Source organism: Nipponia nippon, unplaced genomic scaffold (assembly GCF_047370975.1).
Source record: "Nipponia nippon isolate SJK-2023a ecotype South Korea unplaced genomic scaffold, ASM4737097v1 scaffold_3, whole genome shotgun sequence".
Taxonomy (NCBI): domain Eukaryota; kingdom Metazoa; phylum Chordata; class Aves; order Pelecaniformes; family Threskiornithidae; genus Nipponia; species Nipponia nippon.
The window spans coordinates 39485023-39610379 of record NW_028262347.1 but is presented as its reverse complement, the minus strand read 5'-3'; the positions used below and the strand labels follow the sequence as shown (position 1 = coordinate 39610379).

Below are 125357 nucleotides of genomic sequence, written 5' to 3'. Positions count from 1 at the left end.
TGCGGCCTCCCCCGGCCTGCCGCCACCGCCTGTGGTGGCAGCGAGGGGGGGGAGGGAGGCCTCCTGTGGGGGCAGGCGGGCGGGAGGCGGGAGCCGCCGTCGCCCTTCGCACGCCCCTGCTGTGGACTTGGGAGCTTTTCGCTCGGGGATGGAGCACGAGCAAAATGTGCTGTTCCAGCGGCCAGGGGCTGGGAAAGTGTGTTAAAGCTGGAGAGCAGAGCCCAGGGCTGCCCTGCAGTGCCAGGCCTCTGGTCTGTGCCCCATCTCCAGCCCTGTCAGACATTCCCAAAGACCCCTTGTGCTCCATAGCAGCTCGTCCATTGGGATAACGCAGTCCTTCTCTCCCCAAGTTCTCATTGGGATAACGCGGTCCCTCTACCCCCAAGCTCCTGTAAGCCTCAAGTAGGAGCCATAGCTTAGTTACAGCTCAAAGGTGGGTCCAAAGCACATTATGGTGGCTTTAAGTTAATTTAGAACATCAAGACCTGGAAACATAAATACCAGGGCAGTGTTTCTTACATTTCTATCCATTGGTGAAGGGTGTTTTAGAAATGCAACATGCTGCTGTTTTTATGTGGATTATTACGCCTCTGGATGTGAACAGCCTATCATTAGCCCTGCTGCTACAAAGCAGGATGCCCGTTGCCTGCAAATCATTACGATATTTCTTAGCCTTTCTCTTATTTTAGTCCTAAATAATATAAATTACTTTTTTTTTCTGAGTGTCACTAATATTTTCCAGTTACAAAGGGTTTAACTGCTAAAGGTCAAAAATAAACGAGCATTTATGTTTCTAGGAAACACTTAGTAAGCAAATAGTTAATGGTAGGTTCAGATAAAACTTTTGCTCGGAAGAAGTCCACAGCGGAGTGTGTAAAACTGACAGGAAGTTGCAGTGAGGCTTCTGGCAGGGAGAGTGGGTGTGGAGGAAGCACAGGCTTTCTTTTTGTAGCACAGAGATAGAAAAGGGATTAAAAAAAAAAGAGAGAGAGAGAAATTACATTTCCCCAAGTTGCAGGATGGAGAGTTCCTTGCTATAAATGTTTGGAGACCATACAGCTTCAAATGAATGTGTGGGAGGCACTAGAGCTCAGAGCAAACAGAGTCAAAGCATGACCGGAGAAATGAACTGCCCTTGGTAAGCGAAGCTTCATCCAGATTCAAGGCATCTAGAAAGTGACGCATTTAAAAAATACTTTTCTTTAGAGTGTTGCTCCCAAATCCCAAACGTCATAAAATCCCTTCCAAAGTCCAGACAAATCTCTTGGTGTTTTACAGCTTAAACCCTTGTGCAGTACTTTGATAATGAATCCCTGTAAATGACGGATAATGCAAGAGAGCTCAGGTTGTGAGAAATCAAGTACATAGAAATCAGTCCTTTCTCAGCGGGCCGTCCTATCCGGGGCCAAAATCATTAATGAGAGATGTCAAAATACATAAAATACAGTCTCTCAAGTAAAAATCATAAGAGCAACTCATGCAATTATTAGCTGTATACTATGTTTACTCACCAGATGATAGAAAAACGTTCCTGTTTCCTCGGTCTTTTCTGTCAGTAGATATTATTGTCAGCTCCCAGAAACAGTCATTGTACAGAGGAAAAGAGCAAATGGAAAGATATACCCTCTGCCCTCACAACTTTCTTCAGTGAACTAGATTATGACCAATAACAAGCAGTGTTCCAGGAACAGATGTGTGTCATTAACTGTAATAATATTTTACAGCGTGCTTTTAATTGCCCTGTGTTTTATAGGCAGTGGGGCAAATAACTGCTCTTTGCTATACAACAAGAAAACAGGAAGGGGTCTTTGGGAGTCTGAGTGAATCTCCCGTGAGCAGATCTTGGCATTTTGAGTTTCATACAGGGGAATCTGAAACTCAGTATTTTAAAAGAAGTGAATATACACGTATATACACATATGGTTTACTTAATATAGATATGCTTGGAGATTGATCCCTGTAACTAGAAGAAATAGGCAATTGGGATCCATTCTGAGCAAGAGACCAAGTGTTCCCTTTTCCCAACTCTCTCAGCCACATACTTTGAATGTAAATCGGGTCCTTACGTTTGGATTTTCCTGTGAATCATCTAGCTAATCCTCAGCGCAATTCTTAAACCAGCTTTACTCATATCAGTGTGACTGGCGAATAGAAATCGGTGTGCTTGTTAAGCATGCTCACTCGCTACCCCACAGGGCTTGTTCTGCTCAGCTTGTTAAGCGTTTCAGATGTGCCTGAGCCACTCGCTGATGGTCACTCAAGCAACTGTGCCAGTGCGGAGGCGCCCCTGTGACAGAGCAACTCCCCAAAGAACGGTGAATACAGAAGAAATGGGCGAGATAGGGCCAAAGTGCTGTCGTATTGAATAGGAACAACACAGCTGCATCAGTTTTCCTGCTCAGTGGGCCTGCCTATGCCCAGCATCGCTGTGGAGTTTGGAGTATCGCTGGGTATTTGGAGGTCAAATACCCAGCTGCCTGCTCACCGAATGGAAAAACAGAAGTGATCTGCTTATGCCCATAAGCCTTAAGGACAAATAGATCTTTCCAAAGCACAGTACCACTTGTCCTTTGGGCTGTAACTTCTGTCTCCCAATTTACCAGTTGCCTGTCTGTACTTCAGAAACGTCTTATTTCAATGACCAGTGCTTAGCTGAAGCTAATTCAGCCTACTCATCACTAACACAGTGAGCTGTCTGATAATGTCAGGGCTGTTGTGAGGAACAGCTACAAGGGAATACGGAAGATCCCCTCTGATGGAAGAAGAGGAGGAAAATGATGACAGATCTTGTTAAAAAGGTCTGTGGAATTAGTGGGTGGCAAGGTGGAGCTGATGGGTTGTTTTGGGAAAACAAAGGAATATTTTTTTAAACGATGCTTTAATAAAAGCTTGACAGGGTGGCCTGTGGTCACCTCCATATAATTTTTCTAACTTTGCCTGCATTGTTTTCACTGGGGCTGCATGGGTGTTGGAGCGAAGAATGTGGCTCTATGTGTACTGCAGTTTCATTACTGCTGAAATACAGCCATCTCCGGGACAGAATGCAGGGCTGGCTTGTGCCAGCAAACTCTGAAGTTTAATGGGCATGTGGTGCCAGGGAATGTCGTGCTGGCTGCATGCCAGCTAGCTGTGAACTTCTCTAGAAATTTGTCCTGAAGGGAAAAGAAATGTCATTTGGTTAATCTAGGAGGATGCTTTGCTTTCAGAGAGGAAGCAAAGTTCTCGTCTTTTCTGGTGAATGGACTGAAAGGGGTCAATTCTTAGCTCAGAGACTCGGTTGTTCCAGCAAGAGAGTGTTTACTAGATCAGAATGTGCTTTGGATCATGAGAGCAATAAGGAGACAACGTCTCCAACACTAAAGAAAAATGTCTGTTATTTTTGAGACATAGATGTGTGAGATATCTTTATCATTCTTTATTCTTCAACATGATTTTTGGTTGGTATTTCTCCATACTCAGAAGATTTAGCCAAGTAGAGTGGGAATACCTGCCTGCCTGAATAGCTCCTTGAGATGTTTCAGGGAACGTGTCTTCCCCTGCAAACTCGATGCAATTTCTCCGTGTCTTCATATCTGTTGATACAGCTTCAGCCTGACATTTTTACACTGATAATTATCAGTTCTACCAGTTATCATCTTCACTTCTGACATAGCTTCCATTATGCAGTTCTGCATCTTAACCTCTCTTCATTGCATCTTCTTGATGTGTTGCCATTTACTAATCAAAGTTGTTTAAACAGGGGTTTAATCACAAGCTTGACTGAAACTTAGCTCCAAGATTTTTTCTTCCCAATTCTCTTTCACTTTCTGTATGTTTACCTCATTGTTGAGAAAAATCCTCAGTCACGTCTGTGCTCCTCTACCTCCTCCAAACTATCTTGAATTAATGCCTTTTCCTGTCTCTTAGGGATGTTCCATGACTCTTCCAATTTACCTGCCGATATCTCTTACTGGGCTAACCCTTTTCCCTGCCGTTGGCCCAAATCCTACTATTTGTTCATATAGTATAGTCCTCCCTTTATCTTGTGATTTGTCTCCCTCCCCACCCCATGACAACTGCTTTGAGGAGCAAAATTTGCCTTTGTTTTTCTAAGCTGGGGAAGAACAGGCAATGGACACTACTGCAATCTGAATTGTAAATGTCAACATTTACTGACAGGGGTCTCATTTTTTAGTCTGTTTTCTCCTGTCTTTGAGAGACTACTTTTTATATCACTGCAGTTACTTCAGATAAAGCAAGGAATAGCTATTTCACAACATGGATGTTGTGAAAGCACAGTACTCTGAATTGCAGAGAGATTCAAGAAAATGCCCTGAGCTCTGGAATTTAAACTCTTAAAAATAAGGATTAATTTGGTAAAAGGAAAAGCCTACTTTATTTTATCCTGTGGTGAAAAGATCTTTCAAATTGCCTTGGACAACCAGCTGATCAGATAAGGAACAAGATTGTTACAGCAACATAAGTGTTTTAAAAGAGTAAATGAAGAATAATGTATCCAATTGGAACTAGAGAGGGAATGTAATTACCTGGAGCAGAATCTGTCCAGGATATGGACAAACACTTCTCTTAAAAAAAAAAAAAAAGGTCACACATGTTTTAACAGTTTTAAAGCTTCAGAAGTCTTACTTCCCTCCTTTTGCAGGAGAACACTTCTGGCAGGACATGATGCAGAAAGAAGATTACTACCTTCTGAATCACCAGCTCCTGTGATACCTGGATAGTTCTTCAAAGTCTTCCATAAAATGACTGGGTGCAACAGCAGTTAACTGATAATGATTGATACATTCACAATTTAGATAACATGGCAGTATAAAGTTCTAAACTAACGCTTAGTTTCCCCCATTTATCATTCTGCACTTTTTTCCGGAGAATGTCCTTCTTCACCCTGTTACCAGATATTTCAGAATAATGCACTGAGCAGAACACAATAGCGTCAGCAAAGACAGCACTGGGACGGTAGTGGTAGTCCCAGTCAAGTATGTGGGAAGTGGGTACTTTTGACTCTGCTTTACCAGAACGTGGAGGTACAGAATTTTGACTTGGGAAAAGAGTGCTTGTAATTATAACTGAATGTCAGTACCAACATTTTAACTGTTGTACCTTTCTTTTGTTCTTTGATTTTTTCTTTTTCGTTGTTACTCTTCTTTAGAATACTTATTTATATCCAGATTCGGACTCTACTGGAGACAGAGGAAAAGTTACTGTTGATTTTAATGAGCTTTATACCAGGACTTAAATTCAGCCCTTGAGGGATGTGCAAAGTTTAGCAATACTTGCATTTAAAATATATATTCACTTCTGGTTTACGTCAATATTAAGACAGGAGCAAGTATATTTAATGATGACAGGTCTAAAAATACTCAGTGTTTTTTGTCCTGCTTCCCCCAGCAGCAGAATTATATCCCAATTAACGTGGCAATTTACACTGAAATATAGATATGATTTTTCTTTGCTTCCTTTCATTTCTGTCCCCTTCAGAATCAAGCCTTAATTAACACAATGGGCCAAAAGCATTCACAGGGATCTCTTGAAATCATTAGTTATGTTAGAAGTTCATTAGTTTTGGTCCTCAGTTTGGTTAGAAGAAGAAAATGTACAGCACAGAACAGAGAATTGATTTCGGAACTTTGTTAGATCATTTTCTCCTAAGCTTTCTCTGTAGATGTGGCCTTGTTCTGCCATATCTTTCCTCTGGCCATGGAAGCTGTTGCTGAAACTACAATCAGGAGAGAGGTCTTAATGAGGATTGTTAAAGTCTACACCAAGGAATACACATATTCCTTGCCTTTTAAAGCTAGCCAAAAAGCAGGGTAATTTTTTTTTTCCATTAATCTTTTCTTGCAAAAAGAATGCATTGTGGGTTTTTTAGCTGATAAAAATTTCTTTGTTTTACTTCTTTCTTAGCAAGTCCATAAGTGGCAAACGCCTCAAACAGCCATGTCATTAAAGTGTTTACCACTAGTCCAACTGTGTATCTTAGTTGGGAGGTAATATTTTAGTGAAACTTTGTATCCCCCAAATAACCAATCTAAAAACAGGAAAATGTTGAGAAGCGTGCTGATTTTGGATGAGTGCATATATTCAAACCATCTCCCAATGAGTTGCTACATCTGCCACAGGCCATGGCTCACAGTCTGATCTGGAAAAGTTTTGACGTTTTTTTGCGTCGTATGGGTGCTATGATATCAGCATCGGAGCCGATGGCATCGGAGCTGTGCAGAGACGTGTTGATGCCCTGCTCTGCCTCCTCTTGCTCCTTCTTGCCATACTCTTTGCAGCTTGCTTGGTTCATTTTAGCCCGTCTTTCAGGGTGGTTCATCAGCTAGTAGGCCTACAACCTATTTGCCCCATTCTGCTGTCACTTTCAGAAGGACTCGGGGGTCAAATCCCTTCATGTTCCTTAACTGGCCTGAGGTTCTGAATAGATTATTTGTGTAATAGATTTATTTTATGAATCCTTTCATTTTACTACTGCTATACTATGCAGTTCTGCTGAACTTCAAATTGAAGATTTCATAATATCCTATTCCCATGAGATGTCTGTGTTGTTATATTCAATTTTCATCAATAAAAATATGCATTTGAAATGAAAATGCTATCGTCTCCAAACCTTTCTTACAAATTCAGAATTGCTCCAAGGTGCCAGGCCTTTTAACTACCTCTGTGCTACATAGAATCTTCTATTACAACCTCGAGCAGCATAAAATTTATTCTAATGTGAGCTCTAGACAGTATTTTAACATTCAGAGGAGGCTGGGTGAAGGGGAGCCCTGTGAATCGCTACCAAAGGTGGGGATGGAGTGGAAGCTGTAGCCCTGGTGTTGCATTTCTTTGCGTGAAGGCGATACTCCCGTTGCCCTGGCGCTGTGTTTCGCATGCTAAGGTGATACTCCACTGGCTACGCTAGTTGTGCAGCCGGTTTGTGTGCGCCATGTGGCATTTCCAAATTCAGTTCAAGTGAAAGAAGACACAGGGCCATGATTTTAATGATGTAACATAAAAGAAAACCTCTAGGTTTGGTTTTTTTTAAATGGTATTGCCACTTGAGTTGTTAGTTTTTGCTCCCTGCTTTTCCGAACTCTTGTTGTTTTCTACATTCTTCCTTTTCCTTCTATTCTTAGTTTTCCTTAAAAAATGAACAAATTATGGGAGATTCAGACTCCAGTGAGGCCACAATGAATTGCAGTAATGGATTTTATGCTGTCTTTCTCTAACTCATATAATTTCATCGAAGCTTTATTATATATCGCTCCATTATTTTATAAAACAGCAACTTTCCCCCTCCCCCCTTCTTCTTCGCTTTATCTTTTATCTTTTCTCCCTTTTTGCTTTAACACAGCAGTTTAAAGATTGCAAGTTTTGGGGTGGGGTTGTGTGATATAATCAACTTCAAGATAGTCTTTACATTTCCTTTCATCCACTACAATACTGAAATTTATGCTCAGAGATCAGCATTTACTCTTACGTTATTTCTTTATGCTCCTTCAATGATATAAAAAGAGGACTGTAGCTTTTTTCCCTGAAAACACTCTTATATTAGCACCATGTTATTTAACAATTTTGGTACATAACAGTGGATTCAGAGAAAGAGCAGTGCCTTGGCGATAACAGCCATTTTATAGCCAGTTCTTGCAAATAGCTTTTTATCGTTTAAGTGAATTTTTTTTGTTTGTCTTTGGGCATGCAGTAATGGAGGAAAAGCCCTCAGGAGGGAATCCTTCCTTTTATAGAAGAAGTTCTGAGGTGCTTCAGGCTTTCCCAGGTTGGCCCATGCCCTGCTCTCCCTGTGTCTACCCTGTTCCAGGCGTAGCATCGTATTTTAGTTCCCAGGAACATTCTGTGCAGGGTTTAGGCTGTTGGTGAAGGCTGCGTGTGTGGGGATTGCAGTATGTGGGCACATGGACTCCAGAAAGTGAACAGAGCTGCCCACGTTATTTAATGTACAGAGAACACCGAGTGTCATCAATTCACTGGGCCAGTAATTCTCAGCATTTTCCATACTCGGGATTTCTGCTCATCTAGCCAGAGTGTGATTAGATGGCTCCCTCAGATTGCAGCGCAGGGAGGACAGTCAGTCATGACTCCTTGCCACATACATACATTCATGACACCCACGTTGAAAAGCTGTGTGTGTACTTGTCCAACTTACACTCTGGAGATGTATTTTTTAAGTGCTCTGTAATAAGCTACCTATTCACAACAGAGTCATGAACCATTCTGTCACATAGATGCCTGTCAGTTTGTTACAACTCATTTCAGGTTTGTTAGTATATTTCCAAGGCGGCTTGGCCCATAATTAGGAATCCTAAACACCACTAATAAATCTCGACCCCGTTTTCTTTCAGCATATATCAGTGGCGAAAAGCTTGCCAGCTGAACCTATACAGAAACTGTAATTTCCCTAAAGGACAGTTAAAAACTTATCATATACCCAGTGTCCTGTGGTTTGACTACCAGTATCACATAAAATAGATGCCATGTAGTTACGTGGAGTTTGTAAGATGGACAGATCGACCTTAATTCCACCCTCCTATATATGCAATCACATAATATATAAACAAATCACAAAATTCATCAAAGAATGTTGTTAAATATGTTATCCAAAGTGAAATTGAACTAATCGGTTATTTGCTTACCCACACACTTCATAAACATATAGATGGATGCAAATAAACAAATAAGCAATTTTTGAGACATCAGTTTCCTAATAATTTGTCCACATTTCTAATAGGTTTTCAGTGACAGCATTAATATATTTGGGAAAATGCACCATGCCTATATACATGTAACATACAGTTAGGCTTGCTCTGGAAATCCTATTTTTGAATTTCCACACTTCTTTGCAATGAAATGTTTGACCTTCATGATGTATTAACATACAGATTTTTTTTTTTAATTTAATATACCGATGAAATTGGGGCAGAGAACACAGATGACTGCCTCCGAGCCCTCAGGCTCCTGATTATCTCAGGATAACTGTGCCTTCCTGGGGTTGCTCAACTGCTGCATTAACAGTCTTTACTGTGAAGAAAGCAGCGTTAGATAAACATCATTCAGAAGGGTATCTCTAATTGTTTGAGCCTACAGAAATAATTTGCCCCAAGCATCAGCAGTAGATAGGTGTGGTTTTCAGATCATCAAGAAATATCTTTGGCTAGTATCAACTCAGTGCTGTGTCATCCCCTTGTGTTAATTGAAACTGAGTGTATCACTTACTCATTCTAATGTATTTACAAATCTTGATTAAGTCACAATAGTTAAATGTCAATATATTCATAGCGGTTTTATAGGCTAGGGGGTTACCTGCCTTTTTTTGTGTTTGGATACCTCAGCCCCAGACAGTAAAGGACATTTATTTACACCTGGGTGTTAGCTGGTGCCAGCAACAGCGGCCAGCAGCTGAGGGTGGCACTGGGAAGATGCAGCGCTCAACAGAGGCATCCTGGTAAGCCGCTTTTCGAAACAAGCTGCCATCGTCGTGCTTGTAGTCATGACAGAGAGCAGAGTGAGGAGCTTCTAAGCCTCACAGGGCCACCACAAGGATTCAAAACTGGCCAATAACTCCACTGGAGCAGGAGACCTCGCGGTTGTCCTCTCTATGTGTTGTTGGCAAGGGGTGTTTTGAAAATGACCCTCTTTGCCTCTCAGCTTCACATCTGCAGTGTGTTTTTACACATCCACCATTTTGTCCTCCTACATATGTCACCCAAATCTTCATATAAATGCCCTGCAGTTTCCCCCCTGCTCAAGTGCAGAGGCTATGCACCCAGTGTCACCTGGAGTTCATAGCTGACCTAACTGCCAGCACAGAAAATGTATATATATTCCCTACAGGAAGCTTGGCAAAGTAGAGGTGTTGGGGTGCTTGGAAACTCCAACTGGAAGGCCTGTCCCACATAAGTGAGGCCACTATTCCAGTAAATGACATCTATTTCTGCTGCATAAAACTAGGGAAAGATTGGTTTCCTGGGACCTTACCGTATTTCCAGATTAATTGCTTCCAAATGAAGTAGAAGGTGCTGATATTATACTGGCAATATCCGATGTTCCTGTTTCATTTACTGAAAGACAAGTTCTGTTATATTTCCCCATGAATAACAAGTGGTCTGATGGCAGTTCCTGGATGCTGGGATGTTTTTGAATACAGTAAAAATCAGAGTCATTCTATGAGGGAGGAAAGAAAAGAAAATATAGTTTGATTGTTGATGACTTTTTTTTTCCTTTGTGGGTAGTTTTATGTTAATCTGTCCTCAAAAATACTTTATCACTAACAATTTGGATATTGATAGAATATCTATAGCACTGAATTGCCATCAGAATCTATGTCTAGGCTATGTTTTATACACTGCTTTTATTTAGATCTTCTCTCTTGTTTTGTCTCCAGGGAATTTAGTTTGAACTGGCATAGCTCCTTTTTTTTATTTCTCAAACTTTTCTTCATATGTTTCTCAACATGTCATACCCTATGTCAAAGTATCAAAGCACATACATATACAGTAATATTTGCCATTTATTTCTGCAACACACATTATTTTAACGACATAATGCATATGCTTACACATACCTATAGCATATACAAGTATTATATAGGGCTATGTAATAATAATTACAATTGTGTATAAATGCATGCGATGAGAAAGATCGTAAGAGGATTGTAACAACATGCTAGCTATTACTAGTGGTACTTATTTGCAGAGAGAAAATTAACCAAAATAGCTGTAGTGGATTACGTGTGCCTGAAAAAGTAGCTGTCCTGGAATTGTCATTATAATTAAAATTCATACCTTACTTTAATCCAGAGAAATGTTACGAGGTACAAGAAGCCCCATTGTTATTACTCATAGATTCCCCACAAGTTGAGAGATGCATGTTATGAGCATTTATCTGTAGGCAGAAGTTACTGTACTTTTTACAAAGACAAGGCATTGCCACAGAAAGGCGTTCACGCTTCTGCTCTAACATTGTGGTTTGCGAACACTGCCGTCTTCTGAAGCCTCTCCTCTTTCCAGAGCGAACACTCACAAATCTGCTGTAGGAAGAGATAAATAGCTCGACTTCAATCCCAGCCTGCTTCCACTCCTCTGAACGGCTCATTCAGAAGCACTTGGCTTTACAGACATTTTATCCTGAGGCTTTTATCACTGAAAGGAAGTGGGGACACGACTTCCCCGTTCCCACCGCCGGCTCCCCAGGTTGCACATAGATCCGCTGCCACAATAGGCTGTCGCCGTCTTTCAGCAGCAAACACGAAACAGGCCATAGCTACAACAAACGGAGAAAGAGGAATAATAATAATAACCCCAGCTCTTCTCAGGCTGAGATAGATCCACGAAGCGCCACTGGTATTTTGGTTGCAAGATGACAATATGTGAACTTCTTTAAATGATACAAAGTAATCCATTATAATTATACTGATTAAAATGAGAAGGATGGCAGACCAAGCACTTTTTCATCACAGATACTGGCTGTGAGGTTTTAAGGTCTGAATATCATTTGTTCAGTCTTTAAAAAAGCGTTTCGAACAGTGCAAAGTTTAGCAGTTTAATAATACTTGCTTTCTATGCAACACATATCCCTCCATTTAAACAAGTTGAGGGTCTGATCTCATATTTATGACGAAGCTAAAACTTTCAAAGCTCTGAGTGCACAAGGAATGCATAATCAGATTTTAAGGGACTCCAATCTTCAGCTCACAGCTGCCTTGAATATCGCTTAACAACATCTATTCCTAAGGCTTCCTCCCAGCTCAGAGGGAGAGGAAAAGATATTAATTAAGGGTGCTACGCCAGTTCATACCAGCCAGAGATCCAACCTAATAGTTATAGTCCACAATAGAAAGAAGAGTCTTGATGGAGATCTCCAGGATACATATGCTAATTATCCCAAAGATAATTACTGGGTGCAATGGTAGGAGATGATGAGTACTCTTTACTCACACTGGAACCTGTGGGCCAAGTGTAAAATGGTGCCGGCTCCTTTCCTACTGGCTGATGAAGTATTAACATGAGAATCAAAGATACTCAGCAATACTAAGGAAAAAGCCCTATATGAAAACTGCATATATATTAACCAGCAGCTCTTCTGAGCAGAGCAGGAATTTTCAGATTTATACTGGTAGCCAAAAGGGGTGCAAGAATCTGGCTGTTGGATTTCAAGGAACGAAAACATTATCCCTTTCTCCTGCCCTGTCACAGTAATCTAATATTTCTTCTGGGTTTCTCCAGTCCGTGTTCTGTATTGTGCCCACAAGGTTTTCCCTGTGATCAGTCCGAGATGTCGATCTACTGAAAGGATTCCTCTGGACCAGAAGACAACTTGGCAACGTGGCCCATTGTGGCCATCCTGCAAATCTTTTGCCCAAGTGCGATGCAAGTTTTCCTGAATGCCCTCAGTACATTTATAGCATAGGACATTATAACAGAGAGAGTGGGGCTGTGAGCTTAAATTGAAGTTTACTTGGTCATCTAATACAACAGTTCTGAAAGAATTTAAGAGCACAAGCACATAAGAAACGCCCTACGAGGTCAGACCAACGATCTGTCTGGTTCTGTATTCTGTCTTTGACACAGACGGGAGACATTGTACAGACAGAAGAGCAAGTGAGCCCTGACACTCTCTGTGGTCCATTCCTCGCATATACCCCCAGCATCCAGAACTGTTGTACTGGGGGGTTGGGAGGCTACCTGGTGCTTTTGATACTCATTTATGGGCCTGTTGTCTGTGCACGTGTTGGAAGTTGTTCAACTGTTGTTCAGCTGAAATCTGACTACATGTCTGAAAATACTTGAAAGCTCAGAGTAAGGTTTGCCACTAATGCTATGCACTAAGTAGTTGCAGTTTTATCAGCATGAAAACAAGTCATAGGAAAAGACAAAGAAATCAGTTCCTCTGGCTTGTTTCTTGGATTATATCTTTTCCCTTTAAATTCCTTGGTTCCACCTCTTATTTGTAGCACTTCATCATATTACTGTTGCTGTTTGAGTCCTGCAAGATCCCCAATCTACCTCTTTGTACGCATTTCCTTCTTTGCAGTTCCTGAATGTTTTTTGCATATTAGATTTTCACTATTTCTTTTCTGTTCTTTTCTGGTTCTTGTACTCATGTTTCCTTTCATACTGCACATCCATCTTGTAAAGCAAACAGCTTAGTGTCGTCTACCTCACTGCATAATACTGCATTTATTTCACAAAGGTTTTTCAAAGTAGGTCTCGCAAAAAAAATCTGTGACCCTTCGTGTTTAAACTGGATATCATATGTAGCTTTTCCTGTGGTTTTCTCAACAGAAAAGGGTGAGAAAGCATTCACAAACAAATAGTGGTGCCTTCTAATACATGGGAGAGTTGAGATAGGTGCCTGCATTTCTGTTATGGTTGTCAGTAGAAACACCATGTAAGATACAGAGTTATTGGGAGGGGCAAAGCCAAAATTCGGAGGCAATCTACTGATCCCCATCTGGCACCGTAGTCTCTTTTGGACCTTTAAATGTTAGTAAGTCTCAGTGGCCAAGTGAGAAGGCACCAGATCAGGTGCCTGAAGCGGTCCCAGGATTTAGTGCCACACGTCCATCCCTCACTTGTAGACATGTGCTCACTGTGAGATCAGGCTGGTGAGAACCTCGCCCCTGCTCTCCTGCTAGAGATCATACCAGGACCTCTCCAGGGAGGACCAGGGCAATGTGCGGGGTGTGTGTCCAGAGACATTGCTGTGAGGGCCACAAGGCCATGGAGGTCCATTTGGTTGCCTTCCTCAGTGCCCAGGAAAGCGCAAGGCACAGCGGGGGGTTTCCCAGGCTGGGCCCCCAAACCCAGGTGCAAAGGCACGAGCCAGCTGGGGTAGCCCAACCAGATCAGAGCCAGCAGCTACAGAGTGTGCTGTGCAACAGCATGTCCTTCTGCCTGGCCTTATGGTTGTGCCGCTCTGCTGCTGAGATACAGTCAGTAATTTTAAAGCTGCTTTAAAGCTGTTTAAAGTTAGTGATTGTGAGGAGTGGGGGGCACAGGGCTCTAACTTCAGTCCCTGTCAGGTTTGCCACTAAGTAGAGTCTGGCCATATCTACAGGTTAACAGTCCTTCGTAATGGATGTCCACATAAATCAGAACCTTAATTTATTAACTGAGCTGCAGAAAACATATCTTCTTCTCTACCAGGCACATTTAAAGAATTCTGCCAATAAATTAAAAATCACCTCCAAAATACTTTTTATTCTCCAGGGATCATACAGCACCTCCACAGTCTGTCTTACTGTCATTCTCCCAATCTGTTTTGCACTGCTGTTGAGCAGAGCTCATACCTAGCAGCAGTTCCTACAGAGTGCTACATGTCAACTATAGGTCCTCCGAGGCCTGGTGCCTGTTGTTCTGTTTGTCTTGAACTTAGTCCTCCAGGGACCTAAGCAGATTTGGCATTAAGAAGTAGATGGAGTGTAAGGTGATATCAGTACAACTGCAGGAAATTTTAAAAATAAGTGCATCTGCATTGTAAGAGAAATCAAGCTCTTAATTATTCAGAATTCATCACCTGCTTGGGACAGTACAGCTTTGTGATTCATTAAAAGGTTCATTTTATTTTGATTTTTTCTCCAACTTTGTACAGTTATATCAACGTTCCCTATATGCCTTTTAACCCCACAGTCTGCAAGCAGCTCCGCCCTGCAGATGCAGTTTTAGGGAAAGCCACAATCCTTTTATGAGCTAGATATTATTGAAAGGTAAGGCTACACCTTGGGCACTATTCTTCCCTAGCTTTGCTACATGTGGGGAATGTGCAGATGGTCTCAACTTTTCAGTATCTCCTCCAGTGCAGAGGGAAGTTAGACCTGAGTCCTTGTTTCCTTCCCAGTGAGGGAGCAGACCCGCTGCTTCATGCAGTAAAAAGAAATACTCCCTGTACAAGACCTTCCTTTAATTTGTTACTAGGGTATCATGGGAAGGTCAGATGAAATCTGGCCCTAGAGCATTTAATCTGACTCATTTTTTTGTACAGCTTCTTTCATGTAAACAGTACAGTAAAGCACTTTGCAGAACAAAGGGGTATTTGAGAAGCCTGCTAAAGATGTTGGGTTCATTAGATTCACATAAGGCCAAATTCTGTCCTTCAGGACACACCTTTCATTAGGAGTTAGATCATGCATCCGGGGAATGGAAGTTATCCTTTAATGCAGTCGTATCAAAGAGATTCCACTTGACAGTTTTCTCATTTCTTTCCACAATTAGAAATGCTAGCAAAAGCCCTAGAACAATAGTTAGTTTTTCCTTTGATTTATTCCATGTCTCAGGCTTGTTGCTTAATTTTTTTAAAATTCTGTATGACCATAGGAGAGCCCTGTTTCTGTTGGCAGCTTGCAAATGGCTAACTTTCCTCTCCTGCCTTTGCTCTCCCATAGAAACCAGCTCTTCAGTTTCAAACTATTTCTTAGCCTCTGAAGAATGAGAAGGAAGACGTTGTTCCAGGAAGGGACCCACATGTTGGTGTTCATGGCCCAAGGTCTGTCTGAGTCAGCTGGGCTTTCCTTGCGAAGACGTGGATGGAGAGTGGAAAGGCTTTGTTGTGTTACACAAGTGATACAGGAGGTTGGGGAGGCAGATGGTATCAGCAGGACAAAAAGACATAGGGCAAATTTGCAGATAAAAAGTCAATAAATGCGCTGACAGCACTACACAGCAACGCACCATCTAACATCCCTCAGACAGCAGTTCTGTTTGTTGGGAGATGGAGACGAGTGGACCGCAGAAAGTGTCTAGACTCACATGCTCTCCATGAACAACATCTTCCACTGCCCGCATTGAAGACAGAATATTGGATGAGACAGATCATTAGTTTGACTTCGTGGGACATTTCTGCCGCTCTTAATTATGACCGGATATTTGAAATTATTATTGTTTTTCAGTGAAATTTTCATAGCACTTGGATTGTAATAGCAATCATGAATGAAATCAAATAAGCAGAAGTCACGTTTGTCCTAGTTTTTATTGCCATAGGATGTGTTTCTGTCTTGTAGGTGTTCTTCTTTACTGTCCACTTGCAGCATGTCATATAACTATTGGCGTCTCAGTCTATATTTCTGAGGGAGGTACATCTGAACGCCACTGCCTGAACAAAGAGAAGGGAGAGTGAGAGAGCTGGAAACAGATAATGTACCAGATGTGGGCTCATTCTTTTTAAAATGCTAAAAAAAATCTAGGTTTTATTCCAGGTAGAAGGGTGATCAAGTCTGACATAGTGAATTTTTTTGGACTCATATTCAGTTATCAATCTGATTTACCTCACTTAATCCCTTTGGAAATTGTATCTGATCCAATTTTTTCAGCAGTGACTCTTGCAGCAAGAACAAATAATAGGGGTGACCCTGTGCATTCCTGCCATATCTCTTTCTGCGTAATGTGGATTATTCTAGTTTCAGTCCACATTCATCTGTGAAGAGACAAAGTCAAAGATCAGTTCAAAACAGCCGATACATTCCTGCAAATTCACATTTGGCAGTACTCTAAGTGGGTAAATATTGCCAACATGTATTGATTGCTTTTTCTGCTTCAGCCAACAGACCCAAAGTTATCTGCCAAATATTCGTTCTTTGTAAACCTCATATTGCCTGATGTTGCATGAGCCGTATCAATTCACTGTGAGCCTCACCTGCTCTGAGAGTGTTATTGGCTCTATAGGGGATTCTTCTCTTTTCAATAACAGATTTTGTGATTCCTCCTTTAATCCAAATTTAGCAGAGAAACAGACTGCTAATAGTGAGACTTCCAGTTATGGCCATTTGCCACATTTTAGGGAGCTGACTGTCTCTTAACTTGCTGTGCCACTGCAAGGTAGAAACTGTATAAATTGCTTTTATCTCTCTTGGGCCATTATTATTTCTCTGTGTCTGTGTGTGTGTACTTGTGTGTGAGTGTTTGTGTGTGTACTCTTGTGTGAGTGTTTGTGTAACCTGATAAGATGCCTTATGGTCTGTTCTGTTAATATGTCTTCTGTATGGCTCCTGCTGCAGCCAGCAGCCCAGCTACCCTCACCACTCGTGGTGGGTGATGGAGAATGCTCAGAATTCAACAAGTGTCCGCTGGCTCAGCTGCTTTTTTATCCCCTACAAAGGCAGGCCTGCAGTGCGGAGGACAGCGCGCTCTGCTCCAAGCAGAAATATTCTGTGTTGATGGTGGTCTTGAGGGAAACGCTGGTTTGGATTCAATGACAGATGGAAAAAAAAAATGTTTCTCCAAAGAAGTTCTTTCCCTTTGCCAGAAACAGACCTCTTTTATGAAAAGAACTATGGAGCTGGATGCTGTTGCATTGTCTAGATACAGAAGCTGAGAAAAGGGAATATTTTATTAAACTATATTGTTCTTACAAGGCTTATAAAATAATTACTCCTTCTACCATGATGAGGTGTTAATAGGTCCAATGTCAATGTCCTAGGCATTACAGAAACGTGGCAAAGAGATATACCCTGCTTTAAGAAAGACATAGGCTATTTCAACAAGATGTGGAAATCCATTATTGCTGCTTTTGAGATGACATTGGTGGTTATAGTGAAGACCTGTATGAATAAACAAAATCAATAATGCAAGATGAATGCCTCCCTTTAACAGCAACCACTGCATGAAGTAGTTAATTTAAGAATCCTTTGCCGGACTGGAAGGTATACAGTGACTTATAAATGCTTTCATTATTGGTTCTTTTTCTGCTGTGGTCATTAATCAGCTGAAACTTTCATTTAGCTTACTGTTATGAAGAAAATCATGCCTCTTGTATTGCATAGCTGCAGTCTGATGGGGAAACTTCAGACCCTTCCTCCTCTCTCCTAACTCTTCCTCAGTGCATCTGTACAGCGGCAGCAAAGGAAATGAGCTTAAGAGCTGCTGGCCTAATGAGTATTACCTTCATTAGCTGTTGGTACTGAGAACAGCCCATCTGGGAGAGCAGCTGGAGAAGGCTTGAACACCATCCCTTCACCTCACCTCACCTCACCTCACCTCACAGTTTTTCTGTTCCCCATCCCCAAAAATGGGCTTGAACTAGGAGTGATTTAACTCCATAATGAGATTCATATTGATTGGATCAGTCCCTCAAACAGGAGAAATATCATCTTTCGTTTCAGAGTATTTGTGGTGCTAAAAGCCTCTTTTTTTAGTGTTTGTTTTTAAATGAAGGGAAACTGAGGCAGAAAGGAGCAGTAGCATGAGGAAGAGAACGTCAAGGCTTCAGCAGGATGGTCTTCCTCCCTTTTTGTGCAGAGGGATATGGAGGTCCTCGTGTGGGGTCCTTGTGATAGGAGGGATGGTGCAAGCTGCTGATTAACTGTTTTGAAAGAGCTTACAGCTCTGCAGTTGGAGGGCTAATGGGTAAGGAATTATTACCTGGTCTTGGATCTCAATTATGCAATCTTTGTCTCTGGTCTTCTGTGAAGCAAGAAAATTGAAGCAGAAATGAAATTTATTAGCAGGACAAGCTGCATTATGAATGTGGTAAATGCTGATGTCTTATTGCAAATGAGGTATTTGCTAAATAGAAATGCTTTTAAAACAGTATAATCCTTCACTGTCCCTCCAGGACAAACAACTGGAGAGCAGTGATTGCAGAAATCATTTAGGTCATGCAAATCAAGCTCCAGCAGCAGCATTTCATGCAGTGAGAAGGGAAGGCTAGACTGTCCTATTAAGAAGCCTTGTAATGATAAAACATGATTAAAATGACTTAGAAGAAATTACCAAGTGGGGGTCAAGGAGGGCTAAGAAGGGCAGGCTGATCATGGAAATGTGTTTTTAAATGGACTAATTCCAAGGAAGTATGTTTATCATAGTCACACATAATTGGCTGAACAATAATCACACCAAAATTATGTGAAAATTATAGCCCTTACAGGGTCCGAGGGTGGTTTTGTAGCTTTTTATATACAGAGCTGATTTACATCAAGTGACATAGGGGTCTAAAATTCTCACGTAATGTTTTCACAAAAGATGACAATCAGCTTTCTTCTGGACTTAAATTTAAATGTCACTTGGAGAAATATCAAGTTACTCAATATTGTACAGTGTAAGCAGATTGTTACAAAAGGTACTGCAGCTAATGCTGCTGCAGTAAGCTTTATTGTACAGGGGAGCCAGCTCTGTCATTTGCAGATCCTGGAGATGAATTTCCTTTACAGTAGTGCTGGCCTGCCAGTCCAGCTGAATGAAGACAGTGTAATTGCTTTCTTTAATGGAACTAAACAATCTGGGATATTTTTTATGTGTGGCAATACCTGGAGGAAACGTATCAAATGCACTGTTTGGTTACAACAGGCTGTGCATGGGCCCTTCGCAACTTGGAGAGCATTGACTCTTCGGTGTTATTGCACAGCAGAGCTGAGAAGTACCTCTTTATAAGCTAATGGCTATAAACCAGATTGAACAGCAAGCTGTCTCTTGGCAAACACCGAGGAGCATGTCTGTTCCTCCCCCCTCCTCCTTCCCAGCCACCCCTTGCTTCAATTCTGAGAATTATTTCTATTTCCATCTTTCGGAGGTTTTGGTGCCGAGGGCCCTAGGGCGGTTCTGGCATGGGCAGCTCCCCAAAGTCAGTGACACCGGCCTGAAATCATGTGCTCACCCGACTGATGACACTCGGCTTCGGACTTGCCAGCTCCAAATTAGGTTTTGAGGAATGCAGATTTTTGATGAGCTACCAAAGCGGGGAGCTGGCTGGCTCTGGGGCTACATCAGCATGAAAGGGAAGGGACAACCAAGGCTGTCTTTAGCCTGGCCGTGGAGTTGTAGCGGGGAAACTGAGAGGCCAATTAGATCTCTACCCGACAGTACGGCGAAGAGCACAGCAGCTAATTACGTACGAGGTGTTACTGCGACAACCCGTCAGGCAGCAGCACACTGAAAACAAAGTACGGAAACGCAAAGCTGAAACCAGAGGAGAAAAAAAAAAGATAAAAATCATGAAAGAAAGGGGAAAAGAAGTACAACAGAAGCAAGAGCAAATGAAAAGGTCAAAATACAATTTGAAAGGATGGGGAGAAAAAAGGAGTAGGTAGTGAGGGGGCACCAAGATAGATGCATGATCAGAAATGAAGTGCCTGATAGCCTGAAAAATGGTTAGCAAACAAGATATCAGGATGTGGTGCTTTCACACCAAAGACCCAGAGATGTTTTGGGTGGAGTTTTTTAATCTGGCTATAACCATCTCACAGTTAGGTGTTCAGCCTGAGGAGGTCTCCTAGGCTCTGTCTGCAGTTAGCAGAGAGAGACAAGCGCCAGGGGAGGCTCGGTTGTTCTGCAGTCAGTGTGGACGCGGTGGCTCCGCAGATGTTTCCTTTGCTGTCAGTGATGGCTTTAATTAAACTGCAGCTCTTTTTGTCTCCTTGCCTTATTGCTCCTCTGCACTGTTGTAGGACTGGTGCTGGTGAAGCTGTTGTTGGCGGGGGCGCAGTGTCGGGAAATCCAGGAGAACTCTTGTTAGTCCACATTGGTCATTTGATCTGGTGGTCACAGAGCGGCCACACAGAGTTTTGCTGACCTGCTGAGGGAGTCTTTTGGGGGCAGAAATGAGTGGCTAAAAGAAATGTCAAGACCTGGTTAAGCTGTCACTGCCAGTGGAAAAGCTGCCCATTTGCTACGGCCGGAGGATGGTGAGTGACTTGTCCGTTGGAGGTGTCTCGGTAGAGAGAGCTCTGATGGCTAGCCTAGCCTAGCAGCCTCACTTCTTCATGGTCTTACCCTTTGCAACTAGCATTTTGTGTCAGCCACGCGTTGCAACCTATGGTATATCTGGGCTGCTGCATACATTTGCAGCAGTTAACTTCGTGACAGAGGGGTCCAGGAGAGCGCAAGGGAGCTGCTCCCGAGGAGTGTTGGTTCATTGTGGTGGGCCACGGCTTTACGCAGCTGGAGGAGGTGTTGCACACTGTGTGATCGCTGCGTCGCTCTGAGGCCTTTCCCTATGTCAAATGACATTTCATATGGCAGGAGTTCACTTCTGTAAGGACCCCAATATTCTCCCTGCAACACTCATTTTCCCACTGGGCTAATCGCTTTGGCAGTGCAAACAGCACCAGTGTCGGCTACCTTTCGTATTTAAAAATTGTTCATATATACAAATTTGCAATAACTAATTGTAGAAAGGAAATTCTGATGCAGCAGCTGTCAGAGGGCAGTGAAAATTAAGAGCAACCAGCTCAATGGAAACAGTCTTCATTTGAAACAGCTAAAATGCATGGTTGGTTTAAGTATCTGGCCAGCTTGGATTAAGTAATCTACGCTGGGCACAGACCTCCAGCAGTCACTGCACTGCTAACAAGTGGAACAATTCTCTTATTATAAAATCATTATCAGTCAATAAAACAAGCTCAAACCACAAAATAGGAGCAAAGTTCAGGGATCCGAGAATTTATAGTTTGGCCCCATCACTGAAAATGTCAGGAAATTAAAAGAAGCTCTATGTAAGTCGCCACACAGTGGAACCCAACGCACAAAAACAATCCCCAAGTGCCATGGCAACACTCATGGGCTCTTCTGAAACAAAATGTTGTTTCTAAGGTGAAAGAATGGGGCCTTAATCTTTGCTCCCAGCATTCCATGCCCACCTTCATCCCATAAGTAAGGTTCACACAGCTGCTAATTATCTAGCAAAATGCAGTCAGGAAAGACAGAGGTGAACACTCAGCTTGAAGAAAAAAATGAGCAATACGAAACATATCTAAATTAGGCTATGAAGACATACAACAAGAAAAAAACAGTGAGCTGGCATTATGCCTACCAGGCAGACAGTTCCCCATGAAGGGCCCATACTGTTTCTAGACCTGACCTGGGCTTGCGCAGAGCTGTCTTAGGAGTCACCAAAAGCAGGATGGATAATCAGTGATGGCTAATTGACAGCTGACTGTTGCTGAAGTTGACAGTGAAACTAACTGGTGATTTTTCTCAACAAAGGTTATATCAGAGGAAGAGTTTATTACATTACACCTCTCATTTGGCTAGGCTCTGCTCCTCGGGTTTTGGCTCGGCTGATGTTTATTCAGCATCTTCTTTCCCTTCCATTTGTTCAAAGGAAAGAGGTTGCTCTTAGGCAGCTTCAGCAGCTCCGTGCTGGGACTCGGCCGGTCCCAGCTTCCCAGCTGGTCCTTGGGCTGCCCGGTTCTGCCTCCTGCATGCATGGCTTTCTGCGTGAAGAGCTATAGACGGGATTTCTAACACCCTACTTCCTTTTGTGATGGTTGAAGGAGGAGTCGCTTAATCCAATTAATTTGCTCCTAGAGGGCTGAAAAAAGGACAGACTCAGAGAGGTCATGGTAGGGCAGAAAAAGAGGAAACAAAGTGTTGGAGGGAAGAGGTTGGAGAAGGTGAAATATTTTATGTAAAAAAGCACTGCCTGTTTTTTCTTAGACAAATTTTATACACTAGTCACAGAATCCCAGTGTATGCGTGGTCACCTGGAATATGAACAGGCAGTTTAGTGTGCTAAATTCAGGATGTTTGCAGCCTCAGGAAGACATTATTGCACCAGTTGACGATGCCATCACAGTTTCAAGGTGACTTTTGCGACCACACAGGAGAAGAGCAGATACCATGGCAATTTAGGTTCTACACCAGAGTGCTGAGGAAAGTGGATCCTTGCAAATTCTAGAGCATGAAATCAGAAAATATTGAAAATAATTTTAAAAACACAAAAACTATATAAACTACTACTAAAAAGAGAACAAATCTATGACTCACAGAATATAGATATATCAATTTAAGACACAGCAATGGAGTTACTTAGGATAATAGTGCTTAGCTCTGTTCTACAACTCTTATTTGTAGATCTTAAAATTCTTTATGGAAATGAAGGAAATATACTTTTGTTTTGCACATTACAGATACCAAGTGGATTGAATCACAAAGAAACACTGGGTCATTGTCCGTCTGGGTCTAGCCTGGACCTTTTTGTATGCCAAGAATGATTTTAATCTGTAAGTTTTGTTGGAAACTGATGCATATCAGAGTCTTCTGTAAGAAACCTTTGGGTCTCTGGTATATTGCCAAGGCTATAGTTTCAGGCCTAACATATTTAGGATACCTCGCAAATGGGCTAACCTTGTAAGATATGCTTACAAACTCTGTAACTAGGCAACTAAAAAAAGAAAAAAACCTCCATGGTGGTTATCAAATTTGTCTTAGGAAACCCTTGTCCTGCTGTGCAACTTAAACCAAGAGATGGTGTTGCAACAGAATTACATTTTCTCTTAAATTATATCGTCTTCTAATTCATGCAACTGTATTATCCTAGCTTTACTCTGAACCACCAGTCTGCATCATATCTTCCACATCAGAGAGGCAAAATGCTAATTTTTATAGGATTTTACCTCTTGTTGTTAAATAATTCTGTTATCTAAATAGTAAAGCATTCTTGTCTAAGTACACACATTTTATTTCACTGCATCTGGCTTCTCTATTGTTAATGAATAAAAACTAAAGGAGGAAGCATAGCTCTGGGCTTTTTCTATTCCTCTTTGTCTATTCCAGTTTGTAGATCCCAAGAGTCACTTGGGACTTATGGTTTTGAACATCCATGGAAATACACAGATCACTTGTAGTGACCGTAGTGCTTGTCAGAAAGGTTCTGCAGATGAACTTTTGCTTGCCTCCTCCAGCCAAGCTAACCTCTAGTTGCTGCTTGTTAGGCTGTGTCCCAGTGAACTTCAAGGAGCTTACATGAAGCAGATGTTGTGATGCAATGCAGTGGATGAGCTTTCTCAGAAGAGGCAAGAAATCCAATGCCAGATTTCTTACGGATCTTTGTAAATATGCCACGGCAAGACACAAAGTAGTAAGGTATCCTAATTAACACTCTGTATCCTAATATTAAGAAATAACTTATTCATGGAGTTGGCTGCATGATGCTGTTGGAACGATGACTTTGAAGATTGTACAGAAAAGTGAGTTATATCTGAAGTATAATGAAATACTCTGAACTGAGCTGAAGGTGATAAAGGCCATAAATACCATGATTATCTGACATAGTAGATTATCAATTTTGATGATACCTATAAAGCCTCTCAAAAAAAAAAAAAGCCAACTATAGGGTAAAAATACCATTCCCAAATATTGTCAGGAAATGGAGCAGCTTTTACATAGACTCATCTGTTTCTGCAGAGGATTCAAATGCCTCCTTGGGGAACAGTGATGCCTAGGCAGAAGTGCCAGTGTGAAATGCTCTGTACGACTGGAGCCAGGGAGAAAAATCAGGCCTTTCATTCTGGATGTATCTGAAGTCATCTGTGAACAGTTCAGGAATCTATATGTCTTTCCAGAAGGAGATTAATGATTGCCCATTTTCCAATCATCTGTTCGTAGCAGCCAGGCTGTGTGGAACAAGTCTTGTGCACTGCATCCTGAAAAGTTTGCTATTTGCAAAACATTTTACCATTTTCCACTTCAGAAGTGTCTAAATTTAGTAATGGAACATAGCTCTGCCTCCCCAGGGGCCTCCAGTTCAAAAGTCCAGCTCTGTTTTGAATGTAAGTTTACAGCAAACAGCACAGCATGACACAGTAGTGGCTGAAGAACAACCTACGTCTGTTCCTTAAGGCAAAATCTTTATCCACTCAATCTGAGGGTGCAGGAGCCCAGGTGGGGTGCTTGGGGATGAGACAATTGAAGGCATTTTCTCTCCTCCTTTCAGCATGGGCTTGACAGCAACAGAGGCACGGGAGGTTCTGGTTCTCCCTCCAGACGGCTGTGGCCCCACGGCTGCTTGCAGCTCCCACCACGCATTGGTTTGCGAGAAGCAATCACTCAGTTGACTGGCAGCCCTGAGGTTTAGTTGCCCACCCTTCCTTTGCAAAATCCTGCTTGCTGGACCATAGCCTGCTTACACCACTGCTGTTGACCGTCCCACTGGTTCTGGGCCCTTGGTGTCCTCAGAGGGAAGCAGAAAGCAGATCACTCACCCTCCCTGAACTGCAAAAGCAGATATCGGGTCAAACTGGGCACGCCAGCGGGGTGCAGAGGCTATTGCCAGCCAGGCTGTCTAAAGTCATCTCACTGCTTTAGTGTTTCCCCTCTTTCTGTCTGTATTAATATAATACAGAACCCTAGATGCTTTAGTAACACTTTTTTTTTTCTTCTTCTTCTCAGTAGCAGTAGTAACAACAATAAAACAATTTCTCTAGGAATGAATTCTTAAGTTATGAACTCTAGATTCGAACAAGGAGCATTTATATTGTGTGGAAAAGAGAAGGCCTTTGTTTGAACACAACAACCAGGCATGAAGAAAATACAGAAGTATGCTTGGCCAAATTTTTCAGCTTAATTTTCTGTCAATGAGCTGGTGGTAACAGAACAGAATTTTTCTTGCTGAGTTTAATGCTTGTGCTGTATTATTTTAGATATGCTCCATTACCTTATGGCACAAAGGATCTGTTTTTTTCACAGTATACAACAGACTTCATGCTTCTGTTGTGAATTCCTTTGAATGCTATGAGGAATTGCACAGGGAACTGTCTCCTTTGGCAAGAAGGAATGGTGGAAAACAGAAGACGCTGCTTATGAAACTCCATGGGAGCCACGCTGTCTAGCCACACCGCAGCATAAATTCAGTTCAATACTTATCAAAACCCAATACATCTGCACAATTCCACTATGCAGCCAAGTTTAGATTACTTCTTGAGAACTTTTCTAATGGATTCAGCTGTGCATGATGAAAGGCTTGCACCTGAAACCAGACTCAAGTACTTTCACTGTGTAAAAATGTATACTACTGTTATGCTCAGTTGTGGGTTTTTTTTGTTTGTTTAAAGGTAGAGGTACATTTGTCTGATCTTCTGAAGGAGAATCACATCTCCTCTCTTCATCTCAAGGTCAAAGATCAACCCTAGGTTGTCAATTCTTGAAATATTTCCTGAAATATCTCCTTCAAATATCAAAACCAAGAACCTTAAGCAACAACATGAAGGAAGACAGAATGCTGAAGATCACAGAATCATAGAATGCTTTGGGTTGGAAGGGACCTTTAAAGGTCATCTAGTCCAACTGCCCTGCAATGAGCAGGGACATCTTCAAGTAGATCAGGTTGCCCAGAGCCCCGTCCAACCTGACCTTGAATGTTTCTGGCAATGAGGCAACTGCCACCTCTCTGAGCAACCTGTTCCAGTGTTTCACCATCCTCATCGTAAAAAAATTTCTTCCTTATATCTAGTCTAAATCTACCCTCTTTTAGTTTAAAGCCATTACCCCTTGTCCTATCGCAACAGGCCCTGCTAAAAAGTTTGTTCCCATCTTTCTTATAAGCCCCCTTTAAGTACTGAAAGGCCACAATCAGGTCTCCCTGGAGCCTTCTCTTCTCCCCTTACCACAAAATACTGTAGATGAGCAAAATTAGCATGGGTTCCAGAGTGACTAGACAACTTAATGAAAGATGAATCCATTGGGGGCTATTAAATGCAAAATCACCATGTCTGGTTCAGGAATCCTCTGAACCACAAATTGCTGTGTGCTCGATAGATATTCTGGGAACAACATTGTGCACTTGTTCTGTTCCTAAATTCTTTTCTAGGCATTTATTGCTGCCACTGATACTAGGCTGTGCTGATGTTCCCTGACTTGGTGTCCCTGTTTCTATGTTTTTAAAGATTTCTGTGAGTTATTTCACATTTCTTCATAGGAAAAGTTGGAGGAAGAGAGGAATCAAATGATAACTCGTAGAGGAACATGAATAGAGGTCACCAAGAGGAAAATTAAAAGAGAGGAAAGTTCCAAATATTGTCATTTCTCTATGCATTTTCCCACTCTCCTTCCATAAAGTATTTATGGTGTGAGGAGAGGCTGAGCCACTTTTGGATGCACTGTGTGTAACCTGATGAATCTTAGAAGAGTGAAGAGCTTGTTGCAAGTTCTGATCTGCTTCCAGTCCAAACAGTCTGCCTCGGAGTCAAAAGAAAACAATGTGGTCAGTCTCTCTTGCTCTCTTCACATCCCTAGTGCTGCTAAATGTGTAATTTAAAAAAAGCACATGTAATTCTAGTCAGTCATGCCTTAGCTAATCTGTTTGGGTATAGAGTACCTGTCCCCTGCTTTCCAACTTCCAAATATCTTCATTTTCTTCCTTGTTTTTGTGGTATCCCTGTGCGGTCATGAAAGCTGAATCTCTCAGTCCCTGTTCACGCAGTCCTGTTATTTCCACTCTCTGTCTGCTGAGCGATCAGTTTTGCAGTTTCCATTTCATAAGTTAGGAGTTCCTCACCCGGCCGGTCCATGCGATTGGGGAAGGTGAGGACAGGGACTCCAGCCTTGTTTTCACAGAGTAGCCTGGACTAAGACCTAAAGTTCGGGAAACGGTTGAGATGATAGTTAGCAGCTGTGGGCTTCTTACTGACATGCAATGAAACTTTGAGTAAATCTCTTATCTTTTGTGTGTCTCAGATGATCCGTCTTTAAAGCAGCCTCAGTGATCTGTAGTTTCAGGCTAAATTATATTGTAATTACAGAGGCAGTTTGGATCTGGCCAGGCTCAGTAGTTTCAACAGTGTTGCATAGACAGCCATACCATATCTAGAGTAAGTCTGTCTCTGAGGAAGCTCAGCCAATTTTGTACATTGAAGACTGAACTATTTAATCCCGCCAGGCTGAAGCTTGCTCTGCACAGAGGCAACTTGGGTGTCCATGCACCCTATGGTTCAAGGTGGCTTTGCACGAAGCCAGCCTCAGTTTAGCAAGTCTGGCACTGAGATTGAGGTATTAAATCCAGCTGGACCTGAGCTAAACACTGCAGAGCCCTGAATACAACTGCACTGTGCTCCTCAGCCAGCTCTGAGCATTCCTGCAACGTGGAGTGTGGACAAAAGGCCACACTTGTGTGGTCCTGAAGGAATCAACATGCTCCAGAAGGGCATATTAGCACTAATGTGGCACCAGCCATCCTGGCTGACTTTACAGCAAACCATTCAAATGCCTTGGCACCAAGTTGCTCAGTACCATATTGCCTGCAATTTTCCATTAGCTGGGTTATTTCAGGCCTTTATTCCTCTCCTGCTCTCCCGTAGCTCTGGGTAATGGCAAGCTGGCCACAGCATGAAAGCAATGATTTTGCCATAACTGTATGTATTATCAGACCCTGTAACTTTTATGGTTATTTAATGCAGTCTTTCAGTTTTTGTCCACCCTTTTTTGGCTAGGCAGCCTGCATTTCAGGATCCTAGCCACGGAGCACAATGAAATTACCGGTTAACTCGTCCCTGTAATAAGCTGCACTTAAGAGTCCTGTCTGTGGGATATGCGGAAGGGATGGGCCACAGAGCTGGAAATAGGACTTCACTGCATACAAAGAACCACAACAGCAAGTACAATGTCACTGCTTAGACCGTTTAACTCGGTAGCATGCACACAAAAGGAAAAACAGAAGTCACCAGTCTTGATAAAGCTGGTTCCTACCAAAACATGCAGTGAATTATCTGTGTTTTTTTCCAAAAAGGAATACCAAGGCTAAACATGAAAGTGTTTTCAGATAAAAGATGTAATTGTAGAGTATTACTTTAAAACTAAAATCAGTGAAATGAGTAAAGAGACTTCGAAAATTTGTCTTCCTTTGTCTATTCTCAATCAGATTTGAAAAGTTTCCAGCACTGTGTTCTTCCTTTTAGATGGTGCAGTACCTGGCAGCATTTCCTGAAGGCTTTTCATGACCTCCTACCGTAATTGCTTTGAAAACTACAGCAATCTCTGTAGAGTCTTCTTAACAGAATATTGCAAAAGTTAGTAATGCAACTATTTTTCCATGGACTTAAAAACGGCTGGCTCACGTTTTCTGATGCTTTTGTGTCAAAGATCTGCTTTTTTAGATTTGCCATCATTTTCCTCCTCTCTGTTTTGTTTTTTTTTTTAAATTCTTGCTTAAAAATATAATAGGTGCCCAAAATTGCACAGCTATATCAATATTTCAAAAGCTACCAAATCTTACACATGCAAAAAAGGAAGCTTAACAATCTTTGCTAATCTCTAATGCAAAATGTATCCATTATTTATGAAGGCAGCAGACAAAGGGGAACTGCTCTTGAATGGAATCCTAAATACTACACGAGAGAAGCCCTGGGCAGCTACACAGCACAAGGTTTCTTGTTATTAAAGCTACTGACCAGTCTCTCGGGAGATTATCTCCGAAAGTTAGTCTCCAGCAAACTTTATACTAATTGAGTGTGAACCAGATTGAGTTTTGTAAAAGAAGAAAAGAATGAAGATATGATCCTGCTATCCAAGCATCATTTTGTACCAACGCTGATTGAGTTACAGCAGGTCAGCACTTTCTCCCTCTCATTGCAGATTTTCTGCATCTCTTTTTTTCATGTGTGAGGAAGGCAAATGACCTTTAGCAGCAGGATGCTGTGGTGGAGGCCCTTACATGGCAGTTAGGGGAACTCCACATCTGGATCCAACAGCACCTATAACTTTCCTTCCCTCTGGACACATATTCACTTATACTAGTGTACGTGGTACTAGCCTTAATGCCTATTAATGCTTGCAAATGACACAATGAGGCCAAATTGCAATTTCCTGAAAGCTGAGCTTAATAGACCCTTAAATACTATTTGTTTCTACTGTGGCTGATGAAGCTTTTCCATACTGATATTCCATACTGAGTTGCAGAGGCAGGGTCTGACAAGGGTGGGATCTTTTTCTCATCCATACAGAATCCATTTTTGGATATCCCACTTCAGAAGAGGGGTGGACTAATGGCAGAGTTTCATGAGAAAAGCAACAAGAATGATCAGAGTTCAAGAAATAATCACGAGGGCACAGACTCTGAGGAAAGGCAGGAGGAACCGAGTTTATTTTCTGTGGAGAAATGAAGAGAGGAGTGACACGATGTCAGCCTTCAAACGTGTTTGTTCAGACACATCGAGGCCTGCCAGGGAGAGGACAGGAAATTGTCTGACCTATGCGTTCATGTCGGATAAAACCAGAAAAAATGTGCTAAGGGGGATAATGCAAGTGCAACATGCAGTTTGGGTATTAGTGAAGATTTTTGATAGTAAGGATAGCGAAGGACTAGAGTATATGTGCAAGGAAGCAGATCTCTAAGTTCTAGAGATCTTTAAGGGGAAGCTGGAGAAGCATCTGTGAGGAGTGGCATAGGTAGGGTCCATCCTACTGCGGGTAACAGGATGGACTAGAGGACCTCCCGAGGTCCCTTAGGTCCCTTCCTGCCTGCTATTTGTGAGTCTGTTGCTATATATAAAGATTTCCAGGGTATTTCAGGTGGAAATATATTTTTAAAAATCTGGGACTGTAAAAATAATTAAAAAAAAACAAGAAGAAAAGCAAAAATGTAATGGAAAATGCTTTCATCTCCCTAAGGTTTTGATATGTTCAAACTTTTTAAGAACTGGGGAATAGTTTTCCTCAGGGAAACTGTTTTCACCATTTCCCCCTTGTCTCATTTACTAAAAAATCCAGTGCTTTGAACTTAAAGGGAATCACACAGAAATGATGGTTTTATGAACATGACAAGGAGAATGGTGTCCGACATTTTTTTCCTTTAGAAGTATGTTCAGTTTTTCTCGTTGCGAATTTAGGCATGCTAAATTCACCATTCTTTGTTTTAACCACATACAGAAAACGCTGCCTTTATAGTTTACATCAACATAAAGTATAAGCCTGTTGCTTGTGATCGGAGCAGACTGATTCTGTATGTCAGAGCTTTACAAGGAGTTTAACTTCAGGAGAGCAAGGTCTTCATGGTGAACTACAAAGCACAGAGAAATTATACTTTTGTGCCCTGTAGTGAGCTAAAGGGGGAACGGTGGGATGTATTCTGGGGAGCACCTAAGAAGCCACAGGATAATTCTGTAAGCCTTTGTTTCTTCCTTCCTCCATCCTCTGTTTTTTTCTCCTCCTTCTTCCCTATGCTTTCTCCCCATTCTGTAATCCCATGAAGGGTGCAGCACTGGCTCTGTGCAAGCGCTGCATGGTTGGGCTGGGGTTTTTACCCCAAGAGAGCAGTTCACCTTCAAATAATTCTTGAAAGCGAGTTTCAAATGGCCTTGGGCATTTTGGCTTGAAATTTAGAATACCTTTTGAAAAAAAGTGAGTGTATTAGCCTCACTGATAAACTCAATTATGTTTTCAAATACACTGGACTTTCCTTTGGGGTTACTTTTGTTGTTGTTTGTAATTTGCATATCTTTGTCCTTACCTTTAGATTAGAAGACCAAAAATGCCATGAAGGCTTAGAATCATAAAGCAACTGAAGATGTTGTTTGGTATGTTCCTCCTTTTTTTCTTTTTTTCACCTTAGGTTGATAGCGCTACATCAACTTAGTGTCTTACTTATTATTGTGTGAAAAATTCAAATTAAAGAAATCAGACAGTTGTAAATTGCTGGTATATGTAGCAGTAAATTAAAGAGCAGGCATCAACAGAAATAAAAGCCTGAAATGAATTGGAGTTCTGAAGATGCACTGGGAAATTGAAGAAAGACATCAAAGCCAGCAGAAAAAAAATTAACTTAGCAAGGAAAACTGGCTTTTAAGAAAAAGACATTGGATTCAGCAAAGTGGTGCATGGCCCATAGAGGATAAAAATAATGAAGAAGAACAGCAGGGACCACAATAAAAATGGTTGGAAATGAATACACCATGCAAAATAGCTGGTACAGTCTTCACTAACAAAACCTATAGCAATTGAGCAATAATAAATGCTCAGGAATTGTCTGAAGATGATATGATTTGCTGTTTAATGTTGCTATGATGTTGCTTACATGTCAGTGAACAACCAGCCTTTTAAGCTAGTCAGATCACAAGATTCATGAACCAGCTTTCAGAGCTAAATCACAAGGAATCCCCCAGTAGTTTTTAATACTTAGTTATATGACAGCCTAGAGGGTTGGAAAAAAATGATTGTAAAGCATTAGTAAAATTATGTCAGGGATTATCTTGTAACCCTTACTTATGCTTTTAGTCCCATTACCATCATGGGATGCAAGTATCAAGTGTGTGTTTGAGAGACTCTCATACATCACATGCTAAAGCAAAACCTATTTCCCAGGCTGTAGATCATTTTGCTGCATACTATTCCATGTGGATTTGGACTCCTGTTCAGTTTCGAGAACTGTTATTGTCACTGTGATGGTGATGAATTAGGTGACGGTTAACTCCAAAATACGTGTATCACCAGCAGCACCTATAACACCCTTGCACAAAGTTCGTGAGCCCGATTCTGATCCCACTTAGCCTAGTTTTATTCCAGTGAACTTCATCAGAGTGACTCCTGGTTTGCTGCCATATAAGGGAGATCAAACCCAATATGACTCAGCCCGTCACTTGCCAGTCTATTCTAAGTAAGACTATAATAAGAACTTCCACAAAGGAAGCTTATTTTGCTAATATGCAAAAAAGAAAAAAGAGTAGGAAAAGTGTGTCTTTATAGACATTTGTTCCACTTTTTTTGGCTTTTGAACTGGATATGTCTACACAGACTATAAATATTTGCTCAAGGCAGATTTGACATACCTATGAGCTACCTGTGTTAACTTTAATATACTTCATGCTGGTAACAGCAGCAGTAAAGATATGACAGCACAGGCTAGCAACTGGAGTACAAGCAGCCTGGGCACACATAGTAGTTGCTTGCCCATGCCATCACTTTTTTTTTACACTTGCTAACTAGCTTAACACTAGTCTGGATGTGCTTACCCATTGTAAAATCATTTTGCCTGAAGAGGAACATCATAGGAAAAAAGAAATACACTTGAAGAGTATGTTCTGGTATGAGGGATGCGATTGTCTGGTTCTTGGAGTCACTGAAAACCAGTTGTTTCTGAATGGGCCCTTAATCAGGAGAAAGAATGACTTTGTGCTTGAGGGAAGCACTCCCAGCACACGATTGTCCTCACATTATGCCTCAGAGAAGCATTATTTGGTTACCCCAAATTTGATAGCAAAGACACCATGTTTGTAGTATTTTATTCTTGGAAAAGCTTAATAATTCTGTTGGAAAGACAGGCTATAAAACAACTTCCACAGCGGCTGCAGCTATGGGGCTATACCCAGCAAACGCCTTAGGCATCCAACTTTACCCATATGGGACAGGTTTGCTCATGTGACTGTTGCTATTGCATGCATTTCACAGCAGTACACCCTGTAACTGGATTGTGCTCTACAAGGTCATGCTATTTGCCTTGCGCACTGCTTTTAGCACAAAACCACTTTGAGTGTTAGAGGATGCTCAGCTATTCATGTAAGAAGTCGTCTAAAAGCAATACATTATGCTGCAGTATATTAATCATGTTATATGTATGTATATTTTCTTTTCTGAGAAGATTATTGCAGCTATTGCCTTAAGGAGTCACTAAGGCCACTGTTCCCTTTGCTCAAATTCCTCATTGAAACGTACGTCTTTCAGGAGGCCAGTAAGAAACCAGTCTATGCATAATAGGCAAGTAATAGAGATTTGGGGAATACAGAGAGGACCAGCCATCTACATAAATCATAAGCTTATGCTTTTTTGCTCTTCCTCTGTTGCTTCCCTTTTTTGAGCTAAGGGACTATGAGTAAAACATTGGCTTCATTGAATAAAGAATTAAAAACAATTTAAAAAAGATGTGGGCTGTTTCAACTGGATCTTTTTGGTCAGCCATAGGAAAAATGGCTAACGCACCACGATGATCACTTAAAACTTGGACAAGAACACCATGCACTTTTAGCCCCAGGCTGCCTAAACTCTGAGCCATGGGTCAAATGAAGGGTACAGTTTTATAGTGCTGCCTTTAGAGGCCTTATTTCTTCTGCGCTTCTGTGGCTTTTTAATATGCTTTGTGGCCAAGAAAAAATTTCAGCATTATTTTCTCCTCATCCAGCATTTGCAGTCTCTGGTCTGGTTTTGCTTAAGTTCTTCTTTTGGGTGTTTCACCATAGGGTGCCAGAGTCAGATTCCTGGGGTGAAAGTGTAAAAGCTTATTCCATTCTTAATTCCTTCTCCAGGACTTCCAGGTTCTTCCCTAGACAAAATGTAGGACTGAGAACTTGCCTGAGTTCCCCCATCCGTGCTGCATGGTCTTCCATGTGTGGCTTCACCGTCTGGTAGCTGCTCCTCAGAGCGGTAGTGTCAATAACTATCCTCCTGTTGTTGTGATGACTCCGGCAGGGAGGTGATGGATGGGAGGAACTGTGGAAAGCAGCAAAAGTGTGAGGAGTTTGTGAGGAAGGGGGAGTGACCCTGAAGGTTGGTGACGAGTCTTTACTTGAGTCACCTCCCTGGACTGACGGTGAAGTTGCTGGGGACCCTGAATGCAATACACAGCATGATTAGCCAAGTTCATTGTATAACCATGTCTGGAAAGTGGTAATCGATAGTTCACCAACAGACTGTACGGAGGTATGCAGTAGGTTTGGACAGGGGCCCCTCTGGGTCTGGTACTATTCGATGCATTTGTTAACATCTTGGATGACAAAACATCTTAGTAAATTTGCAGAAAACACCATTTAAGGACAGACTGTTAGTACACTGGGGGAGAGGATGAGAACGTAAAAATAACCTTGAGATACTGGAATATGGGAGAAAAACAAAAGATATTCTTTTAAGAAGGTAAGTGTAAAGTATGCCAGTTAGACAAGAAGAAATGGGCTTCAGTTGCAGCAAGAAGGATGTTTTTCTTGGTCAGCTATTTGAAAACACTTCTAATGATGACACACTTTCACATACGGCATAAAGGGCCCTTGCTGGCCAAAGGCCTAAAGAAACAGAGAAGACTGGAGCACCCTTCACGTAGCTGGCTTAGCCCTCTAATGTCTTCAGGCTCTTCCTCTTTCCTCCGTACTCCTTTTGAGGATGCAGCCAGGCAGTGTCACAGCCGATGTTAGTCACCCATGCCCCAGAGAGCCCTGCCCCGAGCCACCTCAGCTTTGCTACATCCTAGAGGAAGGCTCAAAGAGGGAGAGAGACTCTTCTCTGTAATTCCTGGTGTGAATTTGCCAAACACAGAGGTTTTGACATGTAAGCAAAATTTAAGAACTATGCTTTAGGATTTTGTCCCTTCTTCTGTCCGTCCTTGAGTCTAGCAGGTTTGGGAGTTGGGACTGAGCTATAGCTGATCATGTTCAGCACAGACATTCCTGTAACAAAGGTGTCTGCAGACCTCCTCGGGCTGTCTCCATAGCCAGCTACCCAACAGACCCAGTCGTGTGATGGCTATGAGACTGCTGGAGGCTGGGCATAGATTTACAGGCCACGGGAAGCGGTTCAGGTGATAGTTTCTTTTCCCTCGAGCTTTCCCATTAAAAGGTTGATTGCCATGTATTATATGAACCAAGTGTGCTGTCTGAGTAGCCTAAGCAAGTCACTCTACATCTTGATGTGGGGGCTTATCTGAAAAGAGGGAGTGGGGTTGTTTTCTGTGATGAGGCTCAATAGTTTTACAGTCTAATGCTCTTTGCACAGCAGCTAAAAAAAAGTAATTCTTTAGAGGTCCAGGCCTGAGTGAAGAGAGAAAAATAGGAACAATAATGTTTTTGGATTTTTCATGGCTATAACACGAGTCATTTGATGTCATGGTCCCCTGGTAAAAGTCTTGCTCCAAGATTCCTCTTCGTGGACATTACCACACACGTATACACACACATGCGTGCACGCACACAGAGAGTGCACAGTGCAAGAAAGTCCTCTCTCATCCCATCTGGCTTTTGCCATGTTCTTGGGTGCCCTGACCCTGTTGTTCCTGGTTTAGCCCTGACGGGGAGGGGTGGCATCCCCAGGTCGGGGCATGGACAACCCTACATAGGAGGAGGTAAGGAGGCAGTGGAAAAGCAGAAGGGATGTGCCCCAACAGGCTTCAATCATCAAGCTGAAGGGCTGCCAGGAGAGGTGAGGTTCCTGAGGCTGTGAGTAGACCTGGAGGTGTAAGAGCCTATGGAGTGGATGTGGGGCCAGAGCTGATAGCAGCAGCCTACCAGAGCACTGCCCCAGGTCCTGCGCATTTGTCTCCAGCTATTTCTGAGCTAAGTAAAAATAGCATTTGTGTCATCTAACATCTTGGTATTTATATTTCAGGAGGCAGAGCTTAATTTCTTCATTAACCTGAGTAAATAATTAAAATTGTCTCCAACACTTGAAGGGAAAAAGCATTAACAAATTAACTTAGTGTATGAGAACAAGATTAAGTCAAAAAATCTGAAACTACTTATGAGCATCACTGTTTGTTGCTGTTGCTGTCTTGTCTGTCCCTTGTTAACTGAAAGGAACATTTTCCCTTCTTTTAAGTCTATATTGTTTTATGTTTATTACATCTTGTCACCTTGTGGCACATCCAGCTAGATTTGCTAGAACTGGATGTTGATATTAATAATTACTTGTCTGAGCTAAATGAAAGTGCTAATGAAGTCAAGGCCCCTCTGGGGGTAGGGTCTGGGCTTCCATTCCTGTGCAGGCATAGCTGAATTTTTGGGAAGAAAGCTAACACTATCTCCACAAAAACACTTCTCTGGTGTGATAATACACCATATCATCTCCCTTAGCAAATAGTAACAAGTGCTACGGAGCAGCAAGCAATTTGTGAAATGTTGAGGAAGAAAAATAAAATTGCTGCAAACTACCCAAAGGCTATGGAGCTTAACTCAGCATGTGGCTGAACTGAAGGCAGAGCTATTTTAAATAATTGATAGTGCTGTAAATGTACATGATGCGGTACAGGAAGAGGTCAGCACCTAACACGTAATAAGCCCTTGTCCTGAAGGGTTTATGGTCTGATAGTGCAAATGGAGGAAAGCCCTGGTACCTCATCAGAGGAAGGGACCGCGGACAGTCCATGGCCTTTGGAGCACAGATGTCTCAAGGAGCATGGGAGTGCGAATTCAGAGATGAGGCCACGAGCTAGAAATGAGTGAGCGGGATTGGCAGAAGGTCAGATGCAGTTTGGAGGAGGCAACCAGACAATTCAGAGCTGTGCCATTTTAAGCAGGCTGACTAAGACACGTCGGTGATTCAGCGGTGATGCTGGCACGCCAGCAGAGCTTTGGGAGCTTGTGTGAAACAAGATCGGGTACTCTGAACCCAAGGTCTGGCGTGATCGGTGCAGACGGAGAATCCTGTGGCTAAGACTTCCTCAGATCAGATGGAGGGAGGTTAAGGCAGTGGGTGGAAGGCTCTGAAGATGACACTAGTTATCTGAAGTATTAGGATGTAGGGAGCATTACACCATGGGAGCAAGCAGCTTTGTTGATATGTCCTACGACATTACCTCTGGACGTGGTTCAGCGCAACCTGTGCAACCTAGTCCAGAGGGAAATGGCGACACTCTGAAAGCTTCTGTAAAATAGCCTCATCCTTCTGGAGCTGTGTAGACATGGTTCCCATTATTGCCTTTGCCCTACACATGGATTGCCCTTGGGCAGCACCGCAGGTCTGGAGTCCCACCTTCTGTACCCTGAGGGCAAGAATTTGGCCCAAAGCATGCCAAATCTTAACCAGAGAGACATTTTTCCTCCTGATAGTCTCTCCTGCCTCTGATCTTTCTTCTGCTGGCTCTCACAGCATGGGACATCTACTGACTGTATCGAAGCCTCAGGGGGCAGGGAGATTGGTGCCAGTGAGACAGCTGGTTGCCATTACATTATTTACTCCTTACCCTGGAACATAAAAATAATAATGAAATGAATGTTACTTGAAAGATGGAGAAAACAGCAAGGAAAGAAGATTTTTTTAGACATGACAGGTTCAGCTCTAATGTATTTGCATCTTAAACATCTGTCCACGTGTAAAGAATTTTCACGCATTTGGATGCACAGAACCAAATCCTCTGTGCAATACTCAACAACTGCCATAAGCATTTTTGGATATAACTAACTCATAGTATGTTAAGTAGCTTACCAATATTTTAAGAAGACGTACTTTTGGTAAAAAAAAACCTTCTCCTTTTCCCCATTTAGCAGAGATTTTTTGAGGATAGCTCTTAACACCAATTTTTAAACAGAATTCCCCATTGCTCTCCATAGCATCCCAGTTCTGAAAAGTGGTGTGATACCACCATATGTTAGCTTCTTAAAAATGTTGTATATTTCACCAATCAACAAGAAGTCAGTTTTGTGATACAGAACAAATGTAAAGACATATGGTGAGTAGACCTGCCTGGGGAACACCAAACTTTCTGGTTTAAGGAACAGAAATGTCTCAGTATTTTCACTGCCTACTCCAGACTCTGCTTTCAAGAGAGCCTGTAAAATCAAGAAGACATATGGGGCAGAACTCATCTCACCTAACTTGAGTCATCTACAATTCAAACATCTACATCTGAGCTAGGCACCTTGGGCTATCTTTACCATCAAAAGATAGAAAGGCACTTTAAATGGGCTTGATTTATTAGGTCTATTTTAGATGTCTAGTTTGGGATAAGATTAACTGCTTTTTTAGAAGGGTCTGTTTCTCCCACTGGGAATGGCTATGCAGAAACCTTAGATGACTAATTCAGATGAAAACATCTACAATGTAGACATATATGTTTGTTCAGACATGGGTAGGGTTTCTGGACCTAGAAGATGCTGAGAATGTCCAAAAGTGTGGGTGTGTGATATGAATTCCACAGAGAATTTGAAGGTTTCATTCTTGTGGAAAAAAATGCCCATTCATCCAAAATATTTTCTGAAAAACTAATTTTAATCAAAGTATTTAATTGATTTTTTGTTTCGGCACAGTTTTCTCTCTCTTTTTTTTAAAAAAAATAAACAAGAAAAGCGTGAAGTTGGTGCAGTTTTGCAGTGTTTGATAGAACTTGGTCCTCTGATGGAATATAGTCCCCTGCAAGTTTCTCTAACAGTCTGTACTTTGCAATGTCAGGCCTTACTGTTTCAGAAACATTCATATTACTTCTTGAACTTTGCAAGATACCCTAATGACCAGATGAAATACGTGTAGCACGAGCTGACTTTGGGAAAGCTTGGAAAATGTGTTTACAAAGTATGTTATATCTTTGCCAGTATAACATTTTATGACATAAACACAGTTGCTAAATTAGAAACCCTCTTTATTCTGTTAAAATGTCACAACAATTTCTATCCTTGAGCTTCATTCTTTGGAGCACACCCAGACATGCATATTGTTTTGCTGCTGCTGTTCTTCTGATGGTGACGGAAGTCTAGCATTCTTGGTAAAGAGGAATGAAGGACTCGTCTGGAGCCAAAAATAGCTAATGAGGAAGCAAGGAGGAGGTTGATAATACCTTCCCCCTGCAGGGAACCATCACAGGCACAACAGTGGCTTAAGCTGATGTCCTTTGCTTTATAAAACTGTTTAGCTCTACCCGCTCCCCTTGGCCTCTCTTCTTTAAGGTCCACCAACTTAGATGTTACTTTTTCAGACAGTGAGGGAACATTAGGTACTCTGTGCTTTCCTCCGCCAAAGCGGCGATGTGCTCTGTGTTTCTGAAATTGTATTTCAGCAGATCAGGGAGGAAGAAGCCACAATATTGATTTGGAAAACTGCATTACATTAATGGCAGCTCCTCTCTTTTTGGTTTAATTATGAAAAGCAGTCATGAATGCAGATCTGTTCTTCTGTCTGTTGAAAACTGAAACTTCACTGAAAGCAGAATTAAAGCCCTGATTGCCTAGGCGGTCAATGGAATATCCATTTAAAACTGTATTTCTTGCACCAAGAGTAAGGAATTTTATAAAATAAATGCAAATACAAAATGTTACACTTTCAAATAGCATATGTATCAACAAATATTAATAGTTCAATACAAAAATTTCAGAGAGGCAAAAGCATCTGCAACTGGGAAAACAGAGTTGATGTACTGAAGGCACAAAGATAAGGCCCACACTTGCTGGATTTCTCTGCACAGGAGTTTCCCGCTGCCTCAGCAGGATTTTGGCATGAGGACTGTGGGTGAGGTGTCTAGATTGTGTGTGTGTTCCCTGAATTGCACTTGCTTGTAGCTAACTTTATATAAATGGATTATGCAGTTTACTTTTCTGCTTTCATGGGATCACTGTGAGCATCGAGAAACTCACAACATTAAGAGTGGCTTGTCTAATGATTTTTGCATTCACTTGGGGTCAGAAGCATGAAAGCCCATACTGTTCAATATCAGTAGTCTCTCTTTCCCATTTAAAGTAACTTTAATATTCCCTTTTAAATTCTAAGTGAAACTTCAGAGTTTTGAAGTCAGGAAAACAATCCATAATCTACACACTGCATATACTAACACATAAACTAAACAAACATAAGGAAATGACAGAGCAGCAGCCCTTCAACATATGGGCAGAATGATTATCTAGGAGGTTATTTTTAAGTACAAAAAACTTTTATCTGTCGTGAAAGTTCCCAGTTGTTTAGAGGAACATTTTCTGATGCCTCTGGCTTTCTTCTCATGCTATTTGTGCTTTCTTCCGGACAATCCACGTGACATTCAGAAATGTATGTTCATGACTAGTTAAGTAAGTTGCCTGCTGGCTACTTCGGACACACATGATTCTTCAACATAACAAATTCAGCAATAAAAATATAGCAAAGCAAGTAAAAATTGCACAGTGAACTCTTTAGCCCCAAATATGAATCATTCAGATTTAGTTGAGAAAAGAACCCATTTAATTGTTTCCCATAGAATCAACCACAAATAAAACACAAATGTAAATATTTATTTGAAAAACGGTGGCTCTGCTAGCAGCTAAGTCAAGGCAGTCCCAAACACAGGGCAAATTTTGATCTCAGTTTGCAGTGAGATTATTGCTGAAGTAAGTGGGAATACTGCGGGGTTAAAAAAGGGCCTTTCACTCTATTAAACAAATGTTGTGTATAAGGCTGCACCTCACTGAAGCTGGAGAACTTAAAAAATAGGAGTTTCTACAAATGCAAAAAAAAGTCGGGAGATCATCACCTACAAGAAAGGCCCATATAAAGCCGGCGTGCACCTACTGGATAACACTTTTGGAAGAGAAATACGTTTGACAGATGGAAGTAATGATAACGCTCTCGCAGTGCAGCAACAAAGCAACAGAGATGGAGATTAAAAAAGCGAGGACAAGGCTTGAACAAGCCATGAGAAGAGCCTAGCATGGAGATCTGTTCTTTGACCCACAGGCAGCAAAATGGTGAGTTGTTGTTTGGTAAACCACTAGGCATGAAAACGGGTCTTTTTAAGGTCTTTGGAAGTAAAGAGAGACCTGGGACCCACTTCAAGGCTTCTTGTCAAATCATCAAAGAAGACATCTAACTCTGGGTAATGGCTCAGTTCAAGAAGTCATAAGAATAATCAATCGGATCATTGCTTAATATTTCAGTGAAGATAGCCTCAGACCACATAGGCCTGTAATAATGCAATGCATGCTCGTAGCTCCTGGCAGCCAAGTATCTAAATGACTTTCTTAGAAATTATATAAGCTTCTCAGCAGATGAGCATTATTATTTAAAAGATGGACATGACAATGTGCATGTATGTTAAGAGAATTATACAATTAAACAACCGTTTTAAAGACAGAGCCAGGACATAACCCAGCCATCCTGACTCCCAGTCCTGTGTTGATACCAGCTGGACCATTTTCTTTCTCATCCTTTGTAACAAATAATTCAGCTGTTCATCAATATTGTATAGCAGTGGTTTCCAAAATGTGCAGGTAAAATTCTGTGCTGCAGCTCCAGGAGATATGATATAAATGACATAGGCCTGGGGGCACTCTCCTGATTGTACACCATCAGTGGTGTGTACTGGGTAGCTCCCAGGGCTTCTCAAAGGTATTGCAGCTTAAACCTGATGACCAAAACACAACCGAGAGCCATCCTTGACCCTGGTCCCCTTCCTAGCGTTTCCCTATGACAGTATTGGCACAAGTGTCCAGGTTTTACTACTGTCTTCAGCAGTGCTGTAACCAAAGGAATATCTGCTGCTGCCAATTTTGTGGGCCTCTTTTGTTGTGCTGACAATATGGTATTTGGCATAAAAGGACTGAAATGTGGTGAAGGATTTTGCTGTCACCTACTTTTGAATCCTGAGTTTCCTCCTTTTGCATATTTGTAGGTTATACATAAAGCACAATCAATATGTCAAAAAAACATGAAGTGACTAAGCCATTTTTAAATACTACCCTTTGAAATGTTCTCTCTCCTGTAGTTAAAGCAATGTTAGCTAAATATAAGTACCTAGACACAGAACGGTGAGAGTGGGCTCCTTTTTGAGCCTTTGGATGCACACTTCCCAGTGAGTTCATACAACCCACTTATGGTCAACTAATGGGATAGAGCTTGTAGCGGCCAACCTCCTGACCTACCACGTTGCCTCTGACTTCTGATGGTCACGTCGCCATAATTATAGAACAGGAAATGAAAAAAAAAGGGAACTATGGTACTTTAACGTACATATAATATGATTTTTAATAGAGGACAAATACGTTGGTGATGTAGGTGACTTATCACGAATATTCACATTGCATGTGGTTGACCCAAATGGCACAATTTCAGATTCTGACTGAAATGTACTAAGCTGCATGTTTCTGGCCCATCACTATAGTCTACAATTGCTAAAAATATCTGTGCGCTGCACAGATGGTGGAGATCAGTTAGTCCAAAAGAGTCACGAAGGAACAAGTTTTAATGATAATTTGGGAATTTTTTTGCTTGCACGTTCCAATAGTCTTTTAAGGTGACTATAATAACCAGAAGAATGAAGAAAAAAAAGGGCTGGCAATCTTTGTGTGGAAGGTAACAATGCTGTATTCAGGACAGTTGTAAATTTTTTTAGATCCATCTGTGCCCGAACTTCAACACAATTTTTTTCAGGATAGCATCCTGCCTGAGTCTCAGCCCTACAGAGCACCTCCTGAGAGAGAGCACAGACCTTGGCAAAGTCAGGTAGATTTCTTTTGTTTCTGAGAAAGGGGTGGAAATAGGTACCGAATGTGGTGCCCCTAGTGTAACAAGGTAAGGTTGTCTCTTCCTTGCAACTCTAGTTCCCTCCTACTTGCACTTCTAATGGTCTGGGCTATGCTTTAACCTGGATGTCTGGCAAAGACACCGATACCCAGGCTAGCAGGGTCAAATCTAGGCATCTGTTGGGTCTGACTTTAGAGTTGTTTCTGGAGCTGGAAGAATGCAGAATAGTGATGACTCTGGCACAAGTTTTCCTTTATAAAGGACAACAGAGATAATCATCAGAACAATTATGCAAAACTCACTAAAACTTTCAGGAATTTACAAGTAGGTACTGGTAAATATTCAAGTAGCAATTGGTGGGATTGCAAGTGCAAGTCCTCCTTTTTTAATCCAAACAAAGCAGAGAACAAACACCAAGAGACCATGAGAAAAGTGGTTACACTGATATAAAAAAGTGCAGCTGAAGCAAGAAGTGGCTGCTGAATGTTAGCAAATACAAACAGTGTGGTAAGGAAGATCTATAAAAATAAGTACAAACAAGCCCAAGGATAAGTGGGGGAATAAGACTTTACTCTCAAATTGTAGATAATTCTTTACTAACATCAGAAGGTACCTCCAGTATCTTCTTATTGAATTGTAACCAGAGAAAAAGCTGTTTGAAAAACACCACTTGCATGTTTATACTACTTTTATGAAGTCCTTTTCTGCAGCAGTTATCCATCCATCTGTTTCCATTTCAGTTTTATAGTTATATTTGACTCACGGCAGGTCAAAAAGCCGGGGGGCTTTCTGGTTGTTGACAGTGTTTGTAATGCTCTAAGGGAGTGCCTCTGCGAGTACCTTCCCTCCGTACCTGACTGGGGATGGGGGGAGAAGCATGGCTTATCCTCATCCTACCTACCATCTCCTTCAGGGCTGAGAAGCCGACTCCTGTCTTTGACCAGCCCACTGTATCAATGCCCATTGCCTCCCGCTAGCTTTTCGAACACACGCCTCCATGCTCTCTCTCATGCTGTCCCCAACACTCAGGAGAAGCTCTCTGTAAACATCTGCAGAGCTGCCTCATAATCTTTCCTCAGTCCTCCCTTAAAACTCTCCTTTTGCCACATTGCCTCCATGAGTTTGCATGAGACCCACTAGATGGACAAATATTTGCTTCATCACTTCCTTAGGCTTGTTCTCCTCTCTGCTTTTCTGCCTATCTATTTGCCGCATGTTTTCCTAACTTTAAACTGTAAGTTTTTGGGAGCCTCTCTTCTCATGTGCTATTTAAACAAGGCCTTCGTCTGAGAAGAAGGACTAGACCCTAAATGGCATTTAGGCTCCTAACTCCTATTTAAGTGACCAATATACCCCAGTTCCAATAGGAAGGGAGGCTCCCAAGTATGAGTTATTTTTTAAAAACTGGTACTCCCTGGTCGCTCAGGCATAGTACAGGCAGTAACTTGAGGATTTGTATCACTTTCATTAATGGATGATATACAGCTTTCCTAAAAGACCAAGAAACTTCATAGTTACATTACAGGCCTTATGGTAAAAGGGTATACCTCCCCTTCTTCTGAGGGGTGCATTAGAAGATGCCTCTGGAAGAAACCAAAACATTGGCTGTGGTTGCCTCACCAGTTCTTCTGCAACCCAGCTTTGCATTTGGAAAAGTATTTGAGTCATAAAAGTCAATAGTTACAGAAGCTGTGGTGCCTTGTGGGAAGGAGACAACAGTGAAACAGAACCGTGGGTGAGGGTGGGTGGGTGGGAGGGAGAAGCAGGATATGATCACTGGGGAACGGACTCTCTGAGTCCTCACTGAGCCCTGTGCAGGTTTTGGTGGATGGACCGTGTTTCTGTCAACACCACAGACTCTAATCTTATTGTCCACTCTGCTTATCAGATCCTGCATGCTAATACAATATAACTATCCTTAGATCGAACACACACAGATGAGTGGCTTTGCTAAAAAGAAAAAGGTCCAGCTGGGGCAGTTTCCTTCTGAGTTATTGCAGTGGTGGCAAACAGCTTCAGACATTTTTAATAAGAAAAGTTGTGAATCTCTACCCTAGCAATCCATCTACAAACAAGGACATAATCGGTCCGTGAAACTACTCGATTAAAATATATCAGCCGTATTTATTGACCCACCTGATCAAGTCACTGGGAATCGCTTGAGAGGCACTGCGCACACTGCTGCGGCTGTCAGCAGCACCTGCAGCCCAGCTCTGCCAAGTACGAAGCTGGGGGGTCAGATTTCCCAGGTAAAAACAAAGACCTTCCAGATTACCAGACCCCTCGCAGAGCTAATATCCTTTCTTTTTATGTGCACAAACTCACTGCTGAAACCTGACCCTTGAAATGTTACTATTTATTAGTACCTGAGGGGCTTGGTGTTAAGCAAATAGAACTAAGTACCTGAGACTGCCTGGTTCCTGCTAATATTTTTCTGGATTGAGTTAAACTTTGTGAGCGTATCAGCTGCTTTCCCTCCAAGATAAGCATAAAAAAGCCACCAGCTCATCTGGAACAGGAGGGACCCCTGCTCATACTGAAGTGACAGTGGAGCTGGAGTGGGAATGCCCAAGGGGACGCTGATGCAAGACGACAGCACAGGAGATAACCTCAGTTGTGCCTCCGTGTGCCTACAGGGAATGCAGCAAGAAAGATCACAGAAATCCTGGAAGGACAGGAAAGGCACAAAGACCACAGGAAAAACCCATGATCCTTAAAAACAGCTGACTAAGCAAGGTTTCCTGACTGAGCATCTCAGGGTCGTGGGTGCACCAATAGCCTCACTGGCCCTGCCCAGCCTCACCAGGGACCAAACCTCTACCCATGGACCCCATTTCAGCCCAGGCCTTCAGACCATCATCTGAGCTGTGATGTTGGGGTGCCAGTCTCCAGTGCCACCACAGCTGTGCCCAGCCATGGACCCCCTTGATCCTGGCCTGTGGACTGACTTTCTGGCTTGACGTTGGACCCACCTCACCACCACAGAAGTGCCCGATGATCTGGACTCTTGGTTAAACCCAGCTGCCCCCAGCTGCCCTGCTCCCTGCCTGGGGTGAAGTCCTGCCCTGCTCGTCCCCCTCGTGAGCCTCTGCAGCCCCCGGTCCCCAGGGAGGTGCTGGCCCAGGCAGCACCCTGGCGAAGTCCTGGCCAGAAGCATGGGACTGCAACTCCCCTGCTTGATTGCAGCTGTGCTCAGGGAAGCATTGCTGGGTAGGATCTTTGTAAACAGGGACCTCTTGCATCTGCAGATGTCTGGTTTTGCCAGTAATTTCTCAGACAATGCACAGGACCCTGAATTTTGTGTAATTCAGAGTCGAGAAAGCAATGCAGAGCACGTGGCTCTGGTTTCACCGAGGTGCTGTATGTGCATGCCGACAAGAACGTGAGAGGTGCCTGTTTCGATGGGAGCCCTTATTCTTTGTCTCACAATGCCCTTGCTTTGTACAGCCTCTCTCCCCAAAGGGATTTTCTCTTTTGCAATCTGATCCTTAGCTAGTAGCTTGGCATCAAAACCTCTCCATCACACAACCGAGGACTACTAGGCACCAGCACAATGAAGCTTTGTTATTGGTCTGTCCTCACTGAAGAAACAGAGACCCCCAGCTCTTCTGCCTAACGTGACTAATAGCTGGTGAACAGCTCCTGACATAATGAAGTGGCTCCTGTTGCTCGCTATGGCCTTACAGAGTATGAAACACAGGCAGTGGCCAATCTTGAGGCTGGTCCTTCATTGCTCCTTTTCACAATTTGATTAAATTTGCAGGAAGTCCTACCTCCTTTTCTTCACATTTTCCTACAGAAGTTCATGACATTTTGCCAAACTTTTGTAATTTTTTGTATTACTTTGTAGAAAAAGCTAGGGTTTTTTTGATAAATCAGGTCCTCTTTTTCTTTTTTCCAGTTGGAAGTGACCTTTAGATTTTCATGTACATTACAAACTTCCACAGTCCTGGGGGTCTTCTTAGAGGGATTTGCTGGTGCCAATTGCATTGGTTCCTTGATGTCTTCCCCTACTACTTTATGTTTAGTAAATGAACTTATTAAAAATCACACTATGGGTGTTTTTAAAAGCTCTTTGGAGCTGGGAAAAAAAGAGTGGGTCAGCAGTAAGGAGAAGAGGTGGAAATGACAATGCTTGTCCTGTATTGCCAGGTAGTTCTGAGATACAAACCAGCAGATGTTAACAGCTGTCCCCAGGACACTTGGAGCCAAAGAAGCTGAGAGGAGGAGGGACAGGCAGATAGAGGGTGAAAGAGATGGTCAGAGCTGTTCAGTCGATCCATAATAGAAGAGCAAAAGGGGGATGTTGCCACTTCACTGCTGGCATCTAGAGCATTTCCTACCCCCTGACAGGGTGGGTACAAGCGCGAGGGAGCCTGCTGGACTCTGAGCTGCTGCTGCTGGGCAATTCTTGGCAGTTATTTAGTGTGCAGTGTGTTAGTTGGATTAAGGTATTTGGACAGAGATTTGTACAGTGCATTGTGTCAGAAGGCTTTTTAAAAAACTGGTTGAAATATGTTGATACTAATTCTCGAAGAACTGGTTTCTGCAAATTTTGTCAGGGCAAATGGCCATAACTCTGGGAATTTTGCTCACTGCCTTAGGCTGGGTTTTGAAAGGTATTTAGGTGCTGAAAGATAGAGTTAGACTTCTACTAAGACTTTCAGAAATAGTGTCTGCTTCATAAAATTTTACTTGGCACATGTCTGATTTGTTTGGCACTTAAATATCTTGGAAATCTGGCACTGTGCGAGTAGTAAATACAGCAAAATAATGGGAGTTCAGATTAAAAAACAGCAACGTTGTTTTTTACAGTATCAGGGTTGGCATGCTGTTAAACTGCGATTACAACAAAGTCAGAATCTCTCACAAGGTGCACGGAACTAAGAAGTAGAAACAAAACCCAGCCACCTAAAAAAAGAAAGAGAATGAAGAAAATGCCAAAAATCTACTTTATAAAGCCCCCATCATGCAGATTCAGATGATTTACTTTTGTTTTCTCTTTTTTTTTTTTTTGTAACCATTTCTCTATAGAATTATATTAGATGAATATAGAATTGTAAATTGAGGATATAGAGCTTTCTACATATTTGCAGAATGAAAGGTCTGAAATAACATAACCAACGTTCTTAAAACTGCTAAGGACAGTCACTTGTTCAGGAAGGTTAAATATATCCTGCAACGCTGAGCAAATCAAACTGCACAAAGAGGGGTGTCAGGAGATTGTAACGTGTCCTAATCATGAGTATAAGCCTCCCGTTTTTTCTTTTTTTTTTTTTTTTTCCAAGGGTGAGAAATAGAATGGTTCTTGAATATGTAGATCAGTATAATTTAATTAGCTTTTATGACCAGGACTCCTCAGAGATAACCATAAAAGTCAATTAGACTGTATTAAAATGCAGCCATTTCCCTGAAGCTTCTGTGAAACAGCCCTTACTTCTTCAGGAAAATGGTAAAAATCTAGATATCTAATCTAATATAAAGAATAGCCATGTAGAAAGAATGCTGTTGTCTTTTTTAATAGAAGAGATTTCCTTCTGCTCTTTCCCAGTGCCTGAAATGCACTGTAACGTACAGGTCATACCTTGAGCTTACGCATTTACATGTTGTACTGGCCAGCCAGTGTTACGGTATGATCTCACAGTCCATTTAAAATTGGATTTGAAGAAGATGGTTAGCAAAGTGTAGCGCCTCAGGGCAAAAGCTGATTATCTGCAGGAATCAGGAAAGGACTGTGTCCCAGCTGTACTCCCCCTCCTAATTCCAGATGTTGCACACACACAGCTGGCTGAGCACACAGGAAGATGCGCAAATAACTAACCACACAGCCAGATGATCACGTCTTAATTGATGCCTTCTTTCCTTACCCTTGCCTCTCTGTATTATAGTCAGATCTTCATCTACGCTATGTTTAAGAGCAGCTCTGAGGCGACACTTGGTGACCATCCAGCATTTACCTGCTTGGTCTGTCTCCACCTCCCCTACCACATGGCCACGGTCAGTCCATGCACAGTGGCTGGCTGCCTGGAGATGAGGTTGTCTGTGGGCTTGGGTTCCAGTGCACCCTGAACTTCAGGTTGCTGCGGAAGCGGAAGCTTTTGAGGGCAGGAATACCAATTACATTTCTGGTGTCTCTAATGAACATTACAGATATATACGACCATATTACAGAATATTCAACATTTAATTTTTGGGTTTGCTCTTTTTCCTTTGAACAACATGTTCTGGCCATGACGAAGAGCAGGACTCTACTTTTAATTGGCCTGCTCAAGTAGGCACTCTCTTAAATATTAGTATGACATGCCTATTAATGCCCGGAATGGCTTATATTATTCCTCCGGGTATGGATTACCCAGAGCACAGGTGGGGAGGGGTAAGCAGCCTAAAGCGATAGTATCTTGCCCACCAGCAGTTTGGTCTTGAGAGACGGAGTGGCAGAGCAGCTGGGCAGCTTCCCCATCACCGCCACACGCATCCGGCCCTGAATTCCAGCAGAGCCTTATTTATTTCAATTAGCTCATTAGACCTTTCAAGCCTCCATGCTTATCTCAAAAATAAATATTTGCTGTACAGCACGTCACACTGCCTGGTATTATGTTCTCTGCGTAAAAAAAGTCCTTGCAAAATGTACCATAAAGAGCTTGTTGTAAATTTATTGTGAGAATCTTCGTTCTGGCTTTACCTGATTTTTTTATAGGATTAAAGTCTCCGAGATGATGCTGCATTAGTGTGACGTTTCTGTGGAAATTATTGAATTTCATGATAATGTACTCAAGTTCTAAAGGAGAGAGACAAGGGTGAAGCAAACAGAACTCATATCAAACTTGTGGCAGATAATAACAAACCTTGTCTTGAAATCTCAAGTTCTTATCTTCTTTTTTACGGCATAAGGAGAAATATTTGAGAGTTAGCAACCGTGGCACTGAGGTGATGTCCCTTGCATCGACATAGTTAATCTGTCAGCAATTCCATCAGCAAACCTGTTTTTCAGACCTGTTAACTGAGGTCTGAAAATCAATTCCAGACTTAATCATGGACAAAGGGGTGTATTCCTCCATTCTGCATGCTGGTGATGCACATATATCATTGGGAGAACAGATTCCAAGGTCTCAGACCATGAGAAATTTTATGCTTACAATATTTATGACAGAATGTCACTGTTGTGCTACCAAGTGCAGAAAACTAGACAGAATAAGTGATTCAAATGCAAAATAGTTTGATCCTCTGATGAAAATTGTTTGGCCTTTGGCCTTATCATGCAATCCAAGGCATGTAAAAATTGTGCTGGAATTTGCCTCTTGTCATATCTCATTGCTTAATTATTAAACATGTTTGGTATGGTACAGTTGCTCTATAATAAAGTCTCTCATTACAAGAGCAAATAAAATTCCTTGTGCTATTGTCCTCCTAGATAGTCAATACCTGATAAGGACCAGGGCTGCAGCTCCTAGCTGAAGCAGGGCCACACAGCTTTGCAGTGTGAAACAGGATAATCTTGGGGCTGCGCTGGCACTCTGAGAGCAACCGGGTGCTGCATTTTCATATCTTTGCTTTTTTTTTCATGAAGGAGCAAATCCTGCGCCCTTCTCTCCAGCTGGAGGGACCAGGGGGAGAGGACAGGACTGTGACCCTTTGGCACTGGCAAGGGGGTGGAGATAAAACTGCCAGTGGTATCAGGTCAGGGCACCAAAACTACTGAGGTTGCTGCACTTTTCAGTACACAGACGAGAGGCAGACAGATGAGCACAGTTTAGAGAACATACTGCAGCAGCAGAGAAAGGACACCCTTCCTCCTCTGCCCCTGCTAGCCCAAACCCCATTTCTCAGAAAGGGCCTGAGCAAGAAGATCTGTCCGAGGCACATATGTGAAGCAGTTCTGTACCTGTTGATTTTTTAGGCTTTCCACTTAAATATAACCAAGGACCCCAAACCAGCATTAGTGAGACAGGCGATGACAAAAATTTTCATCTCTGTAACCTTCAATGCAAAGCACTGGGCTTAGTACCAGCGCAGCCCTCAGCAGACACAGCCTCCTTCAGTTTTGCTGTCACCACTGGCCCCTACTTTTCGGTTCTCAATTTGAATTGTCTGCCTGTTTTTCCAGGTAGGGTTCGTGAGGTGCCACCTTTCCACTGATGCTCATTGGAATAGTGCCAGCTCCTGACCGTGACTAATCGGGCACAATTCAGCATCTCTGCTTAGGCACCCAAAAACTGAGACACTATACATCCAAGTTAATGGCTTTTCACTCTGCTGGTTTTATTATCATTTTCTGCACAAGAGCAAAACAGTCTCTTGAGTTAGAAAGGGAGTGAAAGAGGTGTGAGGCTCAAATACTGATGAGCCACACGTCCTGCATCCACCCCCTCGGTCCCACTCCCAAGGTCTGACCCCCTCACACGAACGCGCAGCCCAGCGCCGGGCCGGGCAGCGATACCAGCAGTGGCTCTGAAGCAGCACGAGGAAATGCCATGAATACATAGCGACCTCGGGTTCTTGCAGCACCTTTGCCGAGGTGCCCTCTGTTGCAGGGCTAATGATCCTGCGTGGAGCTCTGCTGTGATGCAGGGAAGGTCTTGACCTGGAGAGGTGCTGAGCAGCCAGCAGCATGACTGGCCTAGCTATTAAATGCAGGGTCTGCCTAAACAGAAAATTGTAGCTGTGGGCTGCCTTGGGAATATCTATAGGGTGCTTAGTTTTAATTTTGCTCCTCCAGATCTGCACTTGTCTGGGCTCAGCTTGAGCCAGGGTGAGCCTGAGGAGCCAGGCAGGACGGCAGCCTGGGAAGGGCAGCAAAGCATGCTGGTGCCGCGGGTGCTTCTGTGTATGGGATGCTGCTAATTTATCTTCATCTGCGGTTTGCGCCACACGCCAGCCTGCAAACTGGGGCAGCTGAGGTGCAGGCAGACCCTCTGCAGCGACGTGAGCAGTTACCCCTGGCGCAGAGCTGATGCTGGCGGCTGGGAGCGGTGACTCCTCCGGTGCTGCGGCCAGGCCTGCTGCATGGCGGGGGGTCCCGCTCCCCGCGATCGCCTCAGGCCCCTCGGGGCTGCTTCCACTCCTTGCTATCACCTCCAGCCCCTTGGGGCTGCTGTCAGCTGCTATCAGCACAGCGCGAGCTCTCTCCCTGCTGCTTCAGCTCCGAGCACCGCAGTGCGGGCACAGGTCTCTTCCTGACAACCTCTGTTGCAGAGGTGGCAAATTTTGGCAGAGGGCAAGGCAGAGAGCTGGAGGGGGCACTTATGGTCTGGGCCTTTTTTAAGGGGGGTATAGTTTTTCCAAGGCAGTCAAAAACCTCATATGGGTCTTCTACGGTTTATACCTCATCTCTAGTGCATGTTGTGCACAGTGATGCTGTAGCTTTATAGCCATATAGTCTAGCTATATTTTCTTAAAAAACAGACCAAGGCTATTTAAAAAAGAATCCTAGAAGGTCATTTCTTTTGAAGCCAACTAACTCAGCACTTGCAAACCTAACTTTATAAAAAGAGCTCTATGCTGAACCACGGGCCATCCCAGCCCACAAAGCTTTTCAATGAATTGGAAATAATTTCTCTTTAATGTCTTGACCTCAGGGCTCAAAGGGGGATCTGGCAGCAGCCCTGTACCAAAGCCTGGGTGGGAAACATTTAATTTCCCAAGATGTTACTCCCACGGTACACATGAAGAGGAATTGGCTCAGACAGTGCAAGGTAAGTTTTATGGATCACGAAACTCTGCCAAAGTAGGGGTGAAATATCAACAAATAAATAAATAAATGTGTCCTCTCTCTCCCTTATAATACAGGAGCTGGAAGGTAGTATGGGCAAAAATAAAGGTCCTATAGGAAAATGCTGATGCGAAAGCCTAGTTGAGGAGGTCCTTTAATTTTATCGCAGAATCTCTTGTCCAAATAGTAGAGGTCTGCGTAAGGCCTGGCTGTGTTTGCCATGCACAGGAGCCCTCTGTTTGCAGGGGGAGGAGAGGCTGCAATCTGTATCGCCTGGAGTGGGAGCACACAGGCTGCTGCAGTCCGCAGCCTAACACACTCTCCTACCTCTCTGTGCAAATACATTATCTCTTGGATTCACGTGTGACCTCTCGAGATATTCTGTCTTTACCACTTAGGCTTTCCCCGTCCCTATTTCAGGAGGGAACCAGGAGTTTTCCCCATTGTGAATTAAATTAATGAGAAAAGAATCTAGGGAAAATTGGCTATTCTTTGGCTGATTACCTTTAGTTATCCTACTAGCTGTTCAGCATTACTGAAAGAATGAACAGTAATCTAACTAATATGCTTACTATACTAGAATAGAATCTAAAGACGTATTCAGCTTGTCGCAGCATGCACTTTTAAATTTTTTACTCGGCAGTAACGTTAAAACAGCCAGACTTTCAGCCCTGCAAACTGTGGGTAATGAATTTCTTTCATCCCAAACAATTTACTCCCCTGTGTATTAAAACACTTAACCAGATCGGTTGTATTTGTACCAATGCGTGCTCTGACGTGCAGAGCAATGGAAAAAATGAGCAATCAGTGTGTAGTAATGATTATTTTCTTGGTAAATGCTTTTTCTAAAAATGATAGAAAGAAAATCGCATATTTCTAAGTCAGAAGTGAACGCTGTTTACACAACCAACATGAATAATGAAAACAAGTATATTCCCTCCTGCCCTTGCTCTCTTTGGATGCTATCCAGCATTGACTGAAGTCAGGGAGAGCTCTGCTGTTGACTCTCTGGAGCAAGATGGGATCTGCTGCCTGCAGTCGGCATTCCCCTCAAATGAGCTCTGGAAACGCCGTGCAGATGGAAAAGTCCCACGGAGAAGGCAGATCTCATCGTACGCAGGGTTAGAAGGATCACCCTCCAGGCCTCAAAGTAAGGTCAAAGTTGGAAGGAAAGGGAAAAAAGAAGAGGTTTAAAAGAAAGGTTTGCATGCTTTTTTTCTGCCATTCTGGTTTCTGAGGCATTTAGCTATATTTGGTTGTAGTTTTAGGCTCCGTTCCAGGAGCAGATTGAAGAACTAAAAACTTTGTGAAATGAAAGTTAGGATTTCTGCATGATCACTTCACTTCAAAAATTAATGTTCTGAAAGAAATACCCCACCCTGCAACACTTGTTAAAATACAAATATCTTGTACAAATGCAATTTTAAGCTAGCCACATGAATCAGGTCTCAAGAATATAATTCTCTACTTTTTAAATTTGATACGACAGCACAGAAATGATGCCGTAAGGAGCCCATCCTTTCATCACACATGTTTTGGGGTTGATTTCCGTGTTCTTTTACAAACTTGTGTGGGATTAGGCTTTTCAGTTACAATGCTTGTGAACATTTTTCAGAGCAACTCCCAGCAACGCAGTTAATCGTTCCAGTAAAATGGAATTTAGGGAAAAGCTTTCTGTGCTTCAGAGAACCAAAAAGGAGCGGGGTTTGGCCTGTGGGGGTGGGATTCACCCCGAGCGAGGGGTGATGTGGACTTGAAACAGGCCCAGGTCATCAGCCACTGACTTCAGCGGCAGCTTTGCCTCAGCAAATAAGGGCTCACACGAACTTTTCATTTGTGCATCCGTAAGGGAAGAGATTTGGCTTTGAGCACCAGCCTCTTCAATCTTTCTGGCTCTCTGCGGTGGTTCCTCTAGATTTCAAAGCGTATCGGCTGGGGCTATTCATGCAGTTGTAAAAACAATGCGGATTAATGAGGGTCACTCCCCACTAGGTGACCCCTGTAAATCCTGCTCCACAGTCACTCGGCAAGAATTTTTATTCCATTTTGGCTGGAGAGAGATGAAATCGTTAGACTTTTTCCCATCATCAGCATCCTTGTTGTGGAAACACAGTGGTCAATTTTTATTGCGGTTCGGCAAGGCTGTCCTCAGCGCTGCATATTTCCCGCTCGGCATTCACCTTCCTCGCTTTTAAAATTCATTATGGGTAATCTGCTGCGAAAGAGACTATTGAGCCTGTATGTCTCGACCACCCAGATCTATACACTCCTATTGTCAGATCTATATACTTCTACTGTAATAAAAGCACCGGAGAGCAGAGCACATGAGAAAGTGCTCCTAAGGAGATCACTGAATCTTAATCTTTGCCTTACACCCTGTTTAGCACCATTTCTTCCGAAGCTGTGCACATATCTGTGGAGCTGTATGTTTTCAGCAGATGTCACTGCAAAATAAATTATTCAGGATTGTTAGATTACTTATAAATGACACCAATCAATTAACACCACAGCCAGCAGTCTTTGGGGCTTTTGTCAGAGGCCAGGATGGTAAAGCTCTCAATTCCACATTTCCCAGTATGAAGGATTATGGTAATGACAGCTTATTTTTATTGAATTTTTAATTGATGAGTAATATCTCTGGACTTGCTGTGCTAACATTACGTCTTGGGAGAACTAATCTCTTGAAGGAGAACATGATACAAGCAGAGCTGCCCTTCCCCAAACAAAATCCCCATTTGAATGTGGCACCAAGCAATCACGGGAGCTTGCTGCTGTCAGTTGTCAGTGTTTCACAAACCTTAGCACTGAAGATTTGTGCTTTTTCCTTACACAGGGCTGCACAGGCCTTTGAGGAGACCATGCATTAACATGCGCTTCACTGCTGTCCTGTAATAAGGTGAAAAAAGTAGGGTGATTCCAAGTTGCGTGAATCAAAGCAAGCAGCAGCCTGTATCGATTCCTGGGCCGAAGACGCCACGTTTCTGTTTGCAGGCTGGAAAAGCCTTCAGGTCTCCCTCCTCTGCACTGCTGACATTTCCAGCATTTCCATTGGCATTCCCAGCAAGGCCACCGAGTATCAGGCTCTCCAGCCCTCTCACAAAGGAACAGATCCTACCGCTGGCTACAAAGCCACAGAGCCACAAAATTAAATATTCATTTCCCTTTCTTGATTGAAGGACAAAAACTGGGATCCCCTCCTCCTTCCAAAGTACCCAGCCCCCAGGCAGATTGTGCTGGTGCGTGCTCATGGTGTGCGCAGGGTGAGCCACGCAGAGAGCTGCGCTTCAATACTGGCAAAGAATAACACAGCTGAGCTGGTGTTTTCCATGTTGCTTTAAGGAGCAGTAAAGCTTCATGATGATGGATAAACACTGTTATCATGCATTAAACATGTGCGGTTTAAGGACAGAGAGTAGCCTAACACTAAGTTTTTCAATACAAATTGAACATGCCATTCAACCGCTTGAGTGTTCTATATTTAAATCTTCCTTGTAGTCCCACGAACTGAAATCAGGCTGTTCAGAGTCCAGCTGAATTCACTTCATAAAATCACCAAGAACAGTTTAAAAACATATGCATTGTATGCTGACATGGATTGATTCATTAAGGGTGATGGTAGAGTCTGAATTGGAAGGTGCAGTGAAGACGATGATGAATTTTAATGTGGCCGGTGGCTACTGTTCAGCAGATATGAAATTGGAAATCAATGCTAGCTATTAAATACAAACGGATGCTACCTTTACATCTAAAGCAGTCTTCCATTCCCAGTCTTTCAGCGTGCCAGGGGAATGCCCAGCCTTGCAACGGTCTGCCAGTGCTGCTGTCTATACTTTCTGTTCATCTCACCCTCTGTGAAATGGGTCCACAGCAAATGCTCCCAACTCCCCCCATGCTAGATGGGGTGCCAGCAGCTGTACTTTAAGTCTAAGCCTTGGTCTCTGGGTCCAGGAGTCGTGTGATTGCATCTGAACATAAGCTTATACATATTTCTAGATCTCACGGTCAGGAGGAAAATCTTTGAAGGGTGACAAGCGTCTAATGGATGCAGTGATGCCTGAGCCTGCTGGCACCTGGAAGACTAGCCCAAGGCAAATTAGAGTGCAAACCCTAAAAGCCAAGAGCGACTGCACCCCAGCGGGGAGGTGTTGCTGGAGGAGTGTGACATCGCAGGCCACCCCAGCCAGGTGCAGGAAAATGCTGTCAGATGTCCCCCTGGCTTCTAGCATGGTGCCAGGAGTGGCTGGAAGGCAAGTCTCTGCCTGTCAGAGAAGCAAACTCCCCTGTCAACGCTGCTCCATGTAGCGGTGGAGACATGGCGTGTCCTTGGGGGAGCAGCGAAAGCCTCAGGGAGCTCTGTGTTGTATTTTGCCTAGGGCATCAGTTTGCCATCATCCAGCTGTGTTCCCGTATAATGCAGAGACAAGGTGTTTTAGCCCCCCAAGTAGCGTCTGTTGCCTTGCTTTCTACCTCCCTCTCTTTTCAACACACAGATGTGGATGATAGAAAAAACTTTACTTTGTTGCTTTGTAATAATAAAATATTAAATGGAGAGACAGAGAGCCAAGTGCCCCCTCCCCCAACAGCAAAGCAATGAAGAACTGAGTATCCCAATCTCATTTAAATATTTGCTGGCTCTGTTGACACTGGAACGTAGAGCTAAGTTCCTAATTAAATGAGAAAACAATAAACACAGCTAGTAAACTATTGGTTTTCATTAATCCCCATCTAGAATGTTTTCAAACAGTGTCTAACAAAATGAGCACCATGTTTTAAATAGTCACCCTCTAGATCTTTCGAGCGTAATGACTGATGTTTATTATGTCCTTTATGAAATGCCGTTTCTCTCTCCCCTTCTCCACTGCAGGAGCAGAAGAAGGAAGGGAAGCTGTTCCTAGGATGCGGGCAAGATGCAATAGGGATTTGTAGCACATGCACTGGAAACAAACACAAATCCTCCTGTGTGAGCATGATAGTGGTATTGGTGTAATGAGCTCTTCTTGGGTAAGTAAACATGATAAACTGATCTAATTCCCAGTGAAGGGTCTGTGTGACGTGCCCACTCAACACAGGAAAGCCAGGGGGGTGGAAACAGGACTATGGGAACCTCCAGCCCAGAGCCTGGCTTTAGCACCAACCAACACGGACTTTTGCATTAAGTCCACAGACAAGCCCCAGTCAACACAGCTGGTCCACAGGGCTCGCATGGGGCTGTTCACAAGACAGCATCTCTAGTTAGGAGAGACAGAAATTCATCATCTTCGCTATCTTATGTTTTTCTTGGTGTCAAAACTTGCCTGACTCCTGAGAAACATCTCCCATTATGTATTTTAGTTCGACCTTGCAGTGGCTCCTATATGACAGCACTATTTTTCTGATTTCCATGTTGTCCTTGACCTGCATTGGCAAGTGGGAACTTACCTCTCCTTGGCTAATGTGTATGAATTTAGCTGGTAAGGTTGAAATACTAATGATTTCCAGCCATTTTGGCCAACATTTTGACACTATTAGAGGAAGATTCCTGTTTGAAGTTTATTGGAGCTGGTGATCAAAAGGGGGGGGAGGGGTGAAGTGTTGCTAAAGCATCTCCAGGAAGCATCCTTTTTGTGAATGTCTGAGATTTTTTTTAACTGATATTTGACATTTCAACCAAGTCTGAAACCTCCAGGATTTAATTGCAGTAAAATCAATGGTACACCAGAAGTAATGAGGTGTGCCTGAATTATCCTGAAATAGATATAATTGTTGTATAACTCCTCCAGCAGGTCCCAGTTTCCCCAGCCACAGTCAGTATCTCATTGTTTGCCGAGAGTAAAGACGTCAGGAGCCAGTGGGACAAAGCATAATTAGCCAGGGTGCTCTTGTTGCCTGTTTTGGTTTTGAATGACATGTAGTGAACAGTATCTGAGAAGAGGAAAGGGTGCTGGAAGAAGATGTTGGTTTGTCAGCATCCTGAGGGTGCTTCACGCTTGAGCGGTGGGGAAGACAAGCACGGAAGTGTGATGCCATGGTGGAGCAAGCACTGATGGGCTTTGTTCAGCTGGGAGGTCTGGGTAGAAATGAATGGTGTTCTCATTAGAACTGAGTTTTGACTTTCACTGCAGTATATGGAAAAATCCCTGCTACAGGCCAAGATGAAATGCTCTGTAAATTATCAGCTGTCACCTATTAGAGCCACGGCTCTGAGCCATGGCACTGCATGGAGCTAAGGGACAATAAGGTACCTGGCCAGGGGAGCTGTAAAAGCCACTGCGGCTAGGGAGTCTGTCCTCCTAAGGGACTCCGCGGTACAAGCGTCTCTGCTCAGGATTTCTTGCTGCATGATCTCTGCTGCCTTTCTTTCTCCTGGAGACAAACATGCCTAAGATGTGATGAATGCAGGCTGGACATCTTCCACTGCCTGAGGATGCTTGACTCTACACCTCCTCTGCTGGAAACCAGCAAGACACCAGGTTTCAACTTATTTTACTGCACCTGCCTCCTCTACTGCATAGGTTCCCTTATACACAGTGTAACTGTGCCTTAATTAAGGGCACTCAGCTGGGGAGGCAGGATGCACAGGTGGGATTTCATGTGGGTCTTCCTGCTGCTGCAATCGCTGAGTTACAGCGGCAGCCTCCGTGGCCCCTCAGTGTTGTGCTAAATTGTGGATGAAACTTGTTTCTGAAGGAAAGGTAACTTGATAAATTTGTATTAAGCCTTTTTTTTTTTTTTTTACAAATAGATCATTTACAAGCCCAGGGAGGTGTAATGGGGATACACAGTCATCTGGACTTTTACTAAAAATAATACAAGATAAATTTAGCTAATGAGTTCAGCATGTATATGTTTCAATAGCTTTCCCCTGCTACAGCCTCATACTGGCTCCTATCATACATCAATGCTTCTTTCAACACATGTAAATAATACACAGGGCACAATTCAAATTCCCACAGAAAGCAACTTGTTTTAGTTACAAAAATAAATAAATGCAGCAGCAATCTCATAGATCCATTCAGGCAGTATATCAAAAATTGGGCCAAATTCTGCACCTTTTGCTCATGAAAATAATCCTTACTGACTTCCTAATGTCACTGTTATAAACAGGGCTAGATTTTCTGAAAGAACTTTACATTGCAATATATTTCATATTAGCTCCTAATGCCAAAGGCAGTTTTAAAACCTTCCATATGTCTAGCTAAAGCATAGTGGATGAGCTCCCTACATTAATAGAGAACATAACCAATCAATTAGTATAAAGACTCTCTCTCTCTCCATAATCACCTGACTTAGTCGTACATCATCTAACTCCAGTGCTCCTAACGCAAGACTTTTTTAATAGCCTATATTTGTCAATGAGGCCAAGATTTTAATGCAAGTCCCCTGTATCTATCAGTGTAGCTTACAAGAGCAGCTTGTCTAAAGTTCTCAACACTGGATACAAATTTGAGACCTAAGTTTAAATATGCTATATGCCTCTGAGTGGTGAGCTGGGCCCACTCTTTGGACTTATTAGAGAGTCTGGCCATGCCTATGTTGCTCCAAGAAGCAAGGCACAGCGTGTTACACGTGGCCATGTGCAACGTTTGCTCCCTGCAGGGACCATCTTAATTCACAAGAGTCACTGAGCACCATCACGTAACAACAGTCTCTGCTCCACAACGGCTGTTGCTAATTTAAACCTAATCTTATTCTGTGGTCATGTTTTTCATCGCACTTGCAAGTTGCACTTGCAAAAATGTGTGAAGTAAATAATTTTCTTGAATTAGGCCTTCTTGAATATTGGTGGCCAAGGTGATGAAGGTACCAATAATAGCGTAACCCTTTGCTTCTGCCTTGGGATCAAAGTGATTGGGCTGTACGACATCTCCTTTCTTCTCACAGGACCATTATTTTGTTTCATTGTGTTCGCTGTTTCTATGATGATGCCCCACTTCCTAATCTAGGAATCAGTTAAGAATGAACTGGTAGGGGTAATGGGTGAAGGACAGATGTTTGCTGTCCAATCCTTTGCAACAACATGGCTTCTTCCAAAGTATTTTTTTCTGGACAAAGCACTATATACAGTTTACTAGCGGAAAGGGGCTTTCAGTGTGAAACTGTGAAGCAGAAGTAGTGTATGCCTCTCTCTTTCACCTTGGTCTTAATCTACATCTTCAAGGTTTGAGCTTGTCCACATGAAGATGGCTGCTGTTGACTTCAGTGGGATTAGGTATTGGGAACATGCAGAGGGGATGATACAAGAAAGTGCTTTACAGCCAGTCTGCACGGAAAGAACTGGAAATACCAGGTGCAAGTTCAGGGAGAAGAAAGATGCAGATGTTGCATTTTCTCCATTTAGAAATAGGCATCCAAAAATCAATATTCTTTATACATAGCTCTGAAATATGCTGCCTAAGGTGACTTGAACTCTACAGTGATGTGTGTCCTGGAAATCTGATCAATACAACATCTGCTCCAAAGGTCTACCTTAGTCAAAACAGGTATAACTCCTGACTCCTCAGAACATGGGCAGCTCCTGCAGAAAGTAAGCACAGACATAGTCTCCAATCAAGTGTGCTTATTGGGAACAACACTTCAGGTACAGTTTGTCTGCTAACTCACTTATTGTAGTATGTTCTGCGAAGATCAGTCCTGTCTGGGAGATTTTCTGTAAGAAGTAGAAAATACATGCTGTATGCAGCAAACTGTGATGCCAAATGTATGCTATATTGCTTCATTCAAATGTATATGTTTGTTCTTTTTCTCCTCAAAACCTGAACTCATTGTGTAGGTATATGTAATAAATATACCAATTTAATATGGTATCTTTCCTAGTACCTCTTGCTTTCTAATATGACCTTATAAATTTTTCACATTGAAGTGCAGTGGGAAGCATTGAGGCAGAGTTTACAGATTAACTGTTATGAGGGCAATGGCAACTTTCTCAGGCATTCCCAAAAATATTTCCATGTTCAAAGGAATTCCTTTTATCTTGAAGCCGATGTTGTCCCTGAATATTTGCCATTTTATGCCATTTTTACTCATGTTCATCCAATCACCAGGTTTCCGAGGAAACCCACGCTTAACACTGGGCGCTAGATTTGCTAGACCTGCAGAAATCATGGAGACGGAACCTGTAGGAGGACATTCACGTGTAAAGCCTTTCTGGCCCCTTGTGTTTTGGGTGAGGTGGACTAATACAGATATTGTCATCTTCCTACACCAAAGAAAGAAAAATATGCTAGAAATTCACATGCTTGACACAATCATCAGAGAGAAATAGAAGAGGAATTTCAAAATTCACCACCAATACCTACTGGAAGTACACAAATCCCAACTATTTCTACAGGACTGCTTCCATTTTAAAAACCGTTTACATCTGAACTCAATTAAAACCAAATCTGATCGGAGCAATCAGTTCAAAGGCAGGATTCCTTTAGCATCAGTTTTATTTATGGACACTGATTAGACATGTTCTGCATATGCTTGGGATCTCCTTTCAGTTAAATATCTGCTTTCTTTAATTCAGACCTTTAATTCAGGGTCTTGGCACTACCAGCATACCGTGTAGTGACAGTCCCACAACAGCAAACTCCAAGCCTTGGCACAGGAGGGAATGTCTGGTAGAAAGGAGACCATTTCTGTTAAAAAATATGGTTTTAGATGGGTTTTTTTTTGAGGGGGTGAAGAAACAGCCTGTCCAAAAGCACCATTCAAATGCAGCATGGTGCCACCTAGTACTTTTATGTAATACATCAGCAAGATGGTATAGTTTGAAAGGAGTATCTGTGACTTTAAAGAGCCATTCCGCTCTCAGGAACTAAGGCAAATGCATTCGTTTTTTTAAAAAGGTTACCCTTAATGAGCCTGCGGGGAAGCTGTTTCTGAGAGGGGCATATTTGAGCGCAGTGCTATTATTCCTAACAAATTAGTCATATTGCATCATCAACATGAAACAATGAAACTAAAGAGCCAGGGCCCTAATTTGCTCTCACGCATACTGGTGAAACTCCACTGGGCCTGATTTTCTGGCACGTCCGAGCTGGGAAGAGATGCCTTGGAAAAGCCAGTTACTGCCCAAAGACTGCTCCGCTCTCCAGAGGAGTGGGTGTCCCACCGGACTGGATAGCAGCTGGGGATGGGATGGGAGCACAGCGGGCTCGGCTACCTCCGTCCCCGCCTTTCCTCTTCCCGGCGCCAAGGGGTACGTGGCAGCTCGGTGCTGGCCAGCCGGGAGCTCCCCAGGGAGAGGGCAGCCAGCTCAGGAGACCGGCCGTTTCCCACCTCCCTTTGTACTCCCGGGCTGATGCAAAGCAGGGAAGCAAATATTGAATCAGACGGAATCACTCCCCTTTCCTGGCATAAAAGAGTTGCAGAAGCCCATCGTTTCTTACGCCTGTTGAAAAGTCAGAAAGAAATCAGTATATTTTGGTAGAGTTTGGAGAAAGATGCCTTTCTACTTTGTTCAAATAATACAATGGTCTGTGTCCTGATTGACCTTTGCAGTATTAACATTTTTAAAACATATTTTTTAATTAAAATGGGCTGGAACAAATTTCCGTTCTCAATCCTGGATTGCGCCAGAGTTCACGAGTGGGTTTCTTTCGCAACCCAAATCAAAACACTGAAGACTAAATACACACACTTTGATTCAAGCTGTGCTCTCAGTGAGGTTTCCAACAAAACACTACATTTGACAAAGTGTGGAGCTACTTCAGATTTCCATGCAGAGAATTAAGATCAAAATCTGCCCTTGACATTTGAGCCTGCCTCCAGTTTAGATCAGGAGTTTTGACTCTGATCCATATTTAAGACTAGAATTTCATTCTACTTTTGCTATCAAAAAAAAATCTCCTGTGCTCTTTTTAGCATCTTTGCAACCTTGTGCTTGTGGATAAACTGCAGAGTAAAAAAGTAGAACTAGTAACTAAAACAGCAGGAACGTGATCTACTAAGCATCATCATCTGAGCAGTTCCCTCCCCTTCCCCCACGTGCCGGCTTGTTCTCAAGTATTAAATCACATCGTGAAGGCTGCCCTACAAAAAAAGCACCCGAGGAAAGCAGCTGTAGCACGCTAGGGCCGGTTTCATCTTTATGTGTGTATTGGTAACCGTGGTGGATGAGGATGAGAAAGCTACGTGGACAGGGAAGTAATTGGAAGTAATCACAAAACAGACTTGCATAAGTGAAACAATGCATACAAGTAGTCTTCAGAGATTAAAGATATTTGGGTTGGGAGAGGAGCTTTAATTGGAATTGACCTTGTAAAATATGCTCCCTTATGTTCAGGCTTATAATCATGGGTGGGCCGGCTGATCTATTTAAAAATGCCTGGTTCACATTAACCACCCAGTTTTTAGAGACAGTTTTTAGATGTTTGGTGGTATCGCAGAGAACAAATGGCCACGTTTGACTATCGATCCAGCGCGCCAGCAGTTAACGGAAACGAGTACAGATGTTTTGTGTAGCACCTCAGACAGCACTATCATGGAATGTTTTGACATAAGAAAACACTTTCCTTTGGGAAAATAAAATACTAATAATTCAACTGCTGCTACTAGGACAACAGATTTCCAGTTGCTGATCTCTCTCTATATTTTTAGAAGCAATAGACATCAGAAAAAAAGATCTATTAAGCAGGGAGATTCTCCCAGGAAGATCTGGTCAAGATTAGTTCCTCTGTAACACACATCCAAATGCAACAGGCCCAGCAATAACAGACAAGCTGTTTTGCTCAGGAAAGCTGTGCAGAAAAGCGATGCTGTATCTTTTCGCACTCTGGGTGAGGGCGTGTGAAGGGCTGGGCTGGAAAGGGCCAAGGCAGATTTTTATGAGCAAGTCCAGGGCTGCGCATTTTGGGCTCTAGCTGCAAGGATGAGTGCCTCTCCTTGTCTCTTTTGGTGCTCTGAAATAGCACACACTGATTGTCCGTGAACTAGCCCAAATTCCAGCCTCTCTTTAGAAAGGAAGAGCGGGAATACTGGGTGTTTTGAATTTGCAGAGCTTTGAATTTGCAGAGTTTTGATCGTACATCCCTGATGTGAGGTAGTAGGCTTATTCTTTTTTTTTTTATTTGGCAAATACCGAGTCCCAGGAATTCACTCTCTGCCTTTCCAGGTACCGTTTCAAGGTTTTCCTCCCTGGGCTGTTCCCCTGCATTGCCTGCACCCCTGTGACTGCCGTGGGGCCGCGGGAGCCCGGTGCCTCACAAGGGCCAGGCACTGCCCATGGGGAATAGGGTGAGACCAAGCTCTGACCACGGAACAGGGGAAAAGGCTGGCGAAGCATCTCTGCCTAAGCAGAAAGTCCGCTCCAAGCAAAGACCCTCGAGCAAGCTTCTGCCCCTGTGCAAGCATCAAGCTTCAGGGCTTCTGTGGCTACTATCACGTGTTCCTAAGCGCTGTCCACAATAAATCTGTAGTGAAATTGCATATAACTGACAAGCGCACGTAAATTGCAGTCCTGCTCAGGCAAGGGACTTACAGTGCAAGAATTCACATACATGCTTTAGAAATGGTTGAGAATTGTTGACTGAAACTTGTCCTGATGAAAAATCAGGTTTTGGCAAAGTGAAGATTTTTTCAGAAATAGTTTGCTTTCCTCTATGTTATATAAAAAAGAACATTTTCCCCTTTTTTTAACTCATTGGCCAAAATTGAGAACTAACTTTGTTTTCTGCCAAAAATCAAGTTTCCTGTAAGGAAACTCTTTCTTACCCTTGCACGTAGTTTCTGACCGGCTTCACATGTATAACCTTCGTCACCGTAGTGTCTGAGTGTAGCATCACACTTCCAGGAAACCAAACTAAATTCACATTTGACACAAATGACTCAGGAACTTATATAAGAGTAATGTATTAAAACATGCTGTCTGTATAAGAAATGGGAATTGTTAAAGGTATTTTTAAAGAAGTAGTCTCTCATCTTTTGCTTCCTGCAACCTCAGACTCCCTTAAAATCCTTTGACATGCCTCAATTTTTTTTCAGCCAATCTTCTATTGCGAACCTCTGCGCAGGCTTTCAAAGTGGATGCTGTCCAGAAATCCCATTACAATAAATTTACTGTATTAAAAAAATCCGAGGAGGAAATAAGATATGGTCATATTATTAAGTCTGACTGTTCACCATTGCCAGCCTTTCATCCAGCCCTTTGTTTATCGTCATCTTATCCTGCACTTAATCTCATTTAAAGCATAGGTGCTTTAGTACAAGGACCTTCTATTTTCTTTGAGTGTCTTCTGCATATAGGATACCACATTTAAAGCACATAGTCTCTCTCTTTAAAGTGCTTTCCACATCTATGATGCTGTAGAAATAAAAAATGGTTACATAAGCTTAACCCGGGGTTATAAGCCTAACCAGAACATGTTTCTGTAGCTCTCAGTCTCCTTTGTCGTAAACAGCAAGGCCAGCTTTCCTGCATTTTGAGAGAGATTGATTATTGTATTTATCTAAAAATGGTGCTTAAAGTAATGGATTAGATATTAGCAAATGTGAATAAAAAATTGGCAGTATGTTAGAGTGCATATCCCTAAAGAAATCTTGAGGACCACTTGCTTTAACTGGAAGTATCTTGGGATCTCAAATACCTACTTGGAGAGCCATCCAAGGCTTCCAGGTTGACATCCCGCTCAGAGGACGCCGTGAGAGCAGCTCTCCCCAGATTTGCAGTGCAGTGTCAGCGCTGGCCTGGAGGCAAAGCAGTGCTGAGACACTTCAATTTACAACCTTCAGGTCTAAAAGCAAGGCTGCACCGAGTGAGCTGTGTGGCCACAGCCAGAGGGAATGGGACAGCAACGGCAGCCAGCTAGCCTCATTTTTATGGCACGGTCCTAGCTGGCCACATCACTGTAGCTCCAAGTGGGAAAAAAAGTGTGTGCTTTAAATACCTGCCTGCAGAAATAGAGAAAAAAACTTATTAGTAGCAATGGGTTTTCATTTTGCCCTGGGGGAAGGAGGCAACACAGCGGTTCTGCTCCAAACACATCCTCCTTCCCCCGTTATCTAGAAGATGGATGTGCAAAGCAGAATGAAGTGGGCTTTCCAGACGAGTCCTGTGCTGACGGCTAGCGTGGTGGTGGTAGTTTTTTCACTTACTGGATGGCAGCTGTTCAGCAAAGCATTAAATGTTTCAGCGTTTTTTCAGACATGTTTTCTGCTGCATCAGGTTCGTGCCACCTAGTGGTGACTGTCCCACCGTGCCGAGTCCCACCCGTAACGCAGACATGGTTTTCACATCTCTACATGAAAAACAATAATAATCAGAGTATACTTTCAAGTGATAAAGCACAATTAATCCGTACCCTGGATGCTCAGGTGAGTTTTGTCTTTCACTTCCAAACTGCACGTTAGCCCTTAGAAGATTGCAGATGATATCCCGGACCTCGGTGAAAGAAAATGCCAAAGGCAAGCGTTAACATCTGTAAATTTGCCTGCCCACTCCAGCTGGCCTCTGCTTGGGTCTTGAAGCCAGAGGCAATGCAGTAATAAAACAGAAGAACAGAGAAGTGCTTCACTCAGGCAGTTCTCACTCATTGCCACTTCTTCATCTGCCCAAGTCATCATATAGTTGTCAACGGTCCATGCATTGCCTGGAAGCCTTGAAAGGTATATCTTAAAAAATAAATGTTTCTAAATAGCTTTATTTAACTGATCTTGTATTTCACTTTGATTTATGATTATTGTCTAAACTTAACCCGGAATAGAGCTGCTTAACAACCAGTTGTCAGCAAACCTGCCATAAATTTTAAATTAAAATTCCTCCATTTGTCTTTGTTCAATGACGTTTTCAGCGTCGCCTAAGCAAAGCACTTTTGAAGATTTCTCATCTTTTTGGTTGTACGATTGAATTCAGGGAGGGAGGAAAAAGACATCATCTCCCCACATTGCAGCATTGGAGTTGTACCAGGAATGAATCTGGACCAGCAGATTTATTGACCAAAACACAACAGAAGAAACTGTTGACTTCAATCCTTCTGCACTGAGCAAGCCACAGAACAGACTGCAGTTTTAATGACTAGATTGCAGTGGAAAATTTCTAGTATTGTGCATTCATGTACAATTTAATGGATTCAGGCCAATACTGAAAAGAAAGAAAGTCAGCACTCAAGTCTTCAGAGAAACCGTCGTGCCATAAAATCTGCATTGTCCCCATTCAGAGATCAAAGATTCGACTTGCCCTGGTGAGGAGGTAGGAAGCAATCTGAAACCTTGAGCTGCTGCACAAGTCACTCCCCAGGAGCACAGAAAAATATTGTGCTTCTCCCGCTTTTTTCTGGAAACTGTTAGGAGATTAGCTTTAAATTAATACTGGGATCCCCTATGCGTTCTTCTGACAGAAACTGTGGATAAAAGCTCTTAATACGTAACCTTTACTCCAGCACCTCAGTAGCTGGTCCCGGTCTCTGTGTGATGTTCAGTCCCTGGTCTCTTTTTCTGCCATGCAGCCTTCTTCCATCAAGCCTTTCTGCCATTGGGATTAGTCAAAGTACCTAGGAAGCAAATACAACTTCTGAGTCTAATAGAAGTCATATTATGTCAATAAAGGCTTTTAGGCATTTTATCAGTGCTTCTTAAATAATCCAGTTCAAAACACAACGAGAAGTATGGCTGAGAGATGAGCCATGGTTCTCAATGAACGTAAAAATGGATTAGAAAAGTATTATTTATTGAGGATTAAATATTGTATAGACAGAAGAAATCTGAGAAATATGTCTTCTTTAAGCTGGCTTAATACCATGCTTTCAGTGTTCAGTGAGTGTCAGGGGTGGAGCGAGTGCAGATGTAAAAAGATTAGGAGGAAAATCACTTGGAAGAGCTGCTGCATTAGTGTTACATTTTAAAGTTAAAGTAAGGATGGATGCAGCATGTTATGACAGAAACCAATGTAACATCTTCTTTAACAGCAAATTTTTTATTTGAGGATGACTGCGTCCGGGAGGGAGATAATGCTGTGAACAGAAAAAAAAATCAAATATTAACGCTCAAATAATTTTTCTAAGCTTGAAAAGGCAACAACTTCACAGAGACTGCCAGCATGAGCCTGCTTAATGGAGAGACCCAAAATGGAGAGAAAAAAATAATACCCGTTTTCTCAAGCAAGACCAATACACCAGCTGTGATAATGCAATCAAGCTGGATTGCCTTCTTGGATCCTGTTGCTACTGTTCAATTAAGATGTCAAATGATTTTCAAACTTCTTGCTGATATTATTTCTACAAAGTCTAATTTCTGATAAGACCAGAGCAGACCGAGATTCTCCTGCTTCTTTTATTTTTTTCCCCAACAAAAAAAATAAAATTTGGGGAAAATTTGAAGCTTTTCAATTGGAAAATTTACATTTTTTTTCATCAGGTGATTGCATATGAAATATTCAACTTCCAATTATTTCCCCATACCATTGTATCCACCGGAGAAAATACTCCATGGGAGGTTAGTGCCACACTGGACGCTACTTGTGGATACATAGCTAAGTATTTACTACTGTTCAGCAGTGCTTTGCCCTGGACACTTTTCTCCAAATATAAGGTGGGATATAGTTTTCTGCTTGCCTTGGTGGCCCCAATAGTTTTGCAAATGGGTGTTAATTAGTCACAAGTAGCCTGTCTTTACCATGCTGCTACACTGCAGACTGTGCAGTCAGGGAGGTATGCACACAGAAAAAAATAATTGAGGACCAATAGGATATTCTGAAAATGTTAACCCTACTTTTTTGTATGTGCAAATCCAAAATGAAATTGAAACTTCCAGCATAAGTCAGTCAAAAGAATGATTTTTCCTATGCATTCCTATTTTAAAATTGATATTTAAAAATCTACCTACTACTCACATGGCTTCTCTCCTGCAACTTTTATATCCCAGTGGGGAGGAAGAACTGCTTTGTTCTGCTGAGAGCATTTCAACTCGGTTATGCTACCAGAAGTGGTGGAACATCTGCCTGAACTAACCTTTAAAAAGAGTTAAGAACCACCACTGTTTGTTTTAATTCACTATGATACTGCTCTTTACATTAATGCTTTCACCATCCCGTCTTCAGAACAGGATGGCTCTTCCTCCTCTTGAGGTCATCAGGAATGTTGTTCCTTACGTCAGTGGGACTTTCTGGACATGATAGTTACAACTTTATCTCTTTGCTGGATATTGTAATCGAGGGCTGGATTTTGACAGCTCGCTCCAACTGATGATGGTGAGACCCAGAACATCTGCAGGTGGGGAGGTATACATTTCAATCACAAAACCTTTTGCTGACATTCCAGATTTCAGATTAAAAAACTACAAAATTGATTCAGATTTCACCTGGGACAGTCTATTTACCGCAGCAAAAGCTTTGCCAGAATTCACAACTACAGACTGCTCCCATGAATGACACAAGCCACTGCTCACATGGGCCAAGTTCAAGCCACTGACTAGAACATAAAAGGTTATCATACATAATCCTTTTTAGATCTCTCCGCAGAGATGATCAACCAATGACCCTATGTCTAGATCTGGCCTGCAAGGCAGTTAATCTGGTCTGTGGAAAGAAAAGAGATGCCTTCAGCAGACCGTACTTCTGAGGTCGCTCCATTGATTTCAGTGGGAGCTACTTAGGAGAAGGAAATTGCAGGATCTGGTTCCAGGTACTGCCATGGAAAGAAAAACCCTAATGTAATTATCTTTGGAAGTGTACCACTGCAAGTCAGGTATTTTGAAATGAATCCAACGTATCATATTTAATTGCGTATATTTTCTAAAAGCTGTTAAGTACTGAAGGCTCTGGTTTATTTGAAATTGAAAAGGCATCCAAGACTAAATTGATTGAAACTTGACTTTTGGGCACTGAGACTGAGCAGCTGTGATAAGGACCAGATTGCTGGTTGGGTGGCATTTTCCTTTCCAACAATATTGGGAACTTTAGATTTTGCTACAGATGGAAAGGAAATACTAGAAAGCATTGTGTTTGTGCAGACCAGCTGTAAACACGGCAAGGCCCACTGTGCCCATTTTGTAAAGGCCCCAAGAGCATCCCGTCACCGGGAGGTCTGGCTGCCCCGGCCTGGGGACAACGCAGAGTGAGCGCAGCTGGTGGTGGCCCCTTCCCACTGGTGTCCGTGGGGAGAGGCCCCCAGGCAGTGCCGCAGGGAGGCTGCAGCTGGGACCCAGCCCTGGCCCCAGGGAGCTGCTTCCAGCCGAGGCTGAGGCCGGGTGCTTGGTCCCCGCCTGAGCGACAGCTCCTGCCTCAGCCCATCCCCATGCAGTGGCTTTCCTTTAGCTGGGAAAGCGCGGAGTCAGGATCGACTGCACAACGTTTGGTGAATCCCACTTAGCAAGTCCACAAAGAGCAAACGGGACCACGGGGCCTCTTCCCGGGACCACCAGGGGTAGGGCCAGGCTCAGCCTGTAGCTCCACGCCTGCCTCCCATGCAGCCGACCCAAAGACTGATGCTATCTTCAGCCAGAGATGGACGAGGTCCTCCAGGAACACCCTCAGCTTGCTCAGTTTCTCTGGTGGGCATTATCTGGAGGAAATAACTTTCTGAAGAAACTCAAGATACATGGGTCACAGTGATGTCATATCTGCCTTCAGGATTTTTGCCAACTGCTGTTTACACAAAACTCTATCAGAACGGTGTCCCGGGGGGCTGCAGACGGGGAAGGAGGTAGGAAACAGCTGCACTGGTAAATATTAGATTTCTTTGTGCTCATATGTATGCCAGACAGAAGAGAGGCTGAGACAATTAAGTACCTCAGTTTTAGTAAGGACATGCTGACAAGACTACTAAGATTTGATTTGTGTGGCACCGGATCACCTACCAGTCCAAATGGATGGGGCAGGAGCACATGATGGCACTTCTGGTGAACAATCCAGAGTACACAATTTGGTATTTATACTGGCTTTATATCGTCTGGGGGGAACTGGCAATATCTAGTCTGGCATAAAACTGGCGTGGTATGGACAGAATACACTCAAACCAATATAAACCAGAACATTTTTTTAGCTCATTCAAATCACGTGCCTGCGGCACTTTGCACCATAAGGCTGCAGTGTTTTGGTCCAATATTTAGTGCCCTAAAACATTCTTGTGTATTGCCTAACATAATCCCAACTGAAAAGCTGAGCTGCAGTAACCAAAGGCTTATACAGTGTTCAGAAGCTCTTGTTCTTGTGAACAGCCCGTCAGAACCAGTAGACAGTAAAACAGATACCTTGCAATACCCAAATACAGCTAAGAGACATATTTCTGTCAGCTGCTGTGTGTACCTAGTGCAGACAAACGCCAAGAGAACAAGGAGCTATTCAGGCTGGCGGCAGTCCAGGACTACAAGATCCTGCCTACGTGCAGATTTGTGTTGGGCTATCTACTGAGGGCAGCTAAAGCAGGGTTCATTCAGATGTCCCGCTGTCGGGGTTTAACCCTAACTAAGCCCCACCCAGCCACTCGCTCACTCCCCTCGGTGGGATGGGGGAGAGAATCAGAAGAGTAAAAATGAGAAAACTCCTGGGTTGAGATAAAGACAGTTTAATAGGTAAAACAAAAGCCGTGCACGCAAGCAAAGCAAAACAAGGAATTCATTCACCACTTCCCATCAGCAGGCAGGTGTTCAGCCATCCCCAGGAAAGCAGGGCTCCATTACGTGTAATGGTTACTTAGGAAGACAAAACGCCATCACTCCAAACATCCCCCCCTTCCTCCTGCTTCCCCAGCTTTATATGCTGATCATGACGTCATATGGTATGGAATAGCCCTTTGGTCAGCTGGGGTCAGCTGTTGCGGCTGTGTCCCCTCCCAGCTTCTTGTGCACCCCCAACCTCCTCGCTGGTGGGGTGGGGTGAGAAGCAGAAAAGGCCTTGACTCCGTGTGAGCACTGCTCAGCAGTAACAAAAACATCCCTGTATTATCAACGCTGTTTTCAGCACAAATCCAAAGCACAGCCCCATGCTAGCTACTGTGAAGAAAAATATTTCTATCCCAGCCAAAACCAGCACACCTGCTTACTATATTTACTGGCAGTCTTTGAGAGGAGACAAGTTTCTAAATCTGGCTTTCTCAAACTTTTAAAGCCAGGTACCATCACTGGCAGGGACACTGGTGGCAGCAGTGGTGGTGGCCACTGCTAGTGACAGTAGGGCTTATACCTGGCTGCAAAGTATACATACTTGAGGAGAATGCATGGATGCAATTTGGGATCCTCTCTGCTACGCTGCTATAATCAGTGCCTTCAAATCAGCTTATAATCACCTCAGGCACTGGAGCTAGTCAAGTAATTGTGTGCATCAAATCTAGTTTTCCTAGACATGATGTAGCTGGCACAGCCATATCTAACAATTTTTGTAGTTTGTGGATAAATGTAGGTTTGTATATGTAACTGCTTTGGAGCATTATTCTTCATCCTGTGGGCTGGCAGGAGTCAGGAGGGAAGAGGCACCCATTGAAGAAGCCTGAAGAATCAAAGTCTGGTCTGTGTTTAGTGTAGGTATCTTATCAAGCTGTACCAGCGAAGGCTTGCCACCTGATGATATTTTGTTGAACAAAAAGTGAAAACAAGAAGAGCAAGGACATTTGCATTGCAGTTACCGGAGGGTTAATGGATAAAATGGCGGGTAAAAAAGTTGGTATGACTCAGAATCTTGAGAACTACTACCACTTCATAAAAATAATTCTAGGCATCTCTGTGACAGAAAGCCATCACCATAAACTGCTGCGGTGACCCAAGAAATTGGCAAAGGCCAGATGCATACTACAGAGGAATATGCAACTTCTTCTCCAGTTCCCACCAGCAAGGGAGAAAGCGGGTAACAAGCTATCTGTCTGGAGCCAGCTACCCCTGGTATCTACAGCAAATGAGTTCATGATAATGCGGGGGAATATATGATCTATGCGAATGCCACTAGTGGCTTTTTCTGCAGCTGGGTGCCAAAGTTGTTTCCCCTTTGATCGTATTGTCCCCTTCCCAGTCCGTCCTCAACACTGTTACAGCTACTGGTACAGTGTATTTCAAGCTATTAATAATGTCTCTTTCAATATTTGTACTATAAAACACGGCAGTTTTACATACTTTTTTTCGAAACGTGACTCTATTGCATTGTCATCTTTTTTATAGAGAACAGCTAAGACAGAGATACAGCACAGATGACAAGACACTGTGGCAAACTGCACTGATAGATCATTATGACCAGAGCAAGGACAATTTTTAGAAGTTCCTTTACCACAGTGTTGCCAGATGAAAAAAATCCACCTCTGTGTTGACCTAGACATATAAAACCTGAACTTGCTTGAACATTTTCACTCTGTCCTATAGGGCTGCTGAAATAGACTTCTGTCTGTCCACCTCCTGAAGGACACTGCCAGGAGTGCCAGGGAAGAGGGAGAGCTGCTCACGTTTGGATTCCAAAAGGTAAAGGACAATCTCCTTTGGACAGTGTGGCTAATTCCCACTCCTTTAACGAGCCTTCCCTTCTAAATGGCTACGTGTCTGTTAGAGTCGGCATCACAGAAGTGTGATTTGTTACTGATGTATGCATATAGCACCAACAGTGTGATAGCAGATTATTGTTACAGATGGCATGCAGAGCAAAGTAAGAAATGAAAAATGACAAAAAGTTTCATTTAACAGAAAGTTCAGCATGACTCTTACAAAGCCTTTTCCTGAAACATCATAGAGAGTTTTGCCCATCTAGCAGATGGCCCTCTACAGCGACTATTAGCCTTTTCTCCTTCCCTTTTGAAGTTGAACTCCATTACCTTGCCAACACAGCTGAGCCCGCCAACCCGAGCCGTGAGATACCCGAGGCCAAGCTCATGTTTCCATTGTTAGGGCGCAGTTACCAATGCACCAGACTATCCCGGGATTACACACATCCTGCCAACAGGAGTGACTCCCTGAGGGGCTGTCACAACAGATTATTTATGCCAGCATTGCACAGTTTTGCTACTGCAGCGTGTAAATCTTACACACCTTTAAAGCAGATTATTTCTACATTATGAACAGTCATGTAGACTGGTAATAATGACCGAGCATGTAGAGCTGCACAGCTATCACAAAGTAACACCCTGTGCTTCCTGCAGAAACAGCGATCACTATTGTTTACAGCTACAAGTTGGGTGTATGCTTCTTTGCTAAAGGATGAGCAGCTGTGGCTTCACTGTGCTCTCCAGGCAAACATTAGATCAAAATTAGATCAAAATGACACATGCTTTCCTACTTTCCTTTTTCTTCTAATGTAAGAAATGAAGTTAGCCACTGTCACCTGTGCATCAGCTACACAAATTTGAGATACTTTGTTCTGTTTCTGAACCTGAACTGTACACTTTTAAAAAAATATCATGTGCTTTTATAATCAAAATAAGCTCATGATTAGCAGACACCAAATTATGGTTAGGAATCTCTTCTTATTCTCACGCTAGAAAGGGAGGAATGACAGAAAGGCCAAGGATGCTGATTTCAAAAGTAGTCCGATCTGAGACACTTCGGAGTTTCAAGATCACCCTGGGCTGCCACGAAGGCCTGTAGCCCTTGGTTATGGAAAGCTCTGCAGTATCTGGTCTTGGGTGGGTAAAAGATGAAGTTCTCAAAGGCAGCAGTCACTTTCGACAGTGTTTTGCCCTAAGAGAGAGCGCGCACTGCACAAAAAAGTGGATGGTGGGCTGAGACTTGGACCTGTCTATTCACATTTCATGTTCATGTCATGACCTCTTTTACAGCTAGAAAGATGAACTACATAGACTTCTCTCCAATTCAGAATGAAATTGTATCAGAGGGATAGCCTAGTTTAAGATGGTAACAGTTAATGCATTTGCCAAGCTGAAGAACCATTACTGAGGCATGAAGCCAGGATATCTTTGAATTCAGATCCCTGTAAGCAACAAAACGCTGCCCTTTACTGACTGCTGGATCAGCTCTGCAACTTGAAAAAGGGATTGAAATGAGTACTAAAATTGAAGTAGTTTTAACATTGCAGTTTCTAAATGAGTTGTAAAATAACCTGGGACAAGTTTGCACGAGAAACATTTGCTATTTAGAGTAAAACCATGGGACTTGAGCCAGGCCAGCTGTGCTACTGCTCCTCTGCTCCTGTACCAGTAGGTGCCAGAGGCTACAGACTCTGGAGGTAAAAAACACGTTTCATTACTCTCATTCGATTCCCTCAGGCTGACACATGGAGTGGAGTTGACAGGCTCCACAGCAAGCTGTGTCTAGCCTTCTTTGGCTGGAGGGAGGATTGCTGATACATCGTGCTTGGAGTTTTGGCAGGAGAGACCATCAACGTTAAAGCAAAAGAAAAGAAAGAGACTTTAGGTTACCGACTTTAAGGCAGGGTTGCCTGTGGTATACAAGTTTACAAGCAGTGTGAGAAGCGGGTCATAAAAAGGTCCCCATTTAGTTAGATGTAATAGACAGTTAGCTATTCACAGGGTGATGTTCAAGTGAAAAGTGCTCAGGGAAAATCTAACTTAATCAAGCACTTGAAGTCAGGACTCAAGAGGGCTGGGGTCAAGAGACAGAGGAGGTCAAAAATAAGGGTCAGGATATGCAGCAAGATGTAGCGAAGCTAACAGGCAAAGAAACGATGTGAAAAGAAAAAGATATGGGTCACAAATTATCCATTTGAAATTAGACACATAAAAAATTAAAAGAGTTTTCATATGTGGTCTAGCAAGAGAAACCACATCTGTTGATTCATTTGAAGAACAGCAACAAGAAGATCTAAATCTGGAGTAAGTATCAGTGAGGCAAAATAAAATACTTATATTTGCTTTACAGGAAATAAAGGAGGAAGATGGTCAACCTCTCAAGTGTTATAGAAATGTGAAGTGACTTGAACTCAAAACTATTTACATGTGTTATGTAGCAACACAACCTTTAAATGCTTATTTTTTTAAACTATGGGATCCAATAAGTAATACAGACCAGTTACCTAGGGATGCACATTTACATCAGTCCCAGCTAGTTTATTTTCCAGAAAACTGGAAACAATCTTTTCCTTCTTTTCAGGACCATGAGTTTGTAACTGTAACATTTTCTACACATGGATCCATTTTTATGATTTCATTATTTATTCAGCACTCATATGAAAATATTCTCACCAGCCTAAGCATTTTAGCATTCATACATCCTATTACCTTGAATAACTGTGTGTTCAGTAATGTATATACATTGAACTTGAAGTAGCTAGTATACATCAGCAGTGATAAAGAGCATGACGTAAAGATGCTAGTAGCTCAGTGGTTGACATATTTCCTAAAGTGCTTCCTCCACATCAACTATTCCTATCTCTTAGCTGTAAGGAGAAGATTTAAAATGCAATTTAAATCAATCAGCGCATATAGAGGAATGTGAATTCCATTGTCTCAGGGTAATTTATTTTGCTTTATCTTAAAATAAGGGGAAGACACTGTTAAGAAATGAAATACCCTGCATTTCAGGATGGTGTGGTGTCATGTTATGTTTCTGCATTAAAGAATCAAACCCATCTCTGAATCCAGACAGCCCCAAACCAAAATAAATGCATTATTATAGTTTGGTTAATTGGAAAACACCCTAAAAACATACTGAAATTATGTTTGGCCTGGTTTCCATACATATCAAAGAGGAGAGATTCCTGGCAAACCTGGAATCTGTATTTTGAACAAGGAGTTTGCCAGCTGGCTTTTCACATTCTGTAACAAGTTTACACATTACTTTACAAAATGTACTGAACTAGACCTGATTGAACATTACGAAACAAACCATTGTAATAACAAAACAAACTATTTGGTGGACCTAGCAGTTTCAAGTGTAATCACCAAGCAAATCATAACAAAATTATTGTCTTGATCTTGAAATTCATTACTAAAGATGTGTGAAACTTGGAAACACTATCAATGCAGCACATTTCTTCCTTTTTTTCCCTGCAGTTTACATTGCCAAAGAACACTTTACTTTGCTCGCAAGTCTTTCATTACAGATTGGTCCTCTCTCCTCCCTCGCATCGACGGTAAAAAATTGTTGCTCACCTTTTATACAGGGTCCAACTGGACCTAAACGCTGCTTAAGTCAGTGGGACTGTAACCGAAACATTCCTCCCATGCCTGGCAGGGTGCTTTGCAGACAGAGGTGACAAAGCCCTTGCTCAAGAAGCTTACGCTGCACTAGAGGTATCAGCGACCAGCAACAGGCCCTAGTAAGAAGAAAGACAGGAAGGGTCAGCAGCCACGGGGAGAGGGAGTGCGCACAGATTGCCTGAGCCATTTTGTTTAGCCATCTTACCCCTTTTTTTACCACCCTTTCACTTCTTTTTAATTTGATACAGCCAAAGCGAGTCAGGATGGAGATTAGCAGTGGGAAGGCAGTCAAAAAAGTGAGCCCTGAGGGAAGATCTGAACACGAAGGTGGATTAAGATCTCCTAACCGTGCAGCGAGGTCGGGTGAGGTGGCAAAGGAGGATCAGCAGCTGGCATGCCATCACATGGGCTCCAGAAAGGTAAGGGAACTTATTTTTCCTTTCTCTAAGCGCTATTTTTGTACCAACACAATGCTGCGAGCATGGGCATGTAGGTTTTTTTTTTTTAACCAGGCGTCCAGTATTGCCCTGGCCTTGTGCTGCATTAGCGCCAAGCGCCCCAGGCTACTGACTGACAGGCTGGCGGGCTCACACGCCTCCCCGTCGTCCTTCTCCAGATACGCAGCACTGGCCATATAGCGCCGTTATCCTGCCGCAGGTAGGGGAAAAGGCTTTTAATATGGATAATAAGTGGATAATGGATAATACGGAGCCCGCACCCGGCCGGGACGGCCACCGAGGGCAACGCCGTCAGGGGAGGGGGCGCCTGCAGCCGCCCAACATGGCCCCCGAAGGGAGCGCCGTGAGCGGAGGCGGTGATGGCCGGGCCCGGGCCGCTCCCCGCCCCTGCTGGGCGGCCGCTGCGCAGGCGCCCGGCGAGGCGAAGCGGGCCAGGGCGCGCCGGCCCGGCGGCTTTGCCAGGGGAACGGCGGTGTTGACGGCCGCGGCCCGGCAGCCCGCGCTCCGCCATGCCCGTGCGCTTCAGGGTGAGGCGGTGGCAGGGCCGCCGGGCGGCGGCCGTGGCGGCGGGGGGGGCTGTGGCGGCGGCCGTGCGCTGCGCGGGCGGGCGGGACCCCGGGCCTGGGGGGCGGCGGGCCCGGCGGGCCCCGGCAGCCGGCAGAAGGAGGGGGTACGGCCGTTTCTGGGGTGCCACCGGCGCAGCGGGGAAGGGGAGACTCTCACGCTGAGGAGCGCTGGCTACTAAAGACAGAAAGAGTTCAGTCGTGTGGGTGACAGAGGGTTCAGGCTGTGTTTGTTCCTGAAATGTTACTCACTAAGATACAAACAAGTTTTTGCATACTTCTCGGTGCATGAAATTATTTGATGCCGTTTCCTGCAAGTAGTTTTTGTTGTTCGATGGGGGTGGGTTTGGGAGATGCAGAGCAACCTGCCAGCTTAGCTGAACCCTGCGGCGGCCTTGTTGCTGTTGTTCCCCTTGGAGATCTGTCACCAAGAGAGGCAGCGAAGCGGGATGTGCACCGGGCACTCGACAGACACTCCTCTGTTTGCTGCAGGGTCTGAGTGAATATAAGAGAAACTTCAAATGGAAAACCCCAGAGTTTTGTAGCCCGTCCCAGCAGCAGAAATCCTTGTGGGCAGGACTTCGGTCGGATCAGTTCGGTAAGCGCCCCTGAAAGCTGCCCCCTTGACCGCAGACCCCGGCGCTGCCCAAGCCGGCTCTGGTAAGGATGAGCCTGGGCTGCTGGAGGTCTAGAGAGGTTTGCTGTGATTGAGTGCATGACCGCAGTGAACTGGTAGTGTTTGCAGTTTGTACAGTTTATACAGTTAAAAGTATATTCCTGGTCATCATTTAGAATATGTTTTTGAATGCCATATTCTTTGTGGCTACACTGAAACTTTCTTTTAATGTTAGTGCTATTTATATAAAACATGAAAAAAAGTCATTTCTGACATGCAGCATAAGCTGAGTCCCAAACATGAAGCACAGATGGAGTGTTAACCCATATAAGGTGTGTAAAAGGAGGCATTGCGTTACCTGTGGTTCACGGAAACAATAAGTAAAATTCCGTATTTAAGAGGAGACTAATTTAGGGCAAAGTTTGATACAAAGTAAAATTTTTACGAAGACCTACAGGGGCAGCTAACTAGGGGAAGAAAAAGAACAGATGGGCATTAAATGGAAAAGCTTGTGATGCTGTAGTCTAGGAGTTAGGGGTTATAGATGTTATCATGGCAGGAAAATGTGGGATTGGAAAGTAGAAGACAAAGGAAATAGCATCTGCATTGAAAGGCCCATAGAGAGTTGAGGAAAAGGAGTAAGCTGTGGAGAGATGACAAGTACAGTGCTCTGAGAAGGAGCAGTAAAAAATAGGAATTATTGTAGTGGCACAAGACAGATTAACAAAATTGTGCAATTCAGTGTAACCACACTATGCAGCCTGTGTAATTAGAGTCCACTATATTAATTCCTACAATAGGATAAGTGTTCTAAATTATGGCCTAGTAATTAAGAACCAACTACTGGGAGTATGGTTTGTTTTCAGTTGAGATACTAGGCATTTTAATAAATAATTTAATCTTACCAGTGGTGATGCTTTATATATATTACTGCTTTCTTCCATTGCTGCCAGAAAAAATATATATTTTTTTTAACCTTGCTTTCCCTAGCACATGGCTCTGTGTATGGGCACCTGTATTGAAGAGAATAACTTCCACGAATTCTGAAACACCTGAACGTCCAAACACATTAACTTCTTTTTAAAATTGTAAGCTCTGCTTCTTTTCCAGTTGAACTAAACTGCAAATATTACAAGACTTGCAATAAAGTCATGAGTTAGCAATATAGCAGTTTCTCCTCCTCCTCACGTTGTAGTGGTGTTTTTGTGCATGCTTGGTGTAGTTTTCCTCCACCTTTGCATTCATTTTCACTCCCACCTCTTTTCTGGCCATTTAACCATGTGCATCTTCAAATGTCCCTCTTGACACCTCATAGGATTTGCAGATTGGTTTTGATAATTAATGTAAACTTATGGTTCTTCCTGTTGAAACACATAGTTGGCAGTTTTAAGAATGGCTTGGAACGTCACCACAAAAAGTTAACAGCTGCAGGTGCTCTGAGTTCTTTCCTGCTACTTTTCCAGTGTTTTTCCACTGGAATTATTTCCTGCCACCTGTGAGTATATTTGGACATGCAGACATTCTGTATACCTTTCACTGTAGGTTGTTCTCTCTTTCTGCCTTGCTTTTTCATGAGATAGGAGTTTCTCCTAGAAAGTATTTCTTTCAGCCAGTTAGGGGCCTTCACTTATTTGTCCATTGCAGTTGAGCACTTTGCAGTTGGATTATGATTTCCTGCTTTAAATGTGTTCAGTCATTCAATCCTTTTCTTAAAATAATAGGGTAATTTTATTTTCATCTGCATGTGTAACAGTCAGCAATTATTTAAAATAACTTGATGCCTGGTTTTGTTACATAGGGTTTTTTAGAATTTTGGATATGTTTTGTGTTTGTACTGTAAAAAGTCACCAGCTATCTGAGATGGGTTTTAAATTACAGTTGTATTAGATGGATAGGGGTCTGTCACTGTCCTGTCACAGTAGGTGAGAACCTGTTCAGCAAGGTACTTTGTGCATGTGCAATGAGAAGTGTTTGTGGCATTTTTTATCACTGCAAGTCAGTTATTCTGTATCTGTGTTAACCACATTCTTTTCCCTGGCTGTGTTAATTTTGTTGCTGCTGTTCAACTCCCAGAATCAACTTGCAAAAGATTGTCCTGTGGTCATTTTTGCTTTATAGGGTCTTGGAGCACCATGTTCTCATCTCTCTTTAGTGGAAAGGAAAGGCTTTTGCAGATAGGAAAGAGACAGAATTTCTCAGCTGTGCCCATAATTCATAGGTTGTCGTTGCTCAAAGATACTACAATAGTTTTTTGTAATAATCCGTTGTATGATAAACTTCCAGTTTGTTCTTGTAGTAGAGTGATATTATGTCTTCAACAGAATGTTTTTGTTAAACCTAATGTGTCTTTTTCAGGAATCACAAGAGAACCAAACTTCATTTCCAAGAGAAGGGTACCTTACCATAATCCACAGATTTCAAAGTCCTTTGAATGGACAGCAGATTGTGATTTGAATGACCCACTTGAAACTGAGCCTCTTAGGACTGCAGAATTGCACACAGACCACAACAACAATGACGTGAATCAGGAAAAAATTGAAACGCCAGAAGGTCCCAGACTCACCCCAAAAGTTCGATCACATTCGGTAGATTCTAGAGGTGAAACAGCTCTTGCCCTTGCAGGAAACAACATGAGGAGATCACCCTCTGCAGCTCCGCCAAATCAAAATGAAGCATTTGCATCTCCAAAAAAGGAATTTGAAAAAATGAGTAATGGGGTAAGGGAAGATATTTTTTTTTAATTGACCAACATAAAAATTAGTAATCTGATATTTACAGTAATACACACACACCAGCCTCTGTTGTCTAACTCTCTCCTTAGTTCTGTATTTTGATGTTCTTCCATGTTGTAGCTTCTGTGTTGGGAGAGCAGTACTTTTGAGACCAGATTTTGGTTCCACTTAGGCCAATAGGAATTTTGCCCTTCATATGCTGTCCCTATTGATTTCAGTTAAACAAGGATTTAGCCAATAATATATAGACTTTTTTGGGTTATTGGCTGTAATGAGAAAATGTATTTTGTATTCATTTAATTCATACAACCAAAAACCAAACCATTGGTTTGAAAGTGTGCATTGAAAGATACTTGACTTGCAAAACATTGTAGGAAAGGGAACAATTGGTGTTATTTTTTTTTTCTTTTTTACGTTTTCAGCTTCACAGGGTCCTTCAGAGGAAATCAGGCATGAATATTTCACGTTTAAATACTTTCCCCAGAAATTCTGAATATCAAAGCCAATTTGTTTGGAAGAGTCCTCATGAAAAGTCACCGATACTTGCAGCTGAACAGGTAACTTTAAAGAACCCAAAAAGTAAAAGAATACTTTCTTTTATGTATCAGCAAAGTTGCTTACTTTCCAAGATTTCCTTTCCTCCTCTTGGCGGGGGGGGGGAGGCGTGTCCAAACTTGAATGCTGTTACATGTTTTTTTTTTTTTTTTTTTTTTCTTCCAATATACAAAAGTGCAGTATAGTTAGATTTGTTTCCTTGTTATTCTTTACTGTAGTCAGGTCTAATTACTTGTTCTTGATCTCCCTGGTTGTATTCTGTCCAGGACCATTTTCTTCTGTTTGCATTAATTTACCTTAGGAGCTCTAAGATCATACTCAATGTTACCCTTCATTTTTATATTTTTTTGTTATCTAATATATAGCTAATCAACAGATGAATGTTCAGGTGTTCTATATTGTAATAACATGTCTTGCCACTGAAATCATTCAGGTTTCACTGTTTATTCTCATGGTCTTTTATGGGTTACCACAGTTTCTTATTCTCAGTCTCCATCTCTGTGCACATATACTTCTAGGCCCTAAAGTGCATCTTTGTAGTGTTTTTTCTTTCATGAGAACTGCTTATATTTAAAAGTGGAATCTTCTGATTTTAAGACACTCTTGTGGCATTTTGATATATATCATGAGTTTTTGGACTTTGTAGGATTGGAAATGCTGCTATTTCTAATCAGACCACAAAGAGTAACTCTGTGAGACTGCTTTGTGTTTTCAGTTCATTGTTACTGCGGTCAGGACTTAGGAGACTCAGTCCATCTTTTGGTCATTTTACAGTATAAAATAGGCACTTCTGCTTTTATTTTGTCTTCTGTTTCTTCACTAGGAGCATATACATTAATGGGATTATTACAGATGGTGCTCTCTCTGTTTTTACCCACAGGTAGCAGATTTGTTCAGTAACAGCTTTCAGAGGCAATAAGCGTTGGTAACTAGGACCAATCAATATAAAAACTCTTCCTGTCTTTTTCTTGTTGGAATGCCCAGCAGGTGGACTTCCTTTGAGATATCTGTTTCCCAGCAGTCTCTTATCGAAGGAAAACTCACTGAAATGCATGACAATAGTAGAGAAGCCAAAGGACCATCTGAGGAAGAGAGAGGTCCCAGAACGTCACCTTATGGAAAATTTCATAGAGAATTCCATTTGATTCTATTAGAAATCAGTTTGATAATGTCATTATTGAGGCTTGTGAACAATGTGCTGTTTCAGAAGAAAAACTGTGGAATCTAAAATAGCAAACTTTTTTTGCAGAACTTACACAGAATGAGAAGCCGTAAGAATAAGTCTGTAGGCACTATAAATCCTTAGATAAATAAAACTTAGAGAATGTCTAAATATGTACAAATGTTTGCAGGTTCTAAACTTAAGATTAGAGTTTCATGATAAAAATTAGATGTATTAACAAACTGATTTTCTTTTGATTGCTGTTGATATGATGGAGAGTATACCTGAAAACTGAATAATGACAATACCATTTCCTTGAAGAGATTCTGTGAAAATATCGAAGTTATCCAAATTAGATTATAAGTCAGACCTAAACTCTCATACCAAAGCTGGGGAAAATGTATGCTTGTGACATATGGCACAGTCTTTTAATTCAGCACCCCATGAGGAAATGATATCTGACCACCTATTAGGCAAATTCTCTACCTTGGTTTATAATACAGTCTTGAGGGGAAAATAGTGGATAGCTCAAATTACCAAGCCCTGAGCATCCAGTTCTAAAACACACAACAGTTGTCTGTTACTTATGGACTGGATGTGTACTGAAGACCCATAGGGAAGTTTTATGGCACACGTTTTAAAAATATGATCCTACATACAACTCTGACGGTGAACTGTCTTCCCAAATAAAGAAAACCTCTGTTAGTGAACTTCAGTAAGAACAGCATTTGACCACAGGTTTAACTGTGACTTCGTCACTTTTAAATGTGTTTTTATCAGACTAAGTTTCTCTTCAGTTTGTCCTAGAAGTTAATTAGTCTGCACATGCTTTATTTGTACACGTGACCGTCTCTCTGCTCCTATGTGAGTGTATTTGCGTGAATTGGTTAACTGATTTTGAAAATTTAGCCTTAAGGTAAGAAAATCACATGCTTTTTTTGTTGTTGTTTTCTTTCCCCAAAGATTATTTGCAACACAAGTAAATCCATACCTTCATTTAAATCTCCTGCAATTACTTCTGAAACTGCACATGAGAGAAATTTCAAAGAGTCTCCTCCTGTTGAGGGTCCACAAGAGAGAGCTGGTTCAGAAGAGAAAGAATTTCCAGTTTGTGAACAAGTAAATATTTCTCTAAAAGAAAGGCATTACTATACTTCTGTAATTTTGATTGTTCTTTTCTATAATGCAGGAGTGGGTTTATTTTGGAATTTTTTAGTTACATTTTAGAGCTGTTGCTAATGACACTGGACTCAGTAGTGGTTTTGCTATAAAAGACTGAAAATAACGCTGTGCAGTTCTGTTTGCTCTTAGGGGTTTCTGTAGTGGCTTCTGTAGTTTCTGTAGTACAGTTGTTCAGTTTACAATGACATTTTAAGTGTGTTTTTCCTGTCACCTTAATTTATGAGTTTTCAAGTGGGTTCTTTTTTTTTTTTTTTAAATTGAAACTTTGTTTTTAGTCATTAGGATAGTTTCTGAAATCTAAGTCTCTGATTTATACTCTCATTGGTACTAGTTTACTCTCTGGGTATGCAGGAGGGTTGGAAGGGAGGTCTGGAACTTTTTGGATCTCATAAGTCAGACATAGTGTGAATTAAAAAAAAATATATTGATGTACAGTTGGAACTGGTTTTCACCCAATAGTTGTAATTTGAAGAAACGTGGAGGAAGGGTTACAATTCATTTGCCTTTGCCTTGATAAGTTGGAAGGCAAGTAATTGTATTTAGCACAGGGCTATAACAGGACATCGTGTAGCCTACGAAGGCTCTGTTACTCAGTTCAAAACATTAAAATATCTTTTATGAAAGTAATTCAGCTGTCTGAGGCCTTGACTTTCGTTGTCCTGCTGCTGGCTTGGACAACCTTAAATGGACTTTTAGGAAACATGGCTATGGCCTTTTTACCAGATAGATTTAATGAAAAGGAATTGTTTCAGACTGGGACCTTCTGAAAATAGGTGAGAGCAATTTAGACTGCATGACAGCTAACCTATTTTGCAAGGTGGACATATGAACATCTATTTTTGTAGCAAGCTGCCAAGTGTAGTGTTGTCTAAATTCCTGCAGGTTAGCTAACCATCCTTCAGGTAGAAGGACAACATGTGAGTCTCTTCAGTACCCATCTCTGTTCCTTGATAAAACAGAAAGAGCCATTGTCAGACAACATGTTCACTAGGACCATTACTGAGCAAAACGCGTACTTAACATGGAGTGCCTGTGGCTCAGCTTAAGCTGTCGGTACTTTTGAGGTTCTTAAAGATGATTGTTGGCTTGGAGGCTTTATCATTTAAAACTCAGACCTGCCCAGTGCTTTAAATCTCATCTGGGAATGAGGAATTTTATGTCCCCTTTTGCCTCTTTTAGCAGATGTGAAGAAAGCTTGAAAGGCATGAGGCTTTCAGGAAGCATTTCTTTGTTTTTCATATTGGAAATTCAGGTTATGTTTTCCCAAGAGAGCTAATAAAGTGAAGGGAGAGAAGGCATGAGAAGGGAATTTTGGTGAAAGTGTCTAAAATGCTTTTTGTTTATACTGATATATCTTCTCTGATGAATATCTTGAAAAAGTTTTGGGAGCTTTTGGTGGGCTCTTTTTTTTTTTGCTTTCCTTTTTTTATTTTTCCTTGAATTTGAACAATATCTGTGAAGATCTCTAGCAGAATCAGAAATCATGCATGAGATTTCCGAGAGGATAGAATAAGCAGGAAAAAAATATCTTTGATGTGAAAACTGAACAAGTCAATCTGACCCTTTATAAGCCAGAATGGCAGCAAATTAAAAATTTGCCTTTTGGTTTATTATAAATTGGTTTATCTTGCTTGACTATAAAGCTAAGAGTTTTTATTTTTTTATTTATTACAAATTCCAGAAATATACATGTTAAGTCTTACACAACTCAGGTTAGAATGCACAAGTATCGTATTATTTTTTTTCTGTGTTTCATGTTAAATTCATGTTGTAAAGTGTACAAAACAGATCATCTAACTAACTGAATGTTGCACTCAGAATCTTAGCTTTTGCATTTTGCTAGTTTATTTTTGTATTAACAAAGGAGTGTAATATTCTTGTTTGTATTAAATATGCAAAACAGCTAACACTAAAATAAAATTAACTTTTTGCAAAACTTGATGTCAAAAGGAATATGAGGGTTTTCAGATTGCTAGCTAATGTGGTATTTTTAAAATTATCTTTGCCTTAGAGTAAGAGGGAAGAACCGTTTCAAAAGCCAGCAGAAGATGCAGCAAAACAAGGGAAATCAGAACAGAAACATCCTAAACAAAAAAATAAGCAACATATCAGTCCAAAGCCCCTCTCTTCACATACAAGTCGTGGGTATGTATAAAATAGGAAAACCTAGCCTAGTGAATAGGTGTACAGCAGCCTAATACTTAGAATGATGGATGATGGACCTTTAACCATGCCATGCTACAGTTGCAGGGGCAGATGTCCCCTTGCAGCGCTGGGATTGAGCTTTCTGGGGGTACATCTAAACCTGGTGTTAATTTCCCTCCCCTTCTCTGGCAGCGGAAGTGGAAGCTTTGTAACCACACTTGTTCAGTTGAACCTTCTGACGCAATAATAATATTATTAATAAATTTAACATGAATGAAATTAAATTGGTGCAGTGCTGCTACTAAACTTGCAGTGAGTGCTTTGGAAGTTGTAGTCACCTTTCAAACTGCTCTCCTGTGCTTGCTCCACGCCATACAACTGTGATGATTGTACTTGATGTCTGCTTTTTCTAGTCCATACTACCTTCTGTCCCAGTGTAACAAAAGCAAACACGTGAGGTAAAGGGAAGTAAAGAAATCTGTCTGTTTAGGGTAATCTGACAAGCACGGAAATAAAATGAAAATTGTATATTACTGAGCACTATCAAAGTATCTTTTTCTTCTGCTACATACCTACATTGCAGGAACTGAACTCGTTTCCATTTTCTGCACAGCTGAGATGTGCCAAGAGAAAAGCCCAGAATGGATGCAGGTTTTAAAATGCATAAATTAATCCATCTCTGTTGTTTTTGTGCTTAATGTATGTTCCAGTGATTGCTTTCATTCACATGACTTTCTGGCAGTGTTAAGGCATTAGATTAAAGATGGGAGAGGAGACTTACCTAGGTGTGAATGCTGTTGGATATTGGGAGATAATTACAAAATGACCACCGGAAATGCTATGAAATAAAATTGCTTTATGAAAAAGTGAGTGGATATATTGTAGTTAAAACCTTTAACTCTTCCGTTTTCATAGCTGTTTGACGTGGTAGATTGTAGTCAATTTTGCAGTGACTAGTGTGTAAAATTCTTCATCATTTGCTATGACTTTTTTCATTGAAGGACAAATTTCTGCCTCTTATCCTTCAGTGGGATAACACAAGACAAAAGTTTCCAAAACAGTCACTGGGCAAATAGCTGTTAATGTGCAGTTCTCAATATGCAGACAGGACTGTTACTTTATATGCAAGCTGCACTGCATGGCCTGCTTTTGCAGCAGAATGACTGGGATCAAGGCACAGCAGTGATGTGTTTTTTGAGCTAATCTATTAGTTTTGCAAACAAAACCCGAAGGAATTCTGTCAGTTTCAAAGAAAGTGACATATGAAAAGAAATTTTGAATATAAAGGGGTTTTTTTGCCTTGGTATTTTTCTTTTTACAAGATGCATTTTATTCTCTGACTTCAGGCTTTTATGGTCTATTTCTGAAGAAGGACTGAAAAAGAGGGGTTTTTCACCCAATGCTGAATACATTAAACTTAGTAATGTTCTGAAGCAAGATTAAAAGCAAAAACCTCTTTAGATTTAAGCTGATAAATCCACAGTTCAGTGCTTAAGGACTTGAAGTATTGCTTATTGCCTGCTATAGGTTAGATGATGTTAATTTTTCTGTGTACGTATGTGTGTAGCAGAAGGGAAGATGAATCCATCTTTTCAAGCACTGAGGCCTTTTGAAGATCAACGCGAGCAGGACATAGTTAGATGAATTATACTGACCGTTGTCCTGGTAGTCAGATGTTTCTAGCCCCAACAGTTCACCTCACCCATGTGCAGAGTGCCTTCAGAGTAGAGTTCATAGAAGGAAATGTCTCAGACACATTAGTGCCAAACCAGGCATTTTTCCTTAAATGCGCCTTCATCAGTGACTTAAACCAAGATGCTGCACTTTGCATTGAAGTAATTGAGGCTTATGTGTGTATTATGTTCTGCTGATTTGCCTGTCAGGGCAAAATCTTCTGGCAGAAGGGTTGTGAGGAAAAACCAACAGGAGTAACTACTTGAAGAGCCACCAACTGTGAATGAGCTTTTTCACAGCTTTCCCAGTTGTGTTGGTATGGATGAGCTATGTTTCAAAGCATGTGTTTTTCACATCTCAGCCCTGGCATTTAAGTGCAAGTATGCTTATGATTGTTGATATAACTTTAGAAGTGCTCTTAAAGAGCATTCTGGATATCAAGCGTTACTCTTTCTGTCTTTTTTTCCTCTTCTCATTCTTGATTTCTTAGGAAGATGAACACTGAATACAGGTCAAAATTTTTGTCTCCAGCCCAGTATATCTACAAAGATGGAGCTTGGTCTCGTATTAGGAGTAAAGTTCCCAACCAGGTGAGTATTCTTAAAAAATCTGAAGCCTGAGTATGCTTTGTATTTTGATTTTTAGATGCAAAAAACTTTGAATTGTGGTGTTTAAAAGATACAGTTTTGAGATTGTGATGCTAACGACTCAAGCTCCCAACAGTGACTATACAAAGGCGATTAGGTTCTGACAAGTCAGTATAATACATGGCAAGAAAAAATAAGAGATGGTATGACTTAAAGAATACATTAATGTGACATCCAAAGTGAAGGAGGAATTTTGTTTCCCTTACAATCAGAATCATTCAGAACAGAGTCTCTTGGAGCAGATAATCTCAGCATTGATGTTCAGCCCAGTTTTAACAAGCAGAAGTTTTCAAAATGCAGAACTGGATGATAGGAGATTCCAAGGGAATAAAAGGAAAAGGCCAACATATGTATCAGCCTAGGCCAGCTTGATAGTCAGGCTCAGTTTGTTAGCTTGCCATGCTGAATGCATTCAAAGCAGTCAGCTGAATTCAGTCATACACAACATAAAAGTGAGAATTTCTCTTGCAAGTTTCAGCCAATCTAAGTATTTTCTTGTAGTTTATTCTGTAACTGCGATCAGTATTATACTGTATAGGAACTCGTTTCACAGAACTCTGAAAATGCTGAAGAGCTTCAGGACCATAGGATTTCTTAGCAAGATGATTGAGTATAATTTCCTGAATTAGTCAAGTAAATCAAAACCGTTAGCAGTGTGCTAAGAAACTGCTAGACCTAGTTCTGCAACTGTCAGATTTCAGTGAATTAACTTAGGCTTCTCCCAGCTGATAGAGGGAGCCTTTGTAAGACACTGTGCGCTACTAAATGTGTGGCAAATACTTGGAAGTGTGAGTTTCCTCATCAGTTGGGACCAAGCTGATGTGGAAGGTAGAACTGGAGTGGATGGCTCTAGGTTGCTGGGCTTTGAGATTTTGAAAATAACGTTTTCTAAGAATTGCAGAAGTAGTGCGGTAGCATTCAGTTCTGTGTTTTCTCACTGGACTTAATCTAGCAAGTAATCTTCTTTTTAGGCATAAAGAAATATATATTGAATATATACAAAATACCTAATGAGAAATAGGTCTCAAAGTTTAAAGTATATTGTAGTATGCAATGATTCATAATAAAATTTTGTGTATGCATGCATGAGATAATCCATTCTGTGAAAAGAGACTCAAGAGGATGTTAGAGTACTAAAAACAAGCAATATTTTTATTTTTGATATGTGTTGATATATGCATTAGATTTACTGTAACTAAGGCTGTAGAATATTCTGAACTATTGCGTGCAGCCTGACTAAGTGGTATACGGAATGTTTCTGTAGAATATTATGACATTTTTCTGGCATGTAAGACTTTCATTTGGAGACTGGATGTTGCATCACTAACATTCAAAACAGTCAGGAGAAGTGCTCAGCTTCAAGAGCAACTGACTGGTAGGGAAGTAAAGGGAAAGGGATGTGTTGCCTTGGAGTGTATGGTGTTTGCGGCACAGCCAGCTGGGAGGAGTCACTGCAGTACAGTCAAGGAAAAGAATGAGGAGCCTGCAAGTGTGGATGGATGTTCTACTTTACCAGGCAGGATCCTTTATGGGTTGTGTTTCAGAGATGTAGGAAGTAAATATATGCAGCATTTAGTTAGAGTGTATGAGAAGCCAAGAAATTCCCACACTGTACATAAGTGTTTTGGATGTCTCTAACTTTTCCGTGGAGATTTTCTTGCTGACAAGAGATTTGCAGGAAACTAGAAAGAAGTCACTTGGCAGTAGGCATGAAGAAGTAAAGAAAGAATTATTTGGATTTTTAGGGCACTCTAAATGAAGGAGTTGTGCTCGGTAGCTGGAAGAGCCAAATTCATTTTAAGACTGTAATAACAAATATTTTATTGATGACAAATGTTCTTAGATTACATACACATTTTTATGTATGCATACCTACATTAGATTCTAGTATGAGTTCATATAGAAAAGACTTCTTTAATTGGAATTACCTGAATTTCTCCTGTCTCTCTTAGACTTTAAATCACATGCCTGTGAGCATATGTTGTGGTTTAACACCAGTAGGCAGCTGAGCCCCGCACAGCCAAGTGTTCACTCCCCTGCAGTGGGATGGATGGACGAGAGAATCAGAAGGGGAAAAGTGAGAAAACTTGTGGGTTGAGATAAAGACAGGTAAAGCAAAAGCCGTGCACGCAAGCAAAGCAAACCAAGGAATTCATTCACTACTTCCCATCGGCAGGCAGGTGTTCAGCCAGCTCCAGGAAAGCAGGGCTCCACCACGCATAACGGTTACTTGGGAAGACAAACACCATCACTCCAAATCTCCCCCCTGTTCCTCCTTCTTCCCCCAGCTTTATATGCTGAGCATGACATCATATAGCATGGAATAGCCCTTTGGTCAGTTGGGGTCAGCTGTCCCAGCTGTGTCCCCTCCCAGCCTACTCGCTGGTGGGACGGTGTGAGAAACAGAAAAGGCCTTGACGCTGTGTAAGCACCTTTCAGCAATAGCTAAAACATCCCTGGGGCTACTATAAAGAAATTTAACTCTATCCCAGCCAAAACAAGTACAGCATATCAAACTAGTTTTACTAGTAGACAAAGAATAATATTTATCTTGTGTAAATGTGTTACTGTGTGGGATTTTTTCTATATCGAGTTTTTTTTAATTCACTATTGCCTTGTTAATATTTCTATATGTATCATTGAGGGTTATACTTCTTAATAAGAAGCTTTTTGTGGGTGTAGTGAAAGCAAAGAGCAAAGTTAAAGCTTGGAATTTTCTGGTCTTCAAGACACGTTGGAAGAAAACCAAGGTTAATTCTTAAAACCTCTGTTAATGCAAGAATAAAAATCCTGACAGACCTGATTCTTGGCCAGGCTTTTTTTTTTTTTTTTTTGTGTAGCATCCATCAATATTTTTGTTCTAAGAACTACAAGATGGGATCCAGCATGGCTAAAATAGTAGGACTGAATGAAATTTTTAATTCATGGTTGAGACGTAAGAAAGGATCTAGCCATTTGAGAAATATGTTAACAGCAAATTAATGAAAGCATGCATAACTTGAAAAAAGTGTCAAGTTCATCGGTTTTATTGTAAAGTAGTAAAGGTACTTTGGCCATTCACAGTATAGGCTGCTCAGCAGTCCTTCTGGTTTCTACATGATTCCATACCTGTTCCCATATAATGCACTGACATGAAGAGAAATGTTCTTCAAAGCTGTATCTAACCTCTATATCTGGTGGGTTGTTGAGACTCACCCCTGTGAAAGGTTCCTACAGAACATCTCTCGCTTAGCATAAGTGATTAGATGATAAGCTCTGACTGATCCAGTCTGGTTTCTCCCTTAGTTGGGATTGCACATGGGTAACTTTGGGTCCAAAGCAGACTTTCGGAAGGTCTGAGCCCAAACAGGCAAATACCATAATAAAATCCTGGTATGACCTTAGCCATAGTGATTACTCCTAGACTGCTACTCTGCAATGTATTATTAAGGGTTGCTTTTCAGCAGTTGAATGAAAAAATTGCTTTGAATTATGCTTTTGAAAAATTAATGCAGGCAATTCATAATCACAGTAGGCCTCTCTGGGGCCTGTGTCCTGCTGAGATAATGCTGCCTGGTGAGTCACTGAAGGAGACGGTTGTCCTTTGTACTTCTTCACAATTCACTGGAGACATAGTATTCTTCCTCCCCCTGCAGTGTCCTGTTGCTCTGGATTTATATTCCTTCTGTTGTGGCTATCCTAATTAAGTTTTCATTCTTCTACTTAATGTGAATAATCCAGTAAATCACTTGCACCTCAAACTTTAAACTCTCCTCTTAAAATGACAAGCATATATTTTTAATGGGCTATTCTTTGGAAGTTTAGTGGGTCAAATTGTGGGATGTTAGCTGGTGTGGGCTAAGTGGATTTCCATCTGCTGCATCCAGTTACTTTTAGTGAGTTTAGTGGAATTTGGCCCACGAACTCTGTTCCTTCCAGGAAGAACTACGCAAAGTCTATCATGAAAGAAGAATAAATAAGAAAAGCTATGAAAATGTGCTTGAGGAAGTGTCAGTGTTACTTTCCTGCTCTTTGACAAAATACTTATTTCCTGTGAACCATTTTTTAGTGAGCCAGAATTCACACAACAATATCACAAAGTTATTTTTAATAATTTAAACATAAAAGTTTTGTTGTTGCTTTTTCTTCCTGCACTTTAATTGTGTTTGGGTGAAGGACACAAGGCAGTGTGAGTGTTTAAATAGTTTTAACCATAAAAATGATAGTGTATAATCAGCAGTATCATGTCTAAAGAGAGGGCTTTTCACTTCTAATTTTAAGAGTAAACCTGACATCTGATTAGTTTTGTATCTCATTCTTACAGTTACTGATAGCCTAGAAGGAATGATTTTGATATTATGTCTTACATACAGTAGTGCCAAGAGTTCTCATGTAATCATCAGTTCCTCACTGAGATAAGATTAATGTAGCTAGAGACAGTTGCAGTGCTCACAGCATACAAACTCGGTATTACACATGCACATAGATCTGTTGACTTGAAATAATCATAAAGTGGTGGTGAATGTATTTTTTGAGTGTTAATGCTTAGAAATCTAAATTAATTTCCTCAAAAACTGGTGAAATACTAGTGCTGATGTAGTTGTTTTACAGCTTTTTACTGAATCTCAGGGAGGCAGCATAGAGCTATGTTGACAGGTTTTTAGCATTTAATTTCTTACTTAGACTGAAATAAAGTTACAAGGGTGATAATAACAATACAGTGTTGAGAGAAAAATAAGAAATTTTAAAATAATTCTGTATTCCTCTCCCTAGGCATCTCAAAACACCCTAAATTCCATGTGGTATATGGAGGTTGGTTGCATCTGAGTTCCTGTTTCAGTGTTTGGAGCGCTGTGTCTGACCGCTGATGGAAAAACTAGAATCCAGCACTAAACTTATTCATAGTTGCTGCATAACTTTTTGCGCTCATTGAATGAATAATTGACAATTTTGCTTTGGCTTCATGGCTAAAACATGCTTACTAAATATACACTTTTGTTATTTTTGCTTTCTTTTTCTTGCATTTACTGTGGCATGCAATGTTTGTGCTGTGGGTGACCATGTATTATGAGTAACTTGCCTTTCTCCTCTAGCTACCATTAGCTAATGCAAATACTTTATAATAGCCTATTAGTGAACTTCAAACAGACATGCAACTTATGAAACCTTGATGTGTAGGTGAGAGAACTTCGAGAAAGAGCAAAGGCTTACAGGCAGCGAGTAGAGGGAACGCATTTCTCCCGATACCATCTCAATCAGATCCTGTCCGATAATAACAGTCTTTGGGATGTGTCCTCAAATTCCAGTTCAGAAGAAGGCATCAGCAACAACATCAGAGCACTAGATCTTGCTGGGTAAGGTCGTCATTCCTGCCTGTTATTCTGCAGCTTTGAAACAGAGCAAAATGCTGAATATAGGCTTAGCATAGCTGTGAGATCTTGGATGTTTGACTGTATTCAAGATGCGATTGGAGAGGGTGCTCAATAATCTCATCTAGGCTCCCTTTCCCCACGAAAGGTTGGACCAGATGGTCTTTCGAGGACCCTTCCAACCTGGTCTGTTCTACGATTCTGTGATATGTAAATCCTCTAGAACAGATGAGGGCATTTACCTTTTCACAGATACATCACTTGATACATGTTCAAATTGAAAAGGAGGTACAGTCCAGTCTTCTGAAAGAAGAGAAAGTTACTCCTTTATAATTCTGCACAAATGCATATTTAGTGTGGCAACCCTAGTCTCATCAAGTCTGGAGGAATTTCGCACTGAGTCATACTGAAGTAATATTCTTCTTTCCACTGGAATGATATGAAATATGTTTTGCCTACTCAGATGTTATCAGTGCTCTTGTCAGGATTAATTAATCTCGTGGTTGAGTCTTAGACACTGTTTAGTTCTGAGATGAAGACTTAGGAACTGGAAGGGTGTACATCCATTTTCTCCTTTCTTTGATGGCGATCAAAATTGGCAGATATTAAATCCCTTGTTAGGAAAATTCAGAATTAGTATTTTAGTGAAATGTATAGACAGCTATTGGTGAAGCAAGGAGGAAAAAAAAGGCCATTTCTGTCTTCTCTAAGATCTGATATTTAAAAACAGTGCCTTGAATGCCTCTGCCTGTAGTCCACTTAGGCTGCTGTATGGGCACTACTTGTCTTGTGTGTGTGAGAGAGATCTACCCATTTGCATGACCGTAGCTCTAATAAGCATTGGAGGATGACATGTAAAAGAGTATTTATTACACTATAATGTGTTATATTAGGTATGGTGTAGATCTTTTGGTTTCCTGGTTTGTTTTTTTGCCTCTGAAATACAGATCCTCTTATTGATCTCATTTTTGTGCCCTGGGCTGATCTGCACTGATTTCTGTGAGCAGCTGAGATTTTAAGACTTTTAAAAGTTGTGCCTAAAGAGGAGTCTTCTAAACTGCTTGGCTTTCAAAATTGTGCCATCAGACATGGAACTAGTTATTTTTTGAGCACTTCTGATAATCTAACTTGTTCTTTAAATTGGAAATAGAGCCCTAATTTTACATTACATTTTTGGAAATGGTAATCCAGACAGAGTTTTCATAGAATCTAGTTTGAAAACGCGTTGTGCTTAAACATCAGTTAAAACTTCAGTGGAAATTTAACCATTTGTCATGTCAACTGTACCACTTTTTAATATCTGAGCTGTACTTTTGGCAAAGGACTGAACTGGATGAATGTGTTCTACATAGAAACATGTATATCATGCAAATCAATGGTATGAAACACTGCTTTCTTTTGTTATCTAGAGTTTCTGAAAAAGAGACTGCACCGAGCCCCAAAATGCTGCAGCAACCTGACTCCAGAGAACAGCCACACCAGGACAGCACTGAGAAGAAAGACTTGGCAGATGCTTTAACTCTTCCAGTCAAAAGGCGTTTAGTTTGGGGTGAACAAGAAGATACTGAAGAAAGGGAGAATGGGCAATCAGCAGAAGAGGAAGAAAACCAAGATGAACAGGCTGCAGTCGTGGCTCAGCAGTTAGAAGAAAACAATAAGGATGCCAATGAAGATAAGAAAATGGAAAGGTAAAACTGAACATTCTTGTGGTGTATATATGTAATTTTTTCCTCTAATGTCTCAGAAATTTGTAGGTTTACTAACTTTTGGTTTTAAATCAGATTTCCTTAAGAGAATATAAGCTGGTGTGACACTATTTTTGTTTTTAACAGTATGATGAGGAATGAGAAAGTTCAAGACATTGAGCTGGTTGATGGAAATGGGCCCATCATTAAAAATACTGGATTTCTAACTTGCAGGACAGAAGTTTGTAGAAGCATGAACAATTCTAATGTTTTTTTCCAAAACTATAAAATTTGCAGTATGGGCCTCTCAGAACAGACTGTTCATTCCACAGCAGCCAAGTGTAGTGAAAACTAAAGCTCACAATTTGCTTCGAATTGACAGCGTAGGATTGATAGGACTGAAAGGACAGAATACATGCTAATCTTTTACTTAAGCATCTGTTTTTCTTAAAAATTAATGGGCAAAGATAAAGGACTTGGGAGAAAAAAATAACTAGCATCCAGTAATCACTGGTGATTATGTTACTGAGCACAGGTGGGAAAAAGGTGGAGGGGTATTTAGAAATAATGAGATCAATTCAGTATGTGCATACTACAGTGCATAGTACTGTATTTGACACTTGAAAGATACAAATTATATTTAGTTACAGAAGTCTCTGGCTTTTTACTGTGCAAGCTATGCATACTTTTTTTGGTAGAACAGTATTTTAGTTTGATAGATACTTAAATCTGATTAACTTTGGCCCTTGTTACCGTACCATCTGAGTGTTTTGTATTCCTCATTGGGTTTTATCTTTGGTGTTGCAGCACAAATCGAAGGTAAGTAATTTTAATTGTCTCCTTTGGGGATAATATCCTGTATGCAAAACCCAGGCAAAGAAAGATTGAGATGCTAGACTCAAAGAGAAATTGAATGCAGGCTTTCAAAACCATCATCCTGAAAACCTTCTTACGTTTCTGTCTAATTCTAGAGCTTATCTAGTTCATAGATGTGTCTCTGATTGACATTGAAGATTTTCTGTTGTCCTGCAATGTGGTTGTGTGTGTGCTGAGATGTGCTCTGGACTTGGCCATGTAGAGCAGCTCAATGCTTGCATGTTAACCTAAGCCTGCTTGAGAGCTAGAAATCGGGCATTCTTTGCCTAGATGTCCTCAGAGCATGTCTAGCGTGCACTGATAGGATCAGGTTCCTTGCACAGTGTGGGTATGCTACCACCTCCTTTAGAAATGCATCTGGAGGAAAAAGACAGAAGTAGTAGTACTGATTTATTTAATAACCTGGGGGCTAGAACGGTTACATAAGTGTGGGATACTTGGTTTCAGTTCCACCACGTTGGCTGAAAAGAGTCAAACCCACATTCCCACCTCTACGGTGGCAACCAGGTTCAAAGTTTTTCTGGGTTAGTGCTGTTTCCAGCCCTCCTGCTGAGTCTCTGCTACTGTGCAGCAATACATTCAAGGTTTATTGGGACAGAGGGAGCCTGAATTTGCAGCTTGAGACTGTTTATGTATTTTATCCAGTTCCATAAAAGAAAAATAAAATACAGAAACTGAGGCTCAAGGGCTGGAATCCAGGACTCCCCATTGCAAGCAGGTGTTTTGGCTACAGGCTGTTGGTGTTTTATTGCCCTAACTGTCTTGCCTTAGGCTTCATTGTAGGAATATATTAGAAACAAAAAGCTTGAGTGCAAGACTCTTGAGTCCTTAGCTAATCCTTTAATCATTTCTCATTTTTTGCAGTGAGAATGCCTTAGTATTGAATTCTTCTGCAGCTGCGTCAGATTCTTCTTCTGTATCCTCGAGGACAGGTGGCAGGCTTCCTACTCCGAAGCTGAGAGCTCTTGGTGGAGCTCAGAGGACTCATCATGATCTCACTACCCCAGCTGTTGGTAAAAAAGACTTTTAAATGCAAAGCACTATTTCAAGAACTAAAGAAAAAAAAAGACAAATATGAATTAATTTATTAGGTTATTTAAGGTAATGAAGCATTTTTCATCTTCTCCACTACAATAGGAGGTGCGGTTCTAGTGTCTCCTCCTAAATTCAAGTCTTCATCTTCACAGCAGAGAACACAAGGTTTAGGAACAGACCCTTCTTCAGCTAAGCAAGGTGCAAGAGAAGCTTCAAAACGAAGGTCCTTCCGGGTGAGCCAGAAAAGAGACTTACCATTATGCATTTTAGGAATGTGTTTTTTAAGTAACTGTGAATGATTTATTTAATAAATATTTTTCTTGAGTTGTCTTTTACTGTTCTAAAATTCTCAGCGTCTGTGACTAAAAAGGCTGATGTCTGAATAAATAATTTTTTGGGGGGTATCAAGCAAAGGAGTTGAGACTATTGGAGTGAGATTGGATGTGCTCCATTTTGGCTTTTTCTGCTCAATGCACAAGATCTGTTAAAAAAAACCAAAACAACTTGCTATGAGGAGCTGTTGATTTCCCCATTAATGTTACTGTAGCTTGCCACTGACATAGGCTCCAGATTCCTTGACCTGAAAGAAACTCAAGAAGGAGAGGTTGGGTGCCTAGGTACAAGATAGGTAAACGTGCCATAATAGTTTCATTCTCCTTTCCTTTACTTTTGTGCTTCTTTTACTTTGCAGCTTGCATAGTTACTAAAAGAAAAATAGAAACATTTAGGAGTTGTTTAACTGTCTTCCTCTCAAAATTGTGGGTTTTTTTTGTCAAGTTGGGCTTAGTCTGAGTTCTACAAAGACAGATAGCATTTCACTGCAGTGCATCCTCTGCACTGTAAGTTCTGTGGTAGAATCAGACACAAGTGCATGAGAAGTTGGTTATGTTAGTTTAAGAACATATTTTTTTGTCGTGAAGAAAATAAGCTCTTGGATTGACCTGACGATTACTTTCAGACCATGTTAAACACTTGTTATTAGGAATAGATTTTCTTTAAGCTGTCTCACAAGCTTTGAAATACTTATTCTTCTAGTACCCTCATGAGAAGTGTAACAGTGTAAAGCAAACATTTGCTGCATATGTGAAGATCTGTACTGGAAGGCTGTATATGAGATGTTGGGTTTTTGTGTTGGTTTGTTGTTTTTTTTTTTCCTTTCCTTCTGTTGTGTTTTAGCCTGATGTGGAAGTGGAAGCTGTTTCACTCCTTACCTCTCCACCTGCTGGGCTGGGAACTTTGGATCCTCTGCCACTTAGGCAGGATCAGTGGCCTCCTAACAGTGTTTCTGATGAGCAAGTTCCTCTTGCTTCAGCCCATCAAGAGCGTTCCTCTACACCTCCTGTGCTGAAGTCAGCCAAAAGCTGTTCTATGCCTTGCTGGAGTCCCTCTCGTCGTATTCAAGGGACTCTGAAGGATCCAGAATTCCAGCATAATGGTGGGTTTTATGTATTAACTGTGTTAGAGTGCTGCAGGATGGAAATGGCTACTGTGTGGTGTTCAGGCCAAGCTTGCTGCCTTACAGACTCTACAAAGAATGTGTTGTTTGTAAACAAAAGCTTTTCTGCTGTAGGTTTAGTCTTACTGAGAAAATGGGCACAACTCTCCACCTTAGTTTCAGGTTCCACTAATATTGTTGTATTCTAGTGGTCTGTTGTCTAATTTTGCCTTATTAATTTCAATAAGTACTTACTCATCATGAGAATAGTTTCGTTTAGCATGAACAGTTGTAACTTTTAATCTTTAGGCTACCACTGGATGCTGTGACACTTTTCCAGCTGCAATTACCAAAAGCTGTGTGTAACTGGCGACCTTTATAGTGTGGTATTATTTTGCAGGAGCTGTGGATTTCTGAGAGATAAGCTCCTTACATATTTCTGCAAGAAACAAAAAAGCCATCTATAAAAGATTTATTGGATATTGAGAAAAGCCATTTCTTGACTGAGGAGGAATTTGTACTGGAGCGTTTCAAAGATTTTTAACAATGTTTAGGGGTACTGGGGGCATAAATTTGATAAAAGAATCCTTCACCCCTTAGACAAAATGAAGTTTATGTGCTTAAGTCGCCATTCCAGAAAGACTTTCTGTAGCTGCTTAAGGTCCTACAATTCTTGGTCCTTTTATTATAAAGATTAGCTAAACTAAAGTAGTATTTCCATTCTAGAATGGAACAAGTAGTTGCCAGGTTAAGTGGGATGGTGAAATCCAGAGAATTTCCTCAGAAAGAGGTTAGAATCGGTGCTGTGTTCTAGCTCTGCACCTCGAGTGCAGTTCACTAAGTAACTTGTAGCATCTACCAAAGATAGGTGCCTTGAGAAGAATACAGTGGAGTAAGTTTATTTTACCTCAGCTTAGAGTAATGGAATTTTGGGTATGTTTGCTATTTATAAGACTCATGTTTTGGAAATAACGTTGTAACATTTTAAAATGTTCTAAGATGAAATATTATGCTTTGTCTATTTTGAAATGATTCAAAACTGTGCCTTTGACTTTTAGGGATTGTTGGCAATCCAAAAACGAGGTCTTTCCAGGTACCCCTTCAGGAAAGAAGCTATAATGATGAAGGTATTTCTTGTCCCAAAGTGTTACTGTATATCATGTGTATATTACCTAGATGAATTTTAACATTTGCGCTAATGTGAGAGGTTTATGAATGCAGTAAGTAATACTGGTTTATGTGTTTGCATGAATAACTACTGCATTGTTTCATCAAAATAATTTGAAAATGTTCATTCTAGTAATCTGAAGTATGAATATGAAGATATATTCTAGTATGAATAAACCATTAAATGCAGTTGAAAATTAAATGGATCATTGTGGCTCAATATGGTTACAATAGCTTGCTCAGTTCCATACCTAAAATCGTTTCCTCCCCACACGTTTTTTAAGCCTTTATGTTGATAGCAACAGAAGCAAACTGCAAAATGATCACAGCTCAGGTTGCAGCTGCAGTACCTTTGGATGCAACTTAAAAGGTACCAAAAATCTTAAGATAAAGATTTTTCTTGTGAGACTTCAGCACCAGATATGCAGCATAAAATGATTCCTCTGACTTTAATTTTCACACCCGTTCCTCTGCTCAGTGTATTAGGGCTACTTATGGCATTGTGTTATTCTGATTGCTGTTTTGGTCTTTTTTTCTGTTTACTGTAAAGTTAATCTGGGGGAGCAGCCAGCGCATAGCCCACCAGTGCATCTTCTTGGCCCTTTTGTGGGCAGACACAAATAAACTTTCAGTAGTATGAGTCAGCCAAAGGTACTGTAGCCTCATTAGCTTGAGGTGCTACACATTGTTTCTTAGCACGGTGTATGAGGTTGAGCTTGGTGTGGTGCCGTGCTAGTTGCAATCACCTGTGTTTGGTTCAGATTAGAGTATGGGCAGAGCAAGCTTATATCTGATTGCAGTTTATTTATAGATATACCCCAGAGCAACCAAAAGCTTTTTTTCTGTACCCCTTACGCTTGTTTGCTCCTTGGTTTTAACCAAGGTTCAGGCCGATTCTCTGTTTTACTCATTGCAGTTGGCTGGAAAATGTGTGGGTTGTGCAGATGGCTCAGCCAAGCATCTGTGTATCTACATAAAACATGCAAAATCCTATAGTACTCTGCAGCTTCCCACAAGCTTGCTGCACACAGATTAAATGCTGTAACTGCTGTTTCTTTTTTTTTCCTATGAGCTGAGTGATGATGTATGAGCTTTCAGAAACAGGTGCAATGTGCCAGCTCACAGATATTTCATATGCCCATATTTGTTCATGTACATACAAACCTGGCAATTATTCCAGTGATATGTCTGTTTGCAGAAATGCAGTTAGCAGTTTGCTCATACATGGCAATATAGTTGTTATGCATAGTGCGTGAGCCTGTTACGGGCTGTTTGGATCACTGTATTTCAAGAATTTAGAAATGCTGCTGAAAAGTTAATTGAAACACTGGCAAAGTACAGGTCCTGTTAGGATTGAGTTGTGGAATTTTTTGTTGTTTTTTGTTGGCGAGGGGCTGGAAAGTAGTTTTACAGTTCTTTTTAATCCATTACGGGAGAATGGGTGTAATTAAGGTCATTTTTCATAGAGACCATCTTGACAGAACCGTAGCAACATTTTAATAATGATGTTAAAGAAGTATAATGTTGTGCTTTATCAGAGAAGCAGCATCCAGGCTGCTTAATTTTAAGAGTTCTGCTGAGTGTGAAGTGGACCCTGTATTCAAAAGGAAGACCTTTCGAAAATACATTTTTAAAGCATGCTTCTTGTTGTCTTTGTGTTAAACTTCCTGTTTTTTTCAGAAGACACATTTCTTTTAACAGCTTGTGGCACACTAGCTGGTTTTGGCACAGAAGGGCTCTTGGCAACATAGGTTCTGATATTTTAGTCGTGTTATTCTAAGGTCGTCTGCTTTGCTTGAAGTGGTGGGTTGCTTTCATGAATATGTCATTATCTAGTCTAGTCTAGACTATACTGTCATTATCTAGTCTATACAGACGTCAGTGGCAGAGGAATGATTTCTGAGAGTAAATGTAAAGACGACTTGGAGAATTAGGCAATTCCCAGGTGACAGTAGGGATCTCATCCTGGAGTTTGTCAAGAGCTGGGCATGTAGCTCTCTTAAACTTACCTAGCATACTAGCAGCTTTCTAGTGAGGGTTTTCTCCAGCATGTCAGTTACCAAGTAATAGAATTAAAGTGTATTGTGGTACTATTTTTGCATCCATTGTGAAAGAGGGCATAAAAATATTTGCACTTTTAAAGTCTGCCATGAATGTCAACTGTGTTTTAATATGTATATTTAATCTTCCTATTTACTTTTTCCCTTTTTGGTTTCCCTACAGATGACAGGTTGTCTCAGATTTCTGCTCGCTCGGCAGCATCTAGCTCGCTTGCATCTCAGATACTGGAACGAGCTCAGAAGAGGAAGGATTTCTGGGGCAAGAAATAATCTCTCCCACCTGTTGTATAGAAACTATTCTGTAAAATGATTTATTTTTTATAGTTTGTAGTGTACATTTTGAAAAATTGTGATTGTAGATATCATGCAGCATCCTTTTGCTTATCACTAATATGGCCCCACTTTTAGGACTTGCCATCCCAATTTAAAATTTCAGTATTCCAACCAGTGTTGAAAATGTAGGTCCTTTATATCTGAGAGTTATGTCTTAATTCACTATGTCACAACAGCTATGTGTTGTTTTTGTTTTGTTTTTTTTTACAGTGGCACCTCTTGAAACTGAGATAGTTATTTTTTTATGCAACCTGTGTGTTACTTTTCAAGGTATTCTGCTGCAGTCATGCAGTATGACCTGGGCCAGTATTCAGTTGCAACACCATCATTCACCAGACACCTCAGTTGCTTGATTTTCACCAGCTATCTTAAAGGCATTCTGTGGTATATTTATGTTACTGTATGAATTGTCAGTACAACACAGTACTGTAACAAAAAGTTACTTTTACTACTTACTGCTTTTAACCTGTTACCAAAAAATTCTTATTATTTCTTAGTGAAGCTAACGTGGAACATACAGGAGTTTGAGAAAAGGACACTAAGCATTAGCGTTTGTTCATTGTCCACAGTTTTTTGGCCAGGATGACTATTAGAGTTCAATGTATAAAGTACTGCAGTTTGTCAGATGTACTGATGTGAACGTTTGTCTTTTTGTGGGCAAGACTTGTGTTTAGTGTTAATTTCAACTTCTCTAGAAAAAGCAACCTCAGCCACCTTAAACAGTGGCCTTCCCCAGCCCCACTTCAAACTCAGGTATTTAGGACTAGTTGATCTCTTAAAGTAAACTCAGAAGAATGTTTTTTCTTGACTTTGACATTTTAATTACCTCTCCTCCTAGTTGCCTGTTGCTGGGAGACTGGCATACTGTTATGATTGTCACGGTGAAAAATGTTTGTGATTTATGCTGACAGTTTGTTTTATCTTTCCAAGTGATGCAAACAAGTTACCATGAAGTAGAGGAAATAGGTGGCTAGCATGCAGTTCGGTTCTTCTTGTGTGGCTTCAAGTTTTAATATTACTTCATTTGGAAATTTTATACAAGAACAATTTGAATTTTGTACACATTTGCTTACATTTTGATTTTATACACAATTATGTACGCATATTACTGAAAATAAAAAAGGTTGCTTGATCTGTTTCTATCCAAGTTATGCCAGATAAATTGGTAGAGCCTATTATGTTGGCACTTCTCTGTTTAGTTCTCTATTTCACCTGTTGAGCTGGAACGTCTGTGGACTTTTGAAAGACAAGATGTTACCTTGGAACTGATCTTCAGAAAGAATAAGTTATTAAAGCTAGATATGTTGATACTTGGAATCGTGACTGGCTACAGATAGTTGGAATCATGACCCAGAGCAGAGGGGTGCTACACAGGCTGGAAGGCTGCAATGCCCAAAGGGCCAGCCCCCAACAAATGAGGTGTTGATTTAAAGAGTGAGTGCTCTCCAGTACTGATCATGGTAGAAAACAGTGTCCGCTTCTTCCAGAAATTGTGCATTGCAGTAGCTTCCTACCAGTGGAGTTTTTTGAAACAAATCGAGGTATTTTATTTTATCTCCAGGACTTCTGGGATTATTCTGTGGCATGCACTTAATATGTAAGTCATAAATGATCAGAAAGTTTCTGCTGAAAGGGAAACTGTATTTGTGTGCAACAGCCTTTATGAAAATTGCCAGTTTTCCTCTAAAATGATAGTTCTATAGTGGAAAACTTCATGGCTAAAATATGGAAATATTTTTGTTTAGGAGGGAATATTGCTGCAGTGTATTGTGGGTGGGTTAATTTGGGTATCTTCTGTCTACGTTCATCATATTCAACACATTCTCATGGTTCTCAAGGCTGAGAGCTCTCATCATCTACTACTTCTCCTCTGTGGTACCTGTAATTTGAGTTTTATGAACTCTCCTCTTTTAAAATCTTTTTTGTTGTTGTTTTTCTAAGTTTTCCTGGGATTACTGGCTATCTGACAGCTAGTTTTTGTGCAGGCCTGATTTTGAGGCCTGCAAGTCATAGATATTATAACAGCGTATGTGCCGATTTTGCTTACAGTATTGTAGTATGAGTCTAGTGCATATGGGTAGGTCTGAGTGTGTTACACGTGTGCTGTATGGTACACGTATATTGATTTCTGCCAGGGAGAAGTGGTAAAGGAGGGAGACATTTTTATTGCATGGGGGTGCAAACCCAATTTAGAGATGAGAATGGAAGCCCCTGGTGTCTCACACATCATCATGACATTATTTTCCATCTAAACAAATTTTAGCTTTTGCCTGAAGTGTTCTACTTGAATTTACTTTGGACAGGAGTATTTAAGGGAAATGTAGAGAAAATACCTTTTTTGAGTAATGCTAGTGCAAAGCTTCTGAAGGATGCTCTTCTGCAGTCTTCAAGGCATATACAAAATTCTTTGCGCCGCCTTTCTGCTACTGTTGTTTATGGAGTTCAAGAGGGTTTTTTGTTTTGTTTTTCTGTATGTTTCAGACCAACCTTCAAACATGTTTCCTGTTGTGTTTTCCAGCAAACTGAGCATGGAAAAAAGGTTCAAAAGTGCACCCTTTATTAATAATGACAGTTGCGTGCTGTACAGTGAACATGTATTGTTTTCTGTCAAGGAAATCTTAGAAGCCTTGAAGTGGAGAGACCAAGTAGATAAACAAGGAGGAAGGCAGTTGCCAATAGGAGATATATCTAAGGAATAAACAGCTTTGGGAGCTTGTCGACTTAAGGTCAAGATTTACAAAACCAGCACATTAATAATGGGCCCAGTCAATAAGTGTTGAATTGAACATCTTCAGCTTGTGTTCCCAAGTTGGGCATACCTGCTGGGTGAATCTCGCTGCTGGGAGTTCACAGCTCTCAACCGCCTGTAGAAGTAAATAAGCTGGCTCTTCCTCGCTGACCGCTGCCAGCTGAGAAAAGGCCTTCCTTTGCCCAGTGTTCCTGCCCATAAAGCGTTTCCCCAGCAAGACCACAAAGAGGAGACTTGATTCCAGCCTGTTGCTTCTCAAAAGCCTTCATGTCTTGCCAGATAATAAGCCTGTTGCCTGTCTGTGAAGGATGATGCTTGGTGGTCCTGTAGTGTCTTGTTTGGGTGGAGGACTGAGAACTGCACAAGATTCACCTGGAGACTGGGAGCCCTTTGGGAAGGCGAGAAAGGCCTGATAATCTTTACAGCTTACACACCTTTTGTTGGATCAGTTTATTCCATTCGTGGGGCTGGAATAAAAGTACAAGAGCAAAAGCACTCATTTGCTGTTATGAGCTTGCTCTTTGCAGGGAGAGTTTGGTGGTACAGTCGTGGCAGCAAATCCTCCTTAGTGCAGACAGTTCTTCAGTGGAGGGGAAGAGGACAACGGAAGCTTCTCACTCCCTGCTTTCTTCAGAGGTCTGCTGGTAAGCGTGCATCAGCTTTGTAAATGTGACTGACTCATGCCAGCTTACCTCTCCTGAGGTAACGAAGGCAGTGACCTGTGCAGATTTTCAGTGGGCCTCAAAGCTTTTCCTTTAAACTATGTTTATATGTGATATACACACATATTACATGTGTGTCTGCGTATGTATATACATATGTGTGTGTGTGTATATATATATATATTAAAAAAATAGGTTTTTGTTCAAGCTGACTTTGTTTAATACTGTCATGTACTGGGGTGTCTCCAAAGCACCTGCTCCAAGACTTGAAGTAGAATAGGAATGGCTGACAGGATCCAGAAAGCCTGCACTTCTGGATTTCTCTCTTCCTAGATCCCTTTCTGGTCGCTGGGTTGGCATGACACACACGCGTACAGGCATCTGCGGACGTGCCCTGTTTTGGGCACCCAGCTCTCGCTCTGAGGTGTCTTGCAGGGCCAGGGGAAACCTGCCGAGGCTTGGTGCCCCCCAGCTGGAGTGAGTCCGTGAGTTCCCAGAAGAGTGCTCTCGTGAGGAGTGCACTCTTTGCGTTTCCAGTGGGAAGCTGGCTCCAGCCTGTTTATGTATTCTAGCTTACACGACATGTGGCTAAAAACAGATAACCCAGGAAAACAGCATCCTAATTGCTAGGCTGTAGCTATTTTGTTTGGTCTCCTTTTGGCCCCATAAATCTCACATTCTTGACAATAGTCCCACTCCAACAGGAAACTCACTGACTCAGAGGCTCTCCTGGGAGATGGGCAATAGCATAACGTCGGGCTGGGGAAGGGCTGGGACATGGGCTGTTGACTTCCTAGGGATGGAAACTAACTAGAAGACTACTGTTAACAACATGGGAACTGTCACCTCCTTCTCTAGCAGCTCTGTTGTACAGAATAACTGAGCAGCCAGGAGCTCACCTTCAGGAGATGAGGCTGAGCTCAGAGCCTCAGTGGAAGTGCTGGTCTATGGGCAGTGTCTGGGCACAAGTACTTCACCTTAAATAATGTTGCTTCCCTTCAAAATGACTATTTAACTACTCGAGATGGTGTGGATTTATTACATGAGAAAACTGGTGGTACTTCGTAAATCAAGGTGCATAATGCTGGGGCTACTTCTTAATCAGAGTAACTGTTTGTCACTGAATTTTGGATTATAAACCAGCGTGCAAAATTCTGTTCCCAGTTAAGAGTGCTTTTCTTTAAGATACACTATGTCAGTAATTCCACTTTGCCATGTCACTGAGTCACTGCTGTGCAACCACACCACATTAACAGGAAGCACAGAAGTTTCAGTTCACCTGATCTGTTTGCAAGACATAGTTGGATATATGTAGGTCACTATATAAAGTGACAGAGTCTCATAATACACGCGTGATTTTACACTCTGAATTAAAAGAACTAGCCATCTGGTGGAAGGGTTAATAGTGGTGCCTTTGGTGGCATGAGGCTGCGTGCGTTGAGATGGTCTGAATTATCTTTTCTCCCGTCTGCGTGAGCTAAGTGACGGCTCCTATCGGCAAGTCTTATTAAAACTTTTGTTTCTGCTTTACTGATGTCGGCAGCAGTTGTCTGCAGAGGCAGGACCACTGGACTAACATCTGTTGTGCTTCCGTTCACACAAGGTTTTTTTTTTGTCTGTTTGTTTTCATGTTAATCACTGAATCCTCCTGGCCCTGCAATAAGTTACCACATCAGTGGTCCTGGAATAGCAGTGGTAACGTCAGTAGCATTCGTATAATGTCTCAACGTGTCTCTGGGTGGCTTTCTCTTGGAGCTCTACTACACCGTATTTCTGAGGAGAGAATATAGTTATTTAAACCAAGGGGTTTTTTTTGTCCCAGAATGTAATTTAAAATTGAGACCACAATGAATTATTAGTTCCCTTCCACTTAGATTTTTTTATGATAAAAAAGACCAATTTTATGAAGTTTATTATATAGCATCTTACACTTAGGAGACCCAGAAATTATGTAAGACAACCAAGTGAAGGTCAGAAACAAAGATGTTTGATGAAATATCAGATATATAAGCAAAAGTGTTACTGTCAGAGGAAATGTGTTACTCACTGTGCAACAAAAGTGTTACTGTCAGGGGAGGGAGGCGAATCGCACGTCCTCTGCAAAAAGTCTGAGTCAGCAGTGTCTGTACTGAGATCTGACACAAGAGTCTTTTCCAAAGTCACCTAACACTCCCAGGCTAAGCAATTTTCATGATAATGCTACTTCTCCTTCCACAAGATTCACAGTGTCTTACACAATATCAAACCTATCATAGAAAAAGCAAAAATATAACCATCAAATGCTATATGTCCTCTTCCAATATCTGTGTTGATATAATTTCCTCCATAGAAAATTAATCCCTTCTGCCATTCCTGATGATCATGCCCAGAAGACGCTTGCCTCTGTACTACAATGTTTTCATCGTGAATGGCTGAATTACAGAAAAGCTTATTTTCAAGTTTTATAAAGAAGGATCAACTTCCATTACTGATGTTTTCATTGCTGGGCAGAGAGCTGTCTAAAATAAGGCTCTGCTGGAGCTTGACCTGAAACATGTTTTAAGTCTCCTTTAATCTTTTCAAGCTTGAAAGTCTAGGCAAAAGCAGAGAACTGAGATAAAACACAATGAACTAGCTCACAAATGAGCTGGAACAAAGCGACGGGGATGAGTGTGACCTGAAAGCTGAGGATGTCTCCAGATAGATTGCCTGTTCAGTTTTAGGCATTATGTGACCTGTGGTTCATTTGTATAGATGCTTAAGGGGGGAGAATTTCATCGCCAGGTAAAAGACCCAAGAGGACGATATGCAGGCTCGCTCTTCCACGTGCCTACTCTTGACAATGTTTCTAGCCCAGTGTCCAATCCTGAAGATGTTTCTAATAATGCAATATAATCCTAGCTGACTGAAAATGTATTGAAGTTCAAGAAAATCCCTGCGTGCCAGCGTGCTGGTGATGGTACACAACAGATGAACATCAAAGTACAGTATTGGTTATTCACCTGTGGCCTTATTCAAAGTAAGAAGGAAGTGTCTGTGGCTTTTGAGGCAGACGTGATGTAGAGTTCCAGTCCTCCTCAAAAAATCCTCTTGTCTTCAATATGGGTCAAGAAGTCATTGTCGAGAATGTTCAACCGCTATGGTTTCTTAATGAATTAGGGAAACTCCATGTAATTACACTTTAAAAGTTTATCCGTGAAGTCGGTGATAGGATAGATGTTTAACTCTTGGAACGGCACTAGGGAGAAAATATGATTTGTGAACAATTTCAAAATTTTTAAAAATTAATTAGACATAAAAAACAATGCAGAGGGTACTTCATAGAAATTCAGAGGTCTTTGGTAGTTTTAAATTAAAATAAAAGCATAGCAGGTATGTTTTCTTGTAAGACTTTTACATTTCAAATAGTACTACTAGCCTCAAACATTAAAAGTAACATTAAACTTACAAAAAGGTCATAAAATTAAAAAGGAAAATTACTTTTTTTCCCCATCACTCTTCTTCCTTCCCTTCCACACCCTCCCTCCCCCAAAGTTCGGAGAGGTCTTTTTTGGGGGGTTGGGGGTTTTTTTTGTTTGTTTTATCATTTTTTTTTTCCCAAGAGAACATTGTTTTATAAAGAAAAGCTTGGGAGTACCGTGTATCATAAGACATCAGTGGTTCAGGCTGAAAGAGAAATTACTAAATTATCAGTTCCCATACCACTTGCTAGAATGCTTGACAACGTTGATGTAGGAAAGAATTAGTGAGAAAGGCTGCTCTTTTAAGATGCATTCATCAGACACAGGTTTTCCACCCTGTTCTTTCTCCCCGAAGTAAGACCCACCAGTGATGGTTTCAGCCAAGGTACCACATTTCAAATTATATGCAGCTTTCCTTCCAGTGATCTCTTCTGCCAGCTCTACGGTTCAGAGCAGCCTCTTTGGAGAGGAGTGTCTAGGTAAGCAGTTTCTCCAAGGTTCACCTTCAGTGCTGGCTCAAGCCCTTATTTTTCAGAAGTTTATTGTATTCCCTCCTCAAATAGGAAGAAACAGAATTCTTCCTCAATTGCAGCAGAAAAGCCTCCAGTTCCTTCTTCCCTCTCTGAACTTCAGCTGAGGACTGGAGTAAGATCCAGTGGTAGGACTGTGCAGGTTCTTAGCCCCATCTTTCCGTAGGATGTAATGCCGGACGTGTATCTCCCATCCAGGGTGTGGTGAGCTACCACAGAAGAAGAGATGATAACGCTGACTAGTCACATCCTTGTACAATGCAATCTCATAACAGGAATAGCAGACCCCGGGAGCGGGAAGCCTATCTCCACTTCCAAAGGAGTTCTATTGACATGTTACAGGGAATAACTGCAGCCATGACTGTGGCTATACCATAACTCTGTGGTACATCCAGGACCAGCAGTCCTCTGCTGGATGGTGGCTGGGAAGAGGCCAGGAGTGGACTGATGAGCAGGGGAACCATACAGTCTGCTAAAATTAGCATCCAGCAAGATTTTGAACGTTCATTTTTGGGCTGGACCATACTCACAAAAAGCTAGAGGGATAGAAGATAGGTTGTTATAACTCACAGCTGCAATCAAAAGGTTAAATAATGGGAAGGATTTAGAAATGTCATAAAAAGGGAATTTGTGAAATACGAATTAACAAACTTACCATGGGCATTTCAACACCTCAGTGTCATACCAGAGGCAGGGAGGTAAACCAAGCAAGTGAAATCAAGCTTTTTTAAAGCGTCAGGAGGACATCATGGCACAGCCGAAAAGTAGTATGACTCAGAGAGGTGGCTAACAACATAGATGGGAGAAAGAGAGCCTCATCAAGTCTAACTAAACATTTTCTGTGAAAATAGGTATGTCCATGTGTATGGTTTCTAATACTAGAGAAGACAGAGAGAAAAGATCCGCTAACCACTGCATAAAAGAGGGCAGAAGAAAGATTCAGCACCTAATTCCTCATCCCTCTGCCTGATGTTGTTTAAATATCCGTCAGGAGGTGTGGGAAGCTTGGGGGCAGGTGGGCTCCTCGCAGCGGCTTGAACAGATGCGAGTGGCACAGCACCTGCTTGCCCAGGTCATGAACACTTTCTGTGGGATCAGAGCCACAAGAAGAGGTCAGGCAAACTGGATCCGTGTCTGACAAGAGTAAGTGACCAAAGGGACGGAGAGGTGGGATCCAGAAGCACGGGAGGACGGAGGGTCTGGACCAGGAGGGGGGCTGTGTTCCCCCCCTCAGGGAGGGTCCAAATGCCCATTCGCGGATTTTGTTCTTGGGACTGGGACTTCTGCTGGATGAGCTGGTGGAGAAGTGTGAGAAACCTCAGTTAGAAGCAGACTTTGGTTACCATACTGTGTTTAACACCTGGAGAGGAGTTTGTGGGATTGCACTTCTGGGGAGGCCAGTCCTTCAAAACAGCCTCTCTGTCTGGATTTCTCCCAGTTTGGTCTTTAATGTCTGCCTTTTGACTAATATAAGTCAGCCTCCCATCTTCTCATTAACCTGCTCCCCCACTGGGCCTATTGGCCTGGCAAATGAAAAATTTATGGAAAAGAGTTTGTAAATGTGTTCTTGAATAGCTTTGTGGTACATTTTGGGTGTGAATTGGATTGTCAACATTCTGGGTCCGGACTTGCTTTCTGCTGCCCACTGCCATCAGGATGCTGTTGGAGGCTGAGCATGGGAATGGGTGGGATACCCTGAGAGGGGCACGGAAAGGGACATGGTGATGATGGCTCCAGGGTGAGGGGGTGCAGCTTCAAGGGTACAGAGCTGTGCATAACTGATGTGGCAGGTATCTGAGGGCAACTGAGACAGGACTGAGGCACGGAGAGATGGATTCATGCTGCGGATGCATCGCGGGAGGCTAAAGCATAAACCTGCTGCCACCCAGCCTTTAACTGCTTCCTTTCAGGTATAAGCAAAAGAGCTGGGCATTTCAACCCAGAGGGTAGGGCTGATTATGGCTCTTGTCCCGAGAACCTCAGCCATGAGGGGTGCAGCCCAGTGCTTGGGATGCTCCTGTTCACTCTCAGAGGCAGAGCTGGAGCCTTGGTTTTCCAGGTCCAATTTCTCACATTTGTCACCTGTGTGCCCTGTGGGTATTAAACAACTGGGAGTTTGCATTTGTACCAGTTCTGTGTCTTCATGCATTACCATCCCAGCTGGGTTGGAAATTACTCTCTAAAAAGCATAGTTTCCCTTTAGCACACTGCATAATATTTCAGACTGAAGGTGCAGCACTGCCTTTATGTTAGCGGAACAGGGTCAGGAACATGGAAATCACCTGGAAAAGTAATTGTATGACCACAGCTCTGGTCATTATCCTCGGTTACAGCCTGGAATATAGATAATTTTTTGGAAAATGGGAATTTGGAGATCAGTGATGTGATAAATGCAGTGTTGGTCCTACCCGGTTTCTGATCTCTCAAAGAGAATTGCACAGTGATGGGCAGGTGGCTGGTGACTCCAGTGGGACACGGTGTGGGAAAGGGTATTTGCAGGGTAGGAACTGTAGGTGGTCAGTGCTTTGGGTCTGGTGCAGTATCTGGCCGCTTGTGTATACTAGTCAGCTCCAGTGGAGCACCAGTCTTTTACCACAGAAGATGAACATAAATTAATATAAATTACATTATCTGCCATCAAATTGCCAATCCAGTTAGTGTGTTACAATCAGGACAGAGGGCACAAGCCCATAAATTTCTCCAATTTTTTTATGCAAAAAGAATTCAGGATTCCTGCCCTGGTAAAAGCCCCTGCTTTGCCCCACATTAAAATTTGGTTTATTTTATAAGAAACTAAAGATTGCAATGGCCTTGAAGTTGTATTTGTGGGTTTTGTAGTGGTTAGGTAGTTCTCAGAAGAGGATACTGGAAAGTAAGAGACTTGCTGATGTCATTTTTAATTCACCACCAACACCCATAAAAAAAAAAAGCTGAGAGAGATGTTGGTGACCCTATATAAGGTGCACCTTACCTCCTGCAGAGCACATCAAGAATCACAGCAAAGGTAAGGCTCGCAGCCTTTGTGCCTCTCTCACTTTGCCTTGCCCACTCTCCCTGATGCTAACACTACTCTCTCTGATCAGTGCAGAGTTCTGTAGCTGCAACCTGCTGGGACAGACGACTTTGGATCGTGAGCCATGGCCTCCCTGCAGACCTTGACCAAGAGCTTCTCAGGATGGGTTGTCTTCTGCTGCTGTTGCTGTCTCCCTCTTCTTCTCACCAGTCCTCTGCCTCCGAAAGGGGCAGGATTGGCTTCTACTGCCCATCATGCCTGCAGGCTCAGGAAGATCAACTTCCAGCAGCCCTACATCAGGAATCGCACCTACACCTTGGCTAAAATGGTACAGTAACCCACATGTCCTTCATGACAGGGTCTGAGGACCTCCTCCTCTGCCAGTGCCCTGGTTTCTTGCCTTCAGAATTCCTCTCTCTTCCTTATGCCTTTGTCCAGAAAAAAACGTGCATTTGCAGTAAGGCAGAGCTTGGGCGTGTGGAGTGGGTCTGTTGCCCGCTGGTTGTGTAGCCAGGGGAAGCTGCTGCCTCTTCTCCTCCTGCTTCCCAAGGGAAAGGCAGCCCCTTGCACAGCACAGCTCCTTCTCTGGAGCAGCTGCTGCTAGACTGGGACAATTGTGAAACATGAGCTTAAATTTCTCTGTTTGCCCAGTCCATTTGGAGCTGGGCCTGCCTGTGACTCCAGCCATGGCCAGGCAGCTCCTCAGTCATTTTACAGTGCTCTGCTTGAGCTGGTTTCTTGGCTGCTCTTACCATGGGTGGGTCGCCCGTTGTGTACACCATCGAGTGCTGCAGCACCTCCCAGCAGCGCTGCAGGCCGCTGTGAGATAGGCCACCTGTGGCATCTGCCTTAGTCATCATAACCACTACGACATCTGATGTTTAAGAGGCGGACAGGAATTCAGACTTCTGCTTATTTATTTTCCAGCGATACTGACCTTGAATCTCACCCAATTAAGGGGAGAAACAGATACAATCTCCAAGCTTATCTACCTGTAACAAGCTGTCTATGGTGTTCATTCCCTCATTTCACCTGCACTACTATTGATGAAAACCTTAGGGTTTATTATTAATTTTTAGGTAAGGTTCCAATCCCCACCTGACTTTTCCTTTGCTCCCTCTCAGGCCAGGGTCTCAGACCAGGACACAGACAACAGGTTCATTGGGCAGCAGCTCTATGTTAACATCAAGGTAAGCCTTGCACCAGGAGGCTGCTCTTTGCGTCCTTCTGCAGCACTTGTTGATCTATTGCCATGATTTAACATGACCTCTTACTTGCATACATAGGAAAACAACCGCTGCTACATGATGAAGAGGATTGTGGAGATTGTAGTGAAAGATGTCCTCCTCACTGAGGCCAAGGACCAGTACCCATACGTTGAGGAGGTGGCACAGTTCTTGGCATCCCTGACCTCGGAGCTGAGCGCATGTGTGAGTAGCATTGGGTTTCTTTCCCTTCTTGTGACTCTTGTCGACGCTCCTCAATCTCAGAATGCTGCAAACAGCAGCAAAAGGCAGTGATATGAAAAGAAATCTCAGAGTTCAAAATATCAAAGTCGAGGTTAATAGAAAGGTGTGAAAAAGGAAAAAAAAGCGCATTGTTGCATACAGCGGCCAATGTTATGTATGGATGTTTTCTTTTTTTAGAAATTCACAGGACACAGAGAGCACATTGAAAAGAACCTGGAAGAAATGAAGAGCAAAATGAAACAGGTACATTTTTTCCCAACATTTAAAAAGAGCGGTTCCAAACCCCAGTCATTGAGTTGGATTAAGGCTGACCTAATTATGAAACAAACTCTGGAGATTATTTAGAAGGTGAAGCCTGCAGGGGCATTAAAGAGGGGATTAGTGATGTTTCCCCTTCCAGCCCTCCTTCACTTGCCCTGTTAACTCTCTGCATGTGTTATGGTAATTTAAAATTGTCCTTCAGAAATCAGGTTGCAGGTAACTGTATATGCTAGACTGGATTTGAATAAGCTAGTTTATATTTTGTGGTATAATGACTCTAATAGAACTACTTGAAAGAATAAGGAGAGTAAATTCTTGATTCAGTTTCTGTGACAAGCCTAATTTTAATTTTCTGAGAAATAACGAGATGTTAAAACTTACATTCTGCTCTTTTCTAGTTGGGAGAAAATGGAAAGACTAAAGCCATTGGAGAACTGGATTTACTGTTTGACTACATAGAAAATGCCTGTACTGATGCCCCAAAGAAGGGAGGGAACAAGAAGAAAAACTGAAAGAATTTCAGATCAGGCTTGAGGAGATGTCTCTGAAAAGATCTTGCTATAACTCAGATTAATTAACTATTGTGGACCTCCCCTCCTCCCAGATGCAGTAGATTTTTTACCTGTGCCAAAACTAGCAAAGTGGGTGGGCACAGACCGGAAACATGTTGCTGCCTTCTTTGAAAATGAAAACTCCAGGACAGTGTTTGCAGCTCCGTTTCAACACAGGGCATTAATTATTTTCAAAGGTGTGCTCCTGTCCTCCTCCTCTCCATTGGAATAAGGCAACTGCTTCTGTATTTTATAGGCTGAGATTTGACACCTGTGAATCAGCTTTGGTAATACAGGCAGTGATACGTAGCCAGGATGTTTTGAGCCATTTACTTGGAAATCTCTCTTGCATATGTTGCCCCCTTCTGACCTGTTCCTGCAAAGTTGGTATTTCAGACTAATTCAGAAATTATTTTTGTCATTCATATTTAATGGTAACTTATTTTAAAGTAATAATTATACAGTACTTCTATTTATATAGATTAATTAAAAATATCCAAGGAAATGTATTTATGAAGCTGTACTAGAGGCTTTTAAGTGAATTATGAAATTAAAACTGCTGTGTGATATTTATAGGCAAATGGATTGTTTTATAAATGCTTACTCTTTAATTTATTATAATAAATATTTTGGTCCTTAAATATTGCCATTTACAGAGCTTTTCTCTTTTACTTAAACACAAGGGCAATGACACATATTGTGCCTATGGGGCTGCTGGGCCAGTGGCTGTATTCTTCTATCCAGAAAGGATGCAAGCTTGATCTGGGGACGTGCTTCTTCACCATAAGGCTGAAATTTCAACTTACCACAGTCCAGGGCTTAGCGGGGAGTGTGTAGGTCAGCCTTTCTTGTGGGGGGCGGTGGGAAAAATAGCATCACTCCTGAGAGTCATTGGTTTGGTTCATTGATTCTGCCTCAGTACGCCCATAGACAAGATCCCATCTTGAATAGCTGTTGGTGAAAAGTCCCAAACTGTCCCTCCTGGGTCAGATGAGATGGAGACAAGCAGTCAGGCAGCAGTTGATAACCAAAAACTCAGAGTTCTCACTGCCCCATAGGCAGGCTGAGCATAGACGCACTCTGCAGCATCAGGGATTTGAGAGCACTTCAGAAGAGAAGTGCTTGGTGCCTACTCTCAATGCAAGCTCCTAGACAGAAAAAAACCAAAGTCACTGAAGAGCAGTTTAATCCATCATTATCAGGTCCTTCAGCAATGTCCTCTGGGCAAAGACAGTGGAGTTGCTCTGGTTCAGCCAGGGACATTGGTGAAAAGAGGTGAAAAGCACCCAAACAGTGAGAAAGCCAGAGGAAATATATAATAGTGGATTGTCAGCAACTGGTGAAGACTTCTTGAGCAAGGCTTTACCATTTCTTCATCAGGCAACAGGCATCCTGTCTGCATCTAAAAAAAAAAAAAGTATGTCCTCAGATAAAAGACTTGGGGCGGCAGTGCAGGTGAGGAGGGTGAAGTTTTGCAAACACGCCATTTCAGGGACATTCATGTGAAAAAATCTTGCTAAAAGGATATCTAGAAGACACCCCATGAATAGATACTGTAATATGGGACAAATGTTGGCAGGATATCTACCTTGATCTACCTTGGTAGCTTCATCAATTAAATTCAAAGAGAAATTAAAGTTAGTCCAAAAACAGTTAGTCTCAACATGTCTTATATCAGCTGTTGAAGTTCGACAGCATTGAAGTGGGACTAAACTAACCCATGTTGTTCCTGAACCAGAGTGATTTTGAGATAAAAGTGTCCATCCATACCTAATTTGAACGAGGTTTATGTGAACTGAAATTATAACACTTTCTTGTGGGAATTCGCTTACTAGACTGGCATACAATCCATCTGGGTGATGGATGCCTGTTACCTGTCCAACCAGATGCAAACAACCTTGTTTACTTTGCTCCACATTCTCATTTGCATCTCACAACATATGAATTACATGCCTGCTCACAGTCAAGGCAGAAGTGACCCAACAGGGACAGCCAGCCAGGATTTGGTACCACATTACAGTGTTAGGGGTTTAACCTTTTGCTATATTCAGCAGGATATTTATTTTCTTTCTTGTGGGATAAACAATGATGTTGTCAAGAGCTGTTGGCCAACATCCTTTCTCTTATCACTCGAATCTGTGACAGCTGACAGCAAAGGGAGGGAAGTTAAGCACCGAATGAGTTCATCTCACTGACCTTTGACAGACACAGCCTATCCACAAGTTACATGAAGCTCCCTTTATAGTCAGTGGAAGATAACAGGAATTATACAGGTGTCATTCATCTCAACTACATTAGAGGTTTATAAAGACTGTGCCTTTGGACAGAATAACATAACTTTGCCCTAAAAGTACCTGTTTTCTTCTTTGGTTATACGTAGAGACTAGACCATGAACCACATATGCTGTTCCTCGTTGATGTCATTTCTTCACAAATGGATAATTAACTTATTTCCTTCTTCTACTTCCTTTAGGCCTCTTCACATTGTCCTTGTTGAGCTGCCCTACCCAGAAATGTCAAATCAATCTCTCAAGCTTTCCACACTGGGGCTAAACCCAGATGAAAACCTATTTGTTCACAAAGGTGTAAAAACCGTCAACTGTTTATTAACTTCTCCAACCCTGAAAACCACCAGCTGGAAGACTCTACCATGCAAACCTCATGAGCTGGAGCCCTGGAAATGCCACACAGCAAATTTTGCAGAATTGCCTTCATGGGTTTTCTTGCAGGGCACTTGTGGGTGTGTGAAGGATGGTGGGTGATGGTCAGATTTGAACAGACAAAGGAAGCAGAAGTCAGAGGAGGTTTCCCTTACAACCAGGGGAAATGTCTTGGACAAACAATTACTGACCAAAAGGAAATAAAGATGTAGTTTCAGTCAGGCAAGCTGGGCTTCAATTCAGTCAATAGTAACAGCTCAAAAAAGGAAAATCATGCTGAAATGTTTCGTTCTGACATTTTCTAAATAAAATATTTCAGTTTTACGCTTCAAAACAGTGTTTTGGTTTAGAATTTTATGCACATTTTCTTTCAAAGGTTGAAAAGAGGTTTGAAAGCAAAACGTGCTGTTTCATTTTGAGTTGGACAAGTGCTTTGGGCTGACCCAAAATGAATTTTTTTGGTTTAATTTTTCAGTTGGGTCACCGAAGAGGAACTCGGTTGTTCACACAATTCTAATTTCCGTTGCCCTATTTTCCTTTCCTCACCCTGCCTCCAAGTCATGGACTATTTGCAATTCCCAGAGGTCCTTGACTTGGCACTGTTAGGGAAGGCACCTGCTCCACATCCTTCATTGAGAACACCTCCATTGTAGAGGCTTGAGGACCTCTTCCTGAGCAAAAATTGACAGTTGCCTACCGCCAAATTTGCATTTTGTTGGCTCTTCCTCCGCGTACACTGGGTGACCAGAACAGGCATTTTTTTTGCTACACAGATAATTAGAAAACACTTAAACTACCTCTGAAACTTGATCTTGTGAAGACAGAGGAACCCAAAGCATGAATACAAGTTTCCACATCCTGCTGGGTAAGTATTGGTGACAGTTTAAGAAATGTCTCTTAAATACATTGCATGGAGTGTTACTCGGTTATGAAATTTACATAGTCAATGTCTGAATATATACTCCTTAAGTGACCTAGAATAATAGAGGCTTGATATTTCCAATTTGCTGCTGGAAGTGTATTCTAGACAACGCAAAGAGCTCAAGCTATCCTGATGGTAAACCAGCGGCATGTGATTATGTCAGCCTGTGCTTTAAAGGACAATTAGCTAAACAATTAGCCGCTTTGAAGAAGGTATGGACTGCACTGAACAACAGTAAAATGCCTGATAACCTTTTTAGTCACAGCCATCATCAGTACCCAATGGATGTTTGTAAAATTGGTGTAATCTGGAGCAGAACTGGCCTGCGAATGTGAAGCAGGATTGGCAGAGACATTACAGTCAATCTCAGGCTTATGAATGGTGCTGCCAGGAAGAAGGTAACGACCCTGGAAAGAAGGAAAACCTACAATGCAGTTCTGTGGGACCCAGAGTATTTTTGGCAGTGCAATACCTGATGACATGTTACATAAAGTAACATATTTAGGATGGAAAGTGATGCAGCCTCTCAGGGGATCCAGACCAGGATTGTACGCTGTTCAAGAATTTGTTAGGAAGTCTTATTTGGGTGAGGTAAATTACAAAATACAAACTATGCTAAGGCTGATGACATTTCTGAGGCTACACATGCTTCTTAACACATATCCATTTGTGACGCCTTTTTCTTGGTTAACACGCAGCTGCAGACCTTATCAGATGAACTGTATGAATTTCACCACTAGCAAAAGTGTTAAACAGCTATGTAAGTGAAAAGATTTCTTCTGAAGTCTAGGAAATCACTTTCTCTGTATAACCTTTAAATTCCAAATCCCTGGCCAAGTTCACAGATATCAATTGCTATAATTTAATCTAGAATTCACTGATTAATGGTTTAGAAAAGAAGATATTCCTACATCTTTCCTCCTCTAAGGAGAAATTAAAAAAAAATATTTTGAAAAGAACTATCCATTTATTCAGCAAATTAACTCATGAAACCCAAATGTAAACATTTTTTGAGTATGAAGGATTAAGGCACAGCATTAAATATTTCCAAGATCAGGTGATTTTTCTTCTCTAGGATTGAATAAAGAGAAAGGGCAAATCTTCTAAACTAAAAACATTTTCTGTTTTGCTCAGGGCAATGTGAATTGAAATATTTTGAAAAAAGAGACTGAAAAATATGTCTTTGACTAGCTGACTTGAAACTGTGGTATGGTTGTTACTGCAAGAACCAGTAAGATTCTTCAATGGAAATTGTAGCCCTAGTTTCAAATGACTGAATGCAAAATGATATTGTTTTCCAAAAACTGCAAAATTGCACTGATTTAAAGTTTATTTTGTCTTATTATTTTCCAAAAGAGGGTTGTTTCTGACTCCTACAGCACATTTAAGGAGTGGTGATGATGTTCATTAAACTGTGAAAGGAATGGGGCACTCATGTATCTGTGGTAAGGTCTAAAATCATGATGATTGACTTTCTGATTTGTCTTTTGCATTAGCTCTTGATGTGTAAGGACTCCCCAATGGATTAGCTCATCATGTATCTGGTCTTGCTCCACAGAAGATAGAAGCAAAACTATTGACTTCAAAGTGTATAAGATCAGGCTTGTCATTTGTGCATGTATCAAGTTTATATTACAAAGAAAAGATGAAAGATTTCAACACAGATGTTAAGATGGAAGTGATGAATTGGACTGCTCCAATGAAAGGCTTATTCCAGAAAGTCCAATATATTGACACTTATTGGGGAAGCAGAGGTTCCAAAATAAAGATTAGACACTGCTTTTCATTGCAGTGACCTTTTTTTTGTTGGTCTAGAACTATCTAGGCTTTGTCTTAGGTTAATACTTTTTATCAAATATGTCTCTAAAATTTCTGGTTTGACCAACCTTTCTCCTTTAGTAGTTATCCTTTATAATGTGACTCCTGCCAGTCTTGAATAGCAGAAGAAAATTCAGATTCTCTGTCTTTTTTTAATACTTTTATAACAAAAAAAAAAGGGTAACTGAGATTTTAGGTAGATAATCGCAGATTTAGGGATTATCATCAACTCTGATGCTCATTTTTACTCTGATAAGTCAAAAATGGAGAATACTTGTTTGTCAAGCACAGCATTTGACAAACAATATGATTATTTTGTAGGCATTAACTTGTCAACTTCAACACAGCGATCATTGCTCCTTCATTAAGTTTAGAAAAGCATCTTGGTTTGACGGGACCCATGTGTGTCTTAGAAAATGCAAGACAGTTACTTGCATATGAAGTGTCTGGTTTAACTCGACCTGTGAGGTTGAAGCATCCAAAACAGGGAGCTGCTCAACCTTGGCATCATGCTCTCATTTTTAATCTGTCAATGATTCGGTTGTTACATGCCAAGGACTTCTGGGCAATGAGTGGGAACACAAAACAAATCAGTGACCAAGACTCTGATCCTACAAATTGGTAACACACACAAATTTTCCTCATTTTGATAATAGCTTTGTATGAGTCATCTGCCCTAGCTTTGGTGCCAGAAAATTCTGAGGTGCTGCCCACAGGTCCCCGCAGAGCCCATCTCTAGCTGCATCAGCAGCAAGGATGTTAGTCAGATGAGGGGTGGCATCCTCTGAAGGCCTGGTCCCCTCCATCAGCCCGGATGATGAGTACAGACTCAGACATCCAGCCTCCCGTGGTCTGTGGCTGGGCACGACAAATCCAAGGTGTGGACTTCAGGGTGTTATGTTGCTCATGGGTCAAGCTACTGTCAAGAGAAAGAACCAGAAACAAGCAGCTTTGTTTATGCCATTTTACTTTGGAAACCTTTTGGCAGTAAGAACGTAAATTTAGATTTCGTTTTTCATTTCTTAACTGTTTTCCATTGGTACTTTTTACACTACTTGCAGTTATGAACTTCAGTTTATGTCAGTAACCCAGTGACATTGGAAATGAATAAATAATAAAGAATGTGTTTTAGGTGAGACGAATATGTGAGGTTTCTCTGAAAATAGGAAGAAGGGAGCAACTCATCTTTTCTACACTTCTGAAAAGTAAAACAGAGAATTTCTTAGAGCCGCAGCATGAAGTTTGGCTGGGAGGGTTAGGTTTATGCTGTAACCTCATTATCAGAACCGAGATAAGAGAAAGGTTGCAGATTGATAAATTATCTATCTCCTGTTCTTTGCTGTGTGGCTACAGGAGTATATGATAAATATTTGTTTTTCAGAAGTGACAGATTAGTAAAAAAAACCCTCAGTATGTTCAGAGGTTTGGGCAAACATTTCACACCTGGAATACTTTTCAGGGCTTGCCTGCAAGTTTTGAAACAGGTTAGCTGAATATCAAGGCAACAAATCTTCTGATTTTTATGGAGCTGCTAAGCTGAATGAAGGGAAATCTGCTAGAAAAATGCTCCTTCCCATGGAAAGGAATTCTGATGTGGAAAAATTTGCTTTCAAATAATCTAATCTAAACCTGGAAATGTGAAGAAACAATTTAGAACCCTTGAAGAGCTTATTTGGTGTCTGGTATTGGGTCAAAATTCACTAAAGTTTGCAGTGAGACTGATAAAAGCTTCTTCCCAAATAGGTACAAGTACTGAAAGTTTTTATTAGAGATGGGAAACAAGTCATTAAAATGAAGGCTGCCATGTGATTTTCCCAGTCCATACAGCAGGATATAGATTTAACCTCTTTCTGCTGATGTAACAAATACAAATAATCAGAAGAATGATGGAAAAGGATTTTTTTTTTGGTTTTTTTGTAGCAAATGGTAGCTCTGAAGCTTTGATTAAGACTGGAAGACTTTTTCCATTGGATTTTTTTTTTTTTCTGCTGGTAGAAAATGGGTTTTGTGAAGAAATTAATGGTTTTGCTGTTTTTCTATGTAAGTGTTGATTTTCTCCTGGAAACTCAAAAATTGGAAAGCCCAGTACTGATATTAAATTGTAAAAAAAAAAAAAACCAAAAAGTTTTCCATGGTTGTTCACTGGAAATTATGGGTTTATGTTTTAAAAAATGAAAAGTAGCTCTTTCCATATGGAGAACATCAACACCTTTCTAATTGCACTTCACTCCTACAAGCATATTAAATGATTTAAAATTCTGCCACCATTACAAAATTAATCAGATGTATGGGAGTTTGTAAAGTCAATGCTCAGGTCTCTAATTGTAATTTTGCACATAAAGATTCACTAAAAACTTTGCTAAATCTACAAATATTAAGAGATGGAATATTTCTGATATGTTTAAGAAGCTCTTAAAGAAAGTGTTTGTTAAAACATCTCTTCCATAATTTAAAACATTGTGCATGTTTTTACGTATTGTTTTACAGACTAAATAAAGAGTAAAGTCTAAAAATAGGCTAAAGAGAGAAACTTTAGACAAGCAAGCTATCCAATGTTAAATATAACCAGTATTTTACTTTTTCCTAAGTTTCTAAAATAAATAGGAATGTAGGAAACATCAACTTCATTATTATCTCCTTGGTTTCTAGATCTAACCACTATCATCATTAATATCTGCTGAATTAGATTTAATGATATTAATTGCAAGAAGCAATGCTATCTTTTAGATGGTAACACAAAGTTTCCCCATCATTTAATTGGAAAAGAACCCCCAAATTTCCCTGATCTGAAGTGAAAATCTCAATGCATATTTTGACATGTGGCATCGTTCTTTCTCTCTAAAAGTGCTACTTATATTTTATGATATTTTATTTTTCTGTGACTTTTAGGAGTCTTTACAATACAATCTCTTTTTTATAAACACTGCCAACAAGAAACCCAGATTTTACTCCATCCTCAGAAACTTCTCTAGTGCTCATTTATGTTGCCTGTGCCACAGGATTTCACATGCTTTGGAAAATGAACCTCTCATGAGTAATTTATTATTCAGCTCCTATATTTTCTCTAGCAAAAAAGTGCCAGATATGATCATATCTGATATATAATTAAATAATTAAATAAGTAAACCTTCCACAAAAAAATGCCCCTACTGATGAGATTTATTGAAAGCACCACTTCACAAAGAAGGCAGCTACACAGTGGGAAGCAGAGAAGCCCAGCGACATGAAGGGGTTATTGAGCAAAAGCTGGGGAGATGGCACCATGGCAGCAATCTCTGACTGAAGGTCACAGACTTCACAGGGCTTGAGGACTACTTCCAAGGGAAACGTAACTGAGGGAAGCACCTTTATTACCAATAGGTTTAAGTTCACCGGAGGGAGAATGGCACCTCCAATAGAAAAATGCTCTGGAATATCATCTTGTTTCCTACCGCGCTGTTGCTTCCCTTGCTTTCATTCTCCGGCGGTACTGTTGGAGAACCGAAGTCGCAGCTGTTATGCGGCAGTCAGTCCAACCATGGAACTATGCACTGCAAGCAAACATTTCTTACATAGTTTTTTTGGTTTTTAAATGAAAGGCTATTCTTGCCAATAAAGATCAACTATAATGATTTTTTTTAATGTAGTATGTTTTGCTGCTGGCCGTTAACATGGCCATGCCAGCTGAAAGGTTCAATGCCAGTATTGTTCACCAGCACCTGGTTAGGTTACTTATACCTCTGTGTGTCCTAACTTATCGCTGTAGTTTCTGAATATTGCCCAGAAATTCTATTTCATTACTATTTTAAATTGCATTTCAAAATTTGTTTCTCACAGGACTTTACATTAGTGACACAGCCACCTCTGAGTGGTCTGCTCAATTAACGTCTTAAATAATGTCCTTTTCCAACACCAAGAAATCTTTCCGGGATGGAGGCTGTAGTTTCTGCAGTTTCACAATCTTTTAGCCCAGCTCCCAGTTGACATTATTCATAAAGCCGTATGGGCACCCTGTGTTGGCATTGCCAAGATGCTCAGGGATGTCCTGGATTAAGAATACAGAGGGGAAAAACCTTTAAAAATTAAATTTGAAAAGAGAAGCAGGCAAGAAGGGTTAAAAAAATCAGGGGGAGAGAGA

The 125357-nt window shown here is 41.6% G+C and overlaps 2 protein-coding genes across 8 annotated transcripts; both read left to right on the top strand.

Moving 5' to 3' along the window:
- Positions 1-20430: 20430 nt before the first annotated feature.
- On the top strand, positions 20431-104307 carry SAXO6 (stabilizer of axonemal microtubules 6). Of its 6 annotated transcripts, XM_087764370.1 has the most exons (22): positions 20431-20611; positions 31153-31213; positions 52379-52495; positions 53483-53713; positions 57377-57513; positions 73134-73278; positions 73750-73845; positions 77741-77911; positions 79006-79111; positions 81485-81846; positions 82284-82418; positions 84542-84697; positions 86772-86905; positions 89070-89169; positions 93979-94017; positions 94384-94559; positions 95984-96262; positions 98000-98148; positions 98273-98403; positions 99347-99605; positions 100664-100732; positions 102996-104307. In XM_087764370.1, the coding sequence occupies exons 8-22, from the start codon at positions 77756-77758 to the stop codon at positions 103100-103102; spliced, it is 2358 nt and encodes a 785-aa protein (XP_087620496.1). In that variant the 5' UTR covers positions 20431-20611; positions 31153-31213; positions 52379-52495; positions 53483-53713; positions 57377-57513; positions 73134-73278; positions 73750-73845; positions 77741-77755; the 3' UTR covers positions 103103-104307. The 6 variants fall into 6 exon arrangements, with proteins under 6 accessions (XP_087620496.1, XP_087620494.1, XP_087620497.1 ...); XM_087764368.1 differs by lacking the exons at positions 20431-20611; positions 31153-31213; positions 52379-52495; positions 53483-53713; positions 57377-57513 and adding an exon at positions 66562-67660 and having other exon boundaries at positions 68472-73278; XM_087764369.1 differs by lacking the exons at positions 20431-20611; positions 31153-31213; positions 52379-52495; positions 53483-53713; positions 57377-57513 and adding an exon at positions 67646-67660 and having other exon boundaries at positions 73130-73278.
- A 3667-nt stretch (positions 104308-107974) lies between these two features.
- Positions 107975-118361, top strand: IL22 (interleukin 22). Of its 2 annotated transcripts, XR_015706276.1 has the most exons (6): positions 107975-113887; positions 114684-114749; positions 114846-114989; positions 115206-115271; positions 115688-116037; positions 118314-118361. XR_015706276.1 is itself a non-coding variant. In XM_009463208.2 (5 exons), the coding sequence occupies exons 1-5, from the start codon at positions 113684-113686 to the stop codon at positions 115799-115801; spliced, it is 594 nt and encodes a 197-aa protein (XP_009461483.1). In that variant the 5' UTR covers positions 107975-113683; the 3' UTR covers positions 115802-116395. The 2 variants fall into 2 exon arrangements, 1 of the variants encoding a protein (XP_009461483.1); XM_009463208.2 differs by lacking the exon at positions 118314-118361 and having other exon boundaries at positions 115688-116395.
- The last annotated feature ends 6996 nt before the right edge of the window (positions 118362-125357 follow it).

Bases quoted from the DNA above. Each gene is read 5' to 3' on its own strand.
- SAXO6 (XM_087764370.1), top strand. From the start codon at position 77,756: ATGGAGATTAGCAGTGGGAAGGCAGTCAAAAAAGTGAGCCCTGAGGGA. The intron at 89,170-93,978 runs GTGAGTATTCTT...TCCTCTCCCTAG, and splicing joins GGAGTAAAGTTCCCAACCAG to GCATCTCAAAACACCCTAAA. The intron at 96,263-97,999 runs GTAAAACTGAAC...CATTTTTTGCAG, and splicing joins GAAGATAAGAAAATGGAAAG to TGAGAATGCCTTAGTATTGA.
- IL22 (XM_009463208.2), top strand. From the start codon at position 113,684: ATGGCCTCCCTGCAGACCTTGACCAAGAGCTTCTCAGGATGGGTTGTC. The intron at 114,990-115,205 runs GTGAGTAGCATT...TTCTTTTTTTAG, and splicing joins CCTCGGAGCTGAGCGCATGT to AAATTCACAGGACACAGAGA. The intron at 115,272-115,687 runs GTACATTTTTTC...GCTCTTTTCTAG, and splicing joins TGAAGAGCAAAATGAAACAG to TTGGGAGAAAATGGAAAGAC.